The 144,179-nt window shown below is 41.2% G+C and overlaps 1 protein-coding gene across 1 annotated transcript; it reads left to right on the top strand.

The window, feature by feature from the left end:
• The first annotated feature begins 52,784 nt into the window (after positions 1-52,784).
• LOC114662043 (zona pellucida sperm-binding protein 4-like) lies at positions 52,785-122,114 on the top strand. Its single transcript, XM_028815337.2, has 12 exons — positions 52,785-53,124; positions 60,428-60,552; positions 69,162-69,261; positions 73,582-73,716; positions 74,011-74,183; positions 90,762-90,859; positions 95,781-95,908; positions 98,886-99,066; positions 109,880-110,021; positions 119,983-120,058; positions 121,576-121,719; positions 121,891-122,114. Exons 1-12 carry the CDS (start codon positions 52,911-52,913, stop codon positions 122,097-122,099), a joined length of 1,725 nt encoding a protein of 574 aa, XP_028671170.2. The 5' UTR covers positions 52,785-52,910; the 3' UTR covers positions 122,100-122,114.
• Positions 122,115-144,179: the final 22,065 nt, after the last annotated feature.

Here is a 144,179-nt window from a genome sequence, read left to right as displayed (position 1 = left end):
TTGCTAGTCATCTACACATACAAATCCAGACTGAAGAGAAGCCATTGAAACAACAATCATTATCTAGTTCTTCAGTGGGGGATGCTAATGACTGCAGTTCCATTTTGTTGGAGCAAAGGAGGCATTCTTTAGGCTTTCTTGAAGCATTCTGACAAATCTTAAATACCCACAAGCTGAGCGATGTTACAAAATACCAGGCATGGGTAACTACAATCTGAGCAATTTGAGTATGCTCTACTGTATATTCTGCTGTCTAAGACCCAAACACTCCTCATTCCTTCGACTATCAGTGAACAGTTCATGTGCCCTAATCACTTAAGCCTGCCTAAAAGAACTGTCCTTACTTCAGCTGCATATATGCTAACATAAATATGCTCACAAATCACAATTATCAAATAGGTATTTTTTAATTCTGGTTACGCTCTAGAAATGCAGTTGCCCATAAAAAACACTAACAGTGGTTGTGGACAAGTGCTAAAATTATTCACAACCTTCAGAACATCATCATATGAAAAATAAGTGTCTGTTTAGATTTACTTGGCCTAAAAAAGCCAGCTACATACTGTGATGGACGGCCGGCAGCTCAACCCGACCAGCACGCCCAAAGAATTGAAGGATGGGGAAAGGCAGCTACTCTGGGGTAGTGCCTCCACCAGGAAGCTAGATAGCGATTTCCATGCAGCATAGCAGTACCCTGGATTCCCACAGGGCACTGTGGGATATGGAGTTCGGCTTCACAGCCCTGCTGGGTACTGTGGGTGCCGCCAGGAGATGCTGCAGAGAGACAGGGAGATTTTTGCTTCCCGTATAGCCCAGAAGTACTTCTGGACTGAAACAACCGCAAGCCCTCCATTTAACCCGGGAGGAAGAACGGAAGCACTTCCAGGTCAAGGACCATATTAAGGACTGCTGTGAACCCAGCAGGTGAGCTGGCGTTGGGAGGTAGATGACAGAGCTTGCTGGGAGGTGTGGAGGAGAGATTTATAGAGAGAGAATTGTGTATTTATTATTGTAATTATTATTACTACTTGCCTGTGTATGGTGGCTGGGTGCTTAGAGGGACTGTTACAGAAAGGAACAAATTAAAACACCTTTTTGTGCTTTTACCTGGTGTCTTAGACCATGGGTGGGCAGATTCAGTCCTGGAGGGCCACAGTGGTTGCAGGTTTTTGTTCCAACCCAGTTGCTTAATTAAAAAACAATCCTTGCCAATTATTTAATTTCATTGCTTGTTAGTGCTTTAACTCTGCTATATCAGGTAATTCTGATATCCTAGATTTCTTTTCCTTTCTAAGGATATAATCCAAATGATTTGAAGTCCAAAACAGACAAGTTATTCTCAGTGCTTCACTTTTTTTCTCTTCACTTTCCTTCCAAGTATTTAATTAACCCCAATAGTGCATGATAAATACACACGGGTGTAAATGGAAACAAGCTAAATGGAGAAATGCTGGTTTCTTTTGTCATTTGTATCTTATTGCTAATAGGGAGCAATTAAAAAACAACACTACAGCTGTTTAAGACTAAAACAAGCAATAAGGGTTCAAAATCTTAACGAGCGAGACAACTAAAGTGAAGCAGAAGTGTTACTTGAGCAATAAGAGTTTCTTATTAAGCAAATGGGTTGGAACAAAAACCTGCAGCCACTGAGGCCCTCCAGGACTGAATCTGCCCACCCCTGTCCTAGACGATTGTCTATCAGGTTTGAGGAGCAACAACGCCAACTAGTGTCACAATACATTTCCAAAAATTCCCCAAGGGAACACACACACACACACACACACACGCGCACACACACAAAACAAAAATTAAAGATAAGTGCTGATCATGGCATCATGCATGGATGTCCCTCAAGGATGACCCAAGTTCTGGAAAGCCCTAGCAGAAAGTACCTGTATTATGGTGTGTATCTTAATTTGGAATCAAAGAGTGATGGTACATGAAATAGCAGACTTCAAGAATTAATAAAAGGTCAGTTGATCCCATTTATCATGAACGATTAAAGTATGATGGTTCCCCAGAGTGTTGACTCCTGAAATGATGTAATACTGCACCCAGTATACCAAGGTGAATCTTATGCTAAGAGTTTTTCGCTATGAGATATTTAAAAAGTGCTTTATAACTGGTGATGAATCCTGGGTAGGTCACCATGATTTAGAGTTCAAATAATCATTGAAATAATGAAAGTATGGAGAGTTTCCAAAGCCAAAGAAATTCAAGGACTAAACCAGTGCTGGCAACATTATCCACTATTTCGTATGATGCTGATGGTGTTTTTCATATTGATTATGTGCCACATAAAGCCTAAATAATTGATCGATATTACATGGATTTGCTTTGGCATTTGCAGCAGTCACTCAGAGGAAAACTACAAGGAAACTTGTCAAGCATCTCAGTATCACTTCAGAACACTGCCTTCACTCACGCTATGTGCATTGCAATGGCAACGGCTGATCTGTAATATTGTGGATTCTTCTGATACTTGAAATTAATTTCATATCTGATATTTGTAATACTGTGGATTGCCTGCAAAAGCTGATCTGTACTATGGATTCCAGAAGATGACACACTCACCCTGTTCTTCAGACCTAACTTCAGTGACTACCTCCTGTTCGCTGATCTTAAGGGTTACCTCCGAGTGTTAATGTGCTGTACTGTTGTGGTGATGTCAAGTCAGTTACAGAAGAGGGGTAGCACAAGCAAGACAGAACATTTTAAGCAGCATTAAAAGCACTGTGAACATTATGACAAGTGTGATTATGGATTAAGGATTGTGCTGAAAAATAAAACTTGCTTGGCTTTACTCTTATCACTCTTAATAGGTCAGGTTTAAAATTTTTCAGTTACCCTTCGTAAAAAGTAATAATAATAATAATAATAATAATAATAATAATAATAATAATAAATTTATATAGCACCTTATCATACATTTACTTGCAACTCAAGGAGCTTTCCACAGATTAATCAACAAAAACAAAAATATACCACATTTACTTGGATTATTATTATTAATTAATACCATGATAATATTTAATAAATGCACTGTAAGTATACCAAATATAAAATAAACAAGGTATTGTTAAGCAAAATGTATCCACTAAAGTGCAAAACAAACCACCACTCTTATCAGAAAAAGGTTTTCTAATTAAAATATTTATACATTTAGGCGGACAATAGAACAACCAGATCTAATTAATATATATAAAAATAAACGTATACAGTATATGAGGTGAGACACAAAAATAACCGGATTGGTAAAAAAATATATTTATTGATGAATTACAACAATCTAAACATTGTCACCTTCTATATACTGCCCCTGCCGCTCTCTACACCACTCCATACGTATCTTCCATTGATTGAAACAGTGCTGAAAGTCTTCTTGTCACTTGCAGTGCTTTTCAGCTCTTGTCACGCGCTGTGCTGCATTCAAGTTACATTCATTTATAACTCAGGGCCCCATCAAAATACTGATTTGAAACCGCGCTACACGATATACAACGTATGTCCGTTTCTGTCTTCACTTTATCCATTGAAGAAAAATGTGTTCCCTTCCGGTCACTTTTGATTTTTGGGAATGAGTAAAAATCACAGGGAGCTAAATCGGGAGAATAGGGAGGATGATTGAGTACAGGAATGTCTTTGTCAGTCAAAAACTGCTTTACGGAAAAATCATTGTGTGCCGGAGAGTTGTCTTGTCTTGTCTCGCTGTTCGCTTTTTTCACCCGACATTGTCGAGGCAACTCGTGTAGCGATTGTTGTGCAAATACTGATTGGGCTTTCACAGGATATACCTAGCTGGTCGGCGGTTTGAGAGTGTGTGTAGGAGGGGATATAGTTCTATGATTCACATCTGGCCGACCTCCAGACAGTTTTCCAGGAAAGCCCCAAGCTCAGTCCGATTATTTTTGTGTCTCACCTCCTATATCTACATTTTACCTACGCATATGTACATGGCAACCCATTGAGTAGAAACAGTTTGATGTTATGAAAGTTAATGAAAAGATACCAAAGCAAACAGTCCATTGCAGTTTTAGTTGATTTAGGATGGAGATGAAGTTCTTGATTCCCAAATGTGACTGTCTGACCAGCTGACACAGAGAAGAGGAAAACAAAAAGCTCATTTGATGGGCGATAGGAGAAAAAGAAACCTCTGGAGGGCCACAGTTGGAAGACAAAAATGAGCAAATCAAATAGTTGGTCTGATGGTGATTAGTTTCTGCATCATGAAAGTCAGAATGACCTTGGCCAGCTGGTCTCCCACCCTCCACTGGACACAGGTGATACAGTTGTCAATAAAGGTTTCCAAGTCCTCCTTGTCTCCTCCAGTACCCCAGGTGACTGCAGAATAGAGCTTTTTGAGCAGGTGTGTGCTCCACCACAAAGGATGGGAGACAAAAAACCTAACAATGCAATGGATTAATGCTGGGTACCTATTAATGCATCAAGGAGCTAAACTTATAATCAGATCACTATGTTATGATATAATTACTGGAAAGCCAGATTTGAAAAAGGGTTGAAATGTTTCACAGATTTAGCCTGGCATATTTCTATTGGTAAATTATTCCACATTTTAGGTGCATGACAGCTGCCTCACCAGTTCTTTTATGCTTAGATCTAGGAATAACGAGTAAAAAGGAATTTACAGATCTAAGTCTGTGAGTTGGTATATAAGGAAACATATTCTGAGATGTAGGTTGGGGCACAATTGTTTAAAGCCTTAAATACAATTCAAAATATTTTGACACTGGCAGCCAATGTAAAGATATGAATATTAGGGGTATTATGCTCATATTTTTTCCTTTTGGTTAAAATTCTTGCTGCTGCATTCTAGACAAGCTGTAGTCGATTTACGTCCTTTTTAGGTAGTCCTGATAGGAAAGCATTGTAGTAATCTAGTCGACTAAATACAAATACAATTAATTTTTCGGCACCTTTAAATATTATAAGAGATTGCTCCCTTGTAATGTTCCTCAGAAGGAAGAAAGCAGTCTTGGTAATATTATTAATATCCATCCATCCATCCATTTTCCAACCCGCTGAATCCGAACACAGGGTCACGGGGGTCTGCTGGAGCCAATCCCAGCCAACACAGGGCACAAGGCAGGAAACAATCCCGGGCAGGGTGCCAACCCACCGCAGAATATTATTAATATGCAATCTGAAATTAATGTCAGAGTCAATAATATCACCTAAATTCTAACGTCCAGTTGGATTTGCCGGGCCAGATGATTAATCTTGTTTCTAAGATTCTCACTTTGTTTATTGCTGCCAATAACTAACAATTCTGTTTTTTCCTTGTTTAAGTAACAGAGTCTACCAGATTCCAATTGCATTATCAAACTAATTCAGACATTCTGTTTCTATTGCATGAAGTGATTTTGAAATTTAGGCCAAAAGACGCACACTTAGAAGCTGGCTTAAAATCCATAGAGAAAATGAAAAGATCCATAGGGATAGGAAAAGGACAGCTGTAAAGAATGTTTCCAATGTCTTTCAACACCAGGCCTATCATAATCAAGTTGAATCCAGGCTCTGATCTCACGTATGCATTACAAAATCAAAATTTATTATATTGGATACAGTAAATATGATGCTGATGGTGGTCTCTGACTGGCTCAGTGTTAACATAAAAGAACCACAGTGGTCTGTATTAGAAACTGAGAAAATATTGACCAGCAAGTGAGGGTGACAAGAACAAGACTACTGATTAAGATTAAAAACCCTGCGATGTGCTGCATGGACTTATCATGGTGACGGTTATAGGACCCTGGAGAAGGTCTTTTGCTCTAATGAGACCAAAGAGACATTTTTGGTTTTCAGTACAAAGTAATGTGAATCGTATAAACCAAATGCAGTGCATCGCCATAATTTACTTGGCATTATGATGTTATGATGTTTCTGTTCTGTGGTGGAAACAGGATGGCTAGTGAACTTTGAGTAGAAGACTGATGGTGACAAGCACAGTCTAGTTAGACCCTGAAGTAAAAGTTTTATCAGGATGACAAAGATTTGAGGCTCAGCACGATAATGAGGCTACTGATACATCGTAAATGGCCACTGACACCGTTGTTTTCGTCACTTGCTGCATGTTCATCTCACTCTCGTTATTATAGTATTCATTTGAATCCATTGTCCTGTCCTCTGTGTTATTTGCACAGTCGCTTTCTTCATTGGATGATCCATCTTTCTTTCTCCATCTCGTCACTCTGCTCTTCTTTGTATAATTTGTCATTGCCGCTTTGACCGGGTGTAGTTGTCATTTGGCTTGAAGTACGTAAGAACTGTATGTGAGTGAAACAAAGTCAAAGTAAAGCAGCTCTTTCTCACTGTTTTGTGCTTGACATGTGTTTACACATTTTAAGGATATATAGTTTTGTGGCAACACAGTTTCTTTACGCAATCAACTTGTGCCCTTTATAAACTTCAGAAATTCAGCATATAGAGATGAGGTGAAGAAGCTGTCATCGTGGTGTTCCAGGAACAATCCCTCACTCGACACCCGGATAACTAATGAGATGGTCATTTACTTCAGGAGGCACAGAGCAGAGCCAGCCCCACTTTACATCAATAGGGTCCTTTGCGTTCCTGGGAACTTACATTTCAGAGGACTTGTCCTGGACAGCAAACACTCTGGTGGTGGTCAAAAAGTCCCAGCAGCAACTGTATTTCCTGAGACTTCCATCTGACGCCGGCAGGTTACACCTCAGACTGTCCTGGAGCTCAGTGATGCCCTTGTCCAGATCTGGAAGGAGATCCCTCAGGACACCATCCTCATCTCATTAGGAGCATGTCCCCCCCGACATTGTCAGGCATGCATACAAACACATGGGGGCCATACAAACTACTGAGTACAATTTGGAGTTGCTGCTCAGAAAAATGGACTTGCCTGCCTGCCGCATCATTTTTTCACTTTGATTTTCAGGGTGTCTTTGAATTCAGCCCTCTGTAGGTTGATCATTTTCATTTCCAAATGATGTGACATCCTTTTCATTCCTAACACATTACCATATCAGTCCATATCAGTAGATATATCTAGCAGGATTTTTTTTCCCATCGAGATCTGATGTGTTTTCAAAGTGTTCCTTTAATTTTTTTGAGCAGTTTATATATAAGATGGCCGCACACATTGTGTGAGCTTTTGAACCTTAAATTATTTAAAGGGAAGACTTTTGTTGGAAAAAAAAATGTTTGGTGAAAAACTTTTGGTTGTGGCTTGTTTTGTTTCTTACTTTGCAACGGGATTGCCTTTGTACTTTCTAACTGATGTGACATCTTGTATATTGAACCCAGCGCCATTTCCTTACTGTTATGCCTAATCCCCGTAAGAGACCATTCAGTTTGATCTCTGCTGCATCTTTATTTATTCACGTGTTGTATTATTATTATTATTATCCATTGTACATATGTAGTTATGACAGTTCAGTTCAACACTCTTAAATATAAAGGCATCAAAGTGGTGTGATGTCATACGGGAACCATTTTTGGATCCCAAAAGAACAATCCACATGAAGGTTCCAGAAGGAACATTTATTTAGATCTGTAAGAAGTTCTATAAATAACCATGAATAGACGATAACAGATTTATGACATACCAGTAGGTTCCTGATTTTATAAGGACTCTTGCCCTATTTACTATAAAACAGGCTCAGTTCAGGTTTTCTTAATCTGCTAGTTTCCTGCTAAGTAGCCTACCATGCATTAAAGATTTCTATTTTGTCTGCATATTAGGAACGTTTTCAAAGAATCAATTATATATGCTGTAACGATGGTGCTATATAGCGCCTGACCCGACACAGATTGGACACGGGAGGCACGTATAAAATGAAAAGACTTTTTATTTTTCTTCAGCTTGAGGGCACGTCTTCCCCATAATCTCTCCAGCCACAACACAGTCCCAAATAAAGCACAGTACACTAATCAATCTTTCTCTCCTGTCTTCCACCACCACTCCTCCTTAGCAAGCTTTGTCCACCTCCACCCTACTCTGGCCGCTGAGTGGTGGTTGCTGGCTCCCTTTTACCAGGCACCCGGAAGTGCTCCAGGTGGTTGATTAGTGACATTAGTGCCCAAAAGGGGCCAGCCGCTCCTGTTGCAGCACCCCCTGGCGGCGCCTGCGGAACCCCACAGAGCTGCACAGACCTCCATCTCCCATGAAGCCCTGGGGGAGTCCAAGGCATCGCTGCAATGCAGTGATGCTGCCATCTAGCATCCAGGGGGAGATACTGGGCTTCACACCCTTGTCCCCCTGGCAGATGTGGTGAAGGGGCATCCCGGCCAGGCATGGGCCCTGGCCATCTGTGACAATGCAAAGAACCCTCACCAGAATGAAATGTTTTTTTGTCAAACAATGGTTCTACAATGAACCAAAAAGCACTATTATCATGAAGAGTGTAAATGGCTCGTCAGTTTCACAACAGAAGACAGCGTGAACCCATTCCTATTAGGGAATCCAAAGCCTACTGTGGAATCAATGAGCGCAAGACGGGGAGCAATCCTGAATGGGTAGGCAGTATGAATGCTGGACATTCCACACTGGGCCAGTTTGGAGTCATCGATTACCCCAACACACACATTTTCAGGGATGTATGAGGAAAGCCATAGTACCAAGAAAAAAAAAAACAACACAGTGCCACACATGCATTCCTGGGAGACAACTTCAAGAATCGTTGACTTGTAATTTTACCCCAGGTTAAGGGCTGGTGCTACCTTGTAACACCTCTCCTTTTCTTCCCTATGCAGATCCAGAATCCAACATCTCAAGGGTATGTGTCATCACTTCTGGTTCCAGGGCCCCTGGACCTGTCACTTCCACCTTACCGACTTCATAACTGGCACCACCCACCATCTTTCTCCAGTCTAGCCATAGACTCGCATCTGAGAGGATGTCCTTCCTGCACATGTTAACCCACTTTATTACTTGGCCTATGAATTATAAGGGGAACACCACTTGTGCCCCAACCCTTTAAAACCTCTTTTGGTCTTTTGTTACAACAGGTACATGGAGAACAAAAACTGGGCATGGGATACAATCTCAGCACATTGGTTCGATGAGGCAGCTAACACCTCAATTACAAAATATACATACAGTATCTGTTTTGTCATGGGGGACCAAGCTCATCTATAATATGCCCAATTTATCCACTATCCATTTATTTGTTAGTCAGGTGTCAGGCTGTGATATCTTCCACTGACTCCCACCTCAGACAGATCAAACCAGGATTGACTGAACGTGCAATTTATTAATTTACTCAGAGACATTAAACAGAGTGTTCAGCAGGCAAGCAGGGGAGCAGGTACAACTTTTTATCAATTATTTATAAGTCTTAACCATAACTGTTCTTAATTCCAAAAATGTGCCATAAGCTTAATCAAATCCATCACATATGGGGTATCATTTACCCCAAATACAACCTGGATGGATAGCAGCACCTCTCTTTGACGGCTACATGCAAGGCATGCTTAGTGCTCAGGTGGAGGGTCGTCTTGCATTATGCAGTGAGCCGGTCAGTCTATCTGGCAGAGCTTCTTGCTGCAATGACTGAGCTGGATCCAAGACCATCAATTTATGTCTGTTTTCATCCTTCTCTCCAGCATTCTTGAGCCAATGGGGAGTCCAAGACTAGACACCCTAGACATGGTGACCTCTGGCCACTCGACCAGCCCAATCCAGGTCCAGCCTTCCTTCTCAAGTCTTCAATTAGTTGATGTTTTACTCATAATGACAGTCTAATGCCTGTGAGACATCCTGAGGGTTTGCAGGATCCCCTCGAGGTTGCTGGATATCATGGCCGGCCTGTACACTGGCACTGTGAGTGCTGTGCAGAGTGGAGGCAGAACCTCTGCGTTTTTCCCAGTTGATTCTGGGGTTTGTCAGGATTGTGTTCTTGCTCCTAGTTTGTTCAATGCTTGTATGGACTGGGTGTTGTGGGGTCCAGTGGCTGTGGGGCATCTGTTAGTGAAGAAAGATTCACGGATCTTGACTTTGCTGACAATGCTGTGATCATCGTGGAGTCAATGCAGGCTATGACCGGGGAAAGAGTGTCGACCTGGTCGAGAGGTTTGCTTACCTTGGCAGCGATATTCATGTCTCTGGTGACTCTTCCTATGAAGTTAGTAGACGGATTGGGAGAGCATGGGGGGTCATGAGGTCACTAGAAAGGGGTGTGTGGTGCTCCTGATATCTATGCAAAAGGACAAGAGTCCAAGTCTTTAGAGTCCTGGTGCTTCCTGTCTTGCTATATGGTTGCGAGACATGGATGCTAACCAGTGACCTGAGATGAAGACTGCACTCCTTTGGTACTGTGTCTCACCAGAAAATCCTTGGGTACCGCAGGTTTGACTTTGTGTCGAATGAGCGGTTGCTCATGGAGTCCCGAATGAGACACATTACTTGCATTGTGAGGGAGTGTCAGTTACGGCACTACGGCCATGTGGCACATTTCCCCGAGGGTGATCCAGCTTGTAGTATCCTCATTGTTGGGGACCTGAGTGGCTGGACCAGGCCAAGGGGTCGCCCACGTAACACCTGGCTGTGGCAGATAGAGGGTCATTTCTGGAGGATGGGACTGGACCGTGTGTCTGCCTGGGGGGTTGCTAACCGGGATCCCGAGTTTTTTTGTCGTGTGGTGGGTGCGGTAACACGCTGTACCAGTGCATGCTCCCTAACTTGACTTGACAGTCTGACAGGATGTACCTCATGCTTTTACACCTTCGGCCCATGCTCAGCTCAAAAACCCCTCTTTACTGGGTACAAGCCAAACAGCTCAGTACATCTTATAAAAGAGTAACTGTTAGACAAAGAAGAATTAATTCTAAACTGTCCTGTGGTTTTCTGGTACATGCTTTTATCATTATTGTATTAAATGCCTAATTAATACATACTGTAAATTCCAAGGCATCCCAACTGGGTCAGAAAATGGGCCATTATCTGGTTGGGAGAACAAAATGGAAGGGCAGCCAGAAGGAGCTGAAACCCAGCTGGAATGGTTGGTGATCCTTATTCCAGTCAGGGTAAAATACTAATAGATGAACTGGGCAAACATGGATATCCAAGGTTGCCACAATAGGTGGCAGAGTCCCTTCAGGCTGGTTCCAGGTAGGACTCCCGCAAGGTTGCATGGGAATTGGAGCTTAGAAGAGCAGTCCTGTCTGGGTCCTTGGGTGCCGCAAGAGGGTGCTGTCAGGGGATGACTGCCCTGATTTCTGTTTGAGCCAGAAGGGCTCCGGATAACCACTGCTGTGACACTGGAAGCGTTCCCGGGTCAGGTTTGAAAGGAGCCCACCATTGGGAGGCTGTGGGTGACACTCATCAGGAAGACAGAATTAGAGAATCTGTGATTATTTATGTATATTCTGGCTGGTGCTCAGTTGGGAAAGTGTTGACTGAAAATAAAAAGCTTTTGTGTGAACCCAGAATTGTGTTGGGTAACACTGTGCCTGTGGGTTGGAGAACAGTGGCGCCCCTGTGTAGATACAATACATAAAATCTAGGAAACACACAGCACATAATTATTCATAGTCTATCACAGTCCATCTATCTCCATATCAGTATTCTATGACAAACAATTGAAATAATGAAAAAAAATTATCCTCTAAATAAACAACAGAATGAAAAATCTAGAAAGTCCTTTACTGCTTGGCACCAGAGTGTTGCGCCTCCTTTAGAGCTCTTTATGAGACAAGTGCTGACTGCAAGCAGCTGGAAATACACAGGGGAAAGGGCCTTGAGACAGAAGTCGCACAGCTCCTCTTCTAAAGAGCTCTCTGGTGCCGCTTCTCCTCAATTCTTCACACATTTTTCTATGGCTCCTTGATTTCTGCCCACCTTGCCTGGATTTTGCTTCTTTATAAAATCCAATAATACATCTCCCACTGTTCTGACTCTTTCTGCCAGCCTTGCCAGAATGAAAATAAATAAACCGACAGTCAATTTAAAGCTTAAAACAAAAATTGTCTTATACAAAAATACATATTTTTGTTTCCTCTGAAGAATCAGTGCCATCTAGGGACACAAAGCTCATAGCATCCAAGATAACCATTTTGCCTGCCATCTTGAGAAGCAGCACAGTAAACTGAAGGGACAAGGTTATCAGTATTAAAATGCAAACAGCGCATTATCATTTGCCGCCGCCACTCAGTCCACAGTCCCCCAGTGTTGCTCATTGTCACTAATGCTGCTACAGAATGTGTTCACCTCTGAGATAACAGATTTATAGTACGACACACAATGCTGCTGAAATAAAAAAGTAATAAAAAAAAAAACACTCAGCACCTGACAATCCTGCCTGAAACAAAAGAGACAAAGCAAATTAAAATCGCAGAAGCTCAAACTATGCAAAACCAAAATTCAATGACAAATGCGGCAGATAATATCAACAACCACAGATTAAAAATGAGAAGGCAGTCGATTTAGAAAGCATTCAGAGCCTTTCACTTTCTGCAGAAGCATAATGTGTTGTAGATTTAATTTTAAATGGATACATTTGTCATTTTTGCCCATCAATTTACCAAAAAATCAAAACCGAAAATCTCTTAAAAATATCAATATTCAGATTCTTAATTCAGTGCTTTGTAAAAGCCCCTTTGACATCAGTTCCAGCTTTGAGTATTCTTGGCTATATCTACTCAAGCTTTGCACACCTGGATTTGGAGAGTTTATCCCATTCTTCCTGGCAGATTCTCTCAGCCTCCATTAAACTGGGTGTATAAACTGCCATCCTCAGGTCTCTCCACAGATGTTCTATAGGGTGTGAGGGATGGCCGGCCATTTACCCCGGCCAATACCCCCAGGCCGCTAGATGGAGCCCTCCCTGTAGCATGGAAGTGCCCCGAAGACCAGCAGGGAATTATGGACAATAGAGTTTTTATTCCCAACCCTGCTGGACACCGTGGGGCCCACCAGAGGACGCTGCAGGGAGGCTCAAGGACTTATACGTGCCCTATAACCCGGAAGCACGTTATAATCATATGACCAGAGGGAATGTCGTGTTTCCGGGTTGAAAAGAAGGACTTTTTTAATCTGACCCGGAAGTGATAAGAAATCACATGGACTGTAAGATGGGAAACACTTCCGGGTCAGGGAATATAAAAGGACGATGGGAAATCCCAGACGTTGAGCTGAGCTGGGTGGAAGGGTGGCAACGAGTCTGGTAGTGAGGAGGATTATTGTTATTATTGATTTATTGAGTATTGTGGAGTGGAGGGTGCTTTGTGCACTTTATTAATATAATAAATATTATTATTGGACTTTTATCTGGTGTCTGACGTCTAGTCTGAGGGTTCAAGGGGTCACGGAGACCTTAATCTGTCACAAGGGGCTGTGTCTGAGCTTTGGCTGGATCACTCAAGGACACTCAGACACTTGTCCTGAAGCCACTCTAGTACTGTCTTGGCTGTATTCTTTGGGTCATTGTTGTGCTGAGGGGTGAACCGTCGCTCCAGTCTGAGGTTGTGTGCACTCTGGAGCAGGTTGTCTTCAAGAACCACTCAGTATTTAGCTGAATTCATCCTTCTCTCAATTCTGAGCAGACTCCATGTCCTTGCCGTATGCAACCATGCTTCACCACAGGGATATATTAGGCAGGAGTTGAGCAGTACCCAGTATTCACCAGACACAGTGCTTGGAGTTTGGCCCAAACAGTTCAGACCACAAAATCTTTTCCTCAGTCTCTCAGAGTCCAAGAAGGCTGTTACATGCCTTCTACTCAAAAGTGGTTTCTGTCTAGCCACACTGCCGTAAACATGATGGAGTACTGCTGAGGTGCTTGTCCTTCCATCTCAGTGGGGGACCTCTTAAGCTCTGTTTAAGTGATTATTAGATTCTTGGTCAGCTTTCTAACCAAGGCCTTTCATGCCCAGTTGGACAGCCAACACTAGGAATACACCTGGTGGTTTCAGACTCTTTCCATTGCATAATTATTGAGGCCCCGATACTCCCAGGAACACTCAAAGCTTTAGGATTCATTTTAGCCACATTTCCTGATCTACACCTCACCACAACTTGATGGTGGACATCTCCAGAGAGTTTCTTGAATTTCATGACTTGGTTTTTGTCCTGCTATGCAGTGCGAATTGTGGAACCTTAAATACACAGGAATGTGCCTTTTAAATGACTTCCAATCAATTCAGTCTGCCACAGACAGACTCCAGTCAAGCTCCAGGCACATCTCAAAGAAAATTACAGCAAACAGGAGGCATCTGAGCATGATTTGGAGTGACACAGCAAAGGGTCTGAATACTTTATAGGGTGTGATTTTTAATACATTTTTGAATATGTCTAATAACATGTTTTCATTTTGTTATTATAGGCTATTGAGTGTAGATGGATAGGCAAAAAGGTCATATCCATCCATTTAAAACTAATCTACAGCACAATAAAGTGTACATAAAGTAAGGGAATCTGAACGCTTTCTGAATCTACTGAACAAACTGTAACTCTAGTAAACACTCCTAAATATATAAAGCTTAATAAAAGGGTAAATACAATATCTGTGTGTATCTGTTGTTATGATTCTGTCATTCCAATAGTTGTTGGCACATCACAAATGTTAACACTGCTTTTACAAATCCCATGCCAAATGATGTATAACACAGATATATACATTGCATGGTGCACTGAAAACATTAACACTGAGGTTCACGTTGATTATTTAGATTTCAACCCATCTTAGATGGGCAGCACAGCGTGTTTTATATAAATATATTTATAGCTTTATATACAGTATGTCCTTATAACAAAATTCTTATTAAGAGATAATCTCTGGTTCAACATCTAAACTAGGAAAGGAGTGGAGAAAGTCATTTCTGCACTGCTATGATGGTTGCTGTTTTAGTGTAGCCAATAACTGCAAATACAAGAGAATCATTTTATATTAACCTTTTTTTCGCATGATGGTATACTGGCAGACTCCAGGAGACCGAACTTCAACCCAGGTCTGGTCACATTCTATAGACACACTCCTTGAGTCTCCAATTTTATTCCAGCATTGGTTAATTGGTGATTCTGAATTGTCCCTTTGTGAGTGGTGCCCAAATTACAATGGCATCCCATGTGAATTCGCCACCTGCAATAATGTAACAAAGGGATGAGCCGGGTAATTGAAAACCTAGCAAGGCGTATGTGCAAAGGTTAAACAGTGCTTTTATTAAAACAATCCAAACAACCAGTTGCCAAATAAATAGTTCAGTGCTTCTTCAATAAATAAATAATCCATAAAAATAAATGGTGTCCACATGGAAGTTAAAAACATATCCAATGAATAACTCCTTAAAATTGTGGTTAAAAACTCCCATATACCAAGGCTGTCCTTTTAAAATTGAATCTCCAGTACAGCCCTTTGAAAATGAAGTCTGCTCTGCTGTAAGGCCTCACAACAGAGGAGACTCCCATCTGACAGACACAGCCATTAAACATCTACTATAGGTCCAGGTCCCTGCTATCCCATAGCTCCTTGCAGGGCTCCCAATCTGAACCTCCTGTGGCCATCCGTGGCCCCCACAGTACTCCCCGTCCAAGCCTCACCCAACTCCTACTGGGAGTCCCACCAACAGGTTACTCCAACTCCAAGATTGCTCAGCTGAAGTAGCCTTCTCCAGCCCCTGAGTGTCAGCCATATGCTTCCCAAGGGACTCTCCTTCTGGCTGCCTGCCTTCTCTTTCGCTCACTCTTTCTTGCATCGGCTCTCCTGTCTTCCTGTTTGCTTTTCTCCACTTCCTTTAACTTCTTTCTGTTCTTCCTTTCCTTTTCATTTCTCCCTTTTCTGTCATGCTAGCTCCCATTTTATTTTTCTCTGCTTGTGTAGCACCTTGATCACGAACTGCAGAAAGCCAATGAAGCAATTAAGAGAGAACAAACCCTCACATGCTGGCACGCTCTGTCTCAATCGCCCCAACATCCACCTTCATCAGCGGTGTGACCATGCACACCCACGGAGATTGATCGCTATTAAATTATTTATGTAAGAACTGACCAATGTTGCTCAGCCACAGACCCACTATACAACACAAAGGCACAGTGTTCACATACTGGCCTGGTCACAGTCAATGGAGTTTGCAAGATCAACTGCACTTGAGTGCAAAATTTTTTTTAATTTGCTGCTTTAAGTGCTCTGCGGTGACCCAACACTCCATCCAGGGTTGGTGCCAGCCTTGCATCAGATCATTCCAGAATAGGCACCAAACCCTTTATTTGGACCTTGTGTAGCAACACAGAGCACTAGATTCTCAATGTTAGGAAATGGTGATTTATTTATTTTACTTGGGGATTTTATTTAACCTTCTTAGCGTTAGACCTGAGCATCACTTGGGCTGTAAAAACAGTGCTAAAAGCGTTAGTCCCGAGCATCACTCGGGCAACTGTATAGATGTGTCTTATGTAAGCGTTAGAACCGTGGATTACTTGGGCTGTAAAAGTGCCAACAGAATTAGTGCCGATTGTTGCTCTGGAAACAATATAGGTGTGTCTTGTGTAAGTGACTGTAAGTACAACGGTGCAGACACGTCTTCTCCTATCCTCATAATGGCATCTCGTAAGAAACGTTTTTCAGCAGCCCAGGTGTTACAGGCTCTTGACAGGGATACGAGGAGTGAAGACGACGTGATTCTTCCTTCAGGCAGTGAAATTGAAACAGACAGTGAAATCGAAAGTGATTCTGATGAATCCGAAAGTGACGCTTGTGTCAATCGCACATGTGCAGTATGCTTTTCAAAAGCTGATCAATCTGGAAAGAAAATCCACAAGGAATCACGCTACTCTTGTCCCGACTGTGACATTGGGTTGTGTATTTCACTGTGCTTCAAGATATACCACAGAAATTGCACAGTATTTGACATTATATATGGTATTATTATTATTACTAGTCATTTAGCCCGTTACAATAACGGGCGCTAGAACAGTAGTGTATAAACATTAGTAGGAACAGTCTATATTAAATGGCAAGGGACTTTGACCTTATTCTTTTTGTTGGTCGTATTTTCCTTTCTTTCAGCCTTTCATTTGTTGATGTTTACTTGCTGAGCTGACCGTTCTTTGTGGGCTGCGGCTGTGTATTGTGTGTCTTTAATTTTCTGTGACAGTAATACTGTCTTGTACGGCTCTATTCAATAAGGGCGCGCACAAAAAACCTCAATTGACCGCGGCGAATAAAGGCGTTCGTAGATAATTTAGTTCAAATGGCTCTGGAATATGTGAAGAGCAACAAAGGTGCAGATCTTTATTTACGCGTGCCTTTATTCGCTGCGCCCAATTGAGGTCGCCCTTTTGAGGCTCGCCTTTTTGTGTGCGCCCTTATTGAAGGATGCCGTCTTGTACGTCCGCTGGCTTGTACGTCTGTAATATACCTTTAATTTTCTCTGGCGGTAATACAGGCGTGCGCGTCGGTAATATGCCTTTAATCTCCTCTGACAGTAATACTGGCTCGTATGTGGCTGTAATATGTGTCACTGTATTGTGTACCTTTAATGTCCTCTCGCAGTAATACTGGTTTGTATTTCCGTAAAACGCCTCTAACTTTCTCTGACAGTAGTATCGTGCATCGCAACGTGCCCCGCGCATGCGCACTTCACCAGAAGACACCCACACACGGACACCTGGACGCACATAGGGATTTTATATATATAGATTATTTGTATCATTATTGTACTTTCTACACTTCTGACTTTGTACTTTTAGTATTTTGCATATTTTACAATACAAAGATCAGATTTAATAAATATGTAATTTTTCAAGCCAAAAAATGCAACACTTTTTAAATTTTCACAAGAATAACACGAAAACATCAAATAGGTTTGGGGCAGCCACCCATATATTGTGCCCTGGCTGCAAAAGGGTTGTTTTTTGATGAGTTGTATTCAGGTTTGAGTCCAGAACAGAACTGATTAGAGATTGAGAAAATGGCAGCTTTAAAGGACGGGACAGGAAGTGACATCATCAGGACCAGAACCAGGAGTGATGTCTTCAGGACCGAAAGTGACGTCATCAATGGTGCCGGAACTGGAAGTGATATCTTCAGGACCGGAAGTGATGTCATCAATAGCACCGGTACCGGAAGTGGTGTCATCAATAGCCCCGGTACCAGAAGTGACATCATCAATTGTGTCGGAACCTAGTGGGATTTCCCTTGGATGGTCTGCAGAGGATTGAGTGAGAAAGTCAGTGCATCTTGCCACCACCTGGTCTGGTGTGGTACTACTGTTATTCAGGCCCTTTAGCTGCCTCCCAATCGCACGTGAGTGACAACAGAAAAAATGTAATGCTAAGGAGACTACATTGTGCACCTCATCCACCTCCTCCCAGCAGCCCCAGAGTGAACAGCACAGGCAGTGTAGTAATTATGAGACTGCCAAGAACTGAAGTCATTTCACATAGCGCTACTACACCAGTATCTGGATGACATGAATTTCCGTACTGCTGGTGAGCAGAGCAGCACAAGAATGAACACACAAGTCATCTTTGACCAAAAAAATCAGAAGTCAACAAGAGATGCAAACATTTTCAAAACCAGAATGATTATAAGACACACACACACACACACACAAATGTTTTTAATTTTGCTAAATCACGGGTGGTGAACAATCTGTTGTGCTGGTGGTTAAAATGTCACATTGATTCAGAACCACGTCCTCCAGCAAATGAGAAAGGAGTCTTGATGAAAGAACTCACAACATGTTGCCGCCCATAAAACAAAAAGGCATTGCGGTAGAGCGAAAATAATAACAAAATAAAATATACTTTTTTTCCAGAATAAGTAGCTAGAAGCATTCCTTGGTGTCAAAATCTCCATACTACAACTATAATGTTGGCAGGAAAAATGCATTACACCCTGTGGGGAACAGCCCGGACACAGACAGGCAGACATCATTTTGTCACCCAACACACGTTTATTTACACTAATATACAGTGCATCCGGAAAGTATTCACAGCGCATCACTTTTTCCACATTTTGTTATGTTACAGCCTTATTCCAAAATGGATTAAATTTGTTTTTTTCCTCAGAATTCTACACACAACACCCCATAATGACAACGTGAAAAAAGTTTACTTGAGGTTTTTGCAAATTTATTAAAAATAAAAAACTGAGAAATCACATGTTCATTCACAGCCTTTGCTCAATACTTTGTCGATGCACCTTTGGCAGCAATTACAGCCTCAAGTCTTTTTGAATATGATGCCACAAGCTTGGCACACCTATCCTTGGCCGGTTTCGCCCATTCCTCTTTGCAGCACCTCTCAAGCTCCATCAGGTTGGATGGGAAGCGTCGGTGCACAGCCATTTTAAGATCTCTCCAGAGATGTTCAATCGGATTCAAGTCTGGGCTCTGGCTGGGCCACTCAAGGACATTCACAGAGTTGTCCTGAAGCCACTCCTTTGATATCTTGGCTGTGTGCTTAGGGTCGTTGTCCTGCTGAAAGATGAACCGTCGCCCCAGTCTGAGGTCAAGAGCGCTCTGGAGCAGGTTTTCATCCAGGATGTCTCTGTACATTGCTGCAGTCATCTTTCCCTTTATCCTGACTAGTCTCCCAGTCCCTGCCGCTGAAAAACATCCCCACAGCATGATGCTGCCACCACCATGCTTCACTGTAGGGATGGAATTGGCCTGGTGATGAACGGTGCCTGGCATTCACACCAAATGGCCGGCCAGCTCTAGGAAGAGTCCTGGTGGTTTTGAACTTCTTCCACTTACGGATGATGGAGGCCACTGTGCTCATTGGGACCTTCAAAGCAGCAGAAATTTTTCTGTAACCTTCCCCAGATTTCTGCCTCGAGACAATCCTGTCTCGGAGGTCTACAGACAATTCCTTTGACTTCATGCTTGGTTTGTGCTCTGACATGAACTGTGAACTGTGGGACCTTATATAGTGTGATGGACGACCGGCTATGGGCTCTGGTCGCCACCCCCAGGCCGCTAGGAGGACCCTCCGGACAGCATATTCGTGCCCCGAGTTCCAGTAGGGCCTCATGGACTTTGTAGTGTTGTGACACAGCCCTGCTGGATACCTTGGGGGCTGGATATTTGGACTTTTACCTGGTGTCTGACGTCTAGTCTGAGGGTTCAAGGGGTCACGGAGACCTCAATCTGTCACAATAGACAGGTGTGTGCCTTTCCAAATCATGTCCAATCAACTGAATTTACCACAGGCGGACTCCAATTAAGATGCAGAAACATCTCAAGGATGATCAGGGGAAACAGGATGCACCTGAGCTCAATTCTGAGCTTCATGGCAAAGGCTGTGAATACTTATGTACATGTGCTTTCTGAAATTTTTTATTTTTAATACATTTGCAAAAACCTCAAGTAAACGTTTTTCATGTTGTCATTATGGGGTGTTGTGTGTAGAATTCTGAGGAAAAAAATGAATGTAATCCATTTTGGAATAAGGCTGTAACATAACAAAATGTGGAAAAAGTGATGCACTATGAATACTTTCCGGATGCACTGTATACAATATTAAATGCCACGCAACCCAAAAACTCCCCCAAAGTCCAGGCCAAACCACACAATGCCTCTCTTCTTCAGGCCGCCTCCTGTCTCTCCTCTAAGACCTCATCCAACTTCCACCCGATTCCAGCCATTCCGGATGTGCTCCAGGTGCTTCCCGGCAATCTCCCACCGGCACTCCCCAGTGTGGCAGAAATGCCGGCTGCGTACCCGGAAGCACTCCGGGTGTCCCCACTCGTTTTCCCCCCAGCACTTCCTGGTGTGGCGGAAGTGCAGGGGTCCAGGGTTCTCCAGGCATGGGGGCGCCCCCTGGCGGTGACCACGGGTTCCTACAGGGTCTGTACCAGTGGCCCCCAAAGGAACCAGGGCGGTCGCCCCCTCGTGGTCTGGAGAAGGTGTGAGCCCTCCTCCGGTCCTCCTGGGTGTCCCGGCTGGGTGCCACCCCCAGCCGCGTGCCACAACCCATAATAATTTTTTAAAGTGTAATACTCGTAACAGTCTCCACATGGATGGATGGTTGGATATTTTGCGTGTTCAAATCCACCTAACACAGTGAACCTGTCTTCTCCAGGAGATATTTGCACAGAGCTTCACTGTTTAGACTGAGGGCTTGTATCTCGATTATTTATTTTAAGGCTGATTATGCTGATTACTTGATGAGCAATTTTTATGTCATAGTCACAGCAAGTGGTCAAATTATCTTCTGCTGACAAGATAGAGATGACAATTAGAGAAGTTCTGGTCCACTTGTCTTGCCAAATGAACTTCAGAGGCTTCGTTCAGAGGCTACACATCAGGTAGTGCACACAAACAGAATGTAGTGCTGAAAAATTCCATTGTCGGGTATCAAAATGAGTCATTATTTATTATGCAAAATTACTTTTTCTTCTTCATAGTCACTGCAAGATGTTGTCTATCTGTTCAACAAAGACACAAAGCAGAAACTACATGGTAGAATTGCCAGTGTTGAATTAACACCTAGTCCGCTGTACAGAATACTAACTCTGGGCCAAATCCGAGTCATTGATCCATCCCAAATATCTAGATGAGGGTGGAAAAACTCACCTGAGCACAGGGAACATCATGAAGCCTCCACACAAAATGCAGCCAGGCCAGAAATCAAGCTCAAGTGCTACAAAAATATTATACCTTCTGTTCAGCCATGCCTCCCCATTTGGAAAGTGCAGATTACCTGGTAATGGTACTTTGAAAGGTTTCTCTGTTTAATAATATCTATGCCAGTGGTTCTCAAACTGTGGGGGGCACGAAGTAACAAAAAGGGGGGGGCGCGAAGATGTGAAAAAAAGAAAACAAGAATCGAAAATATGAAAAATACATCTACTGAAACCAAAACAAATTAACTTAAACTACATTCTGATACTAGAAAAATAAATATAGAGTTAGATAAATGTCGATAAAAGTTAAGTAGGTATAATAAAATATGCATCTATGATATATCATTAATTAAAAAAGAACAAATTGGTATTAGTGGGCTCCTTTCAAAAAAACGTTAGGGGGGTGCGATTAAAACTGTTATGAAAACTCGGGTCGCAAATACTTAAAGGTTGAGAAACGCTGATCTATGCTAACAAAAATAGAGCCTTGTATAAGTTTTAACTTACAGAAGTTTCTATAATAGCAACAGCAATTTTTTTTTCTTGTATAGCCCAAAAATCCCACAGAATGTCTTAAAGGGCTTAAACAGACCCTTTTTTGAGAGCCGCGCCTCCCCCCCAGAATTGACTCCCTAAGAAGATAAAAAAAAAACTTGTAAGATGGAAAAGTGGAAGAAATTTTGGGAAAGGCAGTTCAGAAAGAGACACACTTCCATGTAGGTTGGGTGTGCAATGGGTGTCAAAAAATGGGGTAAATACAACACACAAAACATAGCACAAGTAATCCTCTTCGCAGAGCTAGATGGCCAATCTATCATGGCTACCTCAGGAATACAATACAGTAACACAACCTACTCTGTTCTTGCACATCACCCCTCACCATTTTGGGCATACACACGTCTGAAAGCTTAGGGTTTGGCTTCCTATGGGGAGGCCTGCTTCTGAGGCTGACTAGTGAAGTCCTGGTCAGGCTTTTATTTATTTTGATACTTTTTTCTCCCTTTTTTATGGTATATTTTGTGCTGCTGTATCGCAACACATGGGTTTGGTGAGTGCCTTACAAGAATACAAGTGTAGTAGGGTGCTGTACCGTGTTAGTCATGATGGATGCAGTGAGAAGTCAACCAAAACGACACCTTTGTAATCCAACCTGCCTGAAGAAGGGGTCTCAGTTGGCTTGAAAGCTTGCATATTGTAATGTGTTCAGTTAGCCAATAAAAGGTGTCGTTTTGCTTGACTTTAAAAAGAATATAAGTGAAGAATATAACAGTGATTTCTATTCCTGTTCCCAGAGCCAGAGGAAATCCTTCCTGAAGACTGACATCATATCTGGTTTCACCTCACCCTTCAGCTTCTACAAAGAGAGGAGCAGAATACAGGAACCCACAATCATTCAACCGGCAGAACTCCTGAGGAACACATCTAGCCTCAAGTTGTTTATGGCATGCATTGAACAGCTCAAGGTCCCTGTGGCTATCCGTGGCCCTGATAGGGCTCCCCGTCCAAGCCTCCCCGACTCCAAGACTGCTCAACACATAACACATAAAAAAACCTTCCATTAAACATGTTTTTCTTAGTTGAGACCCCAACTCTCTCTCTGTCTCTCTCTCTCTCATTTTTCGTTTGTCAATTATTGCACCACTTATTCCAGTGCTGATGTTGAAGCCTGTCCTGGAAGCATGGGATTGGCAGACAGGATCCTTGGATGCCATGCGAGTCCATAGCAGTTCATAAAAGACTTTCCCACTGTCACAATGGTGTGCTTGGGGAACAACCTAAAGGCTTGAGTGAGTGTAATTTACTGCTGAGACATGGGGGTGGTGGGGGAGTTCAACTGTGTAATAACATTCTCTCTTCTCCTTCCCCTCCCGCAGAAAACAAGACTGACACCTCTCCAACTTTGACGTCACTTCTGGGGTCAGACCACCTGGACCCGCCTCTTTCTCCAAAAACCCATCGTAAGAGGAAACAACACCTTCTTGGGCAGACTATCTGATTTCAGAAGACATCTCAACCTTGTGCTTTAATATACGTTTTCTTTTAACGCCTTTTGCGTAACTTTAATATATGGGGTCTGCCTCTAGGTGCCCCTGACCCTTTGTCTTGTGCTCTCGTCTCTTTTACACCAGCGATGCAAGATTTGTGTGAGAGGCCAAAGGAGAGAGCGTTTATACAATGTCTGCGCTCCATTACATAAGAAACCTCCTCTGTCTCTACAAAACAGCCAGAGGGTTTCCTGAGGCACACATTTAAGTTGTATTTAAAGGGAGAAAAATGGAACTATAATTCTTGGGCTTAGTTTTAAAACTAAAATGAACTAAATTCATATAATAAACCTGTCCCTCCACCTGAACTAATCTATAGGAATAAATTTCACTCCTGCCTTGTGGCTTATGCCAACCAGGATAGGCTCCAGCCCCCCTGCCGTGACCCTGCTCTGGATCGAAGGGGTGAGAAAATGACATAGTATGATAGCTTGAAGGTTATATTGTGGAAAACATAATATCTATAGAAGATATTCTCTAGAAGGTACAAATATGCTTTCAATCCAAGTAAAAAGAGGAAATGGACTTAAAACTAAAACAGAAAAAATAAAAGGATTGCTTTTCTTTGTTGAAAATACAAGGAAAAAGGATTACCAATGGAGTAAACATTTAATACTTCTTTGTATATATAATGAACACTAATGAGAAATAATGAATATATTATATTTTTAAAAAAAATCTCGCTGCGGTGAGTTGTATTTCTACTACGGTTTGCTCCCTGTAGTGCATCACATCGCCATGGAAACAGGCAGGTGTATGGATCAGTTACACGGAGCGTATGCGGAGGTGACTCACAGACAGCTGCCATCTTAAACCAGCGCAGGACCTTAAACATCACGCATTAGAAAGAACATCACAATAATGGAAGCAATCAGCAAGTCCGGCCGGCACGTGACTTCACCTTTTATCAGCGTGCATACATCACTAACGTATTGAAATTCTAATAAAGAGCCTGTTGATCTGTGTGATGTCAAAGCCGGCAAATTATATTCTGAAACAAATTGGTAAAACTGAGTGCGTGAAAGTAAAAGAAAGAGTGGGAGGTGTTGAAAAAAAACAACAACTAGAGGTTCTGGAGGTCTAGGCAGTCTGCAAAGATAAACAGTGAATCACTCACTCAAATCCACCATTAAAATGAAGGTCAAGTGGAGCTCGGTGGAAAGGGCTGAAAAACCAACTAGCAAGCAAAGAGCCTGAGTGCATGAGAGTTTGGACAGCTAAGCTGTTAGCTAATCGAATGATGACCTCCCATTTTTTAATTTTTATGTTCCTAGGAGGAATGATGGAATGCAGTATGGCATAATACAGTATGTCAGTCATAAAATATACACCCAGTGATACTGTCCTGGATAAGAAAAAGGACGGATCAATGGATAAAACAGATATTTCTAACAAAATTCTGCTATTCATAACTCTCTCTTGGCAAAAGTCGCACAGCAATTGCTGACATCCATTTTGGCTAAATTTGCTTCTGTATTTTCGCTTGTATCCTGTGGTTTTAGATGTGCACTGAGCAAAGTATGAAAGAGCTGGGCTAAGAAAGAGCACCTCCAGTTCTGAGGACACAGCACATTCCCAGAAAAGAATGGCTTCTCTCTCCTCTCATGATCTGGACTTTCTTTTATATTTTGTCAGCCTTGCCCTTAGTCACTGAAAACAATGGAGATATCTTTTTGGGAGTTTTAGAGTTCAAAGGTTTAAATGCTCAAATCTTTTTTTTTTATTTAGAATGGTTTTGAATACATTCATTTTGAAATATATTGTCCTGTGATGTAGTAAAATGACGTTTTTAATATGGGTGCCGGCAGTGGATCTACGTTTCAGGACCACAGGAGCCCCAGAAGTGACTTTAGTTCACATTGCTTGGGTGTGAGAAGGGGTTTAAAAATACATTAACAATAGTGTAATTCAATACAAAACAACAATTAAAAAGGTTATTGAAGTATCTAAACAATAAAAATTGGTAGTGATCTGTTAGGGAACAACCCCAATGAAGAAGATAACAGTGGTTACCCAGACCTTGTTGCTGGTTGCCAAGGGGCCCCATAATAGTAGGTCTGTTACTGGGTGCTGCCATTGGAATAGAACACAAACAATATTATTTTAAAAAAGGAAAGTATCAGAAAGGAAACCTACCTATTTAGAAAAGGTTATGTATATCTGAACCTTTCTGTCGTAGAAAATCAAATGTATTTTTGTGGCAAATACCTTTGTGTCAGTTGCAAAATCATGGAGACAGGTCACATGAAACAGTAGTGCAAAGACAGCAGATACTCCTGTGTGCAAATGCTTACCTTAATGACTGAAAAACACCACCACAACCATCACAGAATAGGTCTGTAGAACAATGGAATGCATTGGCACTGATGTAATTAAACAAATGTCTCATGTAATTAACATCACAACCCGGAGAATAAAAAATAAAAGATAAACCATTGTCATACACGCATGAATGAAGGGGACAGTCAAAAAATCTCAATGGGGTGTGAACGAAAGAAAGATGGGGACCTGGAACAGAGCACTAATGCTTTTTTCTCTTTTTGTCTAAAGAAAGACGCAAGACTAAAATGCTCATACTGGGCGTAAGGCTCCCGTATCCACCTCCATGTCGCGCAACAAAGTAGACTTCTTTTCCAGCTCCATGGAACTACCTCACTTCCGGTCTCATCCAAATGACTTCAGTTCCATCCCTCCAATTCTGACGTCATCTCCGGGTGCCGCATTCAATCTCACATCCACTATTGATGTCATTTCTTCCCCGTTAATTGTACTTCCTCAACTCCATAAAAACACAGTGGACCTATTTGGTTTTGTCAAATGTCTGTTTTATTCTGCTTTGACCCTTATTTTGGACTACTGGACCCTACAGCCAGTATTAGGGAGGCTCCCCAACTCTTAATCTGTATCGTTGTGTTTCTCATTTATCACACCGTATACAGTTTTTAGCTGTACTTGGGGGCTCTGCCCCCTGCTCGCTTCGCTTGCCCACCCCTGGGTTTGGTTAACCAGATATACAATTTAATGAGATTGTTATTTTCATGGGAATTGTTACATATGCATTATTTTCACTTTTACTTTAAAACTTTAGTAAAAGCAATATTTGGAATTAACTTTTCTTCAAGATTGGATTGAATTTTGATTCCGTGTTTGGACTCACATTGTGACAACACAGCGTATAACTTTCCGTGAGTGAATATTGTTTCTTTTTTTCTAATAAATAAAACAACTTTTTTGAGTGTTTGTCCATGCTCTTTCTTCTTTGCTTAGTCGTTGACGTGTCATCTAGAACGTATAAAATTATTGTCCTGATAAAATTTATAAGAGCTGAGAGTGCAGGAAGTGTGTCTGCCAAAAGCATTCACACGACTGAGGTTAGATGACCGTGGTCTTTTTTGAAAATTGTTGCAAGAAGGGCGTGACTTGACAGAATGTCATATTAAAAGTCTCCATCTCACGGGACTTCATAACGTGCCAATGTTTTTGGAATCTTTTAATTCTCGCTGGCAACACGAATTAGACGATCTATAAGTCTCCAACTTAAAGTTTAAATCGGAACAATATATTCAGTCTCTTTTCGCTGTTCCGTTATTTCACCGAGTAATAATTTCCGTTTGTTTACGCTAATGCGATCTTTACTATCATTGTTTGAGACTTTAGAATTTTCCAACTTCCATTATCTCTAACCTGCTCTGCATATGTACCGCGCCAACGTTTTTGAATTCTTTACGACATTCTACTTTGTCATCTACTCTTTGTCCTTTATTTCCAGCCCTGATGTGGACTCGTATCGCAGGATGTATAAGTGTCTCTCAGAGAAAATCTCGTCTCCTTCCAAGATTTTTTTTTATAATAAAGCGATATTATATTGACCGACCGACTGACTGACTATCGAATGCCCACTAACTGAGAACAGAAGTGCGCACTGGAAATTTCCGGAATTTAAGTTCCAGATTAAATACCAGAATGCATTTAGCCCACAGGTATACAAGATAATTTGTGCCAAAATTAACAACTAGCCCTCACTGCAGGACAGAGCTCAGGTGGGAGTGGACAGACAAAGGCGAGATTACAATTTCAGAGTTAGCCACCGCATTCCATCCTGCTTGCCACCATGAGGAGCTTTACTCTGTCTGCCAAACCATTTCTTTGTGACACCCCCTGCCTCACCTTTTGACGCTGATTGGTCCTTTGATTACATTCAGGCATTATTAATGTCTGGTCTCAAATCGAAATGCAAATCACATGGAGAAGCCACTAAGTGAAATGGAATGCGTTTGCTTTACATTTAGTTATGACTCGCAACCCATGGACATGAATTAAAATACCTTTTCATATTGAATTTTAAACTTATGTGAAAATTATGTTCAGTATTGAAAAAGAAATCGATCATTTGGTCATATTTTTAACTATGACACAATAAAACTGAGGCAAAATGAAATGCACTACTTGCATATGTATTACATTGCAATGTAGCTAATTTAGTTTTGTCACAAATACTCTTCCGTACGTAAGGACTGCAAGAGTGTAAAATCCAAGGGGGTGCACACTTTCTAAAACTGTGTACTTTAAATGATCTGTAAAGGTCAATAAGAAGTGTGTGACACAGACGTCACCAGGTCAAAGGTATAGAAGTCAACATTGTGCACTTCCTGGTTGTCCAGCTTTGTCAGTAGAGTGTAGCAGCAGACCTTCAGAGCTCCACTCTATTGAGCAGCTAATCAAATTGAACACATTGAATAACATTTATCGGTGCTTGCACTGCACTTTGGTGATGTTATGTGACTCGTGATTCATTGGAAAGTTTTTTAATGTGCATATTTTAACAGTACCTCATTCTTCTTTATTCTAAAATATCCTTACACTTGTAGTTAAGATTAGGGCTGTGGGAGCGCTATCTGACTCATGAATAGTAATGACTACTTGGTACACATATCTTGTAGTAGGTGTGCTCTCTACTAGAGCTGTGTAAACCATGAGACAGGAAACGAGCAACCCCATTGGCTGCTGAGTGGAGCTCCTCAATCTTGGAGCTGCAGAGGTCTATAGCTAGACCCTTCTCAACATTGTGGATACGACAAAGAAAGGCCTAGCATTCTCATTATAGGGTCAGCAGTATTTCAAAATGATTTTTGGTAACACGTTTGTTAATTTCTCATGACTTTCAAGTTGTGTTTTAGGTCTGGTTAAGCAAAAATATTTTGGTTTTCCAATCTTTTGCTATGTTCTTAGATTTACGATTTCAGTTTCATGTTCTGGGCTTGTGTTTCTTAAACCTGTTTTTTTCTTGCTACCCAATTTTTTCCTTCTTTGTGCTTTCAAGATCCAGGATTGCCCCTTCCCGGATGGGGGCATCCCGTTTGAGAATCATCACTGACGGTCATCCCGGTTTCTCTTTGGAGAATCATGGCCTCAGGTCATAGTGGAGCAATGTCATTGGCAAAACCCTAGGCAACCCCTTCCCATTGAGTACAACAACTCTGCGCAAGCCACATTCAGACAAAAGCGACCCGAAATTCGTCATAACCTATAGTTTCAGAGCCTATAGTATATAGTATTGTCTTCCTGCTATTAACTGATGCTTATTAATAAAACCCCAATTTGTCACTTGATACTATTCGCATTTAAATACTGCTGCTGCCCACAACTTCTAACCATTTCATGTCAATCAGTGATGCATTCTTTTATTTTTATTAATATATTTTATCCTTCTTTTCAGTAAGTATATTTGATGTTCTATTGGTTTAGCTCTGCGCATCAGCATCCCACAGTTTTAATCCAGGCTGGCTGCTGTAGTTATCTAATAACATTATAAGCTTTTTGGATGTCTGTTCGTTCACCAAACATGCTAAAACCATTTTCACAAAATTTTTCATTTGTATTGCTGTTGGTCCATCTTAAAATATAGGCTACATGGAGTATGAGGTGCAACACAAAGATCAGCGCCAATGTGGAGACTACAAATCTGAATTGACGCTGGAAGTGTGCTGGGGCTGATAGGAGGAAGCCTTCGCCACCCACAAAGTGTCATTCCAGCCAAAATGCAATTTCATCCAACACTACAAGTACGTACAACATTTTCTTCTCAACTAATTTCAATAACAATGTCACTGTCTCCCTGGATTACTGCTTTTATCATAGAGTAAGTCATTTTGTTTCAGTGTGGGTTGTGTTTTGCCATGTTGAATTTCCAAAAAACAGTTTTTACCCATTTATTTAGGCTTGGATGATGCCGGTTACTTTGGTTAGTATAAACTTTCACTGGATAATGTAAGCTTTCAAGCCAGAGCAGGTAAATAAGAGAATCTGACAATTAAGGCATACTTTATGTGCGATTGTAATTGTTGTCTTCTCTTTCAAACAGCCAGCTAACAACTAATAGAAAACCTGCCTACAAGATCACAAAACACGGCACAAATTAGGACCTTAGATCAATGGGATCGGCAGCACACCAGTATTTTATGTTTGGGGTCTGAGAGGTTGTACAAATATACTGCAGCACTGATGCTAAGACTATTTATGCACTTGTAGTTAGAACATTAGTACCCCTTCTCTATGCCCTACATGTCATTTTTGTCTCACACAATGTCAAATAAAGGCTATCTCACTTGAAGTTAACCAAGGGTAAACGTCGGGATGGATTAGACATCTGAGCTGGTCTGGGAGCATCTGGGAATTCCATAACAGAAAATAGGAGCTGCTGATCCATTCAGACTGGAAAAGGTTAGGATGGTCTGGTCTTGTCCAGCTTGCCATGTTTCCAATGCAACAAAGTGAAGCATTTAAAAAGCCTTTATTATATATAGTGTCTTTCAAAAGCAAGCACCATCCTAATGCACTTTACATCTCCAAATATACTCCACAACTATTCACACACACAAATGAGCTGAACCATTCTATGAAGTGAATAAGGATGACTTTCTCATAACAATGCTGCATGTCAAGGTATATTAGATATATTAAAGGGTAAGCTGACATTAGACACTCATAGTTGACGTGGCGAATGTAGAAGATATGGAGAGGTGTAACACCTGAGTGACTTTGATAAGGGCCAAATCATCATGGCAGATGACTGTATCAGATCATTTCCCAAATGACCAGGCTCACAGTCAGTCATGGTGAGTACCTATCGAGTACCTATCAACAGTGGTCTGAGGAAGGAAAAACTACAAGCCTCCAACAAGGTGTTGGGCAGCCACAACTCATTGATGTCAGAGGTCAATGAAGGCAATCCTGTCTGATACAAACCCAAAGAAGGGCTCCTGTGGCACAAATCACAGATAGTTTTAGAGATGGTTATAGAGGTAAGGTAATGTGTAATGACACACCGTACATCCACTCTGTTGTGGATGGGACTGCGTAGCTGCAGGACAGTCAGAATGTCCATGCTAAGCTCTCTACACTGGCAAAAGCATGCACTGTGGTCACATGAGAGTTGAAACTAGACCTTAGGTCAGTGGAGACAGGTCATCTGGTCCAATGAATCCCATTTTCTTTATCATCATGTGAATGGCCGGGTACATGTGTGTCATTTACCTGAGGAAGAAACAGTAGTAGGATGCACTGTAGGAAGAAGACAAGTAGGTGGAAGGAGTGTGATGCTTTGGGTAATGTTTCTCTGAGGAACCAAAAGTCTGGGCATCAATGTGGACATTAATCTGATACCAACCTACTACCTAAACATCATTGCAGACCAAGTATACCCTTACATGGTGGTCTCTTTCAGCAGAATAATGTGCCTTGCCACACTGCATGAATTGTTTAGAAATGGTTTAAGAAACATGACGAAGAGTTTCATGTGTTGTACTGGCCTCCAAATTCCTCAGATCTCAATCCAGTTGAGCATCTGTGGAATGTGTTGGCGCAAGAAGTCCATTCAGTGGTGGCTCCAACACACCAATTTTCAGGAGTTAGGGGATCTCCTGCTAATGCCCTGGTTACCAGATACAACAGAACACTTTCAGAGGTCTTGTGGAGTCCATGCCTTGACTGGTCAGAGCTGTTATAGTGACACACAGAGGAGCAACACCATATTAGGCGGATGGGCTCATGGGGTCATGAAATTTTGTCTTATCAGTGTATATTGTATACAGTCGGAACACAGGCACAGTAAGTGACACACTAAGGTCACACAGTTGGTCGGAGGCAAGAATTGAACCAGCAAGCTTGTGGTTTACAGTTAAGTTCTTTATCCACTTTGGCACAATGAAAACTATTGCATAATATTGTAAACAAAATGTAAGAGGACACTAAACTAACGATGTGAACATTCAGCCATCTTACCACTGAAAATAGAATAAAAAAAGCTATCACATACGGTTCAGTTCAATGCTCACATTTTCACTTTGTAAATAACTGGAAGGCCTCCCACGATATTTCTATTTCCAGCCAGCTGGGTTCAGCTTCATTTATCATTGGCACATTGAGAGGTGTTATTTTATATTGAAACAGATTTGTCACTTTCCTTGAAGAGAAAGATACAGTAATGTTGAATATTTCTCATCATACCGCCTAACTTCTTGAAGATTTGTGCTTTCTTTTTATCTGTAAATCACTGGCATCATTCATTCATTCATTCATTCATTCATTCGCTGATTTGGCTCTTTTTCAAAACTTTTTTTCTGACATTTCGTGCATGTATTCTGGTTCTTTTTAGTTCTGTTTTGGAGTTTGTTTAACACAGATTCCATTTGCAGTTACTAATTAATTTTTTTTACTGAGCAGCACCATTTTCTGAAGTGATCGCTAGGAAAACTTTGGGAGTACACACTACATGTGACGTCACTGGTGTGACTGTACAAGGGTCAGCACTTTTGATTTCTGGACCATCTGAGATTGTGGAAATATTGTGTTCTTCTTTCAGTTAACTCATAGCTTTGTTTTGTCAGACCACATCAGGAGGGCTCATTCCTCCTCCAGACCATGAGGGGGTGTCCACCCTGGTTGTATTGGGGGCCACGGGTACAGGGCTTGGAACCCAACCCTGTAGGGACCCTGGACCCCAGTACTTCCGCCACACCAGGAAGTGCTGGGGGGAAGAAGAGAGGGAACACCCGGAGTGCTTCCGGGAGGACAGCTGGCACTTCCGCCACACTGGGGCGTGTCTGCAGGATTGCCGGTGCACACCTGGAACACATCCAGGTATGGATAAAAGGGGCCGCCTCCCTTCATTCGAGGCTGGAGTCGGGTGGAAGCAGGACAAGGTGCAAGAAAGAGAGAAGGAGGCGGACTGAAGAGGCAGAGTGGTTGGCCTGGACTTTGGGGAAGTTTGGGGTTTGTGGCACAATAATTGTAAATATTAGTAGTATAAATAAACGTGTGGTGGTGATTAAAACATGTCTGCCTGTCTGTGTCCGGGTCAAGATCCACAATTAATTGAGGCATCAGTAGACTAAATGTTTTTGAGTATTTATTTCAAAGAAAAACAGTAAACTAGCTCTGTAAGTGGAGAAGAGGGTTAACAAAAACAATATGGTCTCTCTGTAGTGTCTCTCTCTCGTGCGCGTGCGCGTGCGTGTGTGTGTGTCTCTCTCTCTCTCTCGCTTGTACACATCAGCTTTCTGTTGGGTTGGCGGGGGCAGCGAGACCTGACTCGAATATAAGCCAAGGGTGACTTTTTTAGCACATTTTGGGTGCTGAAAAACTCGGCTTATATTAGAGTATATACGGTAGTTTTAAAGATGTTTTAGGTTATAATTCTAAGTGATATCTGGAAACACCAGTGTGCAGTATCAGGCAGGTCCCTAATCCTAAGTCAAACAAGTGCCATTTCAGTCAACACATTAAACATTTAGCAGGTAAAGCATTCGCATCCTTGTGCTCAAAACTCAAATGTTCTGTTCCTAAACCTGAAGACCCTCTACCAAAAAAGCCACTTCCATTTTTGCAATCACTTAATCCCAATGAAGACAGCTACAGTGTATATCCTACTTGATAAATTCCATTTTTACATATTTTAAAGGGGCAGAAAACATTGTGCAATGACAACAAGGAAAGGTTTACTTTGATTTACTAAATGAGGAATCAGAACCCGCACCCTTCATCTCCTCAAGTACCACACGGCCTAACTTAAATGTTATCTTTGATGGTCAACTCCAATCTTGCCTCAATGCCAGGCTTCTACTTGCCATCCCATAAGGAGAAGGTTATCTTCATCCAAGTCCTGCTACATTTTCAGTATTTTAACGAGGTTTTGGCCACTTCACAAGCCGAGTCTCCAGGTGGTGAATTAAAAATAAGTGCTTCTTCACGGCAGTCTGCTTAGAAGAGAATTTGTATGGACCAATAGAGACCAAAACATTTCCAACAAGTACCTCTATGGCGTCACATAAACACTTCAGTTAATTGACCTTTATTCAAAGTAGAATTTGTTCAGTGTCTGCTTTTACATTAGCCACAGTAATGCAGTGTTTGAAGCCACAATTTTCTTTTAAGTCAATTAATTCCAGACTCTTAACAACAGTTTGCAACAGTTAACGTTGTGTATTTTACTGACCAGCTCTGTACTGCTGCTTTACAACCTTCAAAGCTGATTCTAAGTGTGTCATCATTTACAATTGTAATGTACTGCCAGAAACTCAAGGGTTTTATTTATCTAAACATTATGTTAAAGTAACGTCTTTTTAAAAAGCCTACAAGGATTTGTATTGCCACCTCATTCATCCAGCATTCCAGGGCCAAATCTCATTCTCTGTTCCTGTCTGTGCACAGCTGGCATGATCTCCCAGTGGCTGTATGGGTTTCCCTCCCACCTCCTAAAGGTGGACGTGTTAGGCAAACAGTCAGTTCTACAAAGACCCTGCGTGAGTTGGCCTTTGGTCGACTGTGGTTGTTTCCTACTTTGTGCTTGATGCTACCAGCCTTTTACAACACTGACCTGGATTACGTTACTTTGATAGTATTCCTGTTGTCAAACACGTGTGAGTAGGAGGCAGCTAAAGGGCCTGAATAATGGTAATTCCACCACCGGCCAGGGTGTGGCTGGGTGTACTAACTGTCATTCTCAGTTACTTGCAGACCATTCCCAGGAAATCCCACCAGGTTCCGGCACCTTCGACAACATCACTTCCGGGTCCGGGCCCAGGCCCAGAGATGATGGCACTTCCAGTTCTGATAACATCACTTCCGGTTCTGGCCCCAGAGATGACATCACTTCCTGAATGGGCCTTTAAAGCCGCCATCTTGATTGTCTGTGATCAGTTCTGTTTTGGACTCTCTCTGTTTAATTAATGCAGTTTTAGCAGCCAGGATAAAGATATGGGTGGCTGCTCCAAATCTTTACCATATTTTTTGGCATTATTTGTCACACTGTCTTTTCAAGAAACTTGATGAGACTAAATCTGCTTGCTTTCAGTGAGCTCTTAGGGTCATCCATTTCTTTTTATACACCACTCTCACACGAAAATACCAGACAAGACAACTGTAAAAGAAGTCAGGCTCAACATTAAGAGAAGAATGGTAGTTGGCAGTACAGATTCAGCCAACCCTGAACAGAACAGACCAAATCTAACCAAGACACTCAACCTGATGTGCTACTGGCTGTGGTTCAAATGTTTCCTTTATGTTTATTACATTCATTTTAGCTTTGTGCCCTCCCCCACCATAACCTATTGTCTATGGGGGAGGAGTGAAGAGTTTAGATTTGTCAAAAATTTCGATCTCCGGTTTTCGATGGATCTCAATGTTTTAAGGTCCCCTGATACCATAAACAATCTCAATCTCAATGATGGGTATGTGTCTGTGTGTCACAGTCTCTTGAGGATGGTCGAGAGCTAAAATGGCGGGATGGAAAAAATACCAAACTCGAAACTTAAGCCTGTCATGAGATGATGATGTGCTGATTAGTTTATCAGCCAAATTGTGCAAGAGAAAGAGGCACTCTAGAGGAACCCTCAAATGAATTTTGATAATTTCTTGAGAATTAAGGCAAATACTATAATTCTGCAATTAATTATGAATTCTTCTCACGAATTGCTATTGTAATGACCTATTTTATGATCAGAAAGATCAGCATCAGAACGGTAAATAATTACTGAAATGTAAGGGTAACTTGGTTCCTTGGGCTCAAAACCTACTGACGATCACATCCAAATTTTTTATGTTAACATTGTTTAACATCTTCTGCTATGTTCTTTGTGTTTTGTGAGGGGTTCGGCAAGAGGAGGGGCCACCTACCCATCACCAGAAGAGACTGCCCTCTGCCATATGATAGCGTAGGAAAACCCTCAGTCCCTTGTGATTCACTGAATGCAGTAAGTGTATGGTGAGATTTCTTATGTTAATTGCTCTTCTGATTTTGTTCTGTTTTGTTGGATTTTTCTGACCATTCTTGTTATGTTTTTAAACCATTTGTATTAGGACTTTGGGATTATCTTCTGTGTGTGTGCTTTTTGTGCTCCTTAAAGCCTCTTGTTTCATAGCATATTTTATTATACAGTAATCCCTCCTCCATCGCGGGGGTTGCGTTCCAGAGCCACCCGCGAAATAAGAAAATCCGCGAAGTAGAAACCATATGTTTATATGGTTATTTTTATGTTGTCATGCTTGGGTCACAGATTTGCGCAGAAACACAGGAGGTTGTAGAGAGACAGGAACGTTATTCAAACACTGCAAACAAACATTTGTCTCTTTTTCAAAAGTTTAAACTGTGCTCCATGACAAGACAGAGATGACAGTTCAGTCTCACAATTAAAAGAATGCAAACATATCTTCCTCTTCAAAGGAGCAAACAAATCAATAGGGCTGTTTGGCTTTTAAGTATGCGAAGCACCGCGGCACAAAGCTGTTGAAGGCGGCAGCTCACACCTCCTCCGTCAGGAGCAGAGAGAGAGAGAGAGAGAGAGAGAGAGAGAGAGAGAGAGAGAGAGAGAGAGAGAGAGAGATAAAAAAATCAATACGTGCCCTTCGTGCTTTTAAGTATGCGAAGCACCGTGCAGCATGTCCTTTCAGGAAGCAGCTGCACAAAAGATAGCAACGTGAAGATAATCTTTCAGCATTTTTAGACGAGCGTCCGTATCGTCTAGGTGTGCGAACAGCCCCCCTGCTCAATCCCCCTACGTCAGGATCAGAGAAAGTCAGCGCAAGAGACAGAGAAAAGTAAGCTGGGTAGCTTCTCAGCCATCTGCCAATAGCGTCCCTTGTATGAAATCAACTGGGCAAACCAACTGAGGAAGCATGTACCAGAAATTAAAAGACCCATTGTCCGCAGAAACCCGCGAAGCAGCGAAAAATCCGCGATATATATTTAAATATGCTTACATATAAAATCCGCAATGGAGTGAAGCCGCGAAAGGCGAAGTGCGATATAGCGAGGGATCACTGTAAATCTTTTAATTCATGAAGATTCTTCAATGCTCTATTTTTTTGGCTAGTTGGTGTTCACCCTCCCCTCCTCAATAGTGGACACTTTGTAGATTTTTCCGGGCCTCTCTTGTCCATAACACAACTAGTGTGTGCAAGCTGCGCAAATATACTTACCTGAAATGATTGTACTATGTGCTTAAAGTGCCTTGATGTGTGCTGGAGAAGGCACTACATAAAACAATTTAGGAAATGTACCCATGACATAATTTCTAGTGCCTTCGATGTCTTACTTAACTGATTTGAAAGTTAAAGTATTTTACATTTTTTAGGTACTTTATCACAGGTTCAGTCATCCCATTTTTATTTATCAAAAGTTTTTGTAACAGTGAGTCATAATCAGAAATAACAGCAATAACAGAATGCAATTACATGTGTTAGTACACTACATTAAATACACAATTTTTAACTCATGTAGTTAAAAACATAGCCCAAATAGGCTTGCAGTGGCTCAGTAGCTTTAACAGATAGCAAAATCCAATTCAGGTGATATAAAAATGCCATTGACTGATGTTCTATTGTCAGCCGATGGTTGTGGCATTTCTGTGACTAAAGCCAATGTCACAGTACGTTATTTCTAATTACAGGGTACGCCAGACTTTACGAATGAGCCTTCTGACTTTGATGCTGGACCACGTCAGCTTTCACGGGTGGTAATCATTGGGCAAATTTAGAGGCAGCATGATGACTTTCCAGGACTCTGACAACTAATAGTGTGCTGCCTGACAGAGCCAGTGCTGTATGAAGGGTTAACAGGTACAGAGAGTTCAGACGCAATCTTGGCTCTTTTTTCCATTGTGTTGTGGTACACAAAACATGAGACATCAGTCAGACGAGCTTCTCTGCTGTTTATGAGGTCCAACACACCTGTGTTTCTTATTTCTCATCTGTGCATTATATGCATTGTACTGCTAGATGAGTGTTCATTGGTTGTCGGTTGTCCATCACATAGGATGAGTCGAGGACTAGATAATTAAGTCACTGTGTATGTCAGTCTAGGCGACTAAGCTTCAAGCTGCCTCAGAGATGTTCCAACTTAGTGAGATTATGTAAACTGAGACTACAACTAAAAATTGATGGAAAAGTCATCTAATGAGACATGGCCTTAACTGTAGTTCAGTTTTCTTAAACTGAACTTTTTTGAAGAAAGTAGCTAATAGAAAATTAAAATCTTCGTACAAATTTCACGGTAAAATTTCAGTCCATAATCAAGAACTAGTCTTGATCTTTTCTGATAAAATTGTTGCATTGAATCATTATAATCTACAAATAATGGCCGTGATTTTGTTTTTAGTGTAACGTAAACACTGACATATTTGTTCACTTTGTGTTTATTGAGGAAAATGTGCAGAATTCCTTTAATCTTCTGTTCATTTTTAGATATGTGACATTTTGCTTTTTTTTTTTATATTTTTAATTTTACGGTGTCACACACGTGTGATTAGGAGGAAGCTAACAGGACCAAGTGGAGGTAATTATCCACCAGGCCACGGGGGGGCGGGGTGTGCTAAACTTTATTCTGTTATCTCTTCAGTCACTTCCAGATCCGACGCCAAGCATGACGTCACTTCAGGTTCTGGCGTCAAGAATGACATCACGTCTGGCTCCAGCTGCAAAAATGATGTCACTTCTGGTTTCTGGCCTCAGATGACATCACTTCCAGTCTCACCCTTTAAAACCGCCATCTTCTCCACCACCAGATCAGTTCAGTCTGGAACTCAACCCATGCACATCAGTGCTTATTTCAAAACCCTTTTTGCACCCAGGGACAACGTACAGGTGGCTGTCCCAAACCTTTCCAGTGTGTTGAGACTCATTCTTTTACAACGGTTAACTTACCTCAACCATCGGGAAAAGTAAGCTGCACACACATCTCTGCCGGAGTCTGACTAACTTGTTTTGAGAATCAGTTATGCCATCAGGAGCGTCTGTTAGATGAGAAAAAGAGGAAAATATACAAAATTTGCAAGCTGAAGTATTTGTTCACAAGGTAAATTTGAAACAGTAAAGTATCTCGTAATTAAAGTTGCACAGAATCTTTCTCTGTTTTAGGATTGACAAATTCACAAATCTGCCAGTTTGGTTCAAAAGGAGATTTTGAAATTTTAAGACATTGTACAGCATACTCTATTTGCAACATCATGTTTAAAATGAATGTGCCAGATTTTAACAAAATTGGTCCACTGGGAGCTGAGTTGTTTCTTGCAGACAGACATGGCAATCTCAGCAGGTACCTTTCCCATTATATGCAAACACACCTAGTAAAGGGGGACAGCACCTGATGGGTCCTACACATTTATAGTAACCACTTACATCTTGAAATTTAAATACGATATCTGTAACATTACTGTCTTAGTCATTTTAAAGCATGAAGAATCAGAGAAAATGATTTAGCAGTTTAAACAATTGTCTTCAAGGGTTAGTTTTGTATTTGAAATTGTTTAAGAAAAAGAGTTAACTTTAAAAAAGTATTTTTTTCTATGTTTGTCTGTGTGTAATGACTAATAATAATATTATTTTTGTACTTTCCTTGGAATCGTAACCCATATATCGATGAGAAAAGCATTAAGTAAAGAAAATGTGCTTGATGTTCTGGGAACATTTTGTCTATTCCCACCTCTATCCTGTGAGTACTCCACTTTCTGATTTCATTCTAAAATAAACTGTCATGTGAATCAGCAATACTAAATTAACCCAGCATCTGGGCTGATGACAGTTTGTGTGTCCACCTTAGAACAAGCAGAATTCCACCTGAACAAAGAAACGACACTATTCTTAATTAAACAATTACCATATTGTACCAGAGTCATAGTTCAATGGACACTGGTAGGAGGGGCCAAGGGTACATTGCCAGCAATGGGAGTGGCTTGGGGTGGAGCTTCATGCAAATTTTGACTTCCTCATACCGGGCCACTTTAAGTCAGATCTCTCAGAGTGCATAGATATCTTGAACATAAAAACTCGCCGCTCAATGCCCTTTTCCCTATGCACATGTTGGGCTTCTAAAGCTATCTGTGTTTTTGTTCATACATTAGAAAGAACATTTTTATCCTTGCCAGGGTCATAATGAACTAGAAGCACAGCGGGACCTTGATGTTCTTAGTGCCTTAGTAAGCAACCTTTGTCCTGGAGTGATGCAGCTTTTTAATTATATTTTAAATTTGAAATATTTCTGTCTTTCTTTGTACATCTTGCCTAATTACATTAATTATTGACCTGTTTTTGCAGTCTTAATATGCATTTCGAGCACACCTTTGAAATACGCTTTGCTTCTCTGATGAATGTTCCTCATGCTGCAAATTGCTTGCTTTTAAAAGAGCCATTTAGGAAAATGTTGATGCAAACACAAATCAGAGTGAGTGCACTCTTGTGGGCTATAAGTCAAACCAGCAATATACGCTGCTGTATTTTACACTGTGGGTCTGCTCTGCATACACGGACTTGGTGATAAAGAAGACACCATTTGCACCAGAGAGTCCACTTTAGAGCAACAGGTCTGACAAAACCTACAGACACCATGGTCAGCTTCCTTGCTCTGTTTTAACATAATGTCACTCTTCTGTAATCCAAGCACTAGTTGCTGGTGCACATGTAATATTTCTTCATTTAATAATCCATGTATAACAATCAATCTGCATTTTGCATAATTCCACTAACAGCAAGCACCAGGGTAAGAATAAATAAATAAATAAATTCTTTGCATTTATATAGCGCTTTTCTCACTACTCAAAGCACTCAGCAATTGCAGGTTAAGGGCCTTGCTCAAGGGCCCAACAGATCAGAGTCCCTATTGGCATTTACGGGATTCGAACCGGCAACATTCTGATTCCGATTTATCTCTCAAACTGGTGAGTACAGTAAGAAAAATATTATAAATTGATAGAAACTAGGAAGAAACCAGAAAAGAAATCACATCAAAATCTGAGAAAATATACCATCTGAGTTGAGAGATCACCTAAAACAGGACAGGCCGTGGCATACTGTCAATTCTAGGGAGTTACCAAGAAATTAGAATTTTGATGAGGACAGCCTAATAAGGGCAACAACCCTCATCATTTCCTACTCATTGCTTGTTTCTAAAATATCACGGAGTACAGATATCAAATTCTTGAAGGATTCACTGTCACCTATACCTAGCAGTTTGTTCTATGTGCCTACAGTCCTATGGGTGCAATTTGTGTCCAGTTTCTTCTTACAAGCAACATCCATCATGTCCACTTGTTGTTGAAGAATTGATCTTAAACTAACAGCTCACATTCACCCAACTTATCAAAACCTATTAGTATTCAACCCTTATTATATAAATACCTTCATCACGGCACTCCTTAAAGCTACATTTGTTCAAATGGAAAAGATTTAAGTCATTGAAATATTTCGAAAATATATGGAAGGGTCTGCTATTACAAGCAGATAACGTTACACTTGGCTACAGTATTCTCTAAAATATACAAAAGGTAGTACATTATATGCATTATTTAACTCCTCTGTGAATGAGAATGGAAATGTTATAACACGAATGTGTTAATGTCTTGTATACATTTTCATTTTTCCTGATTTCACTAAAATTCCCTTAAAAATCATCAGTCAGCAGTTTCCTTTTCATCCTTATTATCTTTTTCGTTCTCTGCAATTTACTCACAATTAATAGCAAGGAGTAGAAATCGTAAAGATCAGTAAATGTAATATAGATCTATCAAACTAAAGAATCAGTAAAGTTAATACAAATTAGATATAAAATTAAATGAAATCTGCACCTCAGTGCTTTACCCACGTCAGACAGCTCAGCTCATTGAGGCATGGAAGACAACAGCAGGCTTACTGCATTCAAATCTCCTCATTTTTAGTTCATTAATGAACTAGTAGAAGCCTCTCTTCCTTCCAGCAAAGGCAACATGTGTTTCTGTTCTTCATTTACATTAAACATTAGGTATAGTATTTTTAACCTTTTGTTACAAACTCAAGTGTTGTAACATCTGGTAGCACAAGTACACAAGGAGGAAAGAGGAAACCTGCTTCAGGGACCCTCAATTCACCCCACTGGCATGGAATTCCTTAAGATAGGTGCCTGCAGATGAAGAGGATGAAGAGAGAGTGGCATGCTGTAGAGCTTCCATCAAAAAGTATTTCAGTATACCAGATGAGTTTAGAAATTGGCAAGAAGGTATGGATGCTAAATGAGGATAGGGGCAGCTCCTGAACGACCTGCAGCCAAATGTCAAATGCATATAAAGCCTTGATATCTACAGAAATATCTTAGGATTATTAATAAAATTGTCTGCGTTCTAACTTTTACTGGTGCATCTCACAAATTTTTTATGTCATAGACACAAAACAGAAAACAAAAAAAATAATAATTGTCACAGACAGGAAATGGTCAGATAAGAACAAGAAGAGGTGCATGAGAGAGAGTGCACTGCCACAGACTGGTGGTAGATCATTACACTAACCATGCTGCTTCAAAGTGACAAAATAACCACAATGAGAGCAAACTTAGGTTGTAATAAAAGAATCATTTAACACAATCCACAATAGGCTGTGCCGGGAATCCCCCAGTTTGAATATCGGCAAAATAAATGTTGTTGTAGTGGTCCGGACGTTCTCTCCCACTCTCTCTCTTAGCTGAGGTGGCCTCATTGTGCTGGCTGCTGTCTTGACTGGGTGTGTCTGAATGGCTGTGGGGTTCACGTCGTCAGCGTGTGGTAATACTTTTTTATAACTTAACAATAAAACTATTTTGGCACAATTACCATATATACTCACGGATAAGTTCTCCTGCAGATAAGTCAGGACTTGATTTTACTGTAAAATTTCTAGTTTTGTATAATGTCGGTCGTATAAGTCGAATGTGAAAAACTCACGCTATTGGTCCAAGATATTATGATATGCTAACGCCCACCTGAGAGAGTAACCACAGCCTTTTTTTTCTATGTATTTTTATGCATTGCATGACCACACGGTAATACCCGAACTATTCCGAAGCAACGTTTGCACTGATTTGTGTTTTTTGTATGTCACACCCTCATACACCTTTATCATAACAGCATCCCTCATCTACGATGGAGCATTTGATCAGAAGAAAATATGAAGCTGGTTTTAAATTAAACGTCATTGAAGTAGCGAAAGAAATTGGTAACTTCACTTCTGGGACAAAATTCAACACGTCTGAGAAACTGGTGTGAGATTGGAGGAAGAAGATGTAAAAAAAAAAATAAAAAATGAAGTGTCGCATTTTTAAAAGGGCGTATAATTCGGGGTCTGATTTTATGATCAACTATTTGGGTTTCAAGACCCGACTTACATGTGAGTATATATGGTAACTGTTGTGATGTGAAATTTTGCTTACAAGTTGATAAATATTTTGTACGTCTTTATTTGTAACTTAGGCAAAGCAATGTAATATTAGTGTTACATTAGTGAGAAGCATTCATGTTTACCTCCCCCCCTTTAGGAATGGGTCCCTTTGAATTTTACAATAGGGTTGGGGGGGATGTGCCTCAAACCAGTTTGGCAAGTGCTTCTCTGCTAAAGTCTCTCTCTCAACCCCCGCAGGAAAGCCAGGATGCCTAACTGCCAAGCTTTACCTTAACATATGGCTTGGAGGGCAGGTGTGAAGGTGGGCTATCCCTCCAATGGTCTGATGTATTGCTGTCTGGAATTGGCTTGTATCAGAAGCCTTTAAGTACCACAACGCCCTATTGGCTTTTGGGGTTGGAGAGAAAACCTATAAATTTGCTTGCTTTACCTCACTCTCTCTCTTACCAAACTAATGAAAACCATCTCACACCATGAACTGAAAAGGACAACACAATAAAGAGCACAGCTCGGCAGCCATATTGAGACAGGCATGCGGCCTGTTCTGAAGAAAGTTCACCACCAATGATGCCTTAACTGGAGACATTTTTAAGTAACTAACAAGTCTGTGTGCTGCCTGAAACTACACATCACCGTTTATCAGGTTGTATGGTTGCCAATATTCAAATGTACTTTGCATATTTTATTATTTATGAATATTATCAATAATACATTGTTTAAGTTGTAACTTAACTCCTGCTTGTCTTTTACTACACCTAATTGCCTGAGGTTATACATGTAGAAGGGAAGGAGGGGAGAAGTTATATGGTACAACACCTTATAAATAGTGGTAAGTCTGGGAGATTTAGGCATTCTCACAAAGGCTACATATTAATAATAGAAAAGGGGAAAGTAGAGCAATATAATATTCTACCAAGACAAAACTGTAACCAATTAGTGTTTAGCCCCACCCAAATAATAAAAATCTTTGGGAACAAAGATACTTCTTTGTGCTTCTCTTTGCAGAGCACAAAAATACTTTCTTATGCACTGATATACATTCTTTCTTTTTGGTTTTATTATGCTGTAAGAAAAATGTGTTTTGTTAGGGTAGGGTCATAGAGTAACATTATTCTCCCCTTTAGATTGTTTACTATGTAAACCTTAACAAAATGTCCCCAAATCCCTACTATAGGCCTCCCATGTTAATTTACATGTTCCATTAACACAGTATGGGCAGCACTGTAAGGATTACGTCTTGAGATTTCTCCAGCGTCTTCGATACCATCCATCCCTCCCTCCCTCCTTGTTATGGGGTCACCTCAGTGACACGCAGGTCAATGAGCCTATGATGTCCAGGATAATGGACTATCTGTGGGGCAGAATATACTGTAGTTTGTGAGACTCAAGGATTGCGTAGCTGATCTGGATGTGAGCAACACCGGAGCACCACAAGGAACAGGCCTGTCTCCTGTTCTCCTCACTCCGTACACCTCAGACTATAAATATAACAGCAGGTCATGTCACTTACAGAAAATCTCAGATGATTTTGAACTTATGGGGTGTATTGATAACGGAGATTTGACAGAGGAGAGGGGTTGTTTTGTGCTACAAAAAGAATTATCTGCAATTTAACATCAACACAACCAAGGAACTGCTTATTGACTTTTGCCACACCAAAAAGCCTCCATGTCAGGTCACTATTCAGAATGTGGATGTAGAGGTGGTCCACTCTTACAAATACTTAGGGATCCACATTAATGACAGGTGGGCCTGGTCTCGAAACACATAGAAACTATATAGTAGAGGTCAGAGCAGGCCCTTTTTCCTTAGGAGACCGCGTTCCTTTAATGTGAGTAGTGACATCCTTCACATCTTCTAAAACTTTCTAATGGCCGGTGCCATTTTCTATGCTGCAGAGTCCATGTCCATAATAATCAGTGCACATCATAAACAGGTAAACTAAAGCCTCATGGGATGGACTTTTTGAATTGAAGAACCTCCTCACCCCCTCATTCGTTCACCAAGATTCTAAAACTCAAAATCTGACTCCCATGTGGCTTTATTACATGTGGTAACATATAAAAACCATTTAGGGTGGAATATTCCTTTAAATTAGCCAGAAGGAGGGCTCAGGATCACAGACAACAGGGTGGCCCTGCCGCTTGGGGAGCCACCCACCAAGCACACTGAATGGAAGTGCATTTAAAAAGACAGTACATAGTTAAAAGCATAATACTTAAAAATATGAAAAGTAATAATTCACAAATGACCAAAAAAAACAATAAAACACATAAACTGAAGGCGTCAGAGCTTAGTTGGCTAAAGCGGCTTACTAGTAAACAGGAGATCCTGGGTTCGAATCCCAGCAGTGCTTGCTGTCTGTAACTGGTACATTGTAGTCAGTGCACTGTGTGGCAGGCTTCGGACTTTAAACTGGGGTGATGTGGGTTCAAATTCCACAACTGACACTGTGTGACTATGAGCACGTCACTTCAACTGTCTGTGCTCCAATTGGTAAAACAAAGGAAATGTAGTAGTTAGATAAAGGATAATAATAACATTAATTCATTAGTAATTTGATAAATACCAGTCATCTGTTTTTCATGTTTAAGCCATTCCAACCCCCCAAATGTGCATATTGTTTCTCATAATTCCTGCTTCTGAGAACTAGGCTCTCTAGGGGAAGCTTATCAAAAGCTTTCTGGAAGTCATAAAATAGAGCACACGAGAATAAAGTGCCTTTGTTTCTTCCTCATAAAATAGCAGCATCTTAAATATTGAAAGATGGTTGAATGGCTACACTAATGTGGGTGTCCAATGCTACATAAGAACTGGAAAGCTATATTTTTTTCTTTGTCCTTACATTTATAAAGTGCCTATAAAAAGTATGTACTGCCTTAGACGTTTTCACATGTTATTGTTATACTACATTGAAAGTGGATTTAATTTTGACACCAATCAACAGAAAACAACTCTTTAATATCAATGTGAAAACAGAGTGCCAAGTGGTCAAAATTAGTATAAAACAGAAAATTATTGACTGAGTAAGTATTAAGCACCTTCAAGTCAGTATTTAGTAGAGGCAACCATGGTGGCCTTTGAATCTGTGAGCACAGGTCTCTCTCCTGATCAGGTTGGCACATCTGGACACTGCCACAAACTGAAAAATGATTGAGCGAGTAGAGCAACAAATTTGCATCAAATTTCACCTTATGCTTGAACATTTGCCCATGGAAACTATTTGGATGATTCAGAAGGCTTTCTGGGGATGATGCAATGAGTGGTGAGCCCCCCTACAGCCCAGATGTGGCACCCTACGACTTTTGGCTTTTCCCAAAACAAAAATCACCTTAGAAAGGGAAGAGATTTCAGAATGTCGATGAGATTCAGGAAAATACGACAAGGTAGCTGATAGTGATTCCAACAAAGGATTTTGCAGAGTGTTTTGGTCAGTGGAAGAGATGCTGGGAGAACTGTGTGAAGTCCCAAGGTGCCTACTTTGAAGGGGACTGAGGCGTCATTGTCCTATGTACAATGTTTTCTGTATCTGCTTCAATAAATGTATCTATTTTTTATATTATGTGGCTGGATAATTTCTGGACAGACCTCGTATATTTAACCAGATGTGTAGACAGTTTTGACTTATACTTTAAATGCAAATATATCTGAGGAGCCGGAAAATACATAATGAAAAGTAATACAATACAAATTATGCTGTAGAAACCTTAGAATTACAGTTAATTTTCTTCAGGTGCAAATGTTAGACCCCTTGTAACGTTGTAAGATGCCGAGAAATTAATTTGCATCTTTGTTTTTTAGTTGACTAGATTACTGTAATGCACTCCTAACTGGACAACGTAAGAAAGACATCAATCGGTTGCGGTTAATTCAAAATGAGGCAGCAAGAATATTAACTGGAAAAAGAAAATCTGAGCACATATCATCAGTCTTAGCATAGTTGCATTGGTTATTGGTGTCCTTTAGAACTGATTTAAAAATACTAACAAATGAGGCTTCGAACTTCTGGAGTACCTAACTACAAGTTACGACTGTAAAGCTGACTATATACCAAGCACAATCGCCACTGTTCTTCTTCTTCTTTTGGCTGCTCCTGTTAGGGATTGCCACAGCGGATCATCTTCTTCCATATTGCCCTGTCTTCTGCATCTTGTTCTGTTACACCCATCACCTGCATGTCCTCTCTCACCACAAACCATAAACCTCTTAGGCCTTCCTCTTTTCCTCTTCCCTGGCAGCGCTATTCTTAGCATCCTTCTCCCAATATACCCAGCATCTCTCCTCTGCACATGTCCAAACCAGTGCAATCTCGCCTCTCTAACTTTGTCTCCCAACCGTCCAACCTGAGTCAACCCTCTAATGTACTTGTTTCTAATCCTGTCCATCCTCATCACACCCAATGCAAATCTTAGCATCTTTAACTCTGCTCCCTCCAGCTCTGTCTCCTGTTTTCTGGTCAGTGCCACCGTCTCTAACCCATATTACATAGCTGGTCTCACTACCATCCTGTAGACCTTCTCTTTCACGCTTGCCGATACCCGTCTGTCACAAATCACTCCTGACACTCTTCTCCACCCATTCCACCCTGCCTGCACTTTCTTTTTCACCTCTCTTCCACAATCACCATTACTCTGTACTGTTGATCCCAAGTATTTAAACTCATCCACCTTCACCAACTCTACTCCCTGCATCCTCACCATTCTACTGACCTCCCTCTCATTTACACACATGTATTCTGTCTTGTTCCTACTGACCTTCATTCCTCTCCTCTCTAGAGCAAACCTCCAACTCTCCAGGGTCTCCTCAACCTGCTCCCTACTCTCGCTACAGATCACAATGTCATCAGCAAACATCATAGTCCACGGGGACTCCTGTCTAATCTCGTCTGTCAACCTGTCCATCACCATTGCAAATAAGAAAGGGCTCAGAGCCGATCCCTGATGTAATCCCACCTCCACGTTGAGTGCATCCGTCACTCCTACTGCAGACCTCACCACTGTCACACTTCCCTCGTACATATCCTGAACAACTCTTACGTACTTCTCTGCCACTCCCGACTTCCTCATACAATACCACAACTCCTCTCGAGGCACCCTGTCATATGCTTTCTCCAAGTCCACAAAGACGCAATGCAACTCCTTCTGGCCTTTTCTATACTTCTCCATCAACATCCTCAGAGCAAACATTGCATCTGTGGTGCTCTTTCCTGGCATGATACCATACTGCTGCTCACTAATCATCTCCTCACTTCTTAACTGAGCTTCCACTACTCTTTCCCATAACTTCATGTTGTGGCTCATCAATTTTATCCCCCTATAGTTACTACAGTCCTGCACATCCCCCTTATTCTTAAAAATCGGTACCAGTACACTTCTTCTCCACTCCTCTGGCATCCTGTCACTTTCCAAGATTCCATTAAGCAATCTGGTTAAAAACTCAACTGCCATCTCTCCTAAACACCTCCATGCTTCCACATGTATATCATCTGGACCAACAGCCATTCTATTTTTCATCCTTTTCATAGCTGTCCATAATTCCTCCATACCATCCAACCTTCTCTCTCTCTCATTCTCTTCATTCATCAGCCTCTCAAAGTACTCTTTCCATCTGCTCAACACACTCTCCTCACTTGTGAGTATGTTTCCATCTTCATCCTTTATCACCCTAACCTGCTGCACATCTTTCCCATCTCGGTCCCTTTGTCTAGCCAATCAGTACAGGTTCTTTTCTCCCTCCTTAGTGTCCAACCTCTCATACAACTCAGCATACGCCTTTTCTTTAGCCTTTGCCACCTCTCTCTTCACCTTGTACCTTATCTCTGTGTACTCTTGTTTACTTTCTGCATCTCCCTGACTATCCCACTTCTTCTTTGCCATCCTCTTCCTCTGTATACTCTCCTGTATTTCCTCATTCCACCACCAGGTTTCTTTTTCCTCCTTCCTCTGTCCAGATGTCACGCCAAGCACCCTTCTTGATGTCACTCTTACTACTTCTGCTGCAGTTGTCCAGCTGTCTGGCAACTCTTCACTGCCACCCAGTGCTTGTCTTATCTCCTCCCTAAACTGTTCAATTACCAAAATGAAAGGACATACTGTAAATAGGTGGGACTATGATTAGTGCTGCACATGTGCAGACTGACCTGAGCTGCAGCTTAGGGTCACGATAGTTTTCAATGAATTAGTCCTACTGCTAAACTGGACGATTCGGTCCCATTTAACTCCTTTACCGTTATCCTTGAGATATCTCGTGCACCACTACTCTCATGCACACCGTCATTCCCGGGCATCTGATTTTAGGATATGAGATTTAAAGAAATGGATGAGTGGATAATTAGTGTCAGCATTCTGAGATAAAACTGCAGAGATCAACAGCACTGGTCAGTGATGGAGCCAGCAGGGAAGGTTGTGTTCGCCCGAGGCTCTCCCCTAATGGGGAGACCCACAAACATGACCAAAAAAAAAAAGTATATTTAACAACATTCTGCTACATTCCAATACAAACCCTTACAGAATGCAGGTTTGATGTTTGAAAAGGGCACAAGTTAATTGGGGAAACAGATCATGTCGCGTAAGTCAGGCCGAAACAGCGAGAAAGATTTTGATTCGGCTTACACAAACATGCCAATTGACCATTACACCTGCTCAAAGTTTCAATAACAAGGTGCATGAAGAAGAGCAAATTGTGATGAGGCGGAGTAAGATGCATCATCAGATAAAGAAAGTGACCGCGCAAACAACACAGAGAATAATGTGACAGATGTAGATGAAAGCTATAATAACGAGAGAGGGAGGAGAGTGATAACAATGTTACCTTAGCACCCTTGTTTAGGCTTAACATTCAAGAAATGGAGTCCATCAATCCGAACAGGTCCAGGGTGGGGTTGCTGGACAGCTGGGGTCACCCCCCCATTGAAAGACAGTAGTAGTACCTGGACAGCGGCACACTGGGACAAATTCAGCAAAGCCAGTTCACATAACCTGCATGTCTTGTGGGTGGAAACCCATGCGAATACGAGGAGAACATACAAACTCCATGCAGGGAGCACCAGGTATGAGAATTCCAGGCTCTGTATTGTGAGAATATCACTGTGCCACTGTGCCAACCTGACAATAATTATTACATGTGTGCTGGAGGAGGTCATTTAGCTGGGCTAAGCTGCAACCCCGAAATGACCAGTGAGTGTCTACAGACTACACTTTGGTAAGGGCGGTATTGTAAAGTAAACTCTTTTTTGTTTCATATTATGAAATAATAAAACAAAAATGTTAATTGTGAACCCTAAGAATTACATACACCTCCAATACCTTATTCATATGCTACCTTTACAAAACTTGAGAAATAGTGGACTGATGCCATACAGAATGTCATGATGGTAAATATGCAAATAAATACAAAGAGAATAATCATCAGGTCATTGATGGTTATGAACAACAGCGGACGAGATTTAAGGAGTCTTAAAACAAGTTTTAATGTAAGCCCTTTTGACAGATGCTTATACTTGGAATTAAATCTTTAGCAATATATTGTTTTAACGTTGCAGTCCTGATGGCATGTCGATCATTTAATTTTACTTTGCTACGTATGCGCCTTTTACGCTGTGCCAGTTCATCTATGTTGTAACCTGTTCTTTTTTGCTCTCTTCTCCCAGTATTTATGATATGTCGGTGCCCAGCAGGCACATCGCTTGTACTGGACCCAGGGGTGCTACACTATGCTGATTATGTAATTCTGCCAAATTTTGTTAATTTTTGAAATCAGTCACAAAGACGAATAAAAGTCTTTAAGTTCACACGGCGCGTGCTTAGATGGTAAGGGTTTTACCTTGCCGGACATCCCTTGAGGCAGACCCTTAACGTTACTGCAATTGCTTCGTCCTGGTATGACGTTAATTTGCATCCAGCCCTGGAAGCAGGTCCTCCAATTTACAGGGAAAGCGGGGGTTGGTGGCAGGAGTGGCACTCCAGCCACCATAAAAAAAAAAACTCACACTGTTAAAGTGTGGTGCTGAGGTGTCACCCGCTGCACTCGGGTCCCAATCCAGGTGCTTCGTCGTGTGGTGGGTGCGATTTGCGCATGCTACAAGCGGACAATTTCAAATTGAAGAAATAAATAAGCAGAAAGAGTGATAGGGCGGAGTTTCGTTTTGCATTCAATTTCGAATTATACATTGTATTGTTTTTAATAACAAATTGTGTATGCTTTGTTATTTAAAGCTAATCATTATTTATTATTTAGTTTTTCCGGATATTATATATTTTGTCCGACGTTCAGAGAATGCAGAGTTTAGCAAAGCCTATACAGTAAATACGAATTATATGTGAATTAAGTGCATCATCTCATTACAAATATGAATATATAGAGGTTGGGGCGAATAGGCAGTAAAATATACCTTCTGAGTCTATCTTATACAAAGTGTTGTGATCGGTACGCTCACCAACGGCAGCACACAATTCCTGTCGCCAACAGTTGCAGGCTTTCGTTTCATGTACCACTTCAGCCCTGTTGTCAGGTATACTGCTACAAACTGAATTTTTAGGACTTGATATCTCCACTCCCCAGCATTTCAAATGCCCTCCTTATTTTATTGATCTGGAGCCGGGACCGCTTTTTCAGGCAATCATCCGTCCATCCATTTTCCAACCCGCTGAATCCGAACACAAGGTCACGGGGGTCTGCTGGAGCCAATCCCAGCCAACACAGGGCACAAGGCAGGAAACAAACCCCGGGCAGGTTATTTCTCTAAAACCACAATTTCGATTAAATGGAAGTTGGGGGTCTAGATACCATTTTTTTTTTAATTACACAATATAAGGACAAATGTATATACTGTATTAAATGAAACCAGCACAGTGACGCGGCAGTCAACAAACCTCTGAGTTGAAATCCTGGGCCATTTAGCCTCTATGTGTAATCTGCACGTTCTGCCTGGGTTGTTTGTCTGCTGTTTCCTCGCCATATCACAAAGGTCGATCTGTTCTTTTAAAGTCTAGACTGATGAGTGGATGCAAGGTGTTGTGTTGTATTGTGATGCGTGTTTCCTTGCCTCCCCCTATTAATAGAACCTGCTCCTGCTGCCAGTGAAAAGGAACTGAATTAAGATTACTTAAAAGATTACTTAATTATAGATGGATGGCTTTGTGAAACTGACTATGGCCCTAATCTAAGCGTCGCCAAGATGGTCTTAAAAATATATGAGCACTAAAAATAATAACCACGTTAACCACTCAGAAGTGAACTTTTAAAATAGCGACCATCGGCGGCGCTTCATTCGCTCCCAGTTTGTACTATTGCATTAATCTTCGTGGGCGGTGTCACGGCCCCACCATTTCACATTTAATTGATTAATCGGAGATGGCCGCTTTCCTTGAAGCGAAAAAACAGGACAGGGCGCCTTTTTTTAATTTATTCGTAATAGTCATGAGGGTCTGTACCATGTATGGCGTTTGTTTAACGAGACAGTTTATTGAAGTCATTATTAAATCACGCACGCCTTGTCAGGCATTAGGTTGCCGGGACATTCAAAGTTATTAAAAGACCGATACTCCGTCGGTAAAGCTGGTGTCTGCGATTTGGCGAATCTACATTTGATCTAAACGGTGCATTACGTCAAACTAATTACCATAAAATAAAATTAGCAGGCAACATGATCGGAAACCACGCTGCATCTTTCCTTCTAGGGGTAGTTTGCATTTTGCTCACTTCTATGCCCTGCTATGCCGTGTCACCCGATGACCACACTGCATCTGGCAAGATGTTTCTGCGTTCAACCGACCCCCTGACCCCCAGTGTGTTGTGTACGGAGCACGGGGTTCGCGCGACATTTCACCAAGGCTTGCGATCCAGGATCAAAGTAGTGGGTAAGTCTGCGGCAGTGGCGCGATTTAAACAATCCCAACTACAGCACTTTGCTCTTTTCAAATAGCGCCGTGCGCGAACGGTGACGCAAAATAGGTGAACCATATTCCTCAGCCATCATCACAATTCAGGTTTCTTCAAATTGTTTTGCAGTGAACAGAAACCATTCAATGAAATCGTCAACATGGTTGTCAAAACCGGCCTGGGCATCCTTCAACGAGTGAAGTGAGGAGGTCGGCCCATTATTCTTTGTACTTTTCTTAAAACAATGAAACAATTTATTTTCAACTCGATAATCAATTTGCTCATTTAGAATGGAATACATTATAATTGAGGTTATAATGAAAACCTCGCATGATTGAAATGTTCTGTTAACTTTACGATAAACTATAAATGTTCCGTCCTAATAGGAAAAATTCCATTCCTGTGCTTTATAACTTTATTTCATCATACTAATAATCGCAGCTAAAAACCACTAATTATCGCTCACGCTGATGAGCAGAGAACAATACAATGCATAAATACATAATCTAAACTAATTAGTACAGAAGAATTTAAATACTAGATGAGAAAATTGCAATGATGTATATGCTAAATGAAAAGTGGTGTCGAAACAGAAATCGGCAAAAGGCAGTTTTGACCAAATTTTTTGCTGCAATGTAGTGTACTGACAACTAAAACAACCTGATCATATGGTATGTTATATAGGACTATATACACATTGCAGTACCGGACAGATAATGTTTAGAAAATTAATTTTAATGTCAAACAGTAACCAGTACGTAAAATCTATTTCATGAAACATCCGGCCCATGACCAAACCAGAGTCCGTGACCCACCAGGCATTGCCCAAGTACCCTAATGGCCTGTCTGCCCCTGATGGTAGTTGGTTCCCTTTGTAGTCAATCGTGTGCTGCAACACCGCTGCCCAACCCAGGTAGCGCATGCTCTATTCACTCATGCACACAACCTCCAATGGCAATGACCCTTTCAATGTTAATCCTAATAATATTTGAAACTTACAGAAGTAATGTTTTAAAAGTATTTAAAAATCAAATTTTTGCCGGGGTAACTGAATCAATTTCTCTGTTATTTATAAAAAAAAAAAAAGTGATACAACAGTGATTTCCATCATTGACCCTGTTAGAATGGTGTTTAGTATATACAGTATAAAAGTTTTCTCCCCTTCTGTCATTGAACCTACAAGCTTAGTATTGGAGCAGAGACTACAATTCCCATCAGGCAGGCTTAAAACTGCACGGAGACTGATGGGAGGACTCCATATCCTCAAGCCGCACTCGGATTAAATAGGATGACTGCTGCTACAATTTTTATTTTTTTTTAAATACAATTTTATTTAATTTGCTGTTTGTCTGCGTCAAATTTTTCAATTTTCTTTAACTCACTATTACGGGACTGATTTTCCTTCAAACTTTGCATGCATGCTGACCTCCAGTGACAATGCAGTATTTCATCAGTTTTGACATGGGATTTGTATGTTAATTATGTCATTTAAATTTCTCATTACTTTTAGAGATTACATGTATAGTGCTTTTGGCCAACATACACTGTGTGTGTGTGTGTGTGTGTGTGTGTGTGTGTGTATGATGAATTTAGCAGTTTTGGACAAGGTTCAACGGTGTTGGGTGTTCGATCAGTCAAAGGTTCACGACCAATGTAGACAAATCTTTATTAAAAAAAAAAAAAAAATGGTCTTGCTTTATGAAAATTAAGCAACATTGGTAAAGTGCTTAGTGTGTTGGACGTTCAATTAAATGATCGGAGCTTCAAGACCACTGTACACAAACTTTTTAAAAAAAAAAATTTAGATTTTGTTTTCATTTTTTTATATATTCAAATTTTGCAAAATACTCTTGTGATTTGGCGTTATTGGCTCCATGAATGAATAAAGTGTTGGGCTTTTCTAAGAGAGTGAAGGTTCAATTCTCCAATAGACAAACGCACATTTCCGGTACTTCACACGTGTAAGGTTTCACTGTGGTTAGGATTTTCTGAGATGATTAATGAACATGAATGAATGTCACATTTCTCTTTGTGATCGTAGGTTTGACTCCACTCTGTCGCTAATGTCATTTCAGTCAAATCACGTTCCCACCCAAGTCAAGGTTTTTGTAATGTGCCAAGGTCTGTGTGGCATTAGGGTGGCTAAAAAATGTTTTTTTTAAATACACGATTTTATTCAAGAATGCACTAAATTTGTTGTGGTCATATGCGACTTAAAATTGTGCGGCGCCCGTAAGAATTTAATTCAATTAAAGTGCATAGATTCCTTAAAGATTCCAAATAATTCTTACAATTTGAAAATTTCTCTAACAATTTATCCTACATACTTTAGTCAACTTTTATATGTGTCGTCAGAGAGGACAGAGCCGACTATACTTCCTTAGAAGGCTGGCGTCCTTCAACATCTGCAATAAGATGCTGCAGATGTTCTATTAGACGGTTGTGGCGAGTGCCCTCTTCTAGGTGGTGGTGTGCTGGGAGGCAGCATAAAGAACAGGGACGCCTCATGCCTGGACAAACTGGTGAGGAAGGCAGGCTCTATTGTAGGCATGGAGCTGGACAGTTTGACATCTGTGGTGGAGCGACGGGCGCTGAGCAGGCTCCTGTCAATCATGGAGAATCCACTGCATACACTAAACCGTATCATCTCCAGATAGAGGAGCAGCTTCAGTGACAGACTGCTGCTGATGATAATAATAATAATAATAATAATTTTTTGCATTTATATAGCGCTTTTCTCACTACTCAAAGCGCTCAGCAATTGCAGGTTAAGGGCCTTGCTTAAGGGCCCAACAGAGCAGAGTCCCTATTGGCATTTACGGGATTCGAACCGGCAACCTTCCGATTGCCAGTGCAGATCTCTAGCCTCAGAGCCACCACTCCATGCTGCATGATAACAATATTAGAGTGATAAAAATGCAGGTATAACAGACGGTAACTTTGTATAATGCTAACATTTACCCAACCCCCCCCCCCCCCCCCCCCCCCCCACCAAGGGTGGAATTGAAGAGTTGCATAGTGTGGGGGAGGAACGATCTCCTCAGTCTGTCAGTGGAGCAGGACAGTCACAGTAGTCTGTCGCTGAAGCTGCTCCTCTGTCACACCACTGCGTAGAAGAGGGCGCTCGCCACAACTGTCTGACAGAACATCTGCAGCATCTTATTGCAGATGTTGAAGGATGCCAGCCTTCTAAGGAAGTATATTTGGCTCTGTCCTCTCTTGCACAGAGCATCGGTATTGGCAGTCCAGTCTAATTTATCTTCCAGCTGCACTCCCAGGTAGTTATAGGTCTGCACTCTCTGCACACAGTCCTCTCTGATGATCACGGGGTCCATGAGGGGCCTGGGCCTCCTAAAATCCACCACCAGCTCCTTGATTAGGTTCCTGTACTCCTCCTCCTGCCTAGTCCTGATAGATAGATAGATAGATAGATATGCAGCCCACGATAGCGTTGTCAGCAAACTTTTGCACATGGCAAGACTCAAAGTTGTATTGGAAGTCCGATGTATATAGACTGAACAGGACCGGAGAAAGTACAGTCCCCTGTGGCGCTCCTGTGTTGCTGACCACAATGTCAGACCTGCAGTTCCCGAGATGCACATACTGAGGTCTGTCTGTAAGATAGTCCACGATCCATGCCACTAGGTATGAATCTACTCCCATCTCTGTCAGCTTGTCCCTAAGGAGCAGAGGTTGGATTGTGCTGAAGGTGCTAGAGAAGTCCAGAAACATAATTCTTACAGCACCACTGCCTCTGTCCAAGTGGGAGAAGGATCGATGTAGCATATAGATGATGGCATCCTCCGCTCTCACCTTCTCCTGGTATGCGAACTGCAGAGGGTCGAGGGCGTGGTGGACCTGTGGCCTCAGGTGGTGAAGCAGCAGCCGCTCCATGGTGTTCATCACATGTGATGTCAGAGCGACAGGCCAGACGTCATTCAGTTCACTAGGACGTGATACCTTTGGGACTGGGGTGATGCAAGATGTTTTCCAAAGCCTCGGGACTCTCCCCTGTTCCAGGCTCAGGTTGAAGATAAGCTGTAGAGGACTTCCCAGCTCCAAAGCACAGGCCTTCAGCAGTTGTGGCGATACTCCATCTGGGCCCACTACTTTGCTGGCACAAAGTCTCCTTAGCTCTCTGCTTACCTGAGCTGCTGTAATTGTGAGTGGGGGGGAAACTCTCTCCTATGCTGGAATCAGCAGAAGGATGGGTGGAGGGTGCAGTACTCCTAGGTGAGAGTGGGTTAGGGTGGTCAAACCTGTTAAAGAAGTTGTTCATCAGGTTCGCTCTCTCCACTTCTCTCTCTCGATGGTGGCACCCCGCTTCGAGCTGCAGCCAATGATGATCTTCATCCCATCCCACACTTCCTTCATGCTGTTATTCTGCAACCTCTGCTCCAGCTTTCTCCTGTACTGCTCCTTTGCCACCCTGAGCTGGACTTGGAGTTCCTTCTGCACACGCTTGAGCTCATGCTGTTCACCGCCTTTAAAAGCCCTTTTCTTCTGGTTCAAAAGGCCCTTGATGTCACTTGTAATCCATGGCTTGTTGTTAGCATAGCAGCGTACAGTTCTTCCTGGAACTACAATGTCCATACAAAATTTGATGTAGTCGGTAGTGCAGCTAACAATCTCCTCAATGTTCTCACTATGAGATCCCTGCAGGATATCCCAGTCTGTAGTTCCAAAGCAGTCCCTCAGAGCCTGCTTTGCCTTTAGGGGACCACTTCCTGAATGAACGTGTGGTTGTAGGTAGCTCCCTCACTCTTGGTTTGTAGTGAGGCTGAAGCGGAACCAGGTTATGATCTGCTTTTCCAAGCGCAGGCAGCGGGGTGGAGCTGTATGCGTCTAACGTTTTCATACAGTAGGTCAATAGTTCTATTTCCCTGGGTGTTACACTTCACATACTGGGAGAAGTCAGATAATGTTTTGTCCAGCGTCACATGATTAGTCTCCAGCGATTAGCACAAGCGCCTCGGGGTGCTGTTTGTAGTTTACAGCGGAATGAATGATGTCACTCGCATCTCCACGTCCGCCCGAGGAGGGATGTAAACAATGACTTGTCCAAACTCTCTGGGCAAGTAATAGGGACGCAGACTTGCGGCCAACAGTTTGATGTCCTTGCAGCAAGTGGAGATTTTGACGTTTACATGTCCAGAGTTACACCACCTTGTATTGACATAGAGAGCAAGTCCTCCTCCTTTCTGCTTCCTGCAGGTATTTGCGTCTCTGTCAGCTCTAACTGTGCCAAACCCAGGTAGCTCCACGTTAACATCTGGGATATTAATTGTTAGCCACGTTTCAAATTAACACGCAAATACTTTTTAAACTTCAGTTTTACAATTTTTACAAAACTTCAGTTTTTTTTAATTAAATTTTCATCAATATCGTATTGAATTTTGATTCTGTGTTTGGATTTTCATCGTGACAATTCAACATATAACTGCCCATGAGTGAATTTTGTTTTTCTCTGTTAAAAAAAACTACTTTTTCGAATGTTTGGCTCGGAGATTTGTAAATTGTGTTTGAAAAGCTATTCTAACAGCGAAACTGTTAACATTTTAATATGAATAGCATATCAAAATCTCCTTTGTTGTGTAATTTTATCCCCAGATTTACTACATTACCTTTCTTGGATACATCCTTCTTTCTACAGTAATTAGTGCAGTGGAAGACCGGACGGTGTTAATGGTTGTAGATATTCTTCGCACAATCGCCACCAACTGTTTCAGCATAGTCTATTCATAACCAATTTGCTATGTCACCGATCAACATTTTTGGCGTTAATTCATTTGACTTCCCAGTTTCTCGGTGCTAGGATTGCACATGTAATCATTTCTTCTGTTGATAACCCTTCGTGAAGAAATTCTTTAAGATTTGGACATAATACGTTGTCTTTTAATTGGGAACTGAAAGTGAGGAAAACCATTAAAATTCATAAGAGCTGAGAGAGCAGGAACTGTGTCTGACAAAAGCATTCACACAAATGAGAGGTGAGAGGACTGTGGGTATGGTTGAGAAAATTTGAGAGGAGGGCGTGACTTGAAAAAATCTCATGGCCGAAGTCTCGTCTTGCAGGACTTGAAAAAATCTTCCAAAAAGTCTCATCTTGTTGCAGGATTTTTTTTATATAATAGAGATGTAGATAGATACATAAACTCACAGGAGTGACCTTTTGAATTGATCACTAGACTCTTGACTAATGACCAGACAGAGGTGGGTCTCTGAATCAAAGTCACTCCCATGATGTGTTGGCTTTACTATTATGGAAGTGCTGATCATTCTAGAAGTACTAAAAGTATTTTAGTTAAGAGCATCCATTTTGCACATTTTAAGCAAGTGACTGGAGTAAGATGTGTGGATTGTGATGACAGTAATGTAACTTTTCTTTAATGGCAGTTTTTTCCCTTTGTTTGCTCTTGTTCAGTGCTGGCTGCTGCTGAATTCTATTTTGTCCAACCTCTCTCTCCCTGTTCTGCATGAAAAGGTGTTATCAGGTTTTCAGCCATGTCCACAAAGTATACAGTGGTAATACATAAAATGTCAGTTTTAGGTACACTATACCTTTACATTCAGTGTGGAGGGCTGCTGGTTTTCATCCTCTCCAACTTCTGTCACAAAGTGGATATCTGCCTATTCATCAAGTAAGTTATTTACCAGCTTTTTGATTGTCAATCTAGAAATGAAAGTGGTATATTTTGAATTAGTTTCCTTGTTTTAAGATTTTTGCCCCTTTGTACATTCTGGTTATAATTGTTCTCTTACTAATGAGCACACAATTGAGTGTGACATGGAAGTAACTGCTTCCCGTCAGCATTTAATGTCATTTGGAGCAGTGTCTGCACTTCTAATTGGCAGCATTTGGATACAATTAAAGGAGCAGACGTCACAGAAAAGGGTAAATCAAAGTAATAAATGTTAGCATTTAAAATAATGGATGACTACTACAAAGTTTTGGATTCCTTTTAAACAAATTTTATTATGCTGTTCTGAATCTGGAGGGGTGTGTGTGAGGGTTTTATCAGAATGGCTAACCACACAATGAGGTCAAATAAAAGTAAAAGTTGACTTGATTTGTGAAAGTGGGTTGAATTAAAACTTGCAGACAGTGGAGTGAACTTGTAAATAAGCAAAAGCAACAAAATGCTAGCAGAGTGAATGAGGTTTGCTTACTTTCCTCCTTTTTTTTTTTTTTTTTTTTTTTCCAGGTTAAACTCCTCTCTAATATTTACTGACTGTTTTATCATTTAAAAGTTGTCTTAAGTGCATGCTTTGTCGTTTCAGATCTTGCTGGTATGACCATCAAGGTGCCAACCACTTCAAATCATTGCAAAACTGTAGTAAGCAGTGAAGCATCTGGTTTGGTGACCTTCTCTAGTGCTTATGATGGCTGCTATGTCCATGCTGAGGTATCAGTTTACTTTTCTCCAATTGAATTTCAAATTTAAACTAAGTGGTATAAGTTTTCAAGGTGGCAAGATGAAGCTCAAGTGTGTTAATGCAAAGTCTGTGTGTGGATTGCTGCTGATTTCAAGGCAGGAATGAATGTTAGACAATGTAAATTCTTCTGAAAGATCCATCTTTGAGGGAGCTGGAGCCTATCCTGGCAACAAGACCTGGCATCTCGCTGGCTTGGTTCCCTTCATCACACAGCACAGTTGTCTAATGTTGGGTCATTTTGGGCAGTTCTGGCACATTACGAAATACTGTTTGAGGAGAGATGTATTTTTTCTGCCCCTCCACACCTAACACCACTGGACCCCCTTCACACACTGTCCGATGCACTTAATTGACATACAATACATATTTCTATACAGACTTATTATTAGCTTTAAAACCAAGCCCACAATTTGCATTAAAAGCAATGCAGCTAGATGTGAGACTGAATGAGCACTGTCTGATTCTGCACCCCCCACTAAACACCTCAGCTCTTTCAAATTGTCCTGTAAGCTTGAAGACCCCTGCCCTTTTAACTGAATGTGCACAGCGTGAACTTAATGAGACTTTCAACACATTGTGACTGACACCTTAAACAGATTCCAAAAATTAGCGATTATGCCATTGTGTAAAATTGCTAATGGGCTAACATTGACACTTGGGTTACGACAACTCAAATCCCATCTTCTGTTCATCATCAAACACTTGATTTTTCCACCAACTGGCACACTAAAGTCCTCTCTAGCTGGAAGACAACACAGAGCATTCATTCATTGGGTGGTGATATTAACTTACTTGCACACACAATCGAGACTATGGGATCTAAATGTTCAGTAAAATTAATAATGTATGCTTCAATTTAATTACATTTTGTAATTACACTATTCAGATTAGTTCCAGTGTCTAAATATTTATATGGTTTTAGCACTCTAGTTCCAGTGGAGGTGGTTTTGTCATGTGGTGGGTACAGAAGTGTGCCATCAGTGTGTGCACCCAACTAACTTTGTAGGGTTGCATAATTAAATTACAAGAAGGTGCTGTCCACTTCACTGTAAGCTACTTGGTGGTCCAGTGGATTAAATACTAAACTACACTATAAAAATCATTTAAAATTCTAATTCATTTAAATCGTCTACTTTATTTGTTGTCCTATATATTTAATCTTATCATTAAATGTCAAATGCAAAAAGACTACCAATCCTGTCCATTTGCCATAGTTTTTCTCCAATGTTATGCCTCAATGTGCGTTTTTTGATTCAGTATGTGATGATTTCACTTGGAGCATCTTTAAGCACCTGCCATTGTGTGTTGACTTCTTCAGAGATCCTGCATGGTAAAGAATTTGAAGTCGTGTAGCTGATATTCACGTTTATTAGGTTTTCTTTGCAAATTCAGGAAGGATAAGTAGTTACATTGGATTTGAATCGCTCTCAAAATGGAATTGAGATGCAGACTAAATGGAGCCACAGTTGGCTTTAGAATCAAACATTTACAACCACTCCCACGGTCTAATCACTTCTCATTCATGTGAATGTTATTGACAGTTCCTGGGATCTTAGCTCCAAGAGGGGTCGGAATTAAGACAGAGTAGAAGACAAAGTAGAACATCGTAAAGAGGTTCAAAAATGTTGGTGTGATACACATGCAGAGCAGGTTAAAGATTATGGAATTACTAAAATTCGGAAGTCTCAAACGGATAGTAAAGATCGCATTAGCGCTAACAAATGGAAATTATTACTCGGTGAAATAATGGAACAGCGAAAAGAGATCAAATATATGGACATAGGTGATATGACAGAAGTATGTAGATCAGGGCTGTGCAAAGTCATTCCTGGAGGGCCGCAGTGGCCGCGGGTTTTTGTTCCAATCCAGTTGTTTAATTAGAAAACAATCCTTGCCAACAATTACATTTCATGGCTTGTTAGTGCTTTAACTCTGCTATGTCAAGTCATTCTCAAATCCTAGATTTTTTTTTTTTCCATTCTAAGGATATCATCCAAATATTTTTGAAGTGTAAAATGGCTGGGTAATTCTCAGTCCTTCACTTTTTTCTCTTCTTTCCTTTCAAGTATTTAATTAAACCAAATAGTGCCTGATAAATACACACAGGCGTAAAGGGTAACAAGCAAAATGGTTACTGCTGGTTTCTTTTGTCATTTGCATCTTATTGCTAATAAGGAGCAATTAAAAACCAAGAATGCAGCTGTTTAAGACTTAAATAAGCAATAAGGGTTCAAAATCTTAATGAGGGAGATAACTAAAATGAAGCAGAAGTATTTATAGAGCAATAAGTGCTTCTTATTAAGCAATTGGGTTGGAACAAAAATCTGCAGCCACTGCGGCCCTCCAGGAATGACTTTGCACAACCCTGATGTAGATATTGTTTGGCTTTAAAATTTAAGTCGGAGACTTGTAGATCGTCTAATTTGTGTTTCCATCAGGGAAAAGTAATGTTTCTTCCGAATGAAGAGGCGTATCCATGAGAATTAAATGATTTGTTTGGTGTTTTTTTTTTTTTAAACATCATGAGAAAATTCAATCCCATTGATTGATATATGGCGTTGAAATGCGCATGTTCCATTTTAAATCTTGGATGTTCCCATTGTGCTGAAACATTGCACACTGTTATGAGAAATGAGAAACCTTTAAAATGAATGTATATGGAATTCCTAAGGTTCACACTTTGTATTGTCATTTTGTAATGTTACAAATTGCATTAAAGTGCTGCCTGATGAAATCTCCCCCTCGCCTCACCTCACCTCATGTACTAGCCGTGATCTTGGGTACCTGATAATGTTATGACTTTGAGATTTGAGGGATGACTAGAATATCCAGACACACATGGAGGTCCTTGTGGTGACCAGGATCTAAGTTCTGAAATTGCAGTGTAAGCACTATAGTGTCCCAATGAAAATAATTCAGTGCTTTTGAACGTTCTTATTCAGCTTCAGCATTACTGAAGCGCTGAGAACAGGCACAAGGCTAAAAATGACCTGGGGTCTCACGCATAATGCTGTGCGTAGAATTCACACTAAAACATGGCATACGGACAAAAGCAGAAATGTGCGTAGGCACAAAAAAATCCAGATGCATAAATCTGTGCATCTGCCAACTTCCACGTTCTTCCGCTCCATAAATCCCGGTCACAGTGAAAAGTAACGCACATGCCTGCTACCCCACTCAAACTCCTCCCAGAATTACACCTCTTTGAATATGCAAATCAATATAAATAGCCCTTAACCTCAGCGTTCTGTGAAAAGGCAAAGGCAAAAGCACCGGGGGGGTTGGGGGCAGAGAAGAATTTCAGCAAATACCAAGTAGAGGCAAGGAAAAACGTACTATTTGTTGGTTTAAACAGATATAAACAACAAAAGGAAGTTGATCAAGTGAGAGAGTGTGTTGGAGAAACTCGAAAGCTCAAGTTCACAAAGTTGCACAGTGCCTGAAATAAAGTTCAGATATCAAAGTCGCTGTGAAAAGGCGAGTCGTAGCCCACTGTCGGAATGTCATATGAAAGCTTAATGGGTACAGAGAGAAAAAAAAATAGGGACACAGTGGGTAAAAAAAACTTTAATCTCGAAATTTCCACTGTAATCACGTAGTTTATTTTGTCATTAAAGTAGAACATCATAAACTTCATCTTAAAATCGTTTAATTTACTAGTTTCTAAAATCCCATCATAACTAAAGTAGCACGTTAAATGCTTTGTTTTGTATTTGATCTTCTATGTGCTCTGTGTGTGAATCACTACGTGCATCTTAATTGGGCTTTCTCTTCCTCCAACAGAACAGATTCCATTACATTCGTAATATTACAGCTCTCTGAATAATTAAAATACTAAGATGTATACTTAACATTTTCACGATAATAGGAATTAAAGCATGTATTAAAAATGAGAACACAGTTGCGCAGTGATTATTCATGCCTCACGCAAGATGCTTGCTGCGCCGTGTGTGACCTTCGATGAAATAATTTATTGCAACAGTACAGTCTCTCTTTCAAACGTACTAACCTCCAATTCCTGTCCTTACTTTTCTTTCTCCAAATACCCAATTGCCACACATTCGGCTCTGTAATAGATATTAAGCCATCTGTAAGCTGAGAACGCAGATTGTTCAAAACTTTTAAGGAACATTGAAATATCTTTGTAGTACATGTTTAATTTATTCTATCCATCTATCCTTCCAGTGTCGCACCAGCAAGAATACAGCGCGAGGTAGGAACAATGCCTGAATAGGGCACCAGCTCCTTGATAGCACTGCGACAGTGTCCTCACATGTTTAATAACAATATAGATTATTTAAATGTTTTATCTGTATAATACATATTTTGCTGCATTTCATCTTAAAAATATCGTCATATGTAAATATGCACTTTTTAAAGTGGTTCAGGTTGTGCAATATTGTAACTGTATCAAGTTTACAGTAAGGTGATTGTACTAAGTACAAACAGTTCTACAAGGAGCACTTGATGAACTGATTGAGTGCGTTTATAGTTCTTGGGATGAAACTTTCTGAACCGTGAGGTCCCTACAGGAAAGCTCTGAAGCATTTTCCATATGGGAGAAGTTCAAATAGACAGCATGGCTAAAGCAGCTTGTGCTTGATGCTGTATACTGACAATTCTCTTTCTGATCAGCTGCTGTACAGCTGTGATTCCACACTCGGATGCAGTGATATAAATACTCTGAGTGGTGCAGTGAGAGTAATATGGAAAAAGATGATCTGCTGTGACAACCCCCTAACGGGAACAGCTGAAAGAAGGTGCAGTGAGAGTAACGACGCTAAAGCAGCTATGGTATTTGGAATAGTTTGACCATTCCCTGGACCATTATATTATTACAGGTTAATTACAATCCGATGCCTTAAACTAATAAACAATATGCGGTTAATTTTCAGTGTATGTGATAAAGCCGCGTCAGGAATGTGGATCTAAAAAAGGGAAACCACAATAGAACAAATGCACTGCTTTGACACTGGGTGCTGCCAGTTTGCAAAACCGAGTGGAGAACTTACGTACGCCAGAGTCTGAGCTACCATGAAAATGTGTGTGACTTTACGCCAAGTTTAGTTTTTATACATCGCGATTTTTAGCGTGGAAACAGGAGTACGCAACATTTTTGTGCGTACACACCATTTATACATGAGGCCCCTGGACAGGATAACTTTAGGGCAAACTATAAAATATGGGCATGTAGTTGCTCTTGAACAGTTTAGTAATGATAGGAAGTATATTGAATGTAGGAGAAAACAATCTGGGAACATGTAACACATTTTTTTGGATAGTCTGATTGCAACAGTGCTGATTATTGGGTTACCATAATGGCCAGTAAAGTGGACTGGCATGGGGTTTGACCTTGGCATTAGTTTTTATATAAAAAAAAAAACAAAACTGTTGCAATCTGATTTACATAGAAGTACATAGCTTTTTAAAAGATTCATCATGTCTACTTTCATGATATTAAACTCCTAAGGCATCTAATCCCCACTGTATGAAGGAGATCCATTTCTTAGACCTAATCTGCCTTCAACTCTAAATGTGTCTCCTGTGTGTGAATTTCTGCCATCATTTTTAAATGCCAGTTAGCCTGCCTCTGTTCCCAGCTGTATAAATATGGATGCTCCAATCTCTTATCTTGCAATTAGTTTTTTTAATGTTTAAAAGAGAAACAAGTACAGTAGTTCAGCTTTGCAATCTTGATGAAGATTGTAATTAAGAAATTAGTAGCACAAAACCACGGTTCTCTCCCCCACACCCATTTAATTGCAAACAAAGTTCTAATGCCACCTGCTATAGGCACAGAGTTTGCCAGAGAAGTGTCTATAATTAGAAGCTTTGGCAGATTGTGTACATATTATGTCACAAGGTGGGGAAAAGTTGTTTTTAGGTGTAAAATTTTACATGGATTTCAAGAAATGCTTGCATAGCTACAGTAAGTAAAATGATTCTGGATATCCCCCTGTTGATGCAAGGAATCAAATTAAATTTCTAACTGGTGAGCAGCTTCATCAAACAAGTAATCAGACAGAAATGGCTTTTTAAGGTGTACGCAGCAGAAGATGCAATCTGCATTTGGATGTGTGCCAATGTGGTGCTGTCTTTTTAATGCTGTCCATTTTTGAAATGAACATATGGCATTTGCTGGCACTATTGTGGATACCAACCCTTTTGAACTACTTGTACTGAAAATATTTCTAATTTTACAAGTTACATTAATGATGCATAATATCAGGGACAAGATTCAGGAAGCAAATCTGTTTATGCAAATTATCTACCATTTCTTGGCATAACTTAAAATCCTACTGGGGGTTGGCAAAAGCACTGCTTGTCAGATCTCTTCTGAATTAAGAGAAAAGGGAAAAGTACCCAGTTATGAAGCACCACCTATTGGCAGGTTTAATGTTCTATCTTTTGTCAAACCTGCTTGATTCAGCCTTGTTGGGTTTGGAGCTTTTTTGTAGTATTGAGAGCAAGGAGGCAACTCACCCTGCACTGGGTGCCAGGCCACCTCTTGATAGTCGGTCCATTTGCTGAACCCGTGTGTAGTGCTTTGGAGATTAGAATATATCCTGACCGCACGGGACACAAGGCAGAGACCACTTCTGTATTATCAGCCCATCACAAGGCCTGCACTTGAACTGTGTAAATAGTCACTAACCTAACACAAAGGTCTTGATGTGAAGTAGACCACGGTGAGTGATGAGATGTAAGAAATTTGTCAGTACAGGATAGAAGACCAGCTATAAGCAGTACCAAGTACACAGGCAATATTCTTGTACTATATTCATGGTCTCCAGGCTACAAAGGACATAGCAGCACTAGAAAAGGTCCAGAGAAGAGCGACCAGGCTGATTCCAGGGCTACAGGGGATGAATTATCAGGAAAGATTAAAAGAGCGGAGCCTATACAGCTTAAGCAAAAGGAGACTAAGAGCTGACATGAAGTGTTTAAAATTATGAAGGGAATTAGTCCAGTTGATCGAGACTGTTATTACAAAATGAGTTCACCAAGAACACGTGGACACAGTTGGAAACTTGTTAAGGGTAAATTTCACACAAATATTAGGAAGTTTTTCTTTACACAAAGAACAATAGACACTTGAAATACGCTACCAAGTAGTGTGGTAGACAGTAAGACTTTGGGGACTTTAAAAACTCAACAATGTTTTTTAGAATTAAGTGGACTGGACTGGTGAGCTTTGTTGGGCTGAATGGCCTGTTCTCATCTAGATTGTTCTAATGTTGTGCCAATCTGTAATCCTGTAAGGGAAGGAATAACATGGTCTGGTGCTTGAAGGACGATTAGGCCTGTGGTTGCAGGAACACAAAGAGCCAATTAGTGGCCCTCTAGTCTGGTGCAAATGGAGGTCAGCCCCTGATCAGCAGGTACTTTTAAGGGGACTGGAAGTGCTCTTAGGTGCATGTCCTTAAAATGCCATTCCAGCCACTGTATCTGGTTTTGAGAATAAATCTGAATGGGTGTTTGGGGTGTGGAGAGAGACCTGTGATAGCTGTGAGAAGAGTGTGTGCATATTGTGTATACTGCCATCAGCCATGCCTCATGCACTTCAGAAGTCGTCATTCACCTGAAGCTAAGCATGTTCAGGTCCAGCCAGTACTTGGATAGGAGACTTTCCAGCAGCAACCCAAGCTTTGCTAAGATGAAGTGTTGGCTAATCTAATAGGGTGTGCTTAACCTGTGGTCTGAATGCAGATCCCAATGACCCCAGTGCTGTGATGGTACCACTTTGCTGTAATGTTGCAGTCCTTTTGGATGAGATGTAAAAGAGAGGTCCTGTCTCTAGTCATAAGATCTCTAGGCATTCTTTGTATCCCAATGTCCAGGTTCAATTGAACTCTGTGGCCTAGCTGTTCTGTCCCCAAATTATCTCCGTCTATAACTATCTCTCACACCACCGAATAGCTCATGTGTGGTGAACATACTGGCACAAAAATGGCTGCCGTCTCACCATCCAGGTGGATGCTGCACATTAATGGTGGTTAAAGTGGCTCCCCACTCGCTATGAAAAGTGGTTTGACTAGTGAGGAAAGTTATACAAATTAGAGGAGGTGGTGGTTCTGAGGTTCTGAAGAGTGGTGGTTCTGAGGCTAGGGATCTGCACTGGCAATTGGAAGGTTGCCGATTCGAAATCCCGTAAAATGGCAATAGGGACTCTGCTCTGATGGGTGCCCTTGAGCAAGGCTCTTAACCTGAAATTGCTCAGCGCTTTGAGTAGTGAGAAAAGCGCTATATAAATGCAAAGAATTATTTATTATTCTTTAGGCCCCCCGTCTGACTGATGAAAAGTGAGTAAGGGACTCTGGCAAGAAGGTTTGTCTTGTTAATAAGTAATGAATTCCTCCTTTTTTTTTTTTTCCTGAATAAATTACATTTTGGAACCACTTCTTGGTGTCATTTGATTTATTTGGGATTGGGGACAGTTTGAAAATGCTACCTACAGCCACAGGGCTGAGATAGATACTGTAGGGGTGTTTATGTATGATTTTTATTCCAAGTGCATTGTTTATTGACCCATAAGGCCCTTCAGTAATTGACTAATACAGTGCCAATTCTATTCCAGGAAGATTCTTACATTGTGATTCTGGAGGTCCGCTTGTTGACTGGAGGACCTCCAATGCGGATCCACATCTCCTGTCCAAGGCCTTTAAAGGAAAGCACAGGTTTGTTCGGGAGTACCCATCTCTGAAGGTTTTAAGCTGCTTTTAACTTTTAACATCTGTAAAAGTAAATTTTAATGTACAAGTTGAGTATACTGCAACAGATTTTTATCAGTCTGCACCCCTGACCTATGCTTCAATAGATGTAATACTTAGTCTAACTCTAAAGTATTCATATTTTTAATTGTGTGTGTGTGTATTGCATTTGCATACACTTGGCTGTGCACAGTTAATGCATACGTGGATGTCTACATTGTGTGTTTTAGAACCTATTTGACAAACGAGAGACCGTTCAGTTCATTAACCTCACTTGTTTAATATCCAGTATGGCCATCCAAGGCACTAAAAGGTTTACTGCCATCATGTGCCTGTCCGGCTCAGGGTTAATGAGAGCACCAGTTTCCACCTTGCAAAATTGGATGACAACCAATCACAGCGTGAACTTGCTCACACTCTCGTATTCAGTTTATTTAGAGATGCCAATTAATATACCCATTATACAGAATGTATTGTCTCCAGCAGACCCCCCGTGACCCTGTAGGTAGGATATAGCGGATTAGATAATGGACGGATGGATATACAGAATATATAAGGCAGGAGAATCGAGCTCTAGGACTGTACGTTGGACCTGGCCCTTGGACCTTTTGCTTTATAAAAAAAAAAAAAAACACCATAAATATTGAAAACCTATTACACAAGCCTACGTTCAGTTTTCTCAGACCTTTTACTTTTGTTTCATATGTAGATTGCTTCTGTATACAGTATGATTTTAAAGTTTACACCTGCCATTTAACCTCCTTATCGTTCGACCCAGGCATCACTCCGACTGTAAAAACAGTGCTAAGTGTTAGTCCAGAGTGTCACTTGAGCAACTGTATAGACGTGTCTTTTGTAAGACCCCAGGTTTACTCTGGGAGGGGGGAATGTAAAAGTGCCAACAGCGTTGGTACCAAGCATTACTTAGATGACGGTATAGACATGTCTTGTGTAAGTGTCAGGCCCAAGTGTTACCTGGGAAATGTTGTAGACTAGTCTTTTCTAAGCCTCATAATGACAAAACAAATTTGTCTAAGGCAATGAATTTGAAACAAAGTGGTTGAGAATCTGTAAATGGCACACACACACACACGTGCAGTGTGCTGTCCATATTCATTTGTATCATACTTTCTACACTTCTGACTTTGTACTCTTAGTGTTTTGCACTTTTATAGTAAAGATGAGATTTAGCAAGTGTGTTTTTTGGTTTTTTTTCCTAAGCCAAAAATGCAATGCTTTTACATGTTTGAGAAAAAGGTAACTCTTAGAGGCTTCTAGCATCCCCAATGGCTGCTCATATTGACCCAAGAAGAAAGTGAAAAGTGCTTGACATGCCACACTGTGATAAAGAACTTCAGTGCTTGTGTGATGCCAAAGATGACTTCCTCACACGGAGATCCAGCTTGATAAACGCTGCTGATGCAACTCATGTGCAACTTTAGACAATGAGTGACGTCAGGGCTGACCTGCCTGTTGTAACGGTCTTTCACAATTCTTTTCCTCCTTGATTTGTGTGTAGAAATCCTATTTGTGTCAAATTTCTGTCATTTGTATGATCCAGAACATTCACACTTTCATATACAGTACAGTAGTTAAGTGCCATCCAATCGTGATGCATGCTAATTCAGGTTACAAATTGACCTGTGCTTGCATTGCCCTTGACTTTATGCACCAATGTAATTTTTTTCACTCCATGCTGACTTTGGTACTGTGGCCGCGGTTTTCTTTAGACTGCTGTAGTGTCTGAGAAATGAAGAGACTCTGCAAAATGATTGTAAGTAGCAGAAAGGTACCTGTGCACCTTGTAAAGAAAATGTGGTGGTAGTTGTGAGATTCCATCCTGCATCAGTTTCGGCCCTCGGTACAATTTCATTTAATGCCCCTGGTCTAAGGGGTTTGGGAGGAATGCCAGAAGAACTGAAAAGTTGCTCTGCTACCAGTTGAGTTTGGGTGCATGCACTGATACCGCACTTTGCACCCACCACACGACGAACCACCTCAGGATTCCAGATTAGGACCTGAATTTAGCCGTGTAACACTTTGGCACCACACTAGTTTGAATGGAACAGTGTGAGGTTTTTTGGTGGCTGGAGTGCCAGTCCTGGAGAGAGTTAGCAGATATGATGGAGAGAAGGAAGGTTGATGTATTGTGCGTATAAGACACTAAATGGAAATTGAAGGCCAGGTGGATCGGTGGTGGATTTAAACTATTCTATCATGGTGTGGATGGGAGGAGACATGGGGTAGGAGTTATTCTGAAGGAGCTGTATGTCAGTGTTTTGGAGGTGAAAAGAGTGTCAGACAGAGTAATGATTATGAAGCTGGAAACTGAAGGTGTGATGATGAATGTTAATGCATATGCCCCACAAGTTGGGTGTTCGATGGATGAGAGAAGAGTTTTGGAGTGAGTTGGATGAAGTGATGAACAGTGCACCAAAGGGACAGAGTGGTGATTGGAGCAGATTTCATTGGATATGTTGGTGAAGGGAACAGAGGAGATGAGGTGGTGATGGGTAGGTATGATGTCAAGGAGAGGAATGAAGAAGGTCCGAGTATAGTGGATTTTACCAAATGGATGTTCATGGCTGTGGTGAATACGTATTTTAAGAAGAGGAAGGAACATAGGGTGATGTACAAGAGTGGAGGAAGATGGACACGGGTAGATTACATCCTGTACAGAAGAGTTGATCTGAAGGAGATTGAAGACTGAAAAGTGGTGGTAGGAGAAGGTGTAGTTAAGCAGCATAGGATGGTGGTCTGTAGGATGATGGGGATCAAGAAGAGGAAGAGAGTGAGGGAAGAGCCAAGGATCAAATGGTGGAAGTTGAAAAAGGAAGACTGCAAGGTTGAGTTTAGGGAGGAGGTGAGACAGGCACTGGGTGGCAGTGAAGAGTTACCAGACAGTTGGGTAACTACTTGCTGTCACCCTTACTACATCTGCTGAAAGGTTCTTGGCATGACATCTGGACAGAGGAAGGAGGAAAAGGAAACCTGATGGTGGAATGGGGAAGTACAGGAGAGTATACAGAGAAAGAGGATGGCAAAGCAGAAGTGGGATAGGTGGAGAGATGCGGAAAGTAGACCAGAATACAAGGAGATAAGGCGCAAAGTGAAGAGAGGTGGTGAAGGCTAAAGAAAAGGCGTATGATGAGTTGTGTGAGTGGTTGGACACTAAGGAGGGAGAAAAGGACCTGTACAGATTGGCGAGACAGAGGGACCGAGCTGGAAAAGATGTGCAGCAGGTTAGATTAATAAAGAATAACGATGGAAACGTACTTATAAGTGAGGAGAGTGTGTTGAGCGGATGGAGAGTACTATGAGAGGCTGATGAATGAGAGAGAGGAGGTTGGATGATGTGGCGATAGCGAATCAGGAAGTGTAACGGATTAGCAAGGAGGAAGTAAGGACAGCTATGGGGAAATAAAAAAAATGATCTGCTGTGGCAACCCCTAACGGGAGCAGCCAAAAGAAGTGCCAGTTCTGCCACCAAGCCATGTTTTTTTCTCTGCTACAGGGAAAACGTACAAAATCCATATTAGTGATGTTAAGACCTGGTATTTGTGAGGTGGCAATGTTAACCAATGTGCCACCTGAGTGTATAAATATCTGCTGTATCCTAACCTTTTATAGGGACACACATTACAAGCTTAGTATTGTGTTTGAAGCTTTAACCTGAATTAGTTAGCTGTGTTGAGTCAAAGACTTCCATCCATCCATCCATCCATTTCCCAACCCGCTGAATCCGAACACAGGGCCACGGGGGTCTGCTGGAGCCAATCCCAGCCAACACAGGGCACAAGGCAGGAACCAATCCCGGGCAGGATGCCAACCCACCGCAGCAAAGACTTCCATTCTTCTGCAAAACTTCTTATGCCAATTCAGTGTTGCAGGAGCAGAAGCCTCTCCTGGCAGTATCTGGTGCAAGACAGGAAGCAACAATGGATGGGGGCTCTGGTCTACTGCAGTGCACACTTGCTTATGGGCCATTAGATTGTCCTATTAATTTAATCTTTTCAAATGTGCGAGGATAAACATGGGACAGAAATTAGGAAAATCTGTGTGGACTTTTAAGTGGTATGAGGGCCTGGATTTGAACCCAGGACTCTGGAGCTATGAGGCAGCAGAACTAATATCATTATTACACTCTGGATGATATCTTTATGTACTTTTAAAATGGATATTAGGTTAGTGAAGTGTAACTTGTATGTATTTTTGTTTGGTGTGAGATACATAACCATAATTTTAGTTTTCTGTACAATGGAGTGTCTCTCCCTTTTTCTCTCCCAGATATGGAGCATGACTGTCTTATTCCATCCAGCTTGCGAGTGGCATGTGGAACCCGAGGTGCTTCTGTGACTGCCTGCCTCAGCCTGGGGTGCTGTTACAGCCGACAGACAGGAGAGTGCTACTACAAAATGGATGGTGAGTGTTGAAATCCTTAAAGCTGCATGATGGCATCCCTAGAGTGTTGCTTGCCTTTGCCTCTTTGCTTTCTGTTCTAAGCAACGGCAGTCTTAAATCTGTGCTTTGGCAAGTGCTTTGTAAATCCTATTTTAAACCTTACAGGGTTGTTCAGCCTAGAATAACTGGAAGCAATGACTATCCAATGTTACATTTTCAAAGCCTCCAGAGAGATTAGCGGTTTGGCTGGGGTCCATGGTTTTTAAAAGTGAAGCTCTCAATTAGAATTTGTTTGTTTTTTTTTTCCCCCACCAGAGTGCTCCAGAGATGGCCATTTTGTGTTTGCCATTCAACAGGAGGCCACCCGTCCAGCATTACAGCTGAAAAGTTTAAAAGTCCAAGGTCATGGCTCCTGCGTGCCAGTAATCATAACAGAAGAGGTGGCTGTCTTTAAATTTTCAGTGGCGGAGTGTGGCGTGCAGAAAATGGTAAGCGTGAGTGCAGAGATTGTGGTTGCCAGATGTGTACTAAATTTTTTGTTGTACCTCTTGTCCTTGATGCCTTTCAAGCAGCTGGTGGTCAAAGATGTTCAGAAGGCAGCTTGAGGCCTGCTATGTTGGGCCAATGTGCCAACAGAGTAGATGAGCCCTTTGGACTGATGTCCAGATGAAGGTTGATTTCTGCCTTGTAGCCAATGTTCCATCAATGGTCACCAGCTACTTTTGATCCTAGAAAATGCATTTTAAGCCCTGAAATGTATTCAAGAAAGCCCCAGCCTTTACATTGGTATTCAAGGTGAGTCACACTGGTTGAACAAGATACAGTGCATCCGGAAAGTATTCGCAGCACATCACTTTTTCCACATTTTATGTTACAGCCTTATTCCAAAATGGATAAAATTCATTTTTTTCCTCGGAATTCTACACACAACACCCCATAATGACAACGTGAAAAAAGTTTACTTGAGGGTTTGGCAAGTTTATTAAAAATAAAAAAAAAAAAAAAACAGATCACATTTGCATAAGTATTCACAGCCTTTGCTCAATACTTTGTCGATGCACCTTTGGCAGCAATTACAGCCTCAAGTCTTTTTGAATATGATGCCACAAGCTTGGCACACCTATCCTTGGCCAGTTTCGCCCATTCCTCTTTGCAGCACCTCTCAAGCTCCATCAGGTTGGATGGGAAGCGTCGGTGCACAGCCATTTTAAGATCTCTCCAGAGATGTTCAATCGGATTCAAGTCTGGGCTCTGGCTGGGCCACTCAAGGACATTCACAGAGTTGTCCTGAAGCCACTCCTTTGATATCTTGGCTGTGTGCTTAGGGTTATTGTCCTGCTGAAAGATGAACCGTCGCCCCAGTCTGAGGGCAAGAGCACTCTGGAGCAGGTTTTCATCCAGGATGTCTCTGTAAATTGCTGCAGTCATGTTTCCCTTTATCCTGACTAGTCTCCAAGTCCCTGCCGCTGAAAAACATCCCCACAGCATGATGCTGCCACCACCTTGCTTCACTGTAGGGATGGTATTGGCCTGGTGATGAGCGGTGCCTGGTTTCCTCCAAACGTGATGCCTGGCATTCACACCAAAGAGTTCAATCTGTCTCATCAGACCAGAGAATTTTCTTTCTCATGGTCTGAGAGTCCTTCAGGCTGCCATGTGCCTTTTACTAAGGAGTAGCTTCCGTCTGGCCACTCTACCATACAGGCCTGATTGGTGGATTGCTGCAGAGATGGTTGTCCTTCTGGAAGGTTCTACTTTCTCCACAGAGGACCTCTGGAGCTCTGACAGAGTGACCATCGGGTTCTTGGTCACCTCCCTGACTAAGGCCCTTCTTCCCTGATCACTCAGTTTAGATGGCCGGCCAGCTCTAGGAAGAGTCCTGGTGGTTTCGAACTTCTTCCATTTACGGATGATGGAGACCACTGTGCTTATTGGGACCTTCAAAGCAGCAGACATTTTTCTGTAACCTTCCCCAGATTTGTGCCTCGAGACAATCCTGTCTCGGAGGTCTACAGACAATTCCTTTGACTTCATGCTTGGTTTGTGCTCTGACATGAACTGTCAACTATGGGACCTTATATAGACGGGTGTGTGCCTTTCCAAATCATGTCCAGTCAACTGAATTTACCACAGGTGGACTCCAATTAAGCTGCAGAAACATCTCAAGGATGATCAGGGGAAACGGGATGCACCTGAGCTCAATTTTGAGCTTCATGGCAAAGGCTGTGAATACTTATGTACATGTGCTTTCTCAATTTTTTTTTTTTTTTTTTTTTAAATAAATTTGCAAAAATCTCACTTTTTTCACGTTGTCATTATGGGGTGTTGTGTGTAGAATTCTGAGGAAAAAAATGAATTTAATCCATTTTGGAATAAGGCTGTAACATAACAAAATGTGGAAAAAGTGATGCGCTGTGAATACTTTCTGGATGCACTGTATGCATACATGCTGCACTAAAGCACAATAGGCTCCACTCCCAACCCAAAGTCTGGATTAAGCAAATAAGTGTGTAGTCAAATAGGGCGTTATTGACTTGAGATTGTTAAATAAGGGAATGTGTCATGGGACTAATGCATTGCCTCCATTTTTCCACCTACCCATTTGTTTCCTGAGCTGCCTTAATTCTATTTTGGGGTCAATGCTATACAGTAATCCCTCCTCCATCGCGGGGGTTGCGTTCCAGAGCCACCCGCGAAATAAGAAAATCCGCGAAGTAGAAACCATATGTTTATATGGTTATTTTTATATTGTCATGCTTGCGTCACAGATTTGCGCAGAAACACAGGAGGTTGTAGAGAGACAGGAACGTTATTCAAACACTGCAAACAAACATTTGTCTCTTTTTCAAAAGTTTAAACTGTGCTCCATGACAAGACAGATGACAGTTCCGTCTCACAATTAAAAGAATGCAAACATATCTTCCTCTTCAAAGGCGTGCGCGTCAGGAGCAGTGACTGTCAGAGAGATAGAGAAAGCAAACAAATCAATAGGGCTGTTTGTGCCGCGGTGCTTCGCATACTTAAAAGCTTGAAGGGCACGTATTAATTTTTGATTGAAAAACAAACTATCTCTCTCTCTCTCCCTGCTCCTGACGGAGGGGGTGCGAGCTGCTGCCTTCAACAGCTTTGTGCCGCGGTGCTTCGCATACTTAAAAGCCAAAGCTGTTGAAGGCAGCAGCTCACACTCCCTCCGTCAGGAGCAGGGAGAGAGACAGAGACAGAGTTTGTTTTTCAATCAAAAATCAATACGTGCCCTTCGAGCTTTTAAGTATGAGAAGCACCGTGCAGCATGTCGCTTCACGAAGCAGCTGCACAGAAGGTAGCAACGTGAAGATAATCTTTCAGCATTTTTAGACGAGCGTCGGTATCGTCTAGGTGTGCGAACAGCCCCCCTGTGAACAGCCCCTACGTCAGGATCAGAGAAAGTCAGCGCAAGAGAGAGAGAAAAGTAAGTTGGGTAGCTTCTCAGCCATCTGCCAATAGCGTCCCTTGTATGAAATCAACTGGGCAAACCAACTGAGGAAGCGTGTACCAGAAATTAAGACCCATTGTCCGCAGAAATCCGCGATATATATTTAAATATGCTTACATATAAAATCCGCGATGGAGTGAAGCCGCGAAAGGCGAAGCGCGATATAGCGAGGGATTACTGTATAGTATTATCATGGGGTGAGTGATGATCACCACATTAGTTATGGATTGGCGTATTCGCACACCCTGAGCTTGACAGCCACTTAAGCCCTGATTGTGAGTCGTGCCTGTCACTTGTCAATACTCTACATAGACACTTTGTACTGTTAGTATGAACAAGACACCGATGTCCATAGATATAATCTAGTCCTTCAAGGCTGATGATCCTGGGTCTCAGAGGAACCTAAGCTTGTCACCTTTGTCAATGGAGTTTATTCACCAAGGATATGTTAAACCCACTATGCAGCTCTCTATTGGGAGCATCTCCCCTTTACCTGCTAACCTTGTGACAAAAAGTGGCATCTCCCCCCTGCAAGGTACCCCGTGTCCACTTTATTCCAGGCAGTCCCCAGGTTATGAACAAGATCAGTGGTATGTGGGTTTTTTTTTTTTTTTTTTTTTTTTTCTGTCCTTAAGTTGAATTTGTATGCAAGATGGAACACGTACATATGGTTCTTATTAAATGTCACTTAGTCAAATGTTTGCCTCAGTCTAGTATTTTATAATGCTGTGCATATAAAACACTTCTAAATAAAAAATCTTAACATACTACAGTATTATGTACAGTTCTGTAATAAGTTTGTTCATACAGTACTGTAAAAAATTAAACCGTTCTTAAAAGGGGTTTAGATAAAAGAGTGAATTAGTTTAACACTCCATTTGTGAGTTAGCATTGTGATAACTACCTTGTTTACCCGAAAATAAGCCCTACCCCAAAAATATATAAAAGTAAAGCGCCTAAGGCCAGGTTTATGCTTCATGTGATGCGCTGCGTGTGCCCAGAACATCCATTAAATTCCAAGGACACCTTGCCAGAATATCTCTGAAAAGGATGTTTAACAATTACAGCCATCAATTTGGGGATGATCCCATTCCAGCAGCATCGGCGCAAGACAAACAAAATCACTGGACAGGGTATCAGCTCATCGCAAGGTGAACACAAGCGCACACACACACACACACACACACACACACACACACACACACATATATACACAAACATCATTGTAATTTCACCAAATCCCCAAACCTTTCTTTGGATGGAAAACTGAGCCCACAGTGGAAAACCACTAAGAAAACTCCAGGCAGGGATCACAAGGGACGTGACTTCATGCGAAACAGCAGCGCTACCGCTCTGCCACTGCCACCCCCATTTGTGTAACTATTAACAGTATCCATCCATTTTCCAACCCGCTGAATCCGAACACAGGGTCACGGGGGTCTGCTGGAGCCAATCCCAGCCAACACAGGGCACAAGGCAGGAACCAATCCCGGGCAGGGTGCCAACCCACCGCAGGACACACACAAACGCACCCAACACACCAAGCATACGTTAGGGCCAATTTAGAATCGCCAATCCACCTAACCTGCATGTCTTTGGACTGTGGGAGAAAACCCACACAGACACGGGGAGAACATGCAAACTCCACGCAGGTAGGACCCGGGAAGTGAACCCGGGTCTCCTAACTGTGAGGCAGCAGCGCTACCACTGCGCCACCGTGCCGCCCCTATTAACAGTATTCATTTTTTAAACAAAGTTAACGATTTACTTGTAAAATGTAATGTACATATTTTAATGCATTTCATCATGATCGGGATATAGAGTATAAATCTAAGAATTCTAAATGTACAGAGAGCTGGAATCTTATAAATGTGTTCTGTTTTGCAATCTATTGCTGCTTGCCACTGCTGTCAGGTCAGGAAGAAGCCCCAGCGATTAACAACTGGGTTGGTTTTAAGATGACGTTTACGATGGTCTACTTTAATGATAAAGTAAACTACAAGGTTATAGAGGACATTTAGAGTTTAAAGCCGAAATTTTCACTTAATCACAAAATAGACATTTTCATTATGTCCTTTTTTTTTTTTTTTTTTCCTCTTTTTCTCCCCTCTGTGTCTCAAATATGCCACCATATATTCTAATGGTGAAGGTGCAAAAAAAGACGGCACAGAAAAGATGGTATGAGAGACTTTTAATATGGGGAATATGCTACGCTTGAATATAAAAGTCAACATCAATACATTTGTATGTTGGCATTTTGCTTCACCACATCGAACCATTTATCAAACATCGAAGTACGCACAACGATCCTGGATGATCCTCAAAGCAACCGGAGTAGCAAGAAATTCAGGCAGGAATTCAGGGTTTGAATGTGGAGAGTTATGACGATATTCCAGAAGATGACATGACTGTGTTTGGATACGTGTATATTGTTGTACATGAATAAATTTTAAGATATCCCCTGAAAATAAGCCCTAGTGCATCTTTTGGAGCAAAAATTTAATATAAGTCCCAGTCTTATTTTCGGGGAAACACGGTATTACTGTAATTTTTCTTTTCATTACCATCACTTGCATTGGCTTTACGCTTTGGTGACATCATTCAAGAGTACGGTAATAGAGGGACGGGGCTGTGATCAGACTTAGGGAGTCACGTGGTGCATTCAAAATTGATCATTCATGTTAGAAACAAAAGAGCGGTACATGAGCTTTCAGAGGATTCATTGGTAATACCTGTAATTCGAAGGCAAATACTTGTTTTAATTTTTATAGAACATCCTCTTGCAATTGATAGCCTTTTTATCCACTACCTCATTTGTCATAAAAACTCATTAAAACAAAAAGCAATAAATACTGCTCTGAATCGGCTGATATCAAATTTTAGCTTTATTTCTAAGACCGCTATCTTGACCCATGTAATCTACTCCCTCAAGTGGAAGTCTGACCGCAGCTACATGACCCACTGCATTCACGTGGAAAAGGAGAGCGTTCATTTGTAAGGTAGGATTTATCAGTTGGTCAAGATAGAATTGCATAATTTATGGAATTGTGGCAATCTGTTTGTAACCAAGGGTTGTCTGCATGTCACACATCCTCAACCCGGGGACTGCCTGTGCTTCAGTCACTGGATGTCCTTTAAATGCCAAACGTTTCTGTAAAGATGAAGTTAACATCTGTGACAGAGGAGGAATGTCATTGGGCGATTTAGAAGTTTTAGTCGTCTGGCTGATGCATGGATGGTATCTCTTTGATGTCCAGGTAATTGGGGTCTCTAAGAGAATGGAGCAAATCTGTCCCACTATCTTGTCAAATGTCTCATCTCCAGCTCCTTTTGGGAAAGTTTAGCTTAAGTTAGTTATTGGGAATCTTCTAAAGAGCAATGCTTTGAGACACTAAAATTTAATGCATGCATTTAGTTTATTGTTCTTTAATATGAATTAAACATGTACATTACAATCTTAGCCTTGTAACCCAATGATAGTCATTCTATCTAGAAGCCTGCTGGCTGACGCCAGGCCAATTTAGAGTCCTGAATTACTGTAACTTCGACGTCATAAACCTACCCCACAGATACTGCAACTCATCCAAGACTGCTGCTGAGTTGAAATATGAACACATTTCTCCTGGAGGCGTGTGCAGCAATGCTAACCTCCATGTTGCCCATGACAATTCTTATACTGCGTTTGAAAACCTCTTGGTAACCCCACACTTGGTTTAAATGCTTTTCACTAAATACTTGGAGATACCAAAGCCCCGGGCAGGGCGCCAGCCCACCGCAGGGCACACACTAGGGACAATTTTGGATTGCCAATGCACCTAACCTGCATGTCTTTGGACTGTGGGAGGAAACCCATGCAGACACGGGGAGAACATGCAAACTCCACGCAGGGAGGACCCGGGAAGCGAACCCGGGTCTCCTGTGATGCAGCAGCGCTACCACTGTGCCACCATGCCGCCTGCAGTGATCTGAACAAGTCATAAATGGAAATTATTTACTGGTGTGGTACATATTAAATACTTCATGTAGCATTTGGAAAGTACAGCGGTAAGTGTACTTAACGTTTTAGGATGCCACATTCCTTGTTTTCCACTCTCCAGACACCTTTAAACTCTTAAGTGATATTCACATTTATTCAAATTAAATACATTTGGTGTCTCTTTTGAGAAACTGTTTTAATATTAAAACTTGCTGATTTTGCTCCTCTCTGATCACTGTTTCACTTCTTTTTATTTGTATTTTTACTGTTGATCAATGTATTTAAAGAATCCCCTCCATTTTCATCTCGATTGTGTTGTGGAGTTTCTATCCATCCATCCATTGTTGAAATGTGCTCAATCCAGTTTAGGGTTGCAGGGTGCTGAAGCCTGTCCAGACAGCATTAGGCACATGACAGGAAAAAATTGTGTATGAGGTACCAGCCCATGGGAGAGCACACACCTGAGGAGCTACTTTTTAAGAGTTGCCAAATAACCTTAGTGGAATATCTTTACTTTTAGTTGGACATGGATCTAATCAGACCTACTGTATAAGTTGGTTCCAGATGCCTTCAATAAAATTGCCACCAGTGTCCTATAAGAAATTACTTTTCACTCGGTAACCAAGGACCAGGCCCATTTGGGGTGCCAGTTGATCCCAGGGCACACACCCTCTCCTGAGTCCCCAAACAAGGAAAGTCAAAATATTCTGAAGAAAATGCCATACAGACAATGGGAGTAACGGGCAAAACCCCACATGCATAGGGTTTCAACTTAACCTTGTCAACTTGGTCTGTGCCACCATACAGCCCTAGAGGGTGATCACAGGCAGTCCTGGGTTTCTTAAAGGGTGAGTAATTGAACTTTTTCTTGTCTATGCTTCTGTAATAGTATCACTGATTTGCAGTTTGTCGCACTCCTATGTAAATACATACAGCGTTTGTAACTTCTAATCAGTTCTTATTTTCCCTTAAATCCTTTTTACAGCCAAGGGAGGAAAGTCTCTTTCTTCTGGTTCTATTGCAGTTTTCACTTTTTATATACTGGTAAAATAAAGCTGTCATTCAATTTTCAAAGAGGTCTTGTCTGACTTCGCTCCTGGGAGGTTTAACCTAAATGTTGGGAGGTTTCTCTCCCCAGTGTACTTTTTCATCTATATGTTGTCACCAACTTTAGAACTCCTTGGCTCTACCAATTATAACTCTGCAATTTGGCAAAGTGTGCTTGCTGGATTTACGGAGAGACTTGGCCTTTCGTAGACGGGAGCAACATTTTTTCCCCCACTGGTTTAGACGTCTTTACCATTCTGCCACAGAAAATGCCTCTTATGCTTTTTCTTGGTGTTAAGCTGCTTGTTAAATGACTAGTTTTTTTTTTCAATTATATCTGCATTGGGAGTATTGTCTACTATATGTTCCTCAATGCTGTTCAGTTTTTCTTAAATGTGCATTAAATCACAGTTGCAGAAATAAACACATTATAAAAGGAGAACAAAGCAGCAGCATACAGTTACCTTTTATTCCCATGCCTTTCTCAGCAGCATCCTGGATTCAACTGTTCCCCTTTGTCTCTAGTTCTCATTATCTGCCTTCAGTGTTCTTTGTTCATTCTCTTTTCATGGCCTAAAAGAAATAAAGCCTATTTTCTTGTTGATCACAGCATCCCTATGAAGGGAATTCTGGGTAAACTTGACAAAGAAATGAGAAGAGGCATCACCCTGCATGCTGTTGTGGTTGGGCCCCTGTATGTCTTGGTCCACACGATTGCATTTAGCGTATTTTTGTTTATTGCTCTTCAAAGAGTGCAGATACAGAATGTGATTTTTCACAGGGAGATAGAGGAGGAGAAGAGGAGATTGTGTAATGCTTAAAGTTCTTCCTGATTTGAGGAGAATTTAACTTTATGTGCCCCTTGTGAAAGCACCAGGAAATGCCCAATGATTTAATCTTTATTTTCAATTTTTGTAAAACTTTCTTCATGAGCATTATCCATTTTGATTCATGCTCAAGCCTCTCTGAACGGTTGTAAATTCAGGTTTAATGGATACTTTCACTGAAGTTAAAACTCCAAGGAGTTTTTTTAAATGACTACCAGGGCAATCATGTAAACATTAACCAGTTGTACTGAATACCTAAGTAGGTGTATTGCATGTTACGGATAATTGAAGGATTTTATGAATTATTGCCTGGGCACAGATTTCTACTTTAAGTCTTCAGTTTTATAATGGTGGTTTATTGCTGGAATCTCAATGACAGAACACTCTCTAGACGAGAACAGGCCATTCAGCCCAACAAAGCTCGCCAGTCCTATCCACTTATTTCTTCCAAAAAAACATCAAGTCGAGTTTTGAACGTCCCTAAAGTCTTACTGTCTACCACACTACTAGGTGGCTTATTCCAATTGTCTATCGTTCTTTGTGTAAAGAAAATCTTCCTAATGTTTGTGCGAAATTTACCCTTAAGTTTCTGACTGTGTCCTCCGTGTTCTTGATGAACTCATTTCGTAATAACAGTCTCGATCCACTGGACTAATTCCCTTCATAATTTTAAACACTTCAATCATGTCACCTCTTAATCTCCTTTTTCTTAAACTGTAAAGGCTCAGCTGTTTTAATCTTTCCTCGTAACTCGTCCCCTGTAGCCCTGGAATCAGCCTAGTTGCTCTTCTCTGGACCTTTCACTAGTGCTGCTATGTCCTTTTTGTAGTCTGGAGACCAAAACATCACCCATCACTCCAGATGAGGCCTCACCAGTGCATTATAAAGCTTGAGCAGAACCTCCTTGGACTTGTACTCCACACATCGTGCTATATAACCTAACATTCTGTTAGCCTTCCTAATGGCTTCTGAACACTGTCAGGAAGTCAATAGTCCACTATGACTCCTAAATCCTTCTTATAAGGTGTACTCTAGATTTTTTCCAACCGCCCATTGTGTATTCAAACAGGCAGCAACTCTGTACAGCACTCCAGACATAAACTCACCTCAAGGAACTTGTGGCTCCTAAAAGAAAAATTAGGAGCTAATCTTTTTGGTGCCAAATAATGAAATGTGTAAAATATTAATCTTTCAGTTTGTCACCTTTCTAACCTCTATGTATGTGTCTAATTCTTTTCCTCCTCCTGTGCAATGCACCTTTCCTTTGTGCTTTTGTCTCTCTTGATGATTTGGGTAACTTTCAAACTCTATACAGTCATTTAGAACTGTATTTTACGGAGTCTGTCACTGACAATCGGTGTCAGAGGGCCATCTGGTGTAATTTTGGTCTTACTCTTGTTTGAAGTGAGCCAGAGCTTCACTCTGGGGGGTAACTGCTCAAGTGATGGGCCTTCTGGGCTGATCCTGACTAAATCCTCCCAAGATTGAGACATGGAGCAAATTTCGCATTTTTGACTTTATTCTTTCTCTACTGAAAAGCCACATTCATGCTAAGCTGCTGAAATAGGCAGAACAAACATCTCAAGATGTAGAATATTCTGGAAGTCTGTGCTCTTTTGTCAGTAAGACTTAATCAGAATTTTTAGCAAACTCCATTCCATTTATACAACCTCGACATAACATGCATTCTCGAGACCAGTTAGAGTGACAGTCTTTGGCCATGAATTATTGCCCAAATCATTTGGAGAAAACGAGACTGAGAAACACCATATGTTCTCAGACCCCTGTGAGCTACCTTGCTGTGATTACCCGTCATATTTCCAAACTAGCTTTCCAGTTCCTTAACTATAAACCTACACTGTGTTCTCAAAATACCATTGAAGGTTGTCTCTAAAGCTGGTGAGACTTGTGCCTTCTGAAATGTGACACCTGTATTGGCCCTCTGAAAGGTCAGCGAGTAGTACCATCTGGTGTAATTGTGAGTTGTTTGAGTTTTCAGTCTCTGAGATCTGTATGTTATCCTGGGACACCATATTTTTTATGCTGACGAAATGATTGTAGCCCTGTGTGCTGCTGAAAGTTTTTTTCCGTCTTGTATTTTGTCTATCTTAATTTTGCTTTACTGTAATTATGTATGGTATATTTATATAAGAAAACCTGGGCCTAGACTCTGTTAGCAGTTAGGGTCTGGCTGGGTTAGGGTGAGCTCCTTCTGGACTGGCCAGTGAAGGTCCTATCCTGATTTTTGTGCTACCTTTTGGAGGTATTGCACCCTTTTTGCTATGTTCTTGACTCCTACTCACAACTAGGTGAGCCGCTAACTGCTGTGCAGAAGGGGGTTTATTTCTAGTGGGAGGAATGGGTGAGGTGGGGGGGTATCTGGGAATTGGTGGATTGTATTTTTGGGGGTTTTCACCTTTTTTTAAAGCCATTATTTAAATGCATCCACAAATAACCGGTCAATGACCTACACCACGTTCTCAAATTGTACAGGTTGTGATGTGGTCTCCAGGGTACTTTAATATTGCATAGTCAAACCACAGACTCTGCCAAATAGCTGTACTATAACTTAAACAAGCAGACTGTTAAGGTTCTTTCTATTTTTTGAAAAGCTGACCTAGTTAATCGGTCTTGGATGTCTCTTCATGTTTTTATTGGTTGGTTAATTTTAAGATAAGCCAGTATGAGCTTCTCAACCATAGCCCTTCTGACTGGTCAGATCTTGTTTGTTCTGAATAGAACATGTTGGTGATTACATGTGTTAGCTACATAGAGCTATCTAGACAAGAATATAATCGGTAAGCTGGTTAAGTTTATAGACACCAAACTAGGTGGTTGGGTAGATAATGTAGAATTGGCTGCACAGTTTCAGAGGAGCTTGGGCAGATCTGTGGTAGATTACATTTGATTAAATCTGAAGTGTTTCATGTAGGAAGGAGAAATATTAGATTTGAATACACAATTGGAGGTCTGAAATATGAAAGTATACCTTATGAGAAGGACCTAGGAGTCATAGTGGTCTACATTCAGGCAGTGCATATTAGTGATAAAGAAAGCCAATGGGATTTTTGGTTCTACATTGTGATTTGTGGACTAGAAGTCAGAGGTTGTGCTTGTTACATAATGCACTGGAGTAATGTGTTCAGTTTGTCTCCGTACTACAAAGACGACGCAGCAGCAGCTTGCCAAAGTCTAGAGTGGAGAGACTAGCCTGCTTACAGGACTGAAGGAAACTCTTCAGTTTAAGCAAATGGAGATGAAAAGGTGACCTGATTTGAAGTGTTCAAAATTCTGTAAGAAATTTAGTCCAGTAGATCCCAGTTACTTTAAAATTCAAAACACCAGGCATGGCAGGAAACTTGAACACCAGTTTCTTACAATTGAGGTTTTTTTGCACAAAGAGCAATGGACATGTGGAATTACCAAGTGTGGTGGAGAGCAGGAATTTACGGACCTTCAAATCTACTCTTGGTTTTATTTTAGAAGATCTAGATGAAAATAATGGACAGGCTTGTCTTGGGCTGAATGCCCTAGTCTTGTCAATTTTCTAATGTATGAAAGCAAGCACTCTGGATATCATCATCGAGTGAAATCTCCGCACATGGCTTGATGGCAACTCCGGTCTGTACTGGAAATTGAGAAGGATGGCTTCAAGGGCTCTGAGGGCAGATAACGAGGCATTTGTTAGGGGAATCTGTGAGGAACTGACACACCATCTATGGTCTAGTGACCCATGTCCTGCTTACAGAGGAATCAAAGCATAATGCACATTTGAATCTGCTCCTCTGAGTGTTGCAGTCAGGGCAACTGATAGAACAATCCTTACGGATGACACTGCAGTTGTGACCCGCTAGGCTGGCTACTTTGAGCAGCTGTTTAAACCTGATCCTCCGGCTGGGACGTTGGATATCTCTGGGTCCACAATTCTTGAGGCTGATCCTCCAATTAGATGTGAACCACCCAATCTCAGCTGGTTCACCACCTGTGCAATCTCAGTAAGGACAGGGAAGGCTGCTGGGATCTCTGGTATCCGGGGTGAGCTTCTCCAGGCTGGTGGTAAGGCTGTCATCCTGGCATTGCAAGCAATCTTTGCTTATATTTTGGAGGTTGGTGTCATCCCAACTGATTGTAAAATGGGACTTGTCATCCATATCTGGAAAGGGAAGGGTGATCATCTGGATTGAGGTAATTGCAGTGGGATAACACTGCTCTCGGTGCCGGGTAAGGTCCTTTCTGGGGTCATCCTCAATAGGATCCATGATCACCTGCTCACCTACCAGTGACCGGAGCAGTCTGGTCTTACGCCTAAGTCTACCATCAACCACATCCTAACACTGAGGGTTCTCATGGAGCACAAACATGAATATCGGTTTCTTTACAGCCTTTGTTGATTTTCATAAAGTGTTCGACTCAGTTGATTGAGCTTCCCTGTGGGGCATCTTTAGACTTCGTGGGGTCCCCTCAAGGTTGCTATATATCATGGCCGGCCTGTACACTGATACTGTGAGTGCTGTGCAGAGTGGAGGCAGAACCTCTGCATTTTTCTCAGTTGATTCTGGGGTTCTTCAGCGGTGTGTTCTGCTCCTACTCTGTTCAATGCTTGCTTGGACTGGGTGTTAGGCAGGGTTGTGGGGCATCTGTTAGTGAAGAGAGATTCACTTATCTTGAGTTTGCTGATAATGCTGTGATCTCTATGGAGTTGATGCAGGCTCTGATCGGAGTTCTTAAGAGGCTGAGCAAGGAAGGAGTCTGAGTGTCTCAGCTTGAGTCCTGGATAAAAAAGATCCAGGCCTTTAATGACCTCTTAGGCACAGTCATCAGCAGTGTGTCTGTGTGTGGAGAGTGTGTTGATCTGGTCGAGAGGTTTACTTACCTCGACAGCGACATTCATGTCTCTGGTGACTCTTCCTTTTGAAGTTAGTAGATCACTGGAAAGGTGTGTGGCATTCCTGATATCTATGCAAAAGGACAAAGGTCCAAGTCTTTAGAGTCCTGGTGCTTCCTGTCTTGCTATATGGTTGCGAGACCTGGGCGCTATCCAGTGAACTGAGACAGACTGGACTCCTTTGTTACTGTCTCTTAAGAGAATCCTGGGGTACCACTGGTTTGGCTTTGTGTTTAAATGAGCCTTTGCTCACAGGGTCCCGAATGAGGCACATATACAGTACCTGCATTGTGAGGGAGCATCAGGTGTGGCACTATGGCCATGTGGCAGAATTTCCCCAAGGGTGAAACTGCTCTCAGGATCCTCCATTGAAGACCAGAGTGACTGGACCAAGCCAAGGGGATGCCCATGTAACACCTGGCTACAGCAGATGGATGGTCATTTTTGGAGGGTGGGACAGGACCACATGTCTACTTGGGTTGCCAACCAGGATCCCAAGCTGTTTTGGCATCTGGTGAGTACGGCAATGTGCTGTACCAGTGCAAGCTCCTCAACCTGACCCGAACAACAAGAAATTTGAAAATGTTACACTGTGAACAGGCTTAGCTGAATGAGCAGCAGTTCCTTATTTTAGGCATGACTAATTTTAAATGTGCTAGGATGCTTAAATTGGGAATTGTCTAGTGAATTTGTATTCAAGCTCATTCTTTGTTTCAGCTGACAGTTACTGATTCATTGCTGTGTTGAGAAATTTAAAGGAAACTCTGCAGTTATTTTAAAACGTTTGTTGGACAGACTGCCTTTAACACTAGAATTACCAGAGCCTACGAAAAAACTCGTAAATCCGTCCCACCTTAAATCGCGTCTTAGATCCGTTTGCACCTCTCCGCCAGAGTCCTTTGTCATCTAAATGTGCTGATAAACAAAAGCTACTAGCAACCAGCTATTCCATCCCCCCACCGACTTAGAACGAATTTCTCCTAGCTCATGGCTTGCCTTGATTTGATTTTCTGGGATTGAAGTGGAGTTTTAGAGTGGAAATAATAGTGTTATTTGGAATACACGCATTTCATGTATGTTCCGTTTCTATAGTAGTCTGTGCAAGCACATTTTTAAAACAGAAACATTTTTCATATTCTAATAGTAAATGACAAAATGTAGGCATAAACTATATAACGTATGAAGCCTGAAGTCCATATATCAAAGAAACACTTTCACAAAAGGTACAAATAAGAGAACACGTGCGCTTTTATTCGAAAATATAACTGCACAAAAAAAAAAAGCCGCGTTAGCATGCCACATTGACATTCTTACTACAACCACCGCGGTGGCGTAATGTTATCAGCTCCTGACTGGGGATCATAGGGTGGCGAGTTCGATCCCGCACGGCTCCACTTCGAGAAATGAACTGCTCTTATTCTTACAGTTTTAGAATAACAACATAAATTTGATTTCAGTCTGTAACAGCCGGTGTAACTTATGATACTGGTAAAGGTTAGCTTTTTTTTTTTTTTTTTTTTTTTAATTCACTTTTCATTCTCGCAGTCGCATTCAGAATCAATCCATACAACCCCATCTGACATAGACGTGCTATAGGTCTGCAGTGTACCACGATGCCCCCCCCCCCCCCCCAAAAGGGTTCTGACACACAAACGCTGGCGAAGCTGCCTTCTTCGTATCTCACCGTCACTTGAAATCAGCAGTTCTTCGCTGCTTATCAATCCATACAACCCCATCTGACACAGCTGTTTTCACATAAATAAAAGTGTACTTTTATTCAAGACTATAACCGAAGAATAAAGAAAGCAAGTTACAGTTGGTGGTTGATACGACAGCTTGCGTGGTGCAATGCTAAGAACTGCTGATTTCAAGTGAAATGCGTGTATTCCAAATAACACTACTGTATATTATTTCCACTCTAAAACTCCACTTCAATCCCAGATAATCAAATCAAGGCAAGCCATGAGCTAGGAGAAAGTCGTTCTAAGTCGGTGGGGGGATGGAATAGCTGGCTGCTAGTAGCTTTTGTTTATCAGCACAACGGATTTAAGATGCGATTTAAGGTGGGACGGATTTACGAGTTTTTTCGTAGGCTCTGGTAATTCTAGTGTTAAACTTGAATCGGTGACACGCACAGATTATAAACGCTCAAAGGTAACTTGAACCGAGTCAAAATAGGCCGTTAACCACTGTGCCTTTGTGCTTCCGGTTTTCATATACGTTGAAAAATATACAGTATAATGAAAATGTATATAATTATATGTAAATTGTTTCTGATTTTTAGCTGACATCTAAGGGTTTTTTCCAGGTTTCCTTGATATTCACAGTAAAAATGGCTTCTTGGGAGATTAGATTGTGTCCAGAATACCAGTGACTAACATAAGAATGTTGATGGGTACTGATTGATTGATTGGTTTTGTAAGGTTAGTCATTGGGAAAGGTTTACATTTAAACTGTCATTTGTTTTGTATTCTATCAAATAGACCCCTTGCTCTTGTGTTCGGTTTATAATCAAGCTAAATTACTTTTCTGGGACTCTGGGTATCTAAGGCAACATAAGTTTACAGCAGTTTTGTGGCTTCTTGTAAGAAGCCTCACTAATGAGCGGTGTCGGGTAGTGCCATAAGGATCATAGAAGTGCCTATATATGCTAAGTGGGGATAAATATGGGATGGAAAAATGGGCTGCTCTCTGATAACGAACATGTTAATTGCTTCTGATCTCCCCAAAGGCATTAAAAGTGTTCACCAAATAATGAATTATTTGACTTGGCTGTTTTGCCTTAGCAATCTGAATTAAACTCTTCAGCTCGACTGCTGCCTGGGATGCTTTCCCTAAATTCGTTTTTTCTTGTGACAGGTAACTGGCCATGAGGTGAAGTATGTGGCTATGATTGTGGCAGCCCCAGAGATCAGTGATGTTGGGTATGGGCCCATATCCAGAGACAGCGGGCTGCGGTGAGTACCAATCTCCCTCAAACCCCATTCCTTTTGAAAACCTGTTCCTCTTTTTATATGAAGCACATTTCTCCAAGAGAGTTTCTGGTAAATGTTTTTCATAAAATGCTTGCTTTTATATTGCCCCATTAAATATTTCTGCTCTAGGGTAATGAGTGAAAAGTAGTTTTGCAGGCAGCATAGCCTGCTTAATGAGGAATTTTACTAGAACTGGCAAAGCAGAGTTTGGTCTCCACCACAGACTTATTACCCAAGTTTATAAATAAGAAAATGGCAGCCTTGTGTATATTTCACACTCCCCAGTTTAAAAATCCATTTTCTAAAACTGCTTACTCCAGTTCAGAGTCATTGGGTATTAGGCAAATTTGTGTAGTGTTCTTTCTATGTTCCCATGGAGTTTTTCCCCAGCATGCAGTAGATAGCAGACTAGCCAGAGAATTACCTTGGTATGAGGGTCTACGTCTCCCTTAGACTGCAGTGTTGGTTTCCACTTTGCTGCTTGAAGAGGCAGTGACTCACCCTGGACCTTATAATATGTGGGCAGGGGAGTTTGTCATCTGTCTATTGCCATATCTGCTTAATTTAATTGAGGGTCGCTGGGACATTAATCTACCTTGAAAGCATCGGGTACAGAACCATTGTAGGAGCCGTATCCTATCCTTGCCAAGTACATGCCAGCTTTGAATGATGTGCCAGCCCAACGCAGGACGTGCTCACACTAAACTAGGGTTGTCTATCAACCTAACCTGAATGTCTTTGGTCATCATGTGTGGAGTTCACATGTTCTCCAAGCACGTGTGGATGTACCCCCTGGTTGCCGACCAGGTTTAAAACCTTGTTGTAGTAAGAGTGTTATCTGCTTCAACAATATTGTTCAAATCTTAGTGCAAACGATCATTCTTGAACGTGTTTAAAGCAATTTAAATATAAAAGTAATTACTTGCACAAATCTTCACACCCTCTTGAGTTGTCAGTATTTTCAGCAATACTTTGGATGAGTGTCTGCCAAGTTGGCATAGGAGGGATACCTTTTCATTCTGTCCAAATCACATAAGCTCTCAAACTGGACGGTCCAGTCTAATTCTTACCATTGGTTATTTTGATTCAGATTTGTACCTGTAATTATCGAGCATCTCTTAATTACTCCTAGGTACTTTGCTCTGAAAGTCTGACTAGGATGAACAATTAGTCCTTCCTCAGAGTAGGACAGCGTTTCTCAACCTTTAAGTATTTGCGACCCGAGTTTTAATAAGTTTTAATCGTGCCCCCTAATGGTTTTTTTGAAACCCTAATAAAATTTAATTCATGTGTGACATCGTGACAATGCAATATATAACTAACTGCCTGTGAGTGAATATCATTTCTTTCTCTCTAATAAATAACTTTTTTCGAATGTTTGTCCGTGCTCTTTCTTCTTCTCTTAGTCATTGACGTGTCATCTAGAATGTATAAAATTATTGTCATGAAAACATTTATAAGAGCTGAGAGCGCAGGAACTGTCTGACAAAAGCATTCACACAACTGAGGTTAGATGACCGTGGTCTTGTTTGAAAATAGTTGTAAGAAGGGTGTGACTTGACAGTCTCATGTTAAGTCTGTCTCCCGGGACTTCATAGTGCACCAACATTTTTGGAATCTTTTAATTCTCGCCGGCAACACGAATTAGATGATTTACAAGTCTCTGACTCTGATCCGTACAATATATTCAATCTTTTCGCTGTTCCGTTATTTCACCGAGTAATTTGTTTGCGCTAATGGGATCTTTACACTTTTTTGAGACTTTCGAATTTTCGTACTTCCATCATCTCTAACCTGCTCTGCATGAGTACCGCGCCAACATTCTCGTGGGATGTATAAGTGAAAATCATATCTCGTTGTTGTCTTTTTTTTAAATATATATAATAGAGAGAGATGCATGTGCTGAGCACTGACAGTATGGCAAATTGGAGAGCTGTAGCTGTGATAACAGTTGTGGTTTCACCATTGGTGGCTCTGTTCTTGTACCCACACATCTCTTGGTGTATCGGTGCCAACAGCAGTGGTTAAAAAGGTAAAGACTAGCTATCACAATTTTTTTTTTTTTTTTTTTTTTGCCTTCTCATCCTAATTATTTACACCTGACAAAATATTTGCCATCCTATAAATGAAAATGCAGTGCAATGCATAAAGAAGCTGCTAGTGCATTCATTTTTGTCTTCACATCAAGATTTTGTTGTTGGTGACACGTGTTTACATTCATAAATACAAGTGACCTGCATCTGATAATGTGAACGCTCAAGATAGACTAATCTGAGCAGAAAATCTGAATCAAGCAATGAGACATTTAATGTGAATGTAACCGTGATATTGCTGGCGATTCACATATGCATGCTTGTCCACACTAGGGCAAATGATCTCTGTGTGCCTGCAGACTTTCATGAATGCAGCTTGCTTTCACATTGCCTCCCATGGAGTTGTAAAGAAATATAAATCTGCCTTGCGTGTTCTAAGTTTGGTACAAAATTTGAGAAATGGTAGCATTCAGTGCATCACAACCAACCAACATTTTTAAATTTGGCTGACCACGTATGGCTTATGTCCACAAAGATGGAATGATCACATGACATGCAAGGTTTGTTAAGAGTATTATTCCATCTGTCATTTCTTTTTGTGAGTTCATTGTTCAGAGTTTCCAAAATGTTCAGCCTTTCTTGATGTGCATGCATATATTTTGCCTGGACACCAACTTCTGGCAATTCCTAGTGAGTCAGAACATTCAGAAGCTTTACTAATCCTGGTGATATTGGGAGCAGAAAACTGAAAATGCTTTAACTCCTAAGAGTAAGGCCACATTTTTGTCCCTGAGATCTTTCAGCCAGTTAGGACAGTTTTCGTTCACTGCGATACTTAATAAATAGATGTTCTGCAGAACCTCTCCATTGTGGGTTTTCTCCGACTGCTGTGGAGGATGTCCATACAATGGGGGCCCATCTATTTATCACAAGCCTCGCTGTTCTGACTTGTATAGGACTATTTCCAAAGCAATTGTTCTCACCCCTAAGCTTTATGGTACAGATGAGGTTAGAATGTTACTTTACGGCCATACTGTACGCCGACAAATTCCAAATTTGTTCTGATCGGACCACAAATTCTTTCCTGTTTGTATGTAGTGTTGTGCCTCATTTTCCACATTCATATTCGACTTTTCTTGCCTACTAAAGGCCATTTTGAAGGAATATTAATGTAATCCTCTAACAGGAAGCAGTGTAACCCTCCCGACTTCCTCAAATGCCTCTTCAGTTCAATTTCAGGTTACTTTTTTTTTTTCTCTCTAGTCTCTAGCACAGGGGTTCTCAATATCGGTCCTGGGGGCCTACTGTGGCTGCAGGTTTTTGTTCCAACCAGTTTCTATTTTTAATTGGACTCCTGGGCTAATTAAGTGAACTGTTAATTTTGTCAAATTCTGTGTTTTGGGAAAAAATGTAGAAATTAGAAAACTGTTTGGTATATTAAAATGTACCAAGCAGTTTTATTTGAATAATGTATTTTGTTTTCTTTTTAACAATATTTTCATCTTGATTTTCATTCTGTTTTTTTGCAGAGTGTTCTAATTGTTTAATTCATTATTTTCTAATTAGTGGGTCTAACGATGAAGTAGTTGCAATCTTGTTGTTTGCCTGGCTGTCTGCTCCGCTGGTTGTCATTATTAGGATACAATGAAGGGAGCAAACTGCACAGAGAGAGGGCAAAATAGAATGAAATTAACAAAAGGTTGTTAAGCATTTAAATCAAAAGCAGAAATATTCCTAAATGTCTTATAAATGTAAAACTTACTGCGGTGCTTTCTTAATGAAGAATAAGTGAAGAGAAAAAAAAGTCTGCTAATTAATTGAGCTCAGTGTTATCAGATGTTGTCACTGATTAGGAATCTGGTTGGAACAAAAACCTGAAGCCACAGTGGGCCCCCAGGACCGACATTGAGAACCTCTGCTCTAGCCCATTGCTATCAATTTAGAGCAGTAGAATAATCAAGACAAGGCTTTAACAGAGCCAGCCCGTTTCAACTTAACAATCGGCAGTCTGTCCGTACATCCATTATATGGGAGTTCTCGGCAGCAGCTTGTGTGGCAAGTTTTGATTGTTGCTTCATATTTCATTGTTTATAATAGAAACAGCCAAATTCTTTACATAAGGGGTCTTCTATTTGAAAAAATTGTTAGTGTGGGAAGTGGGGGGATTGGCTTTAGCAATCGACTAAAAGCTACAGTCTGAGGCTTGTTTCCTTTTTATTTGAAATTTGCACAAACAAGACCTTGCTTATTTATTAAATCTGTGTAGTTTGCTGTGTGGCGTGCTGTTTACATTCGGTCTGACCCTCTATTTTCAAATGGGGAACGTCTGACGATTTTAGCTCAATTCTAGCATTCTTCTGTATCTGTGACAGTGGTCCCCTGACACTATCAGATTTTGTCCTGCTCGTGTCACATGTTCCTATTCAGTTCTTTTGATATTTTGGGTTTTGGTTGCTATCCTGCCATGTGTTGCTAGGGGTGTGTCCTACATGTGCGTAAGCATGTGTAATGTCAGTGTGGCTCTATTTAAGAGAGCTGCATGCTTAATCATTATTTGAAATTTGGTTCAAAGGGAATCCTTGTTTAGCTTGAAAGAACTAGTTTGCTCTAGCAACATCTTGAGGTTTTCTGACTTAGTTTAGGCTGCTTTGAATTTGTGTAGTTCATTTGGTTGTGGATTTCTTTAGTTCTTTGAACTGACCTCTGCTCTGTCCAGTCTACTAATTGATTTGCCCATAAACTATATACAGAACTTTTTGGTCAAACCAGTGCTAACATCAGGACCCTAAAACTAAAATTCTATGACATGTTGACTTAAAAGATTTTTCATTTTTATTCTACTTCCACTAACCCTTCTCCTCAACCTCCAGCCTGCAGGTGGAATGCTCCTATTCTCGGAAGCAGGTTACGAATTTGGAGCTCTCAGCCATGGCTTTCCCCTCTCCTCAGACAGTAGCCGAATTTGCAAACATTGCTGTAGAGATGAGGATCTCAAAAGGTAAGGACGGAATGGCTGCACTTTAGTATCCTGCTGAGGGGATCTTTCTCTGCAGCTGGCAAATAGGAGGCTTGTGAAGGGTACAGGGTCAAAGGATTGAAGCAAAATGCAGGGGAATCCTGGAGGAAACTTGACGCAATCTTGCAAGAATCCTCTGTTATCTTGCTGGTTAACAAACCTTTATTTTAGACTAGGGGGTTTCGGCCCCCGCTCGCTTCGCTTGCCAACCCACTTGCCTGCGTCTCTGCAGCTCACATATGTGGATTTCACTTTCACCAAACAACAAATCTTTTAATTCTCACGGATACGCCTCTTTATTGGGAAGAAACACTTTTTCCCTGATGGCAACACGAATTAGATGATCTACAAGTCTCCGACTTAGTTTAAATCCGAGCAATTTATTCAATCTCTTTTAGCTGTTCCGTTTATTTCTCTGAATAATTTCCGTTTGTGCTAATGCGATCTTTATCATTTTTTTGAGACTTTCGAATTTTTGTACTTCAATTATCTCTAACATGCTCTGCATGTGTATTACACCAACGTTTTTGAATTCTTTACAACATTCTACTTTATCTACTCTTTTATTTCCAGCCCTGGGCATGTTTAAATCTCTTGGCACAAAGTCTCATCTCGTGGGACGTGAAAGTGTCTCTCTGAGAAAGTCCCGTCTCGTCTACTTTCCAAGACTTATTATAATAGAGGCGTTTGTGTATGTGATGGTTTAGTGCAGTGGTTCCCAAACTTGGTCCTGGGGACCCACTGTGGCTGCAGGTTTTCGTTCCAACCAGATTCACAATCGGTGATGATGATCGATAACAACTGATCTCATTTAATTAGCTGGTCTTTTTTACTCTTCTCTTATTCTGCATTCAGAAAAAACACAGCAGTATGGTTTTTACATTTAAAAGACCTTTAGAAATATATTTTTTTTCTAAAGCTATAAATGCTTAACTCTTGTTTTCCTGTTTCCCCTTTTCCTGTGTAGTTTGCTCCTTTCATTTAACCCTAATAGTGACATTTAACAACCAGCATAGCAGACACACAGGATGATGAACTCTGCAATGACTTCAGTGTCAGACTCGCTAATCCTCTTTAATAAAATCCCTTTGTGTGTCCTGGTGTCCGTGTGTGTGGCTTCTGGCAAAGTGCACATGTGCGGGGCTTCTGGTGAAGTGTGCATGCGCGGGGCACGGTGTGATGCGCGATATTACTGTCAGAGAAAGTTAGAGGCATTTTACGGAAGTACAAACCAGTATTACTGTGAGAAGAAATTAAAGGTACACAATACAGTGATGCATATTACAGCCACATACAAGCCAGTATTACTGTCAGAGGAGATTAAAGGCATATTACCGACGCGCACGCCTGTATTACCGCCAGAGAAAATTAAAGGTATATTACGGACGTACAAGACAATATTACTGTCACACAAAATTAGACACACAATACATGGTGGCAGCCCACGAAGAACAGTCAGCTCTGCAAGTAAACATCAACAAAAGAAAGGCTGAAAGAAAAATACGACCAACAAAAAGAATGAGGTCAAAGTCCCTTGCCATTTAATATAGACTGTTCCTACTAATGTTTATGCACTACTGTTCTAGCGCCCGTTATTGTAACGGGCTAAATGACTAGTAGTAAATAATTTAACCAGAACACCTGGAAAAGCAGAATGACAATTTGGTTGAAAATACTGTTAACGACCTACATATTTCCTATATAACTGCTTATTACATTTTAATAAAAATCTACCAAACTTAGTTTGTAATTTCTACATTGACTCCAACACAAACTGCATAATGACTCACTTAATTAGGCTAACTGTCCAATGAACAACGGGAGTTGGTTTGAACAAAAACCTGCAGCCGCAGTGGGTGCCCAGGACTGAGTTTGGGAAGCACTGGTTTAGTGAATTGTCAGACTTGGAGGTCAAAACCTAACTATAGTAGTTCTCCTGAAATCTAAGCCTTTGTAGAAGAGACTTTTCTTGTCTCGTACTTTGTCATCTTTTAGTGTTCTCTAATTCATGTTTTTGTACTAAAATGTAAATCCTGTAACACAGTGGAAACATTTGTTACTGGTACCTCCAGACCTCATTTTTGGCTTAAATCTCACACAGTCGCCTATTTGCAGTTTGTATGTCTTCCCCAGTAGTGTTGTTTTTTCCTCTGGTTTTCTCTCCCACATTCCAAACATGTATGGGGTCAGGTGAGAATTACTAACCTAGATAAGTGTGTGGCCATATCCAAAGTTTTCTGCCTTTTATATTAAATGGAATAGAGTGCATCCTAGCATCAACTGTGAGCTACATAAAGGGAGTCTTAAAAATATTCTCACACAAGCCACATTGCAGTGTTAGTGGTTAAATCTGCTGCCTCACAGGTCTAGGAGTCCTGGCTTGTCATGATGTGGAAGTGTAGACCAGTAGATGGAGAAAGGCCTTGTGTATTCGGGCAGAACATACTGTAGAAACTCTTAGTGACATTTAGATATGTAAAGAGTGCTGTGCTTTGGCCTGGAGTCTCCTTCACGGTTTACCTTTTTTTTTTTTTTAACCTGATTTTTTCCAGATGAGGTGCTCTGGCGTATCCCGGTCTCCATAATGTGTCTAATGTAGGTCTCCATGATGTTTAATGTAGTTAAGCGTCAGGAGAGCTCTATCTAATCCTGGCAGCCTTAGGCTGGAGTGTGAGCGATCTCTGGGTGGGACACACCTACTCATGCCACGCCAATTCACTGTTGACATTTTGCATAACTTGGGGTGTGAAAGGAAAGCTGAAGTACTTGGAGAAAAGCCACTGCAGATGCACAAATGGTTCGACTACATGTGGCGACTCTGAGGTGGTTAGGCAGTAGCCTTAACTACAATGCAACAATGAAGTCCTCAGTTAACAAAAGTGCAGCAAATGGATGAATGTAGCAAGAATCCCTTTAAGAAGAGATCATGAATCTGAAATGTTATGTCATTTACTCTTAGATGCCACATTCCAGGAGTTCTTTGAAACCAATGACCTTCCCATCCACCAGCATCTACAGGAGCCCATTTTTGTTGAGGTACGCCTTGTAGAACCTTTGGATCCAAGCCTGTCGTTGGTTGTGAGGGACTGTTTTGCCTACCCCAGGACACAGGAAAGCCTATGGATTCTGCTGTTTAATGGGTAAGAGGGTGTGACGGTCACGTTATATAGTATACCATTTGCTTTAACTGCTCTCATTTCTATGTAAATTGCATTGTATATGTACTGAGAAGCTGCGGTGGGTTGGTGCCCTGCCCGGGATTGGGTCCTGCCTTGCGCCCTATGTTGGCTGGGATAACTCCAGCAGACCCCTGTGACCCTGTAGTTTGGATTCAGCAGGTCGGAAAATGGATGAATGTACTGAGAAGTGAATTCACAAAATAGGATGAACGGTTTTAATTTTTTTTTTTTTTTTTTTTGGCCAAGTCTGGATGGCACAGTTGAGATTGACCTGCGATTGTACTGGTTTCAGTTTGCCAGCTGACTTAGTAGCCACCTCTTTAGAGACCTTGTGCTGCATGATGACTTTTCAATGTGCAACGGATTTCAATCGTGTTATTTTATGTAATGCTCTGCCAATGCACTTGATAGTTATAATAATAATAATTCATTACATTTATATAGCGCTTTTCGCAGTACTCAAAGGGCTATCCACACAGGGAGGTACTGGGAAGCGAACCCACAATCTTCCACAGTCTCCTTACTGCAAAGCAGCAGCACTACCACTGCGCCACCTGTTCTAGCACAAAAATGCATTGATTTTCAAATGTCTCGATATGCAAGTAAACTGATTGCATGTCTTCATCTAGAGTTCGAGTGGGAATTTAACTTGCATGGTAAAGCACAAGGCTAATATTAGCAAATTGGAGTTGGATGTTAGGTTGGTACACACCATGGAACTTTTTATCATGCATCTATTTTGGATATCTTTGCACCTGTCGTAAATGTTTACACATCTGTGCTACTTTTGCTTCTGTATCCTTCCTGTAGAGTTGTTAGTTGAACAGTGCTAAGGCTTTGAGAGAAGGCTTTGGTCTCGTACTTGGCGAGACCATCCAGCCTCTTAAGTTAGCTATTTCATTGTCCTTTGAGTTTTCCTACGGTATCATTTTTAGAGCATTGGAACAGTCTGGGCAAGGGCAGGCCATTCAGCTCAAGCTCACAAATGCTGTTCACCTAACTTCTCTAAAATAACATAATTCAGATTTGAAGGCCCCACCCAAAGTCCTTCCTACTACACTCGAACTTATTTCATGTCTGTGGTTCTCTGTCCAATGTTTTAACTTTTGCTCAAACTCTGCGTGTGTCCTCATTTTAAGAGTTGATTTTAAAGTAACGGCTGTAATCCCTTGCAGTGTGGTGTCGTGGTTAAGGCTTTGGATCTCAAACCTTGAGTTTGTGGGTTCAAATCCCGCTACTGACACTGAATGACCATGAGCAAGTCACGTGACCCGCCTGTGCTCCAACTGGAAAACTAAAAGAAATGTAACTAATTGTATCAAATGCAAGTCTCCTTGGATAAAGGCTGACAGCCAAATAAGTAAATGTTAAATTCCTTCCGTGATTTGTTTTTTATATATATATATAATATAATCTATAATAATAAAAGGCAAAGCCCTCACTGACTGACTCACTCACTGACTGACTGACTCATCACTAATTCTCCAACTTCCCGTGTAGGTGGAAGGCTGAAATTTGGCAGGCTCATTCCTTACAGCTTACTTACAAAAGTTAGGCAGGTTTCATTTCGAAATTCAAAGCGTAATGGTCATAACTGGAACATATTTTTTGTCCATACACTGTAATGGAGGAGGCGGAGTCACGTATCGCGTCATCACGCCTCCTACGTAATCACGTGAACTAAAAACAAGGAAGAGATTTACAGCACGAGTCACACGCGGGGAACGAAGGTAAATGACGTTAATTTTTGACTGTCTTTTAATACTGTGTAAGCATACATATTAACACATGTGCAATTAAACGTGTGCATTTACGGGGTCATTTCTCAGGCTTAAAAGCTCGCCTTTTACTAAAAAGGTAAATGCAAAACTATTTTCAATCAGTTTATTGAAACGCTCCCGTTAAGGATTGCAATAACATATTCGCGAGATAAAACAACGAAGTAGGGGGAAATGGAGGAAGAGCCGGAAACAGCGAACAGCAAAAAATTAATTAAACAATTGAGAACGGAGTGAGTGAAGCATACAAGCATGTTCATAAGGGAAACAAAGCACGGTGTAAAACGTAAGTTTAAATTAAGTTTATAGAAACGCTCCCGCTGCGGATTGCAATAACATATTCGCGAGATAAAAGTTTAATGAGAAGACACGAGGTATAAACGAACCACACGCCGTGGCGCAACGTTAGGGGCAACAGTTTCAACCATTCTATGATCTGCTTCTCGCAACTGAAAGACGGCACATGGCGGATGTTAGCCGACTTGCTGACCGCAACGTTAGGGGCTTCAACTATGGCGCTGACGCCACATCTCAGTGCCAACACTTTGCAGACTCTACTTAAAAGACACGCCCTCCTCACTGGACAGTTAAAAAGACCAATCAAACTAACGATGACATCAAGTATTACCCAATCAAAAGTAGGAAAGGAGGCATCTTCATAAAATGCGTGTGGGATGATTTGCATGACACGCTGCTTTAAAAAAAAAAATGATAAAAAAAATACGGGATAAATCCCGTCCAGTATTGATTCAAAACGGGACGTGCAATTTCATTCTCAAACGCGGCACGATTCCGTATTTTAAAGGACGGGTGGCAACCCTACAGTGCCAGGTAACCACCCATACAATCAGATTGTGATTCAGACTAGGAATGCAATGAATGTAATTACCCCGATCTACATACAAGGCGAAAGTCTTGCAACATTCAAAGATGATGGTTTGGGATAATTAGTACTTATTAAGTACACCGTGGCACATAAAAGAGCTTATGAAGCCTTGAACCGAAAAAAGCAAGATCTCAGAGATCGTTAAAAAAAAAAAAAAAAAGGAGGTAATGTCGTTTTACTCGCTGTACATTTTAGTCAAACATTACCAGTTATTCCACGAGGGAGACCAGCAGATGAACTCAACGTGTGTTTAAAATCCATGCTTCTCCCACGCTCGGTTATATGTCGCGTGTTCTCGGGTAGGTACACCAAAAAATGTATACATTTAAGCATGTAATGGGCAAACAACAAATGAGGTATACCCGAAGGCACTGCAGTAGTACTCAATGTAACTTCTTAAATGTTAATGTTTTACTGTTTAATAATTTATACGCTTCTTATATATTGTTCAAATTCTTTTATCAAAATACCAGTGACAGCGCAATGCACGATAACATGGAGTGAATACACCATACGCATCCGCCCACGGCTGCCCTGCTGTGCGCAGATAGGAGTTGATTCTAAAATAAAATAAACATAAAAAGAGTAAAACAATCATCACCCATAAAGCGGATAGCAGACGTGACGTATTATATGTGTGCCAGATTTCAAGTCAATAGGTGAAACGGTTTGCAAGCTACAGGTGATTTAAAATCCTGGACAGACCAACGAAAAGCCACGGTAGCAAATTATAGAAGAAGATTTTACTGTTTAATAATTTATATTTATATGAAATGTGCTTCTTATATATTACTTCATATTCTCATATGATAATGATGTTAATGTTGTTTATATTGATTTCTATGTTATTGTAAGTGCATCTATGTGTGTGTATGTATGTGTATGTGTGTGTGTGTGTGTGTATATATATATATATATATATATATATATATATATATATATATATATATATATATATATATATATATATATATATATATATATATATATATATATTAAAAAAAAAATATATATAAATGTGTATGTATATATATACGACAGCAACACTCAACAATGACAACACAATTACATTGACAATCATGTTACGTTATTTTTAAAATGTTTCCTTTACTTTTTCATAACCTCTTTAACACACTACTTCTCCGCTGCGAAGCGCGGGTATTTTGCTAGTATATATATATATATATATATATAATATATAACATAACACTTTGAGGAAATGGACATAAGGTGACCTGACTGAACTTAAAAGGTTGAACACCTTCGTTACTAATCACTCATACCTCTCGCTTCCTGAATCAGCCTACTTGCTCTTATCATCACTTCCTGTAACACTGCTTTGTTTCGTAATGTAGGCACCAAAACTGAACATGTGCTCAAGGCGAGGCCTCGCTAGTGTGTGATAATTTAAGCACATTATCCTACCAGTCTGGCTTGCTTCTGTCCACTTCCTTGATGTAGACTGAAGAGTCTCCTAGCATTCTAGTACATGTATATATGTATCTGTATATAAATTTTATATAATGCCCCCTACACACCCAGACCAAATATTATATAAAAGTAGAGACTTAAGATAAAAACATAAAGCAAGGATTTTAATGGGTTATGAGGAAAACAAAAGTAAAATCATTTGAAAATTATTTAATACAAGCTAAAATAATTCTGTAAAATTGAAATCATTTGAAAATATTTAATACAGACAACAAAAATATTATTTAATACAGGCAGTTAGTGGGCCATGGCAAGTGGTGGTAACACACTTGTTGACTCCGTATGTTGCAATGCTGATACAGAACTACAGAGCAGCACGGCTGGAGAGCAAAACGATAAGTGTCGCCGTCCTCCGCCAACCACAGCAACTGAACAAGTTGCAGACAGGCAGCAAACACTCTTTTCCTTGTTACATTTGGGTTATTTTCATCAAGAGAATCTGAGAAAAAGTATCGTACCGTAAGAAGGTAGAAAAAAATATATTTTTATTACGAAATTTGAAAATGAACTAAATACTGCACATTTGGCTGTTCCTGAAAGGTCAGTATGGGACAGGGGACAAAATTATCAAATATGGGACATGTCCCGTATATAAGAGACGACTGGCAACCCTATTACTGTCTAAATGCAGCTTATCTGAAAGGTCCTAACTTTTATAAAATGACAAAAGAACACTCCAAGCAAGTCAGGGGAAAAGCCCAAGTCGGATGGAGACAAATATCCAAGTTACTGAATATCCCTTGGAGTCCAGCTAAATCTTTCATTAAGAATCTGAAAGAGTATGGAACACCTGCAAAGAGCAGGGTGTCCACAAAAACTAAGCAATCGGGCAAGAGGTCACCACTGTGACCACTGAAACCTAAAAGTGATGAGCTCCAGCAGATTTTTAGACTGTGTAAAGAACAAATGTTTGGGGGGCTTCACCACCAGCAGCTTTATTGGGGAGCAATAGATTGGCACTTAAGCCAAAAAGGCCTCCTGGCTAGCCTTTGCCAGAAGGCACAATAGAAATGATGAAGTCAGCTGGGTAAGGTTGGCATTAGCCCAACACTGCACATTATCAAAAGCACACTCTACCCACCGTGAACCATGGTGATGGTAGTGTCAGGTTGAAGGGATTCCTCTCTTTGTAGACGGCCCTGGAAGGCTTTTGAAGGTAAAATGAATACAACAAAGTGGTAGTGTCATGTTGAAATGAATACAACAAAGTACATGAAAATCCTGGGGAGGGAATCTGATGCATTATGGCAGAAACCTGCACCTTGCAAAGCTGGGAGAGACCTGTGCACACGGACAAAGCTGGCCGCCTCTACTAAATGCTGACCTGAGGGGGGTGAACACTTGCACAATCGTTTTGTACTTGAGATTATAGGTTTAGGTCAGATTTCAGAGACCTGCTTTGACTTTGACATTAACTAGTTTTTCCTGCTGATCAGTGTCAAAAGAATTAAATGAAATCTGTGATTCAATGCTGTAGAGCAATGTGAAAAATGTTCAAATGGGTGAATAATTCTTTTTGATTTTAATGTCCGAGGGAATTTAATCAATATGGGTCTATCCACAAATTCACACAATAGTTTTTTTGTTTATAAAACACACTTGGTATTTGTTTAGGCTGGTGTTGAGCTATGACGAAAAACTTTTTAGCAAAGCAAAGATTAAAACACAACGGATTGCCTTCATTTCTTTAAAAAAAAAAAAAGAATCTTAATGCCTGTCTTAATATTCACCCCCAGGATAAAGAAGGGATCACAAGCTTTATTCTTACGGTGACCTAGTCATGCAAAATGTTTTAGTTACTTGACTAAATGTCTGGGGTTTGTGCATCTGTTTTCAGCTGGATGGATTTGCAGCCCCTCCAGGGTTGATTTCTTGCCTTGCTGCTAGAATAGGCTCTTGCTTCCCACAAACAGAAAATTAAATTTGTGGCACTCAGAATATTCAGAGTTACCATCTGAGACATGAATTTACAGTCTGTATTGAAAGAAAACCTCATTATGTTAGTTGTACGGCATGTTGAGTTGTGTGCCAAGATTCATGGAAATTGAGCCTCGTCAGTTTAAGCAAGTGAAGATTGTGATCCGATTTTTGAGGAGGATTAGCACAGTGGGTCCAGGCTATTGGTTTAGAATGAACTCTTCAAGAACATGGGACACCATTAGAAAAGTAAATGTCTCCCAAACATTACTTTGTCTTCACACAAAGAACCATAGGCACATTGAATTAATTGTTAAGTAGAGTGTGAGAAAGTGGGACTTTAGGGACCTTCTATCAACTTGACATTTAGCAGATGATTCTTAACCTTTTTTGAGTCACGGACCCCTTTAACAGCCTAATGAAAGCTATGGACCCCCTTCCTCAGAAATGTTCACATAAACGGAACTTTGCATGAAATGAAGATAATGTACTTTTATCAAGATTTGATTGTCATACACAAAATATTAAACTTTAAACAAAACAAAAAAAAACACCCTTTTTGGTACAAAATGGCCACTCATTTTAATTATGAAAGACTAGGGGGGCTTTGCCCCCCTGCTTGATTCGCTTGCCAACCCCAACGGCCTGTGCTACGCGCCAGCCACTTCACATCTCTGCCGCTCGCGTATGTGGATTTCACTTTCACCAAACAACAAATCTTTTAATTCTCGCGGATACGCCTCTTCATTGGGAAGAAACACTACTTTTCCCTGATGGCAACACGAAATAGATGATCTACAAATCTTCGACTTAAAGTTTAAATATGAACAATATATTCAACCTCTTTTTCGCTGTTCTGTTATTTAAGAGTAATTTCCGTTTGTTGGCACAAATGAGATCTTTACTATCAGTTTTTTGAGACTTTCGAATTTTAGTACTTTCATTATCCCTAATCTGCTCTGCATGTGTATCGCGCCAGCGTTTTTGAACCTCTTTACAACGTTCTACTTTGTCATCTACTCCTTTGTCTTTATTTCCTGCCCCGGGTGTGGTTAAATCTCTTGACGCAATGTCTCGTCTCGCGGAACTTGAAAGCATCTCTCTGTAAAAGTCGCGTCTCATCCCAGGCTAAAAAGTCTCGTCTTGTCCCAAGATTTTATTTATAATAGAGAGACAATCCTCTTGTGCAAATTAAAACGGATCTACTACAACTTTTTCTACTACCATTACTACTACATCTACTCGAAGTCAACAGTACTGGGCTGTATAGTAAATATAAATGTTAATTTTTATCTGACCCTCATGGACCTTCTGAAACTCATCCATTGACCCCCTAGGATGGGCAAACCTCAGATTAAAACCCCTGATCTAGATGAATGGCTAGTGAGCTTGTTAGGCTGAATGGCCTGCTCTCGTCAGAATTCAAGTTTCCATTGTTCCCGATACAACAATACAACCCACACATGCCAGTTACTTTTGGTTTAATGAGAGGTCAGTGCTGCATCACAGATCTAGTAATTCAAGTAATTTGTAGCTCCCAGAGGAACAGTAGAGACCACTTGGCATTCATGTGAAATTTCCCATCAGTTACAGGGTGGGCATTTACTGGTTTAAGAGTGGCCTGTTCTTGCCTGAATATTCAAAAATTTATAATTGGAGCCCAGTGATGGATGGTCTGACTTTATACAGAAGTGTAACAAGACTCTTTGGTGGACGGACAACAAATTTTATCTAGAAATTCACAAATGTGAGATTTCTGTGTAAGTTCCCGACTTTAATAATGAGTAACGTACCATGAATACAGACATTGTCAAATAAATTTTAATGCCAGAAGAAGCTTCTACAAACTAAGGATGAAGAGGTTGGGCTTTAGCATTCATTTTTAAATGTTTTAGCTGATGCAGCCTCATGTAATATGTAAATGCTAGTTGTATGCTTTTTTTCGGAAATGCTGGCTTAAGATCTTGGCATCAGAGGATAAAATCAGTATGCCTAGCATGCTGCAAAAACATTCCTTTCCATTGCATCTCTAGAAGGCCTTTAAGGTATACGACACTTTATTACCATTTTGGTTCTGTTTTGGATCTCTGCCACTGCACCCACACGAGGTCCTCTTCCTATTTAAAATGTAAAAATTGGCAAACATGAGTCATGTTAATATGTAGACTGACAGGCAGTATGTTAATATTGACTATCTGAATTCTAACCTTAATTTGTATCAGAATGCAAACTAGGCTGCCAGGAATAATGAAGACTCAGGGCGCTTCAGTGGCATCTGTGTGGGCGAGTTAGAATGGCACCTGATACTGCAGAAAACTTCAAAAGCTATGGTTTTTTTAATTCTGTAGGTGAGCTGATCTGCTCAGGATTGAAGTACGTCTTGACTGAATCGGTTGACACAAATCAAACGCTAATCAAAATATGAATTTTAATGCAGAATCTTCCTATCTTGAAATAAGTGTCTAAAATCAGTTGGCTGTGGGATTTTAGCCTTGCTGCATCACATCCACAGAATACAGGCAGATAAAAGCGGAACTTGGATATTCTCCCAGTGTTACCCAACCCAAAAACATCTTTAAACTGCTCTGGCTAGATTAATGGGCAATGTGAGCTGGCACTTGTGCTTTGTGCCTGTTGCCTCCTTGAGACTCTGAACTGAATAGAAGTGTATATAATAGTTCATCCTAAACGGGGTTGCTAAATGATGACAAATGTACTTCAGTATTCACAAGTTAAGTAACCGGTAACATTTTGTTTTCCTTGTCCCCTCCTCTGTAAATTGTTGACCAGTGTCTACTGCTGCCTTAATGCATCTTCTGGCTCCGCACATTACAAATGGTTAAAATCTCAATTGTATAGCACATTGTAGGGATAGTATTGTCACATATGCTGAGTATAGTGAAGTTCTTACTTGTATGTCATACACACTGCCACTCTCCAGCACTGTTAATGAATTCATTTTTTTAAATGCCTTTCTTGACCTCTTAGACACACTGCTGATGGCTGTGCCTGTCTACGGTGAGAGTGTCGACCTTATCGAGAGGTTTACTTACCTCGATGGTGACATTTATGTGTCTGACTCTTCCTATGAAGTCAGTAGATGGATTGGAAGAACATGGGGATGTCATGAGGTCGCTGGAAAGGGGGGTGTGGTGCTCTATCTTTGCAAAAAGACACAGGTTCAGGTCTAGAGTTCTGGTGCTTCCTGTTTTGCTTTATAGTTGAGAGATGGACTCTTGCGGTACTGTCTCTTCAGAGAATCCTTGGGTACCGCTGGTTTGACTTTGTGTTCCACATGAAGTCCATTACCTGCATTGTGAGGGAGCATCAGTTACAGTATTACAGCCGTGTGGTACGATTCCCAGAGGTTGATCCGACTTGGAGGATCCTCATTTTTGAGGGCCCAAGTGGCAGGAACAGGCCAAGGGGACACCAGTGTGGCAGATGGTCATTTCCAGGGGTTGGGGCTGGATCATGTGTCTGCCCGAGTGGTGGGGAATTGCCAACTGGGATCCCAGGTTTCATTCTGAGGTGGGTGTAGCAACGTGCTGTATCCGTGCATGCTCCCCAACCTAACCTAATCTGACTTCATTTTTTTTTAAATACATGAGCTTGGTTTATGAAGAAACTGTTAAGTGCACACAACCAAGAAATAAGGAGTTTGAGGCGAGAGTCCAATGAAAGTTTAGGCCAAAATGCATGGACCCTGGGTTAAGCGTAGTGGTTTTTTTTTTTTTTTTTTTTTTTTTTTTTTTTTGTATCATTTTTGAATCTGAGGTTTTCATGTTGTCCTCTACCTTTTTGAGTTATTTAAAGGTTATTAAGGATGATTTTGCGTCTGGGCTTTCCATTAGTGTCTTGTGGTCTGGGAAAAGGCACATCTGGGATGTTAAGCCTCAAAAAATCCTAGGGCTAAAGTGAAGAGGCAAGTCCTGTGGAGCCTGCAGATAGGGAAGTAAAAGGCTTGATTTCACAGGCTTAGGTCTCCTCATAACTGCATGGAATATTGAAAGTATAAATCGTAAGCATGGCTTGGTTTTAAGTTTTGGGGAGTGTTGTATGTTGAAAGTATTAACGCCTCATTTAATTAGTTTAATCTGTTGTAGGCATTTGTGGTCAATTTGAGTACTGTCTCACACGTTCTGTCACACGTTGGCAAGTTTTGGGTGTGGCAAAGTCTGGATGGATATGGAAGTCTACTATTGGCTTAGCCTGTTAAGACTTCTTAGGATCATGGGGTGATGCTGCTGAATAACACACACATCATAGCCAAATTTTTTTTTTTTTTAATATATATAAATCCTATATATGTGCATATACAGTATGATGCATGCATGTCTTTGTGGTATTGTAAAACTGAGGTGTGTGTCTGGTGAAAAGCCCACCTGATCTTGAACATGCAACACTTTTTTGTGATTTGAATCCAGCCTTCCTGAGCTGTGAGGGGGCAACTTGTGTTTTAAGGTCTCATTATGCACTATGATGGTTTTAAAGTGTTTATTCATCAAGGTTTCAAGGAGTGCCATCCCAAGCTCTTTGCACAAAGACTAGAGTAATGGCTGCATTATTTTTTTTTTGGGGGGGGGGGGGGAGTAGATTCTAGAATGTTAGACTATATAGAAAAGTGGTTTGATTAAGTCTGAACCATGAAAGTGTAGTCTCCTCGTCTGCTAATGTGGATTTTGTCTTTAATTTCATTAAGGTGTCCAAACCTCTTGGACGAAGACCATCACAGCACAATCTTGGATGGTGATCTCACTGGCCTTCCCTCCCATTACCGCAGATTTGACGTTAAAACATTTGCCTTTGTGGACCAGGAAACCGGCGAGCCCCTGGAAGATGAGGTAATGTCCCTTTTTTTTTTTTTTTTTTTTTTAAAGTTTGTGTAGCACGAAGTAATACTGTTGCAGCTGCAGTTTTTGAATAGGAGCTTGATTGATCAATGGTTTGTTGCATTGAAAGCCTTCAATGATATGGATAGCAATTTGAAGTGAAACTGAGGCAGCCCTCCATAGTTAGGGGAGTCGGCTGCGTAGCTAAGGTAGAGCACTGGATACCCTCTCTGTAGTGAGACTGTGGGTGCTTTCTCAAACCCACCTTATCCAGTTTAGGGTTGTAAGGGGTTCGAACTTCTTCCCCGAAGTCAAATGTCTTGCTGTTCAGATTAATGGTAACATAGAATCCTCTGTAGTATAATATTCTAAAAGCAACTTTGCATACAAAGAGAGAAACTAAGTTGTGTGCCATTGTGGACTGGTACATTGATACTGTACATAAAGGATCAGCACCAGTATATCCTGTCTGTGTCTAAGAAAACTGACCGCATAGTTTGATAGAAAACAATTCCTTGAATTTGAGTGATTGTCTGTCTGGTGCAGCCTGAACCTGTGCACTTTAGTGCTGTGTAGCAGCATGCATTATGGGGCTGGTATTGCTTTTATCTGCACTAAGATCAGCAAGACCAAACTTTTTTGTGTGCTCTCGCTCAATCTAAGTGTAATTTTTGTATCATTACAGCACCTCTTCACTGGGGTCCAGGCTAGGTGTAAAAAAAATGCCAAGAACTGAAAGTGAATTTTGCTTCTTATAAATGTAACCAAGAAATTTTAATACAAAGTTTTGAATGGTAGTTTTAAACTATTGTGTACAAACTTTTTTTTGAATGCACTGCATTATGGTACAAATAGTGTAGTACTGCAGGTCTTCCCCTTCTTCAGTTCAGATGCCATCTCCGCAGCCCTCCAGATCTAGACGACAAAGATTAAATAGAATATAATCACTCCAGTACAACCGCATCCCAAAGCTCAACTAGGATTTGGCATGCTTGGTTAATGGAGGACACTGTTGTCTGCCAGATACTATAACTTTTGAACTCTGCCTGTTGTAAAGCTTTACTCACTTTTAATTGGAATGAGATCCTTTTCCACTATTTGGTCATGGTAGAGTAGCACTAAAGTGATGTGTTACACTGTACTGTTAAGTTGAAGCAATGGATTGTTAAGCAGTGATGTGTCCACCCATGTAATCACCGACGGAGAAGTTAGTCTTGGGTTCACAATCTCTAACCCCCTGACTAATTCATATATTTCACTAAGGTCTGAGGGGCCCAAAACTTGTAACCCAAGGAAAATGAACTGTAGAGTGTTGACCTGAATGTGTTCTGGACAGTCTGAGAAATATGTGCACTAGTTGAACTAGAACACAATTCACACGAACTGAGCATCCAACTACTGCCTAACCAGCTGATAGCAACATTTGTCCAAATCTTTCCCATAAAGTCTTACAAGAAAGACTACTGAAGTTTAAGGGGATGACCAGGAGAGAAAGCAACACTGAATTGAAACCAGAAAGGCAGTCCGGTCCCATCTTCTAACAAAGTCCAGTTTTTAATCAAGAAAATCAAAGCAAAAGTTAAGAACCTGAAAGTCAGGATAGCAAAAGTAATGCATGCATTAAGGTTGAATATTGGTGAACTCTGCGAATGACATGTCTGATGTGCGACTTTTTATACAGTATATCACTTTATTACGTTAATCGTGACATAGCATCAGAACAGCACGTCAACTGAAACAGAAATGACAAGTTTTGATGAACTGAAAATAAAGATTAATTCCTTTTCATAAACTTGATGGTGGTATTCTAGTTTCCCACAATCCTGTTGCATGAAGTAGTGTTTCCCCTCCCCTCTAAGACATGGGTGTCAAACTCCAGTCCTGGAGGACCGCAGTAGCTGCAGGTTTTCATTCTGACCATCTTCATTAGTGACCAGTTTTTGCTGCTAATTAACTTCTTTGGACTTAGTTTTAATTGGCAAGAATCAGGCCCCTTAGTTTTTTTTTTCTTTAATTAGCAGTCAAACAATGAGATACAAAACAAGCTGCCATATGACCAGCTGTGTCAATCACACAATTTCTGAAAATAAAGCTGAAGGTCTCGGTAAGGTCGAACTCTCAGGTCACCAAAACATTTTGACGATGTTCTTAGAAAAAACAGAAAAATCAAGTTTTGGAAATGTCTGCTGTGTCGGAATGAGAGCAGCAACAAGCCATAGAATTAAATAATGAGTTTAATTAACAGCAAGAATCGGCTTCTCATTAAGGGATTGGTTGGAGTGAAATTGGTTGGAATTTGAAATCTCTAGTTTAGCTGGTCATCTTTTGACTCGTTTCACATCTCCTTTCTGTTTGGCTGCCATTTAATGAAGAAAGGAATAAATTCAGAGGACTGAATCCTTAAAAACTGGGCTATTAAAAAGAAGGGAAAAGTTAATTAGCAGTGAAAACTGGTCACTGATTAGGAAAAGGGTTAGAATGAAAACCTGCAGCCGCTGCGGCCCTCCAGGCCTGGAGTTCGACAGCCCTGCTCTAAGATGTGATTCACTGTTAGTAGAATGAAGACTCTGATCATGAAGCTGTTGCATAGGTCTGATCACCAGGTCACTTGTGTGCCAGACCAAAACAGGGCACTGAAGGTTAGGATTTGGTCCCAAGTGTGAATCCAATCTGTAATATGCGGCTTCCTCCAGGAAATGTGCATAATCAAGTAAATGGAGGCTAGATGTATCAAAACAGCTGCATATTAAGGAGTATGATGTTCAGAATTAATATTACTGCAATGAAATTGCATTTGCATTGCTGGGATGTTTCAAAGTCGCAGCACTTGAAGATGAATATAAACCTAAGGGAATATCCTACTCTTTTTCAACATTTAACTAGCATGTTTTCATACAATGTAGCTCCAAGTGCTATATAGGATGAAATAAAAAGTTAATATAAAACATGATTATGCAATAGTTGCCACCCTGCCCGGGGTTTGTTTCCTGCCTTGCGCCCTGTGTTGACTGAGATTGGCTCCAGCAGACCCCCGTGACCGTGTAGTTAGGATATAGTGAGATGGATGGATGGATTATGCAATAATATATAGTATGCAAGAAAGAAAAAAGGGAAGGTTGGATGGCCAGGAGGACTGAAAAAACAATCTGCAAGGGTCCGATGCTGGAAGATTGCACAGGCCCCCCACTGGCCATTCTGTCGTAACAGATGTTCTATATTAGTCCTTGTGGTTTTCAGGCATCACATGGAAGAATTTTTGTTGGTCATGTGGACATACGCAGGGGGCAGCATGGTACCTTGATCAGGTGGTGGTGGTGGTGCAGATCGCCACCACAGAAGAACCAGAAAAGAGCAGAGAATAATACGGAATTAAATAACCCAGAGGAAATGATTCAATGCCCATATAGACTAATAGAGATACTAGGAATAGGTAACTTAAAAGTAGCTACGTAAAGCTATATTAAAATAATGGGGGTAACAGGTTTTGAAATTGTTCTACAGTATTAGGCTGGCGAATTTCTATTGGTAAGTTATTCCAAATTTTATGTGCACAACAGCAAAATGCCGTCATCACTTTTTTCAGGTTGGCTCTTAGAATTACAAGCAGACCTTCAATTGAAGACCTGAGGTTATGACTTGGAGTGTAAGGGGACAGACATTCCAAGATATAGGACTGGGAGAGATTCTTCAAGGCTTTGTAAAACCATTAGTAGTATTTGAAAGTCAAGTCTGAATGACACCGGTAACCAATGTAACGATGCCAAGACTGGTGAGATTTTCTTTTTCTGGTGAAGTGTCTTGCTTTATTCTGTAATAACTGATTGTCTTGGGAAAAAAAATGGGGGGGGGGGGATAAAGCAGGGAAGTTTCGAGCAGGTAACAGACAGAGAAATATGCAGGTAGTTGGCCCAAATATGACTTTGGACCAGAGAAGCTGCAAATGTAAGGGCAAATATTTGTTTGCAATGACTTTAGCTTCTGCCATTTTTTGTCTCTAAATTTCATGAGCTATGGATGCTTGAATGTTCTATAAATCAGTGCTATTCTCTGTGAGTGCTGGTGTGTTTTTACAGGAGTTGTAGAAATGAGGTGGATATTGCAATTAAGATGGTTTCTGAACTGAATCAGAAATTAATGCAGGAGAGTCCCAAAGAGCTTCCAAAAACCATACAATGCATATCTGACTCTGCCTTAAATTCCATTCATACGTATGAGACATGACACCCAGGTAACTGATGGTAGAATAAAGGTGAATTTGAAGCACCTTGAATATCACTTTTGCTTTGTGCATATGAGTGAATCGAGTCAAATCCACTACTCTTTCTGTATGGAATTGTTCATATTGTGTTCCAATAGTGGCTTTAGCATGGAAATTGTGGTGGGGCCTAATGTCGGCAGACCCACAAGGTGAAGAATGGTCCCGAGTAGCTGACCATAAAGAGTCATGTAGTGGATGTGTTTGAGAATGAAGTGACAGGGCTATGATCAATTACTTAGTCATACAATCTCGGTACCTCTGCTTAAATCCACTAAATCTGGTGCATGGCTGCCGATCTAATCCAGGATGCTTCTGCAGACTCAACTTTGAGTTAGAAAGTGAGTGCTGTTGGTGTCTCAATGTGAGGTGGAGCTGGCAGATTTAATGTGCAGGCTATGGACAAGATGGATCATTAGAGCTGCACTCAAGGTGCTAGAAGACTTGAGGGCCTACCATCATCAGTGGTTGTGAATTCCACAAAATGAAGATTTTGCCATACATTATAACCACTTGAAGCAACACTGAAAGCAGAAATGCAAATTAATCTACTATAAACAACTAACACCTGATCCATACATAATTTCAGTTCAAGAACAGAATAATTCTTCAGGCTGATATTTTCCCAAATGTTTTTATTTCCAATTTTTGACTGACCTCCTCAGTGACTCACCCTGATAATAAATAAATAAATAAATAAATGAACTGGTTTGACTTTTCTCAAGTAGTAAGGAAGAGCTTTTGTGTCCCAAGAGATGGGACCCCATAGAGAATTCGGATGGAAGTACAGTGCAATGCAGCCCAAAAACACTGGTGCAATGGACCTCAAACAGAAGACTCCTCTGTGTGATGTCTAGAGTTTTATGAACCATGACAGAATATAGTAAAGGGTGGGGAGGATCGGGGGTCTGGACTAGTGCCTTACAAATGCTTTCCCTGTACATCAGACATATTTGAGTGTCAGAAAAAGCTCCTGATATTTGGAAATACAAAACTGTGCTAGAAAGTCCCTGAGGAGTCCTAATCTAACATACTCATCTGAACATTTCAGCAAAGCAGTTGCTTTGTAATGTGCCACTGGCTCAAACTGCATCACAGGAAATAAAAATGTTAACCTGACAAGGCTCTATGCCTTGTACCCCAAAGAGTCACTGAAAAATTGAGACCCCTGCACGGCAAACACTTAGGGGTCAAAGGACCTGTCCAAGTGCCCCCCAGAAACAGGCTAGCAGTTTCAGGCACAATTTCTCAAATTCTAATATTTCTAGATCAGGACCTGCATTGAGCATATCATGGAAATGGCAAACCCAGATTAGGAATAAGACTGAGTAGAATATATCATGACATCGATTTTGCAGAATATTGCTATCTGTTGGGAATGCGGTGTGGTACTGTGCTCCACTTGTCCTCAAATGTAGAGATGCCACTGGTTTTGCAGTTGATAGAACTTTTGGTTTTTGTAGAGTTCTTCTGGTTGGTTTGTTTCCGGATCAAAGTTATGCTTGCCAATGTAAAAGGAGATTCTGAAATGGCACCGCATGCATGTGTGTGAGCCCTGTAATGGACAGCTCTTCTGTCTAGAGTTGGTACTTGAAGGATAGACTCCAGCTCTGCAACACCCTGAGTTAAGGAGGTCTGAGGCGTTTCTTCCCCAGTGGTAATTTGTTTGTGACACTTTAATTACTACTATGTGTAATAGCATTATCACATGGTCCGAGTGAAATTCGGGTCTTAACACTCTTGGAATGTATGTGATTATCCATCCATCATCCATCCATCCATTATTCAACCCACTATATCCTAACTACAGGGTCATGGGGGGGGTCTGCTGGAGCCAATCCCAGCCAACACAGAGCACAAGGCAGGAAACAACCTACTATAATATGTAGTTTTTTGATAAATATTTTACAGACTGTATTGTATGAGATGTTTACAGAACTATTGAGCCACCTTTGTGAATGGTGGTTGGGGGAACCTTAATATGGAATACCACCCGCACTTCACAACCAAGCAATGTTTTTTTTTTTTTATGAATGCTGTAGCTGCTGGCCTGCATGTTACCTATAGTTTATTCAAACTCCCTTCACTTGTGAGGTAGATTTAATTTTTAATGAATTCATTTTCCATTTTTGCCCACCAGTTTACATTTGGGAACGCCATGGTGGTTTAAGTGTAAACATGTTTTCAGAAAGGTTTGTGAGTTTTATTTGGAGAAAAAAGAAAAATCCATTCATATAAATATTCAGTCCCTTTGCTCTGGCATTCAGCTATGGTCTGACGTTCCTGTTTTGCTTGTATTATCATTGATGTATTTAGAATTCCATTGGAGTCCACCTGTGGCAAACTGAATTGATTGCTTGGAAAGGCGCACACCTGTGTATTGAATGTCCCACACTTCACGCTGCATGTCAGGACAAAAACCAAGCCATGGAATTTAAAAATAGGCACCTGATAACATGGTGGTGAGGCATTGATCAGGCCAAGAGTATAAAACCGTTCCTGAAGCTTTGTGTTTCCAGGAACACAATGGCCCCCGTTGTGACATTGAAGATGTTGGGAGCCACCAGGATTCTAGTGTTTGCCACCCACCCAAACTGAGTAAATGGGCAGAAAGATCTCAGGGATGTGACAAAGAACCCAATAGTCGCTTTAACAGAGCTTCAGGAGTTCCCCTGCTGAGATTAGAGAACCTGTTGGAATTGCAACCATCTCCACAGTACTCCATCAACCAGGTGGATAGATATGAGTCACCCTTGCATTAAAGGCATATGACCGCTATTCAAGGACTCCAAGTCTGCGATAAAAATTGAACTCTTTGGCCAGAACAGCAGGCACTGCTTATCACCTGCCATAACTATGGTGAAGTATGGTGGTAGAAGTGCACAGCAGTACTATGTAAACTACAATTCCAAGCAACTCAGAGTTGTGCCATTTGAGGAGCTTTGGATATACAGAGGTTGCTGGGAAGAAATTTGATAATGCGCTGCATTTAAAAGTAAGCCATAGGCAGTCATCTGATTTTAGTATTCCCTAAATTTGTTGTTGGTCTTTGCACGATTGTTTGTGGGACTTTGTCAGCAGTAGGAAATGTTTGTCTGTGGAGTGCTCCCAACTTCTACACCTCTTCATACAACAACTGGATCACAGTAGGGCAAAACTTCATAACATTCATGAGGCTCTTCACTTGAGATCTTGTCTTAGTTCTGACCATCCCCTGCATCTGTTCTTCTGGGCTATTTCACAAGTGTTTATCACTTAGTGTGCAGTCAGGTTTCTTTTATCTGTTTAAGTATTGTGTGTGATTTGTATGTCTATTGAATATAAACTGCTCAAAAAAATTAACTGAACCATTTTAAAAACATCAGATCTCATTTTGGATCATGCTGGATATCTCTACTGGACAGGACTGATATGGTAATGTGTTAGGAATGAAAGGATGCCACATCGTTTGATGGAAATAAAAATTATCAACCTATAGAGGGCTGAATTCAAAGACACCCCGAAAATAAAGTGAAAAAATGATGCGTTAAGCAGGCTAGTCCATTTTAACGAGCAGCAACTCCAAATCATACTTGGTACTTTGTATGGCCCCCCCATGACCTTGTATGCATGCCTGACAATGTCTGGGGGACATGCTTCTAATGAGACGATGGATGGTGTCCTGGGGGATCTCCTCCCAGATCTGGACCAGGGCATCACTGAGCTCCTGGACAGTCTGAGGTGCAACCTGGTGGCGTTGGATGGACCGAAACATGTCACACCCAGAGATGTACTATTAGATTAATATCAGGCGACCCTGGGGGGGGGGGGGTTAGGGGGATAGTCAATCGTATCAGTTCCTTCATCCTCCAGGAACTGCCTGCATACTCTCACCACATGAGGCCGGGCATTGTCATGCACCAGGAGGAACCCTGGACCCACTGCACCAGCATAGGGTCTGACAATGGGTCCAAGGATTTCATCCTGATACCTAATGGCAGTCAAGGTGCCATTGTCTAGCCTGTAGAGGTCTGTGTGTCCCTCCATGGATATGCCTCCCCAGACCATCACTGACCCACCACCAAACCGGTCATGCTGAACGACGTTACAGGCAGCATAACGTTCTCCACAGCTTCACCAGACCCTTTCAGGTCTGTCACAGGTGCTCAGGGTGAACCTGCTCTCATCTGTGAAAAGCACAGGGTGCCAGTGGTGGACCTGCCAATTCTGGTATTCTATGGCAAATGCCAATCGAGCTCCACAGTGCCGGGCAGAGAGCACCGGACCCAGTAGAGGATGTTGGGCCCTCAGGCCACCCTCATGAAGTCTGTTTATTTGGTCAGAGACCTTAACACCATTGACTTGCCTGCTGGAGGTCATTTTGTAGGGCTCTGGCAGTACTCATCCTGTTCCTCCTTGCCCAAAGGATCAGATACTGGTCACCCCTGCTGATGATTTAAGGACCTTCTACGGCCCTGTCCATCTCTCCTAGAGTAACTGCCCGTCTCCTGGAATCTCCTCCATGCCCTTTAAGACTGTGCTGGGAGACGCAGCAAACCTTGTGGCAATGACAGATATTGATGTGCCATCCTGGAGATGCTGGACTACCTGTGCCACCTCTGTATGGTCCAGGTATCGCCTCATGCTACCAGTAGTGACCCTGACTGTAGCCAAATGCAAAACTAGTGAGAAAACAGATGAGGAGGGAAAAGTATCCGTGGCCTCCACCTGTTAAACCAGTCCTGCTTTGGGGGTCATCTCATTGTTGCCCCTCTAGTGCACCTGTTAATCAGTTTCAGCTGCTTTGGTGTTAATGAAATTAACAAGCTCCTCTGCTACTTAACTGACCAGATCAATAGCCCACAAGTTTCATTGACTTGATACTATACTCTGATTTAAGTGTTCCTTTTTTGAGAAGTACGTTTATTATATATATATATATATATATATATATATATATATATATATATATATATATACACATACCCTCCTGGGACTGCCAAAATATTTTAATACAGTGGAAATGACTACCTCGCCACTGCTACAAGCATCATGCTATGGAGGAGCTTCTCAGTGGGTGAAGACTGACCAGTCTTGAGGTAAAGATTATTGCAGAGAAGCCCTTGAAGAAAACTTGCTTGAGCCTGTGGCAGTTCATTTTTCACTATGAGAATAACCCAATGCATACAGTTAGACTAATGCTGGACTGGCTTCAGAATAAGTCTGACTAACCAAGTGGTCCCACCAAAGTCCATTCTTAGACCCCATAGAGCATCTGTGGAAAGACTTGGAGATGGTAGTGTTTGTATCCAGTCTAATGCAGCTTGAGGATCTGTCCGGAGCCCCAAATCCAGGTGTGCAGAGCATGAAGAGACTTGTCCAAGAAGACTCAAAACTGTAGAAGCACCTTTGGCAGCAAATACAAAGAATTGAATTAAGGATCCGAATACCTGTATGACTGGAAGATTCACTTTTTGATTTTTAATGAATTTATGAACCTCTGAAAGCCGTTTTTATCACTATGGGTTACCGAGTGTAGATTGATCAGTGTGTTTATAGATTTAATGTTAAATGCATAAAGTGATTCACAAAGTATTGACACATCTTTACTTTTTGCACAAGTCTGTGTATAGTAGCTAAAACAATTGATTTCTTAAAATTTGTGCTGTTAGAGCCTGGAAATGAAATCCCACCTTCCAAGAATTACATTTTCCCCCACCCCCCTTTTCTTCCTCTTAGATGTATTTCTACTGCTGGGTGGAGATTTGTTATGCTGGCTCTCCAGACTGCGTTCCAAAATGCTTGCAGACGCCATGTGAGTTTGCATTCAATACTCTGTAGAACTGACATGCGGTAGGTTTTGCATTTCATTTAATACCCAAATCATCCAAAAGTCAATGTGAAAGTGGGGTAATGCAAGAGTCTAATTTTGTACTGTGTATGATTGATTGTTTCTGTAGATGGGTAATGTGGCTTGAATCACCCAGTTTAAATTTTATAGCTAAGAAAAATGGTAATAGAGGGTTAGCCAGGCCGAGTAAATGGGATCATTTGAAGTTAAGAGCTTATACCACAATAAAAAGGGAGAGACAAATGTCTGTTGCTAATGAGGCATGGAACTGATCATCTTTGATGTAACTTAATATTGGTCTTGTATAACGCCTTTCTGAGGTAAGCACTAATTCAATAACTCTTGACACAAACCTTAAGGGGAAACTCTAGTCTGGCATATTGCTGTTCATAAATTTGGTTTTCAAGCTGGCGGTTTAATGAGGAGCGGAGTACGCGGTGGAACTGACGTAATATTTTAAATGAACTCTGGAAAAGGCTGTCCATTTTCATTTACTTCAGCCCTGACTCAAATAATGCAAGACTGGTTTGGTAGCCAATATTCTCAGTAGGTTCTTCCTGCTGTTAAATGCAATTTTATTTTTGCCTGATGTGGTTAGAAATGGCCCAAGAGGGCAGTTTGAGTCAAGCAGTTAAACATGGAGTGTAGCTAGAAAATTAACGGCAGACACTTGAGGGTTGTTCCAGGATGGGGACATTGAGGGAAATGCGAGCAGATACTTTTTTGGGAAGTGACATGGGTTGCACTCTGTATGCCAGTTGCTCGTCATTAAAGCTCCATATCCCCTACTCCACCCTCCTGTGCACTACTTGGCTAACACTGCACCTTTTTATGCCTAACGAAGGTAGAAACTGACCATTTCTGAAATCTGCTCTGGTTTGTTGCATTATGGTGGACTGGTATCCATTCCCTTCTCCATTGTTGCCAGGATGGTTTCCGTTTTAATAAGCAGTGAAATTGTGTTAATGGATCCTTGTCAGTGGAATCTGGAGTACCTGTGTGCTGGATTTTCTTATTTCAAATGCTCTCTAGAGCAGGGGATTGCTTTCAGGATCCTTCTAAAAGTGTATCCTGACACTTGAAATTACAAAATTAGATCACTTGTATTGTAGATGAGTGAATAGGGGGCTCATTTACATTTCTATCACCTGAGGAGACTGGTGGGTATAAATCTGGCTGTCTTGTTCACGACGTTGCCCCGCTGCTCCTTTTGTAGAATAGGATTTGTGTGCTTTTTCAGCCTGTCTAGACCACTTTGCTGTGTTTATTTGTGGCCATTGAATTGTTTATAATTTTAACTTTTTTTTTTTTTTTTTTTTTTTGTAGCCTCAGTACTTGTTTGTACAATTTCCACCAAGCACTAATGGTGGAAAGAGGATTTAAAGTGCAGATTGACAGTACATACTTGACACACTCACTGTCTGCTAATGGATTCTTCAGGTGTGCTTCACATTACTTCTCACTGCCCTCCTTGTTTTCAGATCCAAAAGCTGCAGAAAGTGAGCGGTTCAGAAGAGACATTGATTTGGATCTGCGGACTGCCCTTGTTTCCCTGGGTCCAGTCATTTTGGTGAACAATGAGACATCAATGCCCAACCCAAAGACCTGGTCCTCGAAGACATTCGGTAGGTACTACAAGTCTGCTTCTGAGCCTTTTTAGCTTGGTAGGACTGAAAGGGGATAATTTTTAATGTTTTCAGGGCAGGCCCAGCACAAGTTACTGTACTTTTTACTGTGCAACTGTTCATTGCTGCAAACTGGACCATTCCCTTAACTCTACTTTGCCTGTTCCCCAGATTTGGTGCCCACTCTGCTGTCGTACTACTCCCTCTCTGCAATCTGTTCTGTGTCAATATTGTTCCTCATCCTCTCTGTGGCAGCAGGAGGGATCTGGCATTGCAAGAGGAGAAAGGCCATTGTTTCACATCCTCTGTTTCCACAGCAACAGACTGATTCCTCAGACGCCTACCCGAGTAACGAACTTCTGAATCTTCCAGATAAATAAAAGCGGTAAAGTTGACTACTGTGTTTCTTTATTCTTAACTCCTCATCGACCATCCTTGAGAAAGTAAGCTGGTCATTTGTCCCATTTTTGTTTGGCAGTTGGCCCTACTTTGGTAATTTTACGCTCATTTTCCGTTTTTCCCTCTACATTTGATTAGAAGTTAAATCCAACCGTACCATTATTTAGGCACAAAGTTCTTCCTGTTGCCCCAAGGGAGCATATTTTGAGCTGCATTTTTCAACCTTTCTACAAGTGAACACTTTATTAGCCATTCCATCATAGTTGAAGTCTTGTGGCCTTGCTGCACACTTTGATAGCAACCCTTAACCCCTCCATGCTCAGGGTAATGAGGATCCACAGCTAAGCATGGAATAATTTGACATTTGGCCTCTTAATATGAAGACTTGTGAAAGAAAATTAACTGCTTACAAGCTATTAAGTGTAAAGTTGTTTTGCTAGAACGGTAGGTTATTCGTACACACGTCTGTCATAAGACAGGTTGCAGTAAGTGGACATAAGACAACTTCCTTTTTTAGGAATGCGACTGTTGGACACAGGAAAGATGACCTTTCCTTCTTTGGGGCCCCTCTTGACACGTACACAAAAAAAGCGGTTGGCTGAATTGATGAAATGCTTAGATGCTGTTTCATAAGTAAAGGGGTATGGAGGAAAATTAATATTAAAACCCGATTGAAACCGGAAAACTTGGCTCTTCTGCTTTGTAAAGCATGACTCCATGTACTCATCTGTGACTGAATAAAGATTGATTGATTGAACTATTCCTGTCTTCCTTGGGGTTTACTTCCACAGACTCATGACCGTGGGACCACAGTGGTGTGTTAATCTTGGCCAAGATCATAAGCAGTTACTGCATGCTTGCCACCAATGCATCCACAATGCAGTTTTTTCCAAAGTGAAAATCCCTCCAAGGTGGTTTAAATTCATGGAAAAATAAAACCCAAAATTCAAAACAAATCTTCACCCTCTGTTTTTAGTAGATGCACCTTTGCAGCCATGACAGCCTTAAGGCTGCGTGCACAGCTCTCCTTCAGCTTCAACTCAAGGTTTACCTACTCTTAAGGGGAAAAACTGCTCAGGCTCTGTCGAATTGCATGGAGATCATGAGAGTGCAGCCTTTTTCAAGTCCATCCACTTGTTCTGAATTGGATTAAGATCTGGACTCTGACTCCACTACTCCAGGACTTTTTAAGCCATATGTAGTTTTAGCTTACTGGAGAAAATTCTCATTTCAAGATGTGGATTTCTTGCAGACTACTTCAGGATTTCCCTGTAATTCCACACCACCCTTCCAAAACCCTCTAGCATCACAAGCCTTTCAGGGTCTGTTGCACAGAAGCATCTCCATAGTGTGACGCTGCCACCTCCGTGCTTCACAGTTGGGATGGTGTATTTTTGGCGATTGTGAAAGAAACTAAAAAATCTTAACTGCTTGCAAGTTACTAAGGGATTAAAACGAACAAAGCTGTTTTGCTATAACGGCAGGTTATTCATACAGGTGTCTGTCATGGGGCAGTGCAGTAAGCTGACAATTTTTTCTTTTTATGGAACTTAGACACAGGAAAGATGACATTTTCCTTTGTTATGGCCCCATCTGCAATGTACACAAAATAGAAACTGTTAGCCGATTCGCGCAATGTAAGAGGAAATGCTTTATGATAAGTAAGGGGGAGGGAGGAAAGATATTAAAAGCTGATTGAAATGGGAACTTTAGTCTTCTGCCTTGCAACACATGAATCCTATGTACTCACTGGTGCCTGAATAAAGACTGATTGAACTATTCCTGTCTTCCTTGGAGATCTCCTTTCACATGAGCAATGTCCAAACATTGCATTTACTCTGGACACAAAAAGGTAATTTGTTTTGGTCTTCTCAAACCATAGAACATTTTTCCAGCTTACGTCTGTCTTCCAATGTGATGTTGTGTGCCCCCTTTTTTTTTTTTTTTTTTTTTTTTTTTTTAAAACCATGACTCTCACATTGCTGCTCTCCCATAAAGCTGCAAGTGGTGAAGCACTTGGTTAGTTGTCTGCACGGTCACCCCAGTCTCTTCCATTGGAGCTTGTAACTCCTTTTATAGATCTTTAGGTGGTCTCCCTTACTAGTTGCCTTGCATGCCCACTTAGTTTTTGAGGATGGCATGCTAGGTGGATTTACTTTTTCCATTGCTTAATGGTTAATTTAATTGGACTATTCAGGGATATTCAGTGACCTGGGCTTTTCAATTGTAGCATTGCCACATAAATGTATGTTTTTGTTTTTTTTCTCTTCTCTCTATGTAAAATCCCGTTGTCATTTGAAAATACGGAAGATAAGATAGGCGGGCTGGATAGAGAGGACCTTTTGGGAGTTACAGGGCTGTCATTGCGATTTCCGGGAGTGCCATGGAAATGGACGCACTATTTAAATAGGGGCGTGAAAAGGAAGGGAGAGAAGGAAGAAAAGACAGCCAAAGTTTTTATGGCGAAGGAGGAAAGGACATGACCCATCTGAGTCCAGGAGAAAGATTGTTTTCGGGGAGGACCACAAGTCCATCGCAGTCTGGGGTGGCCACCTCGAAGATGCCGGATATGCGGAGGTTACCGTGAAAGGGATCGAAAGCAGTGTGATTCGTAAGTCTTTTATTCTGGGTTTGGCATGTCTAAGGATCTGAACTATGGGGAAATAGGAAAATGGAAAAAAGACTAAATCGGAAGGATGGAGGGGGAAATTCTTGGATATACTGTATAATTTTATGCTTTGTGTTCATTGAATATATTGAAATGTAATAATGTTTTTATTTTTTGCATCTTTTCTCTGTGTGGTTTAGTTAATATCGCTTTTATTATAAACAAGTAAGCCCGCGATTCGCTAGCGAATCGGAAATCCAAGAATGGCAATCCGTTTCTGTTCCGTCCGATATCTGGATGGATGACATATCATGGAGGGTGGGTGCGTCTGGGGAAATGTCATTTAATTACATAAGCATATCTGTAGTAGAGCGGTCTCGTCATGTGGAGACGTGAATCCGTTGCCTTTGCTGACACCGACTGCTGGCAGAGTGGAGCACGGCAGGTTCAGTTTACAGGTTGTGGTGTTCGTGTGCCAGCCACTGAGTCTGGGAAGCCGCTGGGTTGGAGTCTGTGACCGTTATGTGATCTATATTACTGGCACAGTGGATTAGAGCAAGTGTAGCTCACAGGTTGTGTTGTTTGGGCGCCACGTACTGACTCTGGGAAGCCGCTGCGTTTGATTACAGGTGGCGGGCTCGTTGCAGTGCGCCAGTACGCGTGACATCCGGTTTACAACCTTCTAGTTTCTGTGTTTTCTGCGGCTCGTTGCAGTGCGCGTGCGCCTCGATGCACCCTGCGTCCATATCCGGTTTACAACCTTCGGTTAGTAATATGGATCATCTTTCGGCGCTGTGGGAAGGGGTTGAAGGCAGTTTGAGGTTGACCTAAAATCAGTATAATTTTTCAGTGTAAACTTAGTGAAGTGTAGTGGAAAAAATCGTTACACAGTCACCTCTTCATGAAGTTGCTTGGAACGTTCCCTTGTCTTCATTGTGTAGATTAGAATGCCAGTAGTTGGGATACTGACGCTCCCAAGTTGGGCTTTCCAGATAAGGAATATAATTTAAAATTTTATAAGGAATTATATAATTATTATATAAAAAATATATAATTTTTATATTTACTATCAATTCAAAGTGGTGATCCCAATTGAGCTAAAATTTAAAAAAATAAAATAAAATAACTTCCTGCATCAGAGGTTTAGGTGTGTCATTTTATGCCATCAATATTTTGTTTAATGTCAAAGTGGAAATTGATACAAAAGTCAATGTCTGCTGATAAGGTCAAAAAGATTAATGATTTCTTCTGTGAATTTAATGTTGTAGAACAATATGTGAACTTTCAAGGGGGTGAAAACGTTTTAGCGAGATAAAGGAGTATAAAACTAGAATCTTTCAGTTATACTTTAATCAGGTTGGTGGTTGCAAATGCTTGCAACTACTGGAAGTAAGAATATTCTTTTCACATTTATGAAAAATCAAATTTTTGAATTGTTCAATTTATGAAACATTTAAAGCAATTGAACCATTGGTGAGATTTTTCTAAATCCAAAATCTTGTAATAAATTTAGGAGATGTGAAACTATTTTCTCATGGATGTTAAGGATTTATTGGAGTAATGAGGTATGGGAAAGTGAAACCTGCCTCATTTCTAATTATAAGTTACCAGGTTCACTTAAAAAAATATAAATTAAATAAATAAATAATGCAGCTTCACAGCTCTGTAATCCTGGTCTGTGCTCTGGTGCTGCACTCCAGGTTTACTCCCATATACCATAGATATCCTTGTTATCTGGGCTAGGGTGGGTCGGTTTGTGTCTCCACTCCATTATGCTAGCACCTTGTTTGTAGTTTTCTGACTTGCACCCCCTGCATCTAGGATGGTCTGCAACATGCCGATATCCTAAAATGGATAAATATGGTTGAAAAATAAATGAATAAAAATTGTACCTAGAATAAGGAAAAAGCTTCTGCTAAATCGTTCTTTGCCCAATTGCTTTTTGATTTTAAGGTCTTTGGTATAATTACATCTTGCCTGAAGAAGGGGTCTGAGTTGCCTCGAAAGCTTGCATATTGTAATCTTTTTAGTTAGCCAACAAAAGGTGTCATTTTGCTTGACTTCTCACTACCCCAGTTCTCAAATAGCATCACAATATTTGCTTGCCATTTTGTGTTGCTTATTGTGGATGTACTTTGGGCTTGTGCAGGCCTAATGTCTTGTCTGATTGATAGCCTTGTTATCCTAGTATTTGAGGCCTGGAACAGAACAATAAACCAGAGAATTTAAGGAGATTAAATAAATATATTCCTTTCCTCTTTCAAATAAACTGTTCTTGCCTTTAAGCAAGGTGGTGCAGTACCACTGAAGGAGAAGTGGAACCACTTAATTGTATTAAAGAATGCTGTGGGATTAGTCTGTCAAGTGCTCAACTTAATCTTTCTCTCCTCCAGTTCTACTATCTTTCCATTTTACCACTTTCACTCTCACCCAGCAATGTTCAAAATGATTCCTTTTTAAAAAGATGGAATTCACGACATATTTGCTCTAATTATAAATGAATGTTCTGTTTAAACAATTTTGATGAAAACAGTAATTAAATCATTGTTTTCTAATGCAGTCATCTATAGTACTAAACGACAGTTGTATATTTGCACGGACGCAGGACGACGGATGCATCGAAGCGCACTGCAACTCCGCGCCCCAGAGTCAAACCCAGCGGCTTCCCAGACTCGGTAGGTAGCGCCCAAACAACACAACACAACCTGTAAACTAAACTTCAGGTCACAATACAACCACCGCATATAAAACCTTCATTTAGTAATGTTTACTAAGGTTGTATATATACACGGATGTCAGACGCAACCCGTGCCAAAAGCGCACGCGCACTCGCACAGCGCCCAAGAGTCAAACCCAGCGGCTTCCCAAAGTCAGTAAGTGGCGCCCAAACAACACAACACAACCTGTAAACTAAACTTGACGTAAAGCATGTACGCCAACAAGTTGCCATGGTGACATATTTAAACATTGACATAGAATAACTAGACGCCTCATGACTAGCAGAATCGTACGTCCACGTCGCCGCCATATTGTGAGTGGCACTGCTGTGGAGTGAAGTAATGAATAATGTGCTGTTTAGGATTGTACAAACCGCTGTATGCTCCAAACCAGATCCCGGGGGATTACATTTCATAGGTAAGGCTGAACAATTGTTTTGGTTATATATGGCCGTTGGAAAATCCCGTTTTATAATCTTTACTTTAGCTAAGCCAGGCTAAGCTACCAAAGCTATGCATTTATGTGCTCAAGTGAGCCTCCAAACAACGTTTTGGCTAAACGTATTTAGTCACTACCTATGTAGATTGTTGTTAGCTGTTAACATTTCTCAAACTTGATGATGTTTTTTCTCAAGGAGCACATTGAGGAAACAGTTTGAAATTGACAACCATCATTTTATGCTCATGTCTTTTTAGTTGTCCGTCTTCCACAAACTAAGGCTGCACCATATTGCCAGACTGAATACTCTCAAATTACAGGATCAGAGTGAGCGAGAGGGAGTGTGAAGGCAGTCCCCGAAATGTTACTTATATGGGAGGAATGGTTAATAATAATAATCCTAATTATTATTTAATTGCCATTATTAGTGTATAAATGGATATTAATAATTGCATTTAAACGATTCGCCAAAATCTGTTGTATGTAAACGATACTGTTTTAAACGTTTTTTCATCAGAAAACCCGGTTTCCACATCTAACTGTATTAGTTTAAATGGCACTTTTGCCACTCGCAATAAGGCTCGCGTATCGTGTCTACTGGGAAACACAGTGAATGCGCCATCTATCTATATATGTGTATGTATTTAAACTTGAGGTAGTGGTGACTACTGACAGTGCCAGCAGTCAGCTACTCCACAGCGCCTGTGGTCAGGGGTTCAATTATGATTCTTAACAGCAAATGATGTCTAGCTAACAACACACCCGTAGAAAAAAAAAAAAACGAGACTGCATGGAAAAAAACAATGAACGAAGGCGCCTACAACGCGCTTCTGAAACACCAGAACCAAACGAGTCACGGCTCCAAAAAGAAACAGCTTTACTGCAAATATATTTCTTTCATTAAATGAAAAACTTTCCCAGGACGCTCCCACCCTCCATGATTTTACATCCCTACAAAGATTGGAGGGAACAGAAAGTAATTGCCATTCTTGGATTTGCGATTCTTTAGAGAATCGGGGGTTTACTGGTTTTTCATAAATGGTGATTGTTCATTTGTTTCCAGGGGCTGTTCCTTAAATCTTCACGATGGACCCGACCCATCTTGTGAACGTCTTCTGCCATGCTAATGGCTGACTGTTTTGAAAAGCCCTCTGTAAAGTGAAGATGTGCACTATAGGTCAGGCTTGTGTTGGGCCTTGGTGATTTCATCTTGACTGATACCCTTCTTCTGTATGATCTGTATCCAAATAGTCTGTGAAATGCTGATTACTCACAAAGTGACCGTTCTGCAGGATTAAAAATAAGTTTGTTGTTCCTTTGACTTGGAGCAGGGGTCTCCAACTCCAGTCCTGGAGAGCTACTGTGGCTGCAGGTTTTCATTCTAACCCTTTTCTTAATTATTGAGCAGATTTTCCTGCTAATGAACTCTTTGCCTTAATTTTAACTTAAGACTCGGGTCCCTTTTTTTTTTTCTTTCCTTAATTAGCAACCAAACAATATTAAGACACAAAATGAACCAACACTTAAACAACAACCTGTGTCCATCACACAATAACTGAAAATAAAGAAAGGTGAAGGCCTCAGTAATGTTGATCTGCTCAGGTCCGCAAAACATTTTGACAGCACTCTTAAAGAAAATCAACAGTTTTGGAAAGTCTGCTATGGCAGAATGAGCAACATGGAATTAAATAACGGGTTTAATTAGCAACAAGAGTTGGATTCAAATTAAGAAACTGAATGAAATGAAGATGGTTGGAGTTTGAGGCCCCCAACTTCGTTGGTTATCTGTTGGCTCTTTTCACATCAAATTTATGTTTAGGAGCCGGTTGAAGGAAAAAAATCAATTCAGCAGTCAGAGTCTCAGAAAAGTCAATTAAAATAAAGGGAAATAGTTAATTAGCAGCAAAAACTGGTCACTAATTAAGAAAAGAGAATGAAAACTGGCAGCCACAGTAGCTCTCCAGGACTGGAATTGAAGACCCCTGATCTAGTGGGTTTTGGCTGCTTGTTCATTGCATTAGCCATTTTTTGTGATTTCCTCATATTATCCAGTTATGCCGGGTTTATATTTCACGCACGGACGCTACTGCTGTGCAAGTGTTGTACTGTTCGTATTTATGCACATACTTTATGTAAATCTGGAAGATTCCACCACGTGGCAGCACAAGATATCATGGTGACAACAGGTTCGGCTTCACTGTGTTGTGAATTGCCTGAAACACCCATTAAATTTCATAGGACACTTTGCTACAGTATCTCTGAAAAGGATGTTTATTGATTAAATCTATCAAGCCAGGAGTGCGCCCATTCCAGCTAGCATTGGGCACAAGGCAGAAACAATCCCTGGATGGGGCATCAGCTCATCACACTATGAATACAAGCACTCGCATAAATTAGTGGGAAGCTGGAGCCCACTGTGGAAACCCAGCAGGAAAACCTGTGAACTCCAGGCAGGGAATACCAGCGACGTGACTCCCTGTGAGACAGCAGTGCTACTGTTCTACCACCGGGTCACCCCCATGTGTGTAATTATTAACAGTATTCATTATTTAAACTAAATTTAACGATTTATCTGTAAAATATAACATACTTTAATGCATTTCATCATGAAAGTGGTATCAAGTATAAATCTAAGGATTCTAAATGTGCAGAGAGTTGGAATATCATACATTTAATGTGTTCTGTGTGGTGATGACTGCTGTCAGGTGAGGAGGAAGCCCCAGAAGTACATAGCGATTAACAACCGGGTTGGTTTTAAATTGACATTTGCGACTGACTACTTTAGTGATAAAGTAAACTACAAGATTAAAGCCGCCATTTCCACTTTAATCACCAAATACACCTTTTCACCATGTCCTTAATTTTTTTTTCTCTGTGGCTGAAATACAGCGCTGTACATTCTGTTGCTGTTGTGAAGGTACAAAAAAAATAAAAGACGGCACAGAAGATAGTATGTGAGACTTTTAAAATGTATTTTTTCATTATGATGGGGAATATGTAATGCTTGGTAGCGCTGCTGCCTCGCAGTTAGGAGACCTGGGTTCGCTTCCCGGGTCCTCCCTGCGTGGAGTTTGCATGTTCTCCCCGTGTCTGCGTGGGTTTCCTCCGGGCACTCCTGTTTCCTTCCATGGTCCAAAGACATACAGGTTAGGTGGATTGGCGATTCTGAATTGGCCTTAGTGTGTGGGTGTGTTTGTATGTGTTCTGTGGTGGGTTGGCACCCTGCCCAGGATTGGTTCCTGCCTTGTGCCCATTGTTGGCTGGGATTTGCTCCAACAGACCCCAGTGACCCTGTGTTCGGATTCAGCGGGTTGGAAAATGGATGTATGGATGAATATAAATGCACCACGAATGCACTTGTATGTCGGCATTTTGCTTCACCACGTCTAACCATTCATCAAACATCGAAGTGCGCACATTGATCCCGTAGGATCCTCAAAATGGCTCTCTGTCACATGTAGATAGTAAACAGAGACTCTGGCGTCATGTTCCGACTTTTACCACGCTTTACCTCCCGACTTTTTGCTGGTACTGCAACTCTCGCACACGTTGCATTAATTTCTGAGGATGTGCTCAGAGGATGCATCAAATGAACACGTGGCAGCCCTGATGCGTGCGCATACGTGTTCGGAGCGTGACGTATAAACAAACCCTAAGGGGTGGCTCTCCATTGTCCTTCCCAAGACATTACTGGAAGCACCATTAAGCCCTGCTGTGGATAACTCTAAATATGTTGAGTTGTAGAAGGAGGGCTGCCAGTTGTTGACAGTGACACATTCAGGTGTCTTCCAGTCAGTCAATAATTAGTCTGGCTGCCATTGTATCCAGATAGAACAACTTGCATTCAGAGAGTCTGAGTGGAAGCCTAGAAATATCTAAAAGAAGAAAGATTTGAGGTAACAGAGGAATACTTAAGGAAAGAAAGGAAGACAGTAGATGACATATGTCTGTCCAAAAGGAAAAGACAGGGGGACAGTGCCAAGGGCGGAGTGCTTTTGATGATCTGCTAGTGGTGGGGCCTGGTGAAATTGTATGGAAGGCAGTCAAGGTTGTTGAATGATCTTGGCAACTACAGCTCACCAAACTCTGTCCAGCTGGTAGACCGTATGCCTCAAGCATACAAAATCATGAAATGCAACATATTACTAAAGATTTTTTTTTATTCCATTCATATTTGGACTTCCTCTTAATCTTGCTCATCTGTGAATAAATTGGTGTGAGGTTTCACTCACTCACTGTGAAAGTGGTATGCAGGAAAGTGGAATTCATTGATGGTGGCAGACTGGTGTTGGATGCTGGCATAAGCAGCATTGGAGGAGTACAAGAAAAAATTCATTAAGCAATTGAACATACTAAATTCAAAAGGTTCATTCATGTTTCTCAATTCCTTTGTGATACAGTTGATCTGAAATGTTTTTGGCCACACACGTGCACATGGGAGGCAGCTAAAGGGCTTGAGTAATGGCAATTCTGAATACGACCGGGATGTGGCAGAGTGCACTGATTCTTTTTCTCCTTGGCCTGCAGACCATCCAGTGGAGATTCCACCTGGCCCTGTTGACATTCCTTCTGGGTCCAGACCTATAGAGGAAGGCCTTGCCGGCTCCGGCTCCCTTGATGTCACGTCCGGGCTCGAGCCTATGGCCCCTTTGACGTCACTTCCTATCCTGACTTTTAAAAGCCTCCACCTTTCCCCTATTCCCTCAGTTCTGTTTTGGACTCCAGTTTGTGCAGATCAGTACTGTCATTTATTTTTGCAACTTTTGCAGCCAGGAAATTAATATACGAGTGGCTGCCCCAAACCTTGCTATGGCTCTTTGTGGAGTTTGTGACAGTGTCTGTTGGACAAGAACTGCCAAAAATTTTCAAGAAACAAAAATTTTGAAAAAAACTTAACTAATGGACTTCTATTCTACTTGACATGATCAGTGCCTGAAGAAGCACACAAGTATCAAAACTTTTGGTGGCTTCTTGGAGGTCGTCCTGATAAATTTCAATTTTTGCCTGATTTCATAACTGAGGGCTACCCCTCAGACTTTCAACCAGATTGATACAATATACTGTATGTACATTTGATTTGCCCATAGAAGAAATTGGTACTCCTCATTGACAAATGGGTTACGTCAAACCCTGGTTATGATCCAGTTCGGCCTAGGTTGGTAAATGGGGTCCCTACTTTTTAGAACATCTGTTCTAAATCTAGCAAGTGCAGTTGGCCAATCTGGCTACAAAGAAACCATGACTAGATCCCATTTTTGTCTGGCCGAAGGATAAATCTTTCTTCCCATTTGGGGATGCACCACAGCAGATCTGTCTCCATCTATCCCTTACTTTGACATGGTTTTCTGCCACACCAGATGCATTCATGTCCTCCCTCACCACATCCATAAACCTCCTCTTTGGCCTTCCTCTTGTCTTTTGGTGTGGCAGCTCCATCCTCACCATTCTTTTCCCGATGTACCCCTCATCTCTCCTCTGCACTTGCCCAAATCATCTCAATCTCTCCTCTCTCACTTGGTCACCAAACTGTCGTATGGGTGTTGTCCCTCTAATATACTCATTCGTAATCCTGTCTACACCTGTTACTCCGAGCGAAAATCGTAACATCTTCAACTCTGCCCCTTCCGCTCTGCTTCCTATCTTTTTGTCAGTGCGACCGTCTTCAAGCCATACAACATAGCAGGTCTCACTACTGTTTAATAGACTTTCCCTTTCACTCTTGCAGTTACTCTTCTACCATAAATCACTCCTGTCGCGTTTCTCCATGCAGTGGCCTAAGGATAACTCTTTGCATTTTTAAATTACTTCTCTGAATAACATGGAAACAGAAGGGAGCATGAAGTGCTTGTTAGAATTGTAGATGGAGGAATTGTTGTACCAGCCATATAACTGCAGCTGTCAAAATCAGTAGTGCTGTAAAAGTACAACTGGACACTTTGAGCTTTGTATTCTTAGTTCAGCCTCTCTATTCAAGTGTGGTGTGGTAGTGTGAGGCTGCTGTGTTTTTAAGATTGTGGACCAAGAGAGGTCCACTGGCATCAAAGCTTAGGTCCTTGAGGTACCTTCCCTAAACTTTAAAGTATTTGGTCTCCATAGAAGAGGAGAATGAGTGACAGGCTCTAAAAATGGTTCTAATGCTGGGTGGAGTGGTGGCTCTGAGGCTAGGGATTTGCACTGGTAATCGAAAGGTTGCTGGTTCGAATCCCGTAAATACCAAAAGTGACTCTACTTCGTTGGGACCTTGAGCAAGTCCCTTAGCCTGCAATTGCTCCGTCCTGGGTATGACATTAATCTGAATCCAGCCCTGTATGTAGGCCCTCCAACCTCCAGGGAAAAACTTGGGGATTGGTGGCAGAATTGGCACTCAAGCCACTGTAAAAAAACCTCACAGTGGTTCCACTCTATCTGAACTAGTGTGGTGCTGATGGCTGCAATCGGGTCCTAATCTGGGATCCTGAGTTGGTTTGCCATGTGGTGGGTGCGGCAATGCACTGTATCAACATGTGTTCCTAACCTCTTTTTCAGTGGCAGCCCCTCAAATTCCAGACTTTGCTTTCTTGCTACAGTCCCGTCTTGCTCAATTTTTGTTTTATAGGGATTGGCTCCAGCAGACCCGCGTGACCCTGTGTTCGGATTCAGCGGGTTGGAAAATGGATGGATGGATGGAGGCCATGCCCACTGGTGTAGGGAGAATGATAGTTTTTAGGTGGCGGTTCTGGAACTTGAACACCAAAAAAAAATGAGTTAGGAACTGGAGCTCATTTCCTGCTTTGAATCTCTAGTTTGCTACGCAAGAATTCATTTGTAGGTTGTAAATCTGCCGTACTGGGGATTGGTGGCAGAATTGGCACTCCAGCCACCATAAACCTCGCACTGTTTAATTCCAGCTGAACTAGTGTGGTGCTGAGGCTGCACTCGGGTCCTAATCTGGGATGCTGAGTTGGTTTATCATGTGGTGGGTGCAACAATAAGCTGTATCAGCGTGTGCTTCTAACCTCTAATCCTTTTGTTGCCCTTGCACTGCTTTAGTTGCCTTCAGTGAATGTTTCTAAATGCTATTGATGTTGCTTTTGATCCTGCTGTTCAATTGTTCTAGGATTTCAGAGATTAAAAGTCATGTAAGTGAAGGTAGCTGGTGATTTTTCCCAGACTTGCTTTGGGAGTGTGTGTGTGTGTGTGTGTAGTTGGGAGTGGATCCTGCCATGGAGTGGTGCCCTGGCTAGGGTTGGTTCTGCTTTTGTACTCCGGATTTGATGAAGCAGGTTTTAGGATGTTGTTTTGCACGTTGTGCCTTATGTAATGGGGCTTCTTAAAGAGTCCTTAACTGAAACAGACATCTCTAGTCCTCTGCTTTCTGTTATGTCTGTATAGTATAAGGGATTATTGTATTTACTATCATACTTTATCTACAAATTGAATATCCTCAGATTCCGGCTGCAGCCTTAGAGCTGGAGGTACCTTCTGAAACATTTCTTCAATTTGTCTCCAAGGACAATAAGTGCTGCACTGGACCAGAGAAACAAAACAGCATCTGTGGCTTTTTGTTAGAAGGAGAGCATGCATGATCCTCCTGTTCTCCCCTTAAAAGCATGACCTCATATTTTTGTGCACAAAATGTAAAAATTAAAATGGTAGCTCCTGGCCCACAACGCTTCAACACCAACCCTTTCTTTCAGATTCCGATTATCTGCTGTGGTGAGGGGAAGATGCTTCTTTTTAACTGGAACGACAAGCAAAAAAAAAAAGAGAGAATTCTGTTCAATTTATGCAGAGGAAAAAAAGGCATGTGCACAAAGCCTTCGCTCAACAAAACTCCCACATGTGTGATTGTGGTTTTATGTAAGAGGTCACTCTCCTGAGGGGCTCCAGCACAGGGATGAGCTACGCTTGAATTAGTAGTAGTATGAAAGAAACGCTACCCTAACAATGTCTTGGTTACAGTCCTCTAAAAACTGAGAGTGGGTAAAATAAGTGCTGACTTGAAGAGTAGTAGGGTAGGGGTCTCGATCGAACACTATCTCTCTTCTAACCCTCCTAGCCTGGGTAGGGTCCAGAGGTAGCTGGAACATATTCAAGCATATCCAACTTGAATAAACACACACGCAAATTAGGACCAGTTAAGTAACACCAGTTCATCTAACCTCCATGACATGGGAGTGTGGAATGAAATCAAAGCATCTGGAGCAGGGGTCACCAGCTCCGGTCCTGGAGGACCACCATGGCTGCAGGTTTTCATTCTAACCCTTTTCTTAATGAGTGACCTGTTTTTGCTGCTAATTAACTTCTTTTGAACTAAATTTCATTGACTTGCTCTTGAAGACTCCTTAATTGTTTCTTTGTCCTTAAATAGCAGACAAACAATATGAGATACAAAATGAGCCAAAACAACTGGTGTCCATCATACAATATCTGAAAATAAAGATGAACGTCTCAGGAATGCTGATCTGCTCAGAGAAAATCAACAATTACATAAATGTCTGCTATTGCACAGTGAGAATTAAAGAATGGGTTTAATTAATGACAAGAATTGGCACCTTATTAAGCAGCTGGTTGGACTGAAATTGGTTGGAGTTTGAGGCCCTGATTTAGTTGGTCTTTTGTTGGCTCCTTCACTTCACATTTCATTTCTGTTTAAGGAAAGACATGAAGCAGCTCAGAGGGATGATGAAGAAATTCAGGGGAACAAATCTTAAAATAGTAATTCAATTAAAATGAATTCACAAGAACTTAATTAGCAGCGCACACAGGGCACTCATTAGAAAAAGGGTTAGAATGAAAACCTGCAGCCACGGTGGCCCTCCAGGACCGGAGTTGGTGACCCCTAATCTGGAGGACACTCACCCTGCCATGGGGATTTTATATGATGTCCTTAAACTTCTCTATATAGAGCATGGGTGTCGAACTCAGGTGCTGGTGGGCTACAGTGGCTGCAGGTTTTCATTCTAACCATCTTCTTCATTAGTGACCAGTTTTTGCTGCTAATTATCTTCTTTTGCCTTAATTTTAATTAACTTGACTCGGCCCCTTTAGTTGTTTCTTTTTCCTTAATTAGCAGCCAAATTATAATGAGAACCAAAACAAGCCGCCACAGGACCAGCTCCCCTGTGCCCATTACACAATATCTGAAAATAAAGAAAGATGAAGGTCTCGATAAGGTTGATCTCTCAGGTCACCAAAACATTTTGATGGTGGTCTTAGAAAAAACAGAAAAATCAACAGTTTTGGAAATGTCTGCTGTGGCAGAATGAGAGCAGCAACAAGCTGTGGAATTAAATAACGGGTTTAATTAACAGCAAGAATTGGCTTCTCATTAAGAAAATGATTGGATGTAGTATGAAGCCCCAATTTAGCTGGTCAAATACTGGCTTGTTTCACATCTCATTTCTGTTTGGATGTCATTTAATGAAGAAAAGAATCAATTCAAAGAATTGAATCCTAAAAAACAGGGCTGTTAAAATGAAGGGAAAATAAGTTAATTAACAGTGAAAACTGGTCACTCATTAGGAAAAGGGTTGGAACGAAAACCTGCAGCCACTGCGACCCTCCAGGCCCGGAGTTTGACATCCCTGCTATATAGAAAATCCAACGTCTGTCTGTCTGTCTGCTTTTCATGAGAGAACCACTTAATGGAGTTAGATGTTTTTTTTCTATAAGTTTGGTTGAACATTCCTGTTGATTTTGCGACCTCTCTCAGTATCATAGTTTGGTTGCTTTACTGATTTATTTGCGCGAATCTGAGAGAGACACAGCAGGCTGAGGGGAGAGCACTGGGGCCCCAGGGCGTATCTTACATTCGCTTAGCTAGCGAACAAGAGAAATAATAATAATTCATTACGAGAACTACTTAAGGAACTTTGATCGGGTTTTTTTTTTCTAGAATTTGCTGGAACATTCCGGTTGATTCTGCGACTTCTCTTATCATGCTAAGAATCATAGTTTGCTTGCAGGAGCGATATACTTGCACCTGTCCGAGACCGAGGCTGCAGGTCGAGGGGAGGGGGAAGCGTGACGTCAGGAGTGGGGAGTCGGTCTACCTCTGGCCACGTGTTGGAGCGCAACTTGCCTCCGCTTAGCTAGCACTACCTTTTTGTTTATTGATTTTTAAAGTTTGTCCTGTTTCACTATTACGTGTAGTTTTGAATAAGGTGTTGAGGGGGGCACTATTTATCGTGGTATCATCAGGTGCAAAGTAGTAGTTAGACTAGAATATTGTCTGCTCTGGTTGCACACAGGCATGGGTCTGCCTGTCATTCACATCTGTGAGTATTTAGGAAATAAAATCGCTTTAGTGGTGTCAAATTACAGATTTTAATTTGTAGAACAAGTGTAGTTTAAAAAAACAAAAAACAAGTCATTTGGTTCCCCTGAATGAACAAGTTTTGAGAGTGCCTTTTGGGGAAAAAAAACTGGTAATCTACGTCAAGAGAAAAGCAAAAACACTGAGCCTTCACTCCTGGAATGTTTGGCATTGGGACAGACCTGGACCTGTGGTCTTCCCACTTCTGGCAATCTGATAAGATTAAATGGAAAATGCATGGCCCCTTGCGCTTTGCTTAGCTTTGCTGGTGTCCTTACATACATACTGTATAAAAGACCTATGAATCTGCAGTGATACTTTTATCAAACTTTACCCTTAACCAGTGTGATGATAAACAAGTCACAAACAAATATAGAGGTTTGGGGATTGGCCCCTTGTAATGATTTGCTTCTGGTCAAGATGATAAATAATAATTTTATCAGACATTCGACAATGATAAGTTGCTTCTCTCGGCTTTTATACACAATGAAATCAAAATGGCTACAGGAAGTGGTAATAACAGGAAGTGATGTCATCGATGGGAGCCAGAAGTGGTCATAGTGGCAAGACCGGAAGTGCCGTCGTCAGTGGGAACCGAAAAGTGACGTCATCATAGCAGGACCGGAAGTGATGTCATCAGTGGGAGCCGGAAAGTGATGTTATGTCAGGACCAGAAGAGACGTTATCAACAGGAGCCAGAAGTGTTCTTATGGAGGTCGAAGTGTAGGATGAACCGTTGTCTGCCAAGTTAATTATTTCGGGTATGTTATCATTTCTCTTCTTTAGCTCTGTAAGGTTAGAAAGAGAGGCATTAACACCATCATGCAACCCCCCATCTTGTAACCATTCACTCACCTCTGGGCCTGTTGATTGCCTCCTAAGTGCACGTGTGTGACACCAGAAAAAATGGGAACTGCAAGGTGGAGTGTGCAGTCTGTGGCTATGAACCAGTCGACTGGCATGTGCTGCACAGTGGCATCACTGCGATTCCAGAATTTGCTGTATACAAAGGGATCTCAGAGTGCATACAAATAAAATGCCATCCCTTAGTGCTTAAGCATAATGTCCCTTAAGGATAAGGCAGGCATTTCAGTGAGTCATAGAGAAAGGTGCAGTGTGACACAAGAGGATGGTGACAAGAATGTTGTAGAAATAAAAGCTTGAAGGTGTTGAGCTGCAAGAAATAGCATGAAAAGATGAAAGTGTTTGTGTGCTCTTTTATAGGAGTGTCATGGTGGTGCAGCAGTTTGCAATGATGCTTCAGATGACAGTTCGTCTCACACCCAAAGACTCTAAATTGTCCCTAAGTGAGTGGGTGTGTGTTTGTGTGGACTTTACCCAGGCCCTTTCATGTTAAAGGATTATAGTTAGTGGGACACTTTGATTACTAAAAAAGGGTTTTATTAAATGTTCTACCAATAACCCCAACATGATGCACCTTTCCAGTTTTGTGTGTGAAGGTGCCTTGTGATGGGTTTGTGGCTTGCTGCTGAACAATACTGGCTCCATGTGAATCCAGGAGTGCATTATGGAGGTTTAACAATGTGAAGGTTTTGATTAAAAAAACATATATGTATCCAGTCTCTGGCCACTTTATTGGGTAACACCTTTTTAGTATGCAGTTTGACCCCCTTTGCCTTCAAAACTGCTGTAATTCTACATGGTGTAGATTTAACAAGATGCTGGAAACATTCCTCGGGGATTTTGATTCATATTGACATGATGGCATCACACAGTTGCTGCAGATTTGTCAGCTGCATATCCATGATGCGAATCTCCCGTTCCACCACATCCTAAAGGTGGATTGAGATCTGCTGACTGTGGAGGCCACTTGAGTCCAGTGAACTCATTGACATGTTCAAGAAACCAGTTTGAGATGATCTGAGCTTTGTGGCGTGGCGCGTTATCCTGCTGGAAGGAGCCATCAGAAGATGAGCACACTGCGGTTATAAAAGGATGGACACGGTCAGCAACAATACTCAGGTAGGCCGTGGCATTTAAATGATGCTCAGTTGATACTTAGGGGCACAAAGAGTGCCAAGAAAATATCCCCCACACCATTACACCACTGCCACCATCAGCCTGAACTGTTGAAACAATGCAGGATGGATCCATGCTCTCATGATGTTGATGTGAAATTCTGACCCTGCTCTCCAAATAGCACAGCAGAAATCGAGACTCATCAGACCAGACAATGTTTCTCAAATCTTCTACTGTCCAATGTGAATTGTAGTCTCAGTTGCCTGTTCTTAGCTGACAGGAGTGGCACCTGGTGTGGTATCCTGCTGCTGTAGCCCATCTGCTTCAAGGTTTGACATGTTGTGTGTTCACAGATACACTTTTTCATACCTCAGTTGTAACAAGTGGTTATTTGAGTTACTGCTTCCTTTCAGCTTGAACCAGTCTGGCCGTTCTCCTTTGTCCTCTGTCATTAACAAGGCAGTTTTGCCCCAGAGATCTACTACTGGATATTTTCCCGTTTTCAGACCATTCTCTGTAAACCCTAGAGATGGCTGTGCATGTAAATCCCAGCAGATCAGCAATTTCTGAAATACTCAGACCAGCCCGTCTGGCACCCTTAACTATGCCACATTTAAAGTCACTTAAATCACGTTTCTTTCCCGTTCTGATGCTCATCTTGAACTTCAGTGGGTCATCTTGACAATGTCTACAGGCCGAAATGCATTGAGCTGCTGCCATGTGATTGGCTGATTAGATATTTGCGTTAACAAGCAGTTGAACAGGTGTACCTAATAAAGTGGTCGGTGAGTGTATGTATACAGTAGATTTACAGCTGTGAGTACGAGAAACATTTATCTTTTAGGTAATTTGAGCACTTATGAGATTGTACCTAAGTGCACTGTGTCTATGAGACATTCTTTGGAGTTAATAAAGCTATTGTAGGAATCATAACCTGTTTGTCCTTCTCCTTATTAATAAGTGTAAACCTACTTTTGCCCACCCCTGTATATACGGTCTATATAGTAAGCATGATGAGGCTTACATGATGAATCCTAGCTGGCTCTGCCTCATTCTCTTACAGATTGACTAGCTTCTTAAATGCTACCAGCCCCTGATGGTGCCACGTTTCCCATGAGTTATAAGTCGTGGGTGTAAATTGTGCCTGCTTCTGAGTGGCATCATATGTTCAAGTACCCTTAGACCCTACTGTGTAAAATTGCAGAGAATGGTGCTTAAGCGGCAGGAAAATGTGTTCACAAACAGTAAGAGGAGAATCCAGAAATGGGATACTGTGGTGTCCCTTTTAGCTTCAGTGTTTAGGGCTGCTGCCCGTTCTAATAATTAGGTCAATATCGGCGCCTGTACAGGACAGAAAAATCTTTTATTGCATATGCTGATCAAAATGCAACATTATTCACAAAACAGATTGAGTATCCTTAATCTGAAACGCCTGGGACCAGAAGTATTTCAGATTTTGAAATCTTTACATTTACATGAGGAGAGATCTTGAAGACACCCTAGATCAAGTAAACGACGACTCATGCATAAAATAATTCATATTGCTGAGCTCTTAGTGTAGTGATGTGACAAACATAATCTCTCAAAGTGATGAATATGATGTACAAACTGTTTTAGTTCACTTTTAAGAGGGTCAGTGCTGCATATTTGCACTTGTTTTTTTTGTCAGTTTGTAGCAGTTATAACTTCTGAGGAAACTGGCTGACAGGTCAGGAATATCTTGGCCAGCCTTCACTTCTTTGTGCTTGTTGTGCTGGAAGTCCTTAACCGACCAATGTGCTCCATTCAGTTTTTGTATGGTGTGGTTCTGCATATTTAAAACATAACTTGTTTTTGCTGGCATACAAAGGCAATTTCCAGCAGCGTTTTTGTTTTTCATAGCATAATTAGAACAATTTACTGCACTCCACTTACAATAAGGGCACCTTGTGAGAATGAAGCTGCTTTTGTTAACTGTAAGCAGTGATAGTGCGTTAATGCACAAGTCATCTGCCGTTTTAATGGTGCCGTGCTGCACTTTTGAACTACTATGCAGGGTTGACTGTTTTGTTGTGCAGCAGTGCTTGATAATTCACGGGGTATTTCCCTCCCCAAAAAAAAAAATCAATCATGTGTCGTTTCCTCACGGTGCTCGATGTGGTGTAAAGTCTTCACATACAGCAGCGTTGCTCAACCTTTAAGTATTTGCAACCCGGGTTTGCATAACAGTTTTAATCGCGCACCCCTAACGTTTTTTTTTGAATGGAGCCCACTAATACCAATTTGTTCTTTTTTAATTAATGATATATCATAAATACATATTTTATTACACCTACTTAACGTTTATCAACATTTATCTAACTCTACATTTATTTTTCTAGTATCAGAATTATAGTTTAAGTTAATTTGTTTTGGTTTCAATAGATGTATTTTTCATATTTTCGATTCTTGTTTTCTTTTTTTCACATCTTCGCACCCCCCTTTTGGTTACTTTGCGCCCCACAGTTTGAGAACCACTGACATACAGTATATTCTTCACATCTACCTGTTGGTGTACGCATATTTCCACGCTTGAATCCAAGGTAAAGCTTTATAAAAGAGAACACTGGTGGACAATTTTCTACTTCTAGCATCATGTCGGCCCTCAAAATGCTGGATTTTGGAATTTCGCATTAGTGATACTCAACCTGTAGTAGGAAAGGAGGTTTTGTATATATAGAGTACAGTGAAGTGAATTTTGGCAGGGATTTATGTGTTTATGTTGACACAGTGACTTTAGAAGCAATTAAAGACCAAATAATTTTAGGTTAATACAAATCATGGAAGGATCTCTCCAATGTGCAGTGGCAGCATTTCGTAATTCAGCACTCTAGCTCTCTCTCAAGGCATCACAGTGGGAAGCAGCGACTGACTGCATTCTCCTATGTAGTTCTGAAAGAATAGTCAGTCAGTCAGTCTTTATCCAACCCGCTATATCCTAAACACAGGGTCACAAAGGTCTGCTAAAGCCAATCCCAGCCAACACAGAGCACAAGGCAGGAACAAATCCCAGGCAGGGCACCAGCCTACCACAGGGCACACACACGCACACACCAAACACACACAATAGAAACAATTTAGGATCACCAATGCACCTAACCTGCATGTCTTTGGACTGTGGGAGGAAACCTGAGCACCCGGAGGAAACCCACAGGGAGAAAATGCAAACTCCACACAGGGAGGACCCGGGAAGCAAACCCAGGTCTCCTTACTGCGAGGCAGCAGCGCTACCACTGTGCCACCGTGCTGCCCTCTTAAAGAATACAATGGAGGAAATGTGTAAAAGTTTCAGTTTTACCTTTGGCAATGTCAGTAAATGAATAATTTGGTAAGGCTCCCAGTTTTATTTTCCTTGCCCTTTCCTCTAGGAGAGGTTTCCAGTAGTCAGGCTTGTATCAGGGTATCTAAAGCCCACTAATCTCTGTATTATAGAATGAAATGTTGGGACGAGACATTCTCGGAGATAATTTCAACTCCCGTAAGACTTGACTTTTTGCCAAGAGATTTTGACAAGTCCCCCCCCCCCCCCCCCCCCCCCACCAAACATTTACAACCACGCCCATACAACCACACCCATACAACCATGCCCATAATTTCCCCTTGGGATTAATAAAGTATCTATCTATCTATCTATCATAGTCCAATCACTTCTCATTTGTGTGAATGACACAGTTCCTGCACTCTCATCTCCAAGCGGGATTGGAAATAAAAGAAAAAGAGTAGAAGACAAAGTAGAATGTCATAAAGAGGTTCAAAAATGTTGGCGCAATACACATGCAGAGCAGGTTAGAGATTATGAATACTAAAATTCGAAAGTCTCTAAAAACTGATAAAGATCGCATTAGCGCTAACAAACAGAAGTTATTACTCTGTGAAATAACGGAACAGCAAAAAGAGATTGAATATATGGACATAGGTGATATGACAGAAGTATGTAGATATTGTTCGGATTTAAACTTTTAAGTCAGAGACTTGTCAATTGTCTAATTCATTTTGCCATCA

This window comes from Erpetoichthys calabaricus, chromosome 12, assembly GCF_900747795.2.
Source record: "Erpetoichthys calabaricus chromosome 12, fErpCal1.3, whole genome shotgun sequence".
Taxonomy (NCBI): Eukaryota; Metazoa; Chordata; class Cladistia; order Polypteriformes; family Polypteridae; genus Erpetoichthys; species Erpetoichthys calabaricus.
The sequence above is the reverse complement of the archived record's forward strand: the minus strand, read 5'-3'. Positions and strand labels throughout refer to the sequence as shown.

What these genes read in the sequence shown, in the direction of transcription:
- LOC114662043 (XM_028815337.2), top strand. Translation starts at nt 52,911, where the DNA reads ATGATCGGAAACCACGCTGCATCTTTCCTTCTAGGGGTAGTTTGCATT. An exon ending in GCTGCTATGTCCATGCTGAG is followed by an intron (nt 60,553 to 69,161) that starts GTATCAGTTTAC and finishes ATTCTATTCCAG; the next exon opens with GAAGATTCTTACATTGTGAT. An exon ending in AGTGTGGCGTGCAGAAAATG is followed by an intron (nt 74,184 to 90,761) that starts GTAAGCGTGAGT and finishes TTCTTGTGACAG; the next exon opens with GTAACTGGCCATGAGGTGAA.